This window comes from Raphanus sativus, chromosome 5 (genome assembly GCF_000801105.2).
Source record: "Raphanus sativus cultivar WK10039 chromosome 5, ASM80110v3, whole genome shotgun sequence".
Taxonomy (NCBI): Eukaryota; Viridiplantae; Streptophyta; class Magnoliopsida; order Brassicales; family Brassicaceae; genus Raphanus; species Raphanus sativus.
In genome coordinates, this window is record NC_079515.1 from 24,973,893 (window position 1) to 25,088,272 (window position 114,380).

At 33.4% G+C, this 114,380-nt stretch overlaps 19 protein-coding genes, 1 long non-coding RNA gene and 1 pseudogene across 22 annotated transcripts; 13 read left to right on the forward strand and 8 right to left on the reverse strand.

Annotated features, from left to right (window-relative positions):
• Positions 1-1,519: 1,519 nt before the first annotated feature.
• Positions 1,520-4,280, reverse strand: LOC108860467 (exocyst complex component EXO70H1-like). Its single transcript, XM_018634344.2, has one exon. It carries the CDS (start codon positions 4,224-4,226, stop codon positions 2,319-2,321), a length of 1,908 nt encoding a protein of 635 aa, XP_018489846.1. The 5' UTR covers positions 4,227-4,280; the 3' UTR covers positions 1,520-2,318.
• Positions 4,281-11,402: 7,122 nt separating this feature from the next.
• LOC108860521 (caffeoylshikimate esterase) lies at positions 11,403-13,638 on the forward strand. Its single transcript, XM_018634388.2, has 7 exons — positions 11,403-11,575; positions 11,830-11,959; positions 12,059-12,205; positions 12,315-12,445; positions 12,816-12,953; positions 13,042-13,140; positions 13,242-13,638. The coding sequence occupies exons 1-7, from the start codon at positions 11,558-11,560 to the stop codon at positions 13,491-13,493; spliced, it is 915 nt and encodes a 304-aa protein (XP_018489890.1). The 5' UTR covers positions 11,403-11,557; the 3' UTR covers positions 13,494-13,638.
• On the reverse strand, positions 13,365-19,519 carry LOC108861104 (uncharacterized). Of its 3 annotated transcripts, XR_008946167.1 has the most exons (5): positions 19,253-19,434; positions 19,024-19,129; positions 18,429-18,526; positions 18,182-18,363; positions 13,365-13,449 (listed from the first exon to the last, which is right to left on the reverse strand). It is a non-coding gene; the product is annotated as an uncharacterized LOC108861104 (long non-coding RNA). The 3 variants fall into 3 exon arrangements; XR_001950808.2 differs by lacking the exon at positions 13,365-13,449 and having other exon boundaries at positions 17,843-18,363; positions 19,253-19,411; XR_008946166.1 differs by lacking the exons at positions 13,365-13,449; positions 18,182-18,363; positions 18,429-18,526 and having other exon boundaries at positions 19,095-19,129; positions 19,253-19,519.
• Positions 19,520-20,673: 1,154 nt separating this feature from the next.
• LOC108858588 (uncharacterized) lies at positions 20,674-22,050 on the reverse strand. Its single transcript, XM_018632495.1, has one exon. The coding sequence runs from the start codon at positions 22,048-22,050 to the stop codon at positions 20,674-20,676; it is 1,377 nt and encodes a 458-aa protein (XP_018487997.1).
• Positions 22,051-26,729: 4,679 nt separating this feature from the next.
• Positions 26,730-28,312, forward strand: LOC108860258 (photosystem I assembly factor PSA3, chloroplastic-like; annotated as a pseudogene).
• A 640-nt stretch (positions 28,313-28,952) lies between these two features.
• LOC108863481 (60S ribosomal protein L23a-2) lies at positions 28,953-30,311 on the forward strand. Its single transcript, XM_018637918.2, has 4 exons — positions 28,953-29,021; positions 29,132-29,177; positions 29,612-29,975; positions 30,054-30,311. The coding sequence occupies exons 2-4, from the start codon at positions 29,162-29,164 to the stop codon at positions 30,136-30,138; spliced, it is 465 nt and encodes a 154-aa protein (XP_018493420.1). The 5' UTR covers positions 28,953-29,021; positions 29,132-29,161; the 3' UTR covers positions 30,139-30,311.
• A 470-nt stretch (positions 30,312-30,781) lies between these two features.
• LOC108863480 (uncharacterized) lies at positions 30,782-31,992 on the forward strand. The gene is made up of 2 exons (XM_018637917.2): positions 30,782-30,937; positions 31,049-31,992. Exons 1-2 carry the CDS (start codon positions 30,920-30,922, stop codon positions 31,895-31,897), a joined length of 867 nt encoding a protein of 288 aa, XP_018493419.2. The 5' UTR covers positions 30,782-30,919; the 3' UTR covers positions 31,898-31,992.
• Positions 31,993-32,998: 1,006 nt separating this feature from the next.
• Positions 32,999-35,650, forward strand: LOC108805093 (phragmoplastin interacting protein 1). Its single transcript, XM_018577054.2, has 4 exons — positions 32,999-33,526; positions 33,610-33,790; positions 33,959-34,005; positions 34,097-35,650. Exons 1-4 carry the CDS (start codon positions 33,054-33,056, stop codon positions 35,379-35,381), a joined length of 1,986 nt encoding a protein of 661 aa, XP_018432556.2. The 5' UTR covers positions 32,999-33,053; the 3' UTR covers positions 35,382-35,650.
• Positions 35,651-37,343: 1,693 nt separating this feature from the next.
• Positions 37,344-41,448, forward strand: LOC108859841 (uncharacterized). Its single transcript, XM_018633749.2, has 15 exons — positions 37,344-37,495; positions 37,620-37,754; positions 37,840-37,950; positions 38,043-38,210; positions 38,288-38,544; positions 38,632-38,903; positions 39,001-39,230; positions 39,329-39,529; positions 39,611-39,739; positions 39,827-39,994; positions 40,092-40,229; positions 40,313-40,437; positions 40,521-40,786; positions 40,881-41,098; positions 41,182-41,448. The coding sequence occupies exons 1-15, from the start codon at positions 37,418-37,420 to the stop codon at positions 41,359-41,361; spliced, it is 2,676 nt and encodes an 891-aa protein (XP_018489251.2). The 5' UTR covers positions 37,344-37,417; the 3' UTR covers positions 41,362-41,448.
• Positions 41,449-42,669: 1,221 nt separating this feature from the next.
• LOC108856583 (protein ALP1-like) lies at positions 42,670-44,942 on the forward strand. Its single transcript, XM_018630421.2, has 2 exons — positions 42,670-43,020; positions 43,753-44,942. Exons 1-2 carry the CDS (start codon positions 42,834-42,836, stop codon positions 44,790-44,792), a joined length of 1,227 nt encoding a protein of 408 aa, XP_018485923.1. The 5' UTR covers positions 42,670-42,833; the 3' UTR covers positions 44,793-44,942.
• Positions 44,943-45,533: 591 nt separating this feature from the next.
• LOC108805403 (very-long-chain enoyl-CoA reductase) lies at positions 45,534-47,644 on the reverse strand. Its single transcript, XM_018577439.1, has 4 exons — positions 47,449-47,644; positions 47,251-47,290; positions 45,872-46,626; positions 45,534-45,802 (listed from the first exon to the last, which is right to left on the reverse strand). The coding sequence occupies exons 1-4, from the start codon at positions 47,515-47,517 to the stop codon at positions 45,734-45,736; spliced, it is 933 nt and encodes a 310-aa protein (XP_018432941.1). The 5' UTR covers positions 47,518-47,644; the 3' UTR covers positions 45,534-45,733.
• Positions 47,645-50,806: 3,162 nt separating this feature from the next.
• On the reverse strand, positions 50,807-52,432 carry LOC108859204 (UPF0725 protein At4g29550). Its single transcript, XM_018633079.2, has 6 exons — positions 52,209-52,432; positions 52,008-52,121; positions 51,729-51,936; positions 51,541-51,665; positions 51,367-51,450; positions 50,807-51,276 (listed from the first exon to the last, which is right to left on the reverse strand). The coding sequence occupies exons 1-6, from the start codon at positions 52,398-52,400 to the stop codon at positions 51,079-51,081; spliced, it is 921 nt and encodes a 306-aa protein (XP_018488581.1). The 5' UTR covers positions 52,401-52,432; the 3' UTR covers positions 50,807-51,078.
• A 9,239-nt stretch (positions 52,433-61,671) lies between these two features.
• On the forward strand, positions 61,672-63,793 carry LOC108857016 (dof zinc finger protein DOF3.6). The gene is made up of 2 exons (XM_018630933.2): positions 61,672-61,871; positions 62,399-63,793. The coding sequence occupies exons 1-2, from the start codon at positions 61,818-61,820 to the stop codon at positions 63,380-63,382; spliced, it is 1,038 nt and encodes a 345-aa protein (XP_018486435.1). The 5' UTR covers positions 61,672-61,817; the 3' UTR covers positions 63,383-63,793.
• Positions 63,794-64,749: 956 nt separating this feature from the next.
• LOC108858589 (uncharacterized) lies at positions 64,750-65,304 on the forward strand. The gene has a single exon (XM_018632496.1). It carries the CDS (start codon positions 64,750-64,752, stop codon positions 65,302-65,304), a length of 555 nt encoding a protein of 184 aa, XP_018487998.1.
• A 9,316-nt stretch (positions 65,305-74,620) lies between these two features.
• Positions 74,621-76,244, forward strand: LOC108857532 (ubiquitin-conjugating enzyme E2 14). Its single transcript, XM_018631525.2, has 5 exons — positions 74,621-74,741; positions 74,867-74,969; positions 75,212-75,309; positions 75,414-75,514; positions 75,828-76,244. Exons 1-5 carry the CDS (start codon positions 74,693-74,695, stop codon positions 75,981-75,983), a joined length of 507 nt encoding a protein of 168 aa, XP_018487027.1. The 5' UTR covers positions 74,621-74,692; the 3' UTR covers positions 75,984-76,244.
• Positions 76,245-77,201: 957 nt separating this feature from the next.
• On the forward strand, positions 77,202-78,431 carry LOC108863468 (CASP-like protein 4C1). Its single transcript, XM_018637900.2, has 3 exons — positions 77,202-77,633; positions 77,726-77,861; positions 78,095-78,431. The coding sequence occupies exons 1-3, from the start codon at positions 77,413-77,415 to the stop codon at positions 78,314-78,316; spliced, it is 579 nt and encodes a 192-aa protein (XP_018493402.1). The 5' UTR covers positions 77,202-77,412; the 3' UTR covers positions 78,317-78,431.
• On the reverse strand, positions 78,410-81,605 carry LOC108863467 (methionine--tRNA ligase, chloroplastic/mitochondrial). The gene is made up of 10 exons (XM_018637899.2): positions 81,183-81,605; positions 80,763-81,056; positions 80,512-80,679; positions 80,246-80,370; positions 80,017-80,110; positions 79,688-79,786; positions 79,398-79,578; positions 79,193-79,308; positions 78,957-79,112; positions 78,410-78,864 (listed from the first exon to the last, which is right to left on the reverse strand). Exons 1-10 carry the CDS (start codon positions 81,465-81,467, stop codon positions 78,550-78,552), a joined length of 1,833 nt encoding a protein of 610 aa, XP_018493401.1. The 5' UTR covers positions 81,468-81,605; the 3' UTR covers positions 78,410-78,549.
• A 5,849-nt stretch (positions 81,606-87,454) lies between these two features.
• LOC108857801 (uncharacterized) lies at positions 87,455-88,412 on the forward strand. Its single transcript, XM_018631814.2, has one exon. It carries the CDS (start codon positions 87,574-87,576, stop codon positions 88,225-88,227), a length of 654 nt encoding a protein of 217 aa, XP_018487316.1. The 5' UTR covers positions 87,455-87,573; the 3' UTR covers positions 88,228-88,412.
• A 2,111-nt stretch (positions 88,413-90,523) lies between these two features.
• On the reverse strand, positions 90,524-92,552 carry LOC108861757 (glucan endo-1,3-beta-glucosidase-like). The gene is made up of 2 exons (XM_018635706.2): positions 92,017-92,552; positions 90,524-91,486 (listed from the first exon to the last, which is right to left on the reverse strand). Exons 1-2 carry the CDS (start codon positions 92,479-92,481, stop codon positions 90,599-90,601), a joined length of 1,353 nt encoding a protein of 450 aa, XP_018491208.1. The 5' UTR covers positions 92,482-92,552; the 3' UTR covers positions 90,524-90,598.
• A 4,243-nt stretch (positions 92,553-96,795) lies between these two features.
• On the reverse strand, positions 96,796-98,952 carry LOC108862573 (glucan endo-1,3-beta-glucosidase). The gene is made up of 2 exons (XM_018636745.2): positions 98,391-98,952; positions 96,796-97,852 (listed from the first exon to the last, which is right to left on the reverse strand). The coding sequence occupies exons 1-2, from the start codon at positions 98,850-98,852 to the stop codon at positions 96,953-96,955; spliced, it is 1,362 nt and encodes a 453-aa protein (XP_018492247.1). The 5' UTR covers positions 98,853-98,952; the 3' UTR covers positions 96,796-96,952.
• Positions 98,953-100,569: 1,617 nt separating this feature from the next.
• Positions 100,570-102,875, forward strand: LOC108856736 (triosephosphate isomerase, cytosolic). Its single transcript, XM_018630608.2, has 9 exons — positions 100,570-100,728; positions 101,040-101,115; positions 101,425-101,548; positions 101,676-101,760; positions 101,864-101,996; positions 102,114-102,208; positions 102,308-102,386; positions 102,494-102,576; positions 102,668-102,875. The coding sequence occupies exons 1-9, from the start codon at positions 100,690-100,692 to the stop codon at positions 102,716-102,718; spliced, it is 765 nt and encodes a 254-aa protein (XP_018486110.1). The 5' UTR covers positions 100,570-100,689; the 3' UTR covers positions 102,719-102,875.
• Positions 102,876-114,380: the final 11,505 nt, after the last annotated feature.

Below are 114,380 nucleotides of genomic sequence, written 5' to 3' on the forward strand. Positions count from 1 at the left end.
TTGTCCAAAGCAGCCTGAATATATAATGGCATCTTCATATACATCTATCAGATTATCAATTCAAAAACTCAATCCGTTTAGCGAAAAGAAGCAAAGAGAACGTAAAGGTTTCTTTCATTTGTTATACTAAAGGAAAGTCTTCGTTTTACGTTTCTGAATACGTAATTCGACAAGAGGAATAAAACATTGGACTTTTGCTTGTCTGAAATTCTCCAAAGAATATATGCGAACAAGAAAACAGAAACGAAAGTGAACCTGAGCTAGAGACTCTTTGAGTGATTGTGCATTGAAGAAGCTAAACCGCTTTGCTAAAGAAGAGGTGAAAGTGCGTCGTTGCTGAAACACTAACAGCTCCACTGTCGGAACGCACAATAATAACATATCTCCGACCCAAAGTCCCTAACTTCGTCGCGCGTGAGTGAGCAACCACCGGTCGTATTTATGACTCGGCGTATTTATAATGACTGCAGCCAGAGTGGTTGCTGCGTTTACAAAGACGGTCCAATCCGGTTTATTTTTCTAATCTAGAATTTTAGTACAGTATCGGTTCGGTTCAGGTCAATCAACCGGATAAGACACTCAACTTTGTTGTTGTGGTTTTGTAATCTATACTGTATCTCTTGGTTTTGGTTTGGTTTGGTTCGGTTTGATTAACCAAGGACATGATTTTGGTAAACCTAAGTGTGCAAAGACATCTGCTGAAATTAATACAATCAAGCGAAATAGCTTACTTGTAATGTTATAAAGTTGTCAGCATTAGGCATTAACACTTTGGTAAATCCGTCTATGGCAGGAAAAACAAAAAAGGTGTTTCACCGTTTATTTGCTTACGTTTTTACTGTTTGGATCCTGTTAATAATGCTGAAGTTATAGTCTCATTTCTAACATCATCAGCTCCCATAATTTCAATGCGTCTGTCTATTCTGACATGTTTTCTAGGATACAGCGTTTCATAGAGATGCTTATATACATGAAAGCATAGATAGCAACATGACTGCAAACGAATAGGTATAGCCAGATCTATGGACAAGAGCAAAGATACGTAGCACTAGCAGTCTGTCCATTGTAACTACAGGTGCCAATAAGGACCGTGTGTTACATCCCCTAAGCAAATGAACAGTAATATTATGTGATATATATGTGATTTACCGTGTGTCATCAGCAATCACTTTCACTAATAAAATATGACATAGTTTACTAAACTAATTACATTTAATGATAATTTCTTTTTTTTAGTAAACTTTTTATACTACTAGGTATGGATCCGTGCGTTGCACGGGTTTTGATTGATATTTCAATTCAAGATACACATAAAACTTAGAAAACTTTCTATTGTAAATAGAGCATTTTTAGATATATTGTGTAAAATTTATTTAAGGAATAAAAATTTGTTTCCATGTAAATTTTGGTTGGTATAATTCGTTTCCAGAAACAAAATATTCCGTCATAGCGCGCACACACACAAATTGCCTAAACCCCTTCAAAATATTATTTTGTCGTCATTATTATTTATTTTAATTTGCAAATCTATCAACGGAATTCAATTAACGTGAACTCATTTTTGTTATTAGATATGAATAAATAAATCCAGCTTGATACCGATGCTTTATCTATGTGTGTTTGATATGATGGACCTGGATCTCTTCGCGAAGGAGGTAGGAGGAAAGAGCCATTATGGATTGTTTTTGCAGTTTCTTGAACTATAAACCTCTATTCATACTTGAGTGTATCGTCCTATAAGACCATAGCTGGAAGAGGAACATATCAAGATCACAGGGTAAGGGATAGGACTTGAGAAAAATGTGGACATATTATCATTTGTAACTTGGAGTTTGAAGATGGCAGAGGCCATGATGTTGATTGCATTAAGATCAAGCCAAAGTCAAGACACATATGGATTGATAGGTGTAGCCTGCGTGACTACAGTGATTGGTTTATTCATATACCAGACAAGACAAAGCACTGTTAGTACTGTTCCTAGGTCAGATTAGGCTATTTATCTTGATGTTCAAGCTAACCTTGTGTTTTGTTTAGTTTTGCTTTCTTGTTATTGTGTTTGTTGTTACAGATGTTCCTTTGCATAAAATGACAAGAAGATGCTGATTGGAGCAGATCATTCTCTTGTCTGTATATTCCCTGAATCGTATTCATTACAGGATTAATTAGCTTGGGTTACAAGAGACTACTCTTCTTTATAAAACGTTTCAAATACTGTAAATAAATCTCATTGTTGTTTTTCATCTTCATTTTCTATTGTTTACAAACACACAATGCAAACACAAGTATCTCTCATCCTGAAACACAACAAAACGAGTCTCTCACCCTAAAACACGCCCAAGTGACATCCATGATGCTGAAGAAGAAGATGAAGTCGAAGAAACAGAAGATGAGGCAAGTATTGGTGTTCCATGAAACAGATCAGATATGTAATTCTCCAAGTTATCTGGCTTAAACCTCACCAGCATCTCAATGTTCCTCTCTTGACCAAGCATTGGTAAGTACTTCCTGTAGAACTCTCTGTATTCCGGAACAAGTTTCCTCGCTATAGAAACCTTCAGCGAATCCCTAAGTTTAGCATCTGGCACAAATCTTGACGATTGTTTCATGTATGCTTCCTCAAATGCCGTGTGGAACCTTCTGAAGTATATTTTAGCCTCCTCTGGTGATAGCTCTGTTGGCTCCTCAGGTAATGACATGTATACATAGGACCATGCTGATATCTCATAGTTTGCAGCGTAAGCGCTGAGTTTATCGTCGTGTTTAGTGATCCAATATTCTCCAAGGAGGTCTCTGAGGTGATCAGATGAACGTACCGTTTCAATGATGAAGTGAAGGTTGTTTGCAATGAAGAGGTATGATAGTGAAACGTCCTTGTAATGTTCTGCTTTGGTGTCTAGCTTGCATAGCAAGACAAGGATAAGCCAAGCGAAATGGACTGAGAGAGCATGACTGTGTTCTTCATCTTCTGACATTGTGACGTAAACCTCAAGCAGCCTGGTGTTTCTAGGTATTGGATGGTCTGCAAGGATTTCAGACAAGACAGAGTTGTGTTCGGATAGGGAAGAGATGAAACTCATTGTTGATCTTGTCAGCTTATGAATCCCTCCTCCAGGTGTAAGAGCTTTGGTTGAATCCTTATGAATGGTTGATTCAAAGTCAGTGAGAGCACTGTGGATTGAAACCTTCAGCTTCTGAAACGATGTTAGCGCTTGAGACTTCACACCAGCTACTGAATCATAATGGAAGATCATCTCTATGTCTTGCCAGAGATCAGAGATGGCAGCTTGGAGATCCATTAAAGAGAAGATCCTCTCATGAGACTTCTTCTCCTTGGCTACAAACTCAGGGAACTTGAATAGGTTAGTAGCAGCTTCGTTTGCTATCTCGTAAAAGCACGACTCTCTCGTTGAGTGAGAAGCAGAGAAGACGTGATCACATAGAAGCTTCTCTCCACGGAAGAGAGTAGTGACGCCAATCTTTGCAGCTTTGATCCAGTTCTTGATCATATGCTCGAGGGTGACCCAGTCTGTTCTGTGAAACCTTGAGCCTTTGTAAGCTTCTATCCCAAGCAAGCTCAGCCCTTCATCTACTATAGATTTTCTGATCCTTTTATAGATCTTTACACACTCTTTACCATATCCGCAGCTGATCATACACTCTGCTATAGCCTTTAGGTCAGACATAACCACAGCTGAAGCTTTCTCAACCTTAGTGATGGATTCATTAGCTTTCTTGATCTCATTGTCATCTTCATCATCAGATTGCATAAAATCTTCAAACTCGGAGTTGGTGGACGTTGAGGATTGTCCTGAAACTGATTCAGGATCGAGCTTGTCTCTGTTGGAAGATAATATCTGGAAAAACTCTTTTTCAAGCCTTGTCATGGCGATCTGCATAAGGGTTTGTGCTAGGGAAAGCTGTGGAGTTTGAGAGTCTTGCGAGACAAGAAAGTGCATAGCTTTGCGCAAGTCACGGACGCATTTGATGAACTCCTTGGCTTCTTTTCTACTGTGGTTGAACAGAGAGACGATATTGGTGAAGGAAGGCGTGTTAGGGTCCCATTTCTTGATGATGGTCTCTGCTCTCTCTATGGCGTCCTCCATGGTTGTCTGAGTAAAGACTTGGTGCAGAGGAGAAGATGGGAAGGAGGTGAATGAAGATGGAGATGAAGGAAGAGACTTGGGAGATGAGGAAGAGAAGAAATAAAATTTTGACTTTTTCTCCATTGAAGAACAGAGATCTGTGTTCTGTTTCTTGAATGTTTTGATGGTGTTAACTTGGCTAATACTCTTTCTATTTTATGAGATGGTTTTAACAATTATATATATATAGAGAGAGAGAGATCGCTCTTGGGCTTACCCTGTGATTGTAGACCTAGACCAAAGAGAACCATTGACTTGTATGTATTAATCATTAATAAGCCTTAATTTTATTATACTATACTTACAATAATCAGTACAGGACAGGTTAAAAATGACGAAAATGTTTTTGCTTAACACGTCTAGGACTAAAAGAGTATTTGACTATTTCATTCTGTCACTATAATAACATGATTAATATTTTTAATTGTTTAATTCACTTTTTATTGCATCAGTCGTTGTCTTGATAAGTAAATTATATTCCTTAATCGATTTTTTTCTTGGGTGAAAAATGGAGGTGTTCTAGTATATATTACTTCCGAATGGTAACCAACTGCCCACATATATCTATATATCCCCTATATATTATTTTAGGAGCATTAGAAATAAGTAACTTTTAGTTCATGTGTGATTTGCATTAGTGTTATTTTCTACGTGTCATCACCACATGCTCTCTCAAGATCTATATTTAAAAACCTTAGTTAATTAGACTAATTACACTAACTACCATTGGTCACTACATTATAATTTATTTCTTATTGACTAACCAAAAATACAATGTATACGATTAATATTTTGTCCTTATTATTTTCCATGTAATATTACACAGATTATTAATCATGATACATTTGATTTACTCATCGATGAATCACTGAGATTTGAGTACGTCTATTATATGGTTTCATCCCTTTTATATTATTTGAGAAATATTTTTTAATAGTAACTTTATGTTCATGTGTTATTAACAAGAATGTAATTTCATATGTGGTAATACCATATTATTTCATGTTGTATATTTAATAACAAAATCAAATCAAATATGCGTCAATAAAATATTAAGTTATGCTAAATTATGAATATGATTGCATATATGATCGCATATAAAACTTTAGTTGATAGTATACCACAATATAAAATGACCACACATTGAATTGTTTTTTTACGTTAGGCTAATTTGTCACCAATAGGATTTTGAGTCTACACTTGATTAGTTTTTTGCCAATCAAATTCGAAAACATGATCAATTAGAGATTCTAGAAATAAATATAATCAGTGATCAGAATTAATGCAAATTAAATTATCAATTTGAGATTTTTTAAGATTATATACATAAATAATTCCTCAAAAAAGTTATCTCGCTTACAATTAATTTCAGAAACATAACCAATGAGTGATTAAAATTTTAATTACATAGAGAAATCATTCGTCTACAATTTAAATTCGGAAACATGATCATTAGAGATTCTAGACATAAATATAAACAATCAGTAGATTAATTTAATGCAAATTAAACTATCAGTTTGAGATTGTAGACATAAATATTTTTCTATAAAATTTACCTCGCCTACAAATAGTTTTGGAAACATGATCAATCAGTGATTAAAATATTAATTACATAGATAAATCCACTCGCCTAAAATCTATATTCGAAAACATGATCAATTGTAAAGTATTAGACATAAATATTATCAATTAGGAGATTAGAATTTAAAGCAAATTAGAAAATTAATTTGGGATTATAGACAAATAATTTCATATATAAGTTACTTTGCCTACAATTAGAAACCAAACATGATCAATCAGATATTAAAATCTTAATTACATAGAGATTTTTCGTCGTCTATAATTTATATTTGGAGTACTATATATATCTTGTCTATCCTATGCCCACACCTCCATCACAACCCAAACAATTCAAAATTATCACTCAAAAATACATAATAATAAATTTCTTTGCTTATTTTTATTTTTTCTTAATTCATAATAAATTTATATATTTCTTTGCTTATTCTTAAAGTTTTTTTTCCGTACAATATAATTCAATGCATCTCTCTAATTACACAAACTTTTATATAAAGTTTTAAATAAGCTTACATTATATTAATCTGTACATTACAGTTAAATATTTTATTATATCTAATATTTGTGACTACTTTTAACTTTCTATTATTTATAAATTAAAGTAATAATCTCTTTAATATATTCATTCTGCGCAGGACGCAGATTATCACCTAGTTTTTGTTAATATTTGAATTACACCGCAGCAGTTATACCATTCGGACACATTAAAGGTTTGAAAATCTCCAGCTTCTAGATTTAGATATTTAGGGTTTGTCTAATAAAGAATGTTCTTAGCATACTCTTCTTTTATAACGTGTGTCTGCATTTCACTTTTTCTTTCTATCAATCTGAAATTTTTAATCTGTATTTCAGTTAATATTTTCGTTAAAATTGTTAGCGTGCCCTACAAAATGTGGTTAACAACTTAACATTTATCGTTATTGTGGGTTGTATATTTTTCTTCAACTCAAACTTAAAAAATAGCAAATAGTGTCAAAGTCGATGAAAATATCAATTTTTTGAAAATTAAAATATCAAATTATTGGTAGCTGGAAGCTTCACAATTGACTTATTAGCTTAACTTTCATTTTCAAGTTGGCATGTTATATGTACACACACACACACACATATATATATATATATATATATATATATATATATATGTTGCGATTTTAAAGCTGCTTTTTCATCAAATGATATGAAGTTTTTTTTTTACTGAAAATGATATGAAGTTGTTAGTACGTCATTTTCGTTAGAAATATCTTTTTTTTTTAACTTAACGTTAGAAAATATCTTATCTCTAATAACATTAATAATCTTGGTAATCAAACGGCATTTAAAAGGTTGAAAAGAAAACTGTAGTTTTCGTCAACATTACCTCTGAATTGAATTTTGTACATTCCTGTCAAAAAAATCTTGGTAAACAAACGACCTTTAAAATGTTGAAAACTGTAGCTTTCCTAAACATTGCCTCTGTTAGATATTATTGTGACACAAACCCGTAAATAGTCATTTTAACTACATGTTTTCAAATTTGATTGTTGTCTACTTTTATTTATTTTCTTCTTTTTTTTGGTTCCTGTAGTCGTTGTTTTGTTTGATTCATCTATTATCAAATCTAATGTGATTACGGTAATTTTTCTTTTATTTGGACAGAAACAAAATGTTTTTTATCTTATGGAGAAACTTAGCAAGTAACCGTACGTTGTAAGAATTAAGACTTTTGTTATTCAACAAATCATCTCTAGGACTTGCGTATTTATATTAGAGTATTCACGAAAAATCAACAGCTTATCATCGTATATATGAAACTATTAACCTTTCGTTTGACCAAAAGAAGATCACTAAAGAAACGTAATAATTATGTATACCAACTTGACCAGTTCATGTATACTTATCATATCTATTATACTTTTTTTTTTTTTTGTTCAAAATCATATCTATTATACTATATATGAATAATGAATATGCATCTTATGTATACTGATAGAGTTTGTAAGAAAAAGTCAAATATACGCACTTACAAAATGTGATACAAAAAAAATATACTTATATATCTAATACACCCGACTCGCTGGCATTTTCCAGCCATAAGTGTCCTTAAAGAACAAAATCGAGATTCGCTTGCCAAAGTCAACTGTGTTTGTACATTCCAACCAAAAGCAATGGATAGTCTTAATTTACGCATCCGGCCTGGTTCGACTACGAATCAAAAGCCATTTGGTAATAGCTCGAGTTGTATTTTTCTTTGTAAGTGGAACATATGCAACCAACAAAGCGCTTACTATAAACTAGACCATCATTTGATTACAAAATCACAATTTTGTAAATGTGACAATAATTTTCTTGTTATGAAATGAAAAACAATGTAACGCTTTTACCCATGACGTCTTTGATCTCTTTCTCTAGTTAGAAAACAGAAACAGAAATGGCTACAATAAATTGAAGGGTTTGGGTTATTATGAATTCCACTTAACTTGTGAGCCTGTTATTTAAATGGGCCATGTGTTTTCTAGATGGACCGTATGTTATAATGGGATTTAGCATCTTGATTCAAACACTAGTAAGAAGATAACTCATAACAGTGTTAATACTGATCTGTCTTTTTCACTTGTCAACACCTCCAATGCTTTCATTACTATTGTTATGAAACATTAACCCTAAATACATTAAAATTTCAAAAACCTAAGGAACGGAAAAACGTTCTAACAAATTGTTTGTTTAAATGTAATCCTAACAACCAAATGATTTCCACAGATGCTTCTGTTTCGTCGGTAGTAAGGGAGGATGGTTGGGCTGTCTCTCGCAGGAGCAGATAACCAAATCTTGTGGCCCTTCGTGCTCCCTTACCTATTCAGCCTTCGGATATTCATTCCATGGATGAGGATTATTTTCTTTAGAGGAATGCAGTTGATGAACCTCCTCCGTTCTCAACGTCAAGTCTTTGGAAATCTTTATACCCAGTTGGAATTTGAAAACATAATTTTTTATATTCATTTATTTATTTGTATTCACATATTTAAGGTAAAAAAATTCTATTAAATAAAATATTTTGTTCATTTTCTTCCATATGAGTCTTTTGAATATATATTTTTAATTAATTTTAAAGATAACTAGATTTCGACCCGCACAACCGTGCGGGTGTTTATTTTCATTTTATATTTACATATACATTTAAGTTTTATTTCAAAATGGTATATATTATAATAATTTCATATTTTTAAATGTGTAAATCACTTTTTCAAATTCAAATTTTTATATTTAACTTGTTCTTAATCAAATTAATTGTTTCAAACTATCACATTTAATTTTTATTTTCTTTACAATATTTTGTTTGTTGGATTTATGTTTAATTGTCAAACTCAATAAGCTCTTCTAAGTTTGGTAAAATATAAAATTATTTTTCTGTCTAGAGATATTGTAACATTTCAGAATATTTAGACTTGAATATATATATAATATTTTTGACAAAAACTAAACTTATAGAAATCTAACGATTCATTTAGGTAAGCTGAATTTTTTGTTACCCATAACTTCACATATATTAAAAACAACATAGCACAGCACCTATCTATAGTGTTCTGAAAACTATATTAAAATGTCACCACATTCATACACATCTAAAGATCCCAGTTCGAGCAACCAAATGCACAGTCAAATTCAAACCATAATATAAATCAGACAATTATTGCAACACTTAAACCCAATATTTGTTACAAAACTGAAGTATTAATTTAATTAAACAAATGAACAAGATTCGGTGACTAAGCGAGCAAGTTGGTTAACATATTTTAAAGATTTTCTAAATTTATTGTTAATATACTATTAGTGAATACAAAATACATTTAATAAAAAAATTAAAATAGACCAACTTTATAAATCACATATGAATTAAATCATGACTTCTGTTTTAATAGAATAGATAATAGATAATGGGACAATCAAAACTTTAACAAAGGTAAAACAAAAATAATTGTTTCCTTTTAGATATCTAAGAGATTTAAAAAATTCCATCTAATATATACATCAAATAATTTGAAGTTAAAGTGAGATATTTTAAGATTATAATAACAAGATACACAAAAAAACAGTTTTGTATATATTCATTATTTAATTTTAGGTGCTATTTGGAAAACGTTGTTTTGATTTTAAAGATATCAATATTTGTTTAATTCATACATAATTTACATGGCCGTGCAAAAATATACTCAAACTTTTGAAAGTTTCAAATAACATACATGATATTTATTTTCTTGACGAAATCATATGTCATTCGTCACATCAACTGTCATGTCATTTAATTTTGCTGATGTGGATGTTACATCAGCTAATTTTTCTGATGAATATGACACGTGTACAATTTTTTTTTTGAAAAAACTAAATAAACATTTCATAAAAGTAAAATTTTAGAAAATGTAAAATTTATAAATTTTATTATTTAGTAAAATCAACAAAATTAGTTAAATAATTAAAATTTTTAATCTTATATAAGAGATATATTCGTAAATGTTTTGATCATATCACAATACCGTCATTATAAGAGTTATATATGTGTTGTAATAATTCAAATTCAATGCTAGTGTTTTAGTCATGTTATTCTTGATTAATCATGTATATGTTATTTACATTTAAAGAAATGCAATTTTTTCAAATAACACTTTTTATTTTTTTGTCACAAAAATAGCAATCAAAAATAAAATAACCAAAATAACATTTTTTGTTTTGAAAATTTTAATATTTATTTTTTATTTTAAAAATTTTGAACATGTTCCTAAAATCCTATCCCTTAACTCTAAATTCTAAGTCTTAGATTAATTAAGACAAGGGTTATAAATGCATATTTATTCTTCGGTAAAACTATTTTTGATCATTTTCCTCCATGTGATGCTATTTTATGACAAAAACTTCGTTTGGTGCTATTCTGATCTTTTTCTCTTTAAGGAATCTAGATTAACATATCATAAATTCTTTAAAATGTAAGCACAACCATGATTAATCGAGAATAACACGACTGAATCATTACATCACATATATAACTTTTATAAGGACGAACTGTGATATGATCAAAACATTTCCGAATATATCTCATATATAAGATTAAAATTTAATTATTTAATTAATTTTTTTAATTTTACTAACTAATAATGTTTTATATTTTTAAATAATTATTTTTATAAAACAACTATTTAATATTTTTAAAAATATACATGTGGCATTTTCATCAGTAAAATTAACTAATGTACCATCCACGTCAACATAACTAGATAACATGACAGCTAATGTGGCGATTGATTGGTGTATGATTTCGTCAAAATATGAATATTAAGTATGTTATTTGAAATTTTCGAAAATCTATGTATATTTTACACGGTCATATAAGTCGGGTATGAATTGAATATATGGTGATATGTTGGGTATGAAAGGACCATTCCATCAATTTGAATATTTGTGAAAAAAAATTGAATATTTGCATGATTGATTATCGACTTATCTATTTGTAAAGTAAAGTAAGTTATTAGTTATTATCTATATTTGTTGAATTCAGGCGGAGGTAAAGTTAGTTAACAAGATTGAAAGAAATATTTAGTTGGGTTTAAAAATTAGTTAGCTAATCCCAATCCCAAAGGATCTGCTGACGTCATCCATAATTAGTCTCCAAAGTCTAAAAGCAGAGTTAAATGGCTTTTCCTAATTTGCCTCAAACTAAATTCCCTCTCATTTCTCATCATCGCTGTCCTCTTATCCCCTTTTCTTGTTTTGGTAACAAATCTCTTAAACCGTGACTCTCGTCTTCTTTAAATTGAAACACAATCCAGTTTAGCTTCTTTTCAAAGAAAAAAAAAAAAGAAAAGAACACAATGGTTAAGTACGGAGAGGTTTGTCTTGTCTCTCTCTCTCTCTCTCTCTCTCTCTCTCTCTCTCTCTCTCTCTCTCTCTCTCTCTCTCTCTCTCTCTCTCTCTCTCTCTCTCTCTTCTCTCTCTCTCTCTCTCTCTCTCTCTCTCTCTCGTTAATTATGAATTAGTTCTTCTATATGCATTCACTACGTGCAGAATTATGTTTAATTATGCATTATACCATTCGTTAGTAACTGATATTTGCATTTATGTATTTTGTTGTTGTTGTTGGTAGGATTATGTGTTGAATTCACGAGGGTTGAAGCTCTTCACGTGTTCATGGAAACCAGAGGAGCAGCAAGAACCGAAGGCTATGATCTTTTTATGCCACGGCTACGGAATGGAATCAAGCATCACCATGAACAGTTCCGTCCCTTCTAAACTATGATTAATAATCATCAATATTCATATGAAATCAGTACATTGCAAGCTTATGTGTCAAATAAATCTATGATGTTAACCAGGCACGGCAATAAGGTTGGTAAACGCAGGGTTTGTGGTCTATGGAATAGACTATGAAGGTCACGGTAAATCCGGGGGATTAAATGGTTACATCCAAAACTTTGATCATCTTGTTGATGACGTCTCTTCTCATTTTTCATCAATTTGTGGTAATTCATTTTCATATATTAGATAATATTATTATCTCAATTAATTTTCTTCAAAATAAATAAAATGGCAATAATTATTTTATATGTTCTGGGAATGGTGAATGTGAAGAGAAAGAAGAGAATAAAGGGAAGATGAGGTTTCTGATGGGAGAATCCATGGGAGGAGCAGTCGTGTTACTATTAGCGAGAAAGAAGCCTGAGTTTTGGGACGGTGCCGTTCTAGTCGCTCCCATGTGTAAGGTATGTGTTATCACGTATCCTCCAGATATTTTGTTAGTTATATATAGTGTATCGTTTAAGAATTAAGATAGTCCCTAAAAAAAAAACAAATTAAGAGAGTCCCTAGAGTTAGTTGCAAAAAAAAAAAGATAGTCCCTTGAGTTTTTTTCGTATAATATTATGCATATTTTGTAGAATTGAGAAAAGATTCTTACATATCATCTTTTATATTTCGTAGCTAGAAAAATGACCGGGTTTTTCTACAAGAGGATTAATCAACATCTTAAGAGACAGAAACCTAAATAGTTATAAAACAAATATAGAACGCTGCTTATAAAACACCTCTAAATATGCATAATACAATACTTTGTTCTTTATTTTTGGCGTACAGCTAGCAGAAGAGATAAAGCCACATCCTGTGGTGATCAAATTTCTCACTAAGCTAACTCGGGTTATTCCAACTTGGAAGATAGTTCCTAGCAACGATATAATTGACGTCGCATTTAAAGAATCCCACATCAGAAAACAGGTAACATTTTGATTATCATCATTTATGTAATACTGCAACTTCAGACGTTTTCTTTATTGTATAAACTTTTCTTTCGTTTATTTTGAAGGTTAGGGAAAATGAGTATTGTTACAAGGGCCGGCCTCGCTTGAAAACTGCTCATCAACTCTTAACAACTAGCTTGGATCTTGAGAAAAATCTTCATCAGGTTCTTCGCATTTTATTTCTTTAACATTAACTTTATATCGATCTCCTTGATAATAATCCAGCGAACTTTATGGATTAACATTAAAAACTGAATTTAAACAGGTAACGATGCCATTTATTGTCCTTCACGGAGAAGATGATAAAGTTACGGACAAAGACGTAAGCAAGCTACTATACGAGGTGTCTTCAAGTTCCGACAAGACTTTCAAGTTATACCCGAAAATGTGGCATGGACTTTTATACGGAGAATCTCCTCAGAATTTGGAGATTGTATTTGGTGATATCATTGGATGGTTAAACGAGAGAGCTTCTGTCACAAACCAAAAGATAGAGACTGAGTTAAAGCATGTATAAATGGTGGGTTTTTCCATGCATAAATAATTCTTGCAACACAAGAATTATTACTACTATTGTAACTCATGTACAACCAGTACCATATAATACAAGCCGTAATGTTTGACATTGTTCTCCTATAAAAATAAATTCTGTTTAACTCGAAACCCTATTTGGATTTGGAAAATCAAAGGTTTTCTATGATTACTTGCACCAGATCAGATTAACTAATCCACACAAAAATTGGATTTGCTTCTTTCTTGATTATTTTATAAACTTTTAGCATGCAGTGGCGCGAACATAAAAATTTAAAATAGTAAAAATCCGTTGTGCTAAGGATAGACACGGAGTGGATATCCGGAATTTTAAGTATATCTATGATCTGATCCGCCCCGTAAGAATAATTGGTTTTTTGATTCCGCATATTCGTTATTACGGATATCCAAAAATCAGTATATTTTACCGGATATCCGATTCGATCGGTTGATCCGGTAAAAAATAATAATAAAATATATTTTTCAAAAAATATTATAAAAATAAAAATTTTAATATAAAATAATAATAATTCATTACAATTTATTTTAAAACTACATACATTTAAAAGTTTAATGGCCAGATAATTAATTTAGTGGATAAAATAACTAAAGTCTATATAGAGATATAAAATTATATATAGTTTTATATATACATGTATATGCATATGTATATTACAGATCGGATATCCATTTTTCTTTTTAAAATGAATATTTGTGATTTGCTCTTTATTTGATGGATATTGAGTTTTAGTATTTGTTTTGATTCGTAAAGTTATGAATATCCGAATTTTCCGGATCGAATAGAAATAAATAACAGATCGTAACCAATAAAGTACAAACGGTATGTGATCAAATGGAGCAAATGTTCGTGACCGAAAAATTACAAATGGATTGTGACCGAATGTACAAACGGTCGTGAACAAAAGAGTGTTAATGGATAATACCAAAAAATATGAATGAATTATGACTGAAAGGATGCAAAAAAGTCGTAACTAAAGATGTGTAAATGAGTCATGACCAAAGAGGTAAGAATGGACGATGACTCATGCGATCGAAATATCACCGAGAGTGATAAAGGTCACCATAGAATTGGTGATCTAAGAGCATCATTGCTTTGGTCAATATAAAATGAATCAGAAATATATAATTTTTCTCAATATTTCTTTGATATTGCCTGTTTTACACGTCCATAATTTTTTTTGCCTTTAGGGTCTTTATTTAAAAGTCATCCGCTCCTATCATTTGACAAAACTTAAAAGGGGCATATTTCACTGTGTGGCTAATTGAAAAAAAGTTTATAATTCCTATAATCCTTTTTTTTCTTTTGATAACCGTGGAGGTCCGGCGATCGAGGTCAACCGACTAATCCCACGAAGCCCACGGTACTCCACGTATTCTTACGATTTAACGCTACCCCAGATAGCCACACGAGGTTTCGAAGTCGGGTCTGTATTGGAATCGTAACTCCCTCAAGACCACTAGCCCACCACTATGTGGTTAATTCCTATAGTCCTTTTAGCTAGAAAATTAACAGTAAAGAGTTCGATGTCCAATTTTATGAATCTTTGAATGTCGTTGGTTGTATGTAATCCCTGAATCAAAATGGTTGTTCATGTTAAAACTTCACTTTATCTGATTGCATATATTATAGATATGTTTCTTTTAACTGGTTTTTGAGACTTTAAATTCTTGATTATTTTATGAACGTTAATTAATCATATTTCTTGGTTGTTACGTAGTGGAAATAAATATTTTGTTGAAATAATTGATTTTGAAATGGGATCCAGAAAAAAAAACATATGGGTGAAAGACAGGCAAAATCAAAGAAATTTAATTCAAAAAAATTTAAATATCATTCAAAATTTTATAATAACTTAATATGTTTTAATTGGTACTGATGTATGTGTATTTTAATTGTAATTTAAAACTATAAATATACATTTTATATTATATATAAATGAATATAAACATATATATATATTCTATGATTTGTCATGAGAATTGTTTTTTAAAAATAAAATTAAGAATTTAATGATATAAAAATATGAATTATAAAGTAATATATTTATTTATAAAAAATGAGCTCCCACGAAATATCAAGTAGATTCCTTTTATAGTAGTGATAATGACAATTAGAATAATAAACTCAATTTATTGAGGATATCAAAATAATAAATCATCACAAGAATTAACATGATCGCGACAAATAAAAAACTGAATTTTCAAATAATATTATATATATTAGATCTCTACATGCCTCCGTACACCACTGTTCATCGCCATCATTTGCTAGAATTCATGTTGATACACGACTTAAATACACAAAAGGCTTGTTAAAACTCTTTTGAGATTACCCTCACCCTTTTTTTTTGATAAGATTACCTTCAGAGTTAACTGTCAAATGCTTAGAGATCACAGTTTTTCTAAAGAAGTTAAAGGCAACTCTAGTAAGGATATCTGGAAAGGTATGTGTATCAACATCTCTTATTAAAAAGATGAAAAAGAAAGAACAGAAAAAAAGAAGAAACGTTTATCTCTAAATCTATCGAGAGTTGGACTAATTTCCAAAAGGTGTTACGGTCTATAGATAGACTCACTTCTCGGGTTTTTAAATGAGACTTAAAACATAGTTTCATATTTGCGTGACTATAAAATGAAATATGTGGAGTGTCTTTAAACCAGTGTCGCTTAGCTCGTCTACCACTAGATCACCAACTCGTGGTTGAATATTATTCTCAGTTAATATATAACTTAAATGGAAACGTTTTCTTCTATTGAAAAACTGTAAAAAGAGACCTTTGATCAAAAACAAAAAAAGGTATGAGAGACCATCTAGCTACTTGTGCTTTTTAATTGGTCCACCTATTTAAAAGGATTTATATAATTACGTAGTTAAATAAAACAATTATAATATTTCTGAAAAAACCCATATGTATGGAGATGTAGATGCTCTGAGCTTTAAGCCGCTAACATAAAATTCTCTAATTTCCTTTATAAGTGCACATAGTCATGAGAACTCCATGGACTTACCCTGTTAATGAAATTTGGAGAACCAATTCGGTTAAAATCAAAACGTTGTAAATGGTTTTGGTTTTCTAACTGACTACTGACTAGACGGTCGACTTGTGCAAGGTAAATTTGCAAGCATGTGTAAACAATGTGGTAGGCGATTGTGGTATTGAGGGAGTTTTGGCCCCAATACGGATTCGGGTTTGAATTCTGATGGCCACTGGGGTAAAATTTAAAATCTGGGCTCTCTTAACATCTGGTGATCGAATAATTCGTTTGATGTCAGGATAGACCGGGTTATTAAAAAAAATGTGGTAGGCAATTTAATTTCAAGAATGCTAATGATTTTAGAGTGCATTACTCTTTAAGACACTTTTTTCTTTTTGTTTACATCATTAGACACATTCGGTTGGTGGGACACTTTCACTGAGCTCCAGACGCTTTTTGGACCAAAATGCCCTTCTACTCAGTAAAAAGAAACAACGAGTTTGGTTTTGATTCGTTGTATTTAGTTTAGTTAACATTTACTCTAGTTAGTTTTTTTGGATAGTTGAGTTTAATTCGGAGCCACTAGATGACATCCAAAACGACAAAATCAAACCATTGAAATATATTAAAACTAAATATTTTTTTGTTAAAAAAAGGTTCTGTATCCCCCACCATATTTTAGTGGTCATTATTACAAATTATAATGTATAAAATATATATTAGTATGTAAAATAAATTGTAATTTTTTTTCATCTACATTTTGATATCCATAATGTATATACTTTTGGTAAAAATTATAATGTTTACATTTTGAGATCTATGTGGACAAGATTTTGTGGACACTATTTTGTGGATACACATATTTCTATATATCACATGGAATTTTGTGGACATGGACACCATTTTTATCTTCTACATTTTAAAATCTATTTTAGTATATTTTAACAACTTGAATATGAGAAAACACATGAACACAAAAAAAATATTTGTGAACTCGTTTGTGGACAAATGAAATATATGAACATATATAGTTGTGGATTGAGTAAAAATGTGGACATAGACACAATATCAACAAAAAAACATATCAACACACACAAAAAAAAAATTGTAGATTAATTATTTGTGGACATATATATTATGAATAAATTTTCCTTAAGTCTCATCAAGACCTCAACTTTACTAGGATCCTCCCAAGTAGTAGCCATTCTCTGGTTAAACCCAATATGAAATCACCTAAACTCTGACTTAGCAATAATCAATCTATATATACATGTAGAGTAAGCGTAGACACATGTGGACATATAAGCGAGTAGTACATGCTTATAACCCTCCACCAAATTCTTTGTTCCGATCATATCCATACTTTATAAATAAAAGCTTACACTCCATATATGGAGGACTTGTTCAAGTAAAATAGAGTTGCCAAACAGGCTAGAAAAGCTGCTGGCATCAAAAGATAACAAGAATTCAAAACCAAATCCTAAAAGTTTCATAGTGGAGTAAACGATGGGTACAAGAAAACACATAATCCTCATACTGAGATAGTGGGAGTGATTGGACCTATGAACTGCGACATAAACCAACTAGCTTTGACTCCATAAAAGAGGTCACAAAGACCATACCTTTTGGAGAAGATTCAAAGAGAAGAAGCAAATAAAACATCTGGAATTTTCTTACAGTGTTTTGACATCAGTAGCGAGACCAGAAAAGCTGATGAAGACACCATTGTGGGTCTTGGAGATTCTCTAGAGATTGATGTTGATTGTCTGTAGCTGCACACCGATCCTACGATCACCCGCGATGGCAAAGCAGTTCTTCCCAACCATAGCCACAACGGCACTTTCATTGTACTCGAAGATCTAAACGGCACAATATCCATCGATTAGTCACCATCATAGAGAATCAAACATAAGACTCAACTTACCGGAGCATCGGAAACGAAGGTCTCTTCACCATAGCATTGGAAACGAAGGTCTTTTCACCGGAGCAGTCATATCAAAGTGAAGACTTTCTCTTATTGTACTAAATTATCGCACAAAACCAATTCTAATTATAAATAGGTTACAAACTTACAAGTACAGACTAGTAATTTTATTTTGTTTATATAAATTTTAGCTTTTATGTTAAAGACAGTCTATCGCTAATCGTTAGATTATGCACGACCACTTATAGTATGAATACAAAACATCCGAAGATTAATTTGACACGGAAAATCATTATATTGTAAGAGTTAATTCTACACAATGAATTAGTTAATATATGTGGATATGTCTATAATTTATACATATACTGTGTATGTATACATGGACATATAATCCTCGTTAAGGAGTACATGCGTATATGTAACTATGTGTCATCTGTGTCTATAGAGTATAAGAAATGGAGAGAGAAATAAAAACGAGAGAGAGAGAAAGAGAGAGAGAGAGAGAGAGAGAGAGAGAGAGAGAGAGAGAGAGAGAGAGAGAGAGAGAGAGAGAGAGAGAGAGAGAGAGAGAGAGAGAGAGAGAGAAGAAGAAAACCAGTAGAGGTGATGACAGGAGTGATGTTTGCATGCTTAGAGAGAGCTTCCACACACTCTTCTTTGCTCATGTGGAAGATCAAACATTTTTCAATCATGTGCTGCACCTATACATATATAAACATATGAACCAAAGATACTGAGGTATAAATAGAAGAGAAAAAAAAATCACTCATCGCATGGACGAAGAATAGTATATGTTTAATTCTTGAATCATATAAACATATTACCATGTGAATGTAAGAAGCAGAAGAAGAACCAGCCATTAGAAATAGAAACCCTAGAATCAACACTAAAACTCAAAATATAGCCTTCTCCAAAAGCCACTTGTGGAGATAAAGACACTCATATATAGAAGAAGATCACGAAGGGAAAAAAGAAAGTAGAAGACAAAAGAGTGAATAGTGAAAGATGATGTGCATGCATGGGCCAGCGCCCCACGTGGGAGATTGATCATAATTGGCTGGGAAAGGATTAGAAGAGATTTGTAAAATCACTCTTTCTCTCTTCTCCCTTCGTTTTTTTCATTTCCATCCGAAGCTTTATCCACGTGATCCATGGCCCTCTCTCTAAACTACTTTTTACAACAACAAAAGACACTCAAGGCATATTCTAATTTCCATAATCTTATAGAAATCTATAGTTTTTCATTGTTAATGCTAAAATTTATATTTTCTCTAACTGCATGATTTTTTTTTTAACTGCATGATTTTCATTGAAGGGGAAATCAAGAAAAACAGGCGGTTTTAAGTAGTAAATAAATACACGACTTGAGACATAGCAAGGTTGAGAGACGCAAGAAAACCGCGTGTCTTGGAGAACTGATTTTTAAAATAACACTACTAGACTATAATCGATGGTATGAAATCTATAACTTAAGTGTTGACACCATTCTTTTACAAAAAAAAAAGTGTTGACACCATTTTATTATTAACATAAAAAGGTCTTAACACTTCTCTTAACAAAGGCTTTCGGCAAGAAAGAAAACACTGTTGTAAGATTTATAATTCATAACTACTGTGAGAAGAGAACTATACCATTGTGCGTTCGGTTTTATTTGATAACTGGTAGCTAATAAGAGGAGGAATGAAAATCGATGAACTGGGACACATATATGGTCTTAAATATATTGACTATTTACACACACACACACACACACATATATATATATATAATCTGAGCTTTTTTAAAAAAAAGAACTAACGTAATCTTATTTTCTAATCTATATAGAATTTTCTTTCTTATATACCTCTATTAGATGCAGATTTTTTTCTTATTATCACATCTAAAGTCAACCATATATCTGTTTTGAACTAATGTAATCTCATTCATAATCTATACCTCTCATTTTTGTAGATGTCTTACATAACAATAGTATCCAGCTTTCTAGTTTCTACATGTTTTTTTTTTTTGACTTTAATTTCATATTAAATTGCAGAAGAATAAAAACTTATACAAGCATTGCAGCTAGTGTTTTTTGAGCTCAGCCAGCCCAATTATCAGCCCAAGAGTTTTACCCAAATCAAAGATCATAAAAGCCCTATTAGTAAACAGGCCTTAGCCCAAGTGATGGAGACCAAGTGAAGAAAAGAAAGTGGTGAAGAGTTGGCGTGATCAGTTTTGTCGATGGTTCCAATGACGATACGAAAGGTCATGCAAGCCATTTTTGCATCATCCTTGAAGAGAGAAGAGGATTCTTATCACGAAAGCTCAGAATTTTGTCCCTGATTTGACGATCAATCAGCTTCATTAACCCATCCACCGAACGGAAGCTATTGCGATGTAGTCGATTGTTTCTTTCCTGCCATGTCCAAGAGATGCAGCTCTGCCATGTAAGTAAGATCAGTTTTCCTTTCCAGGTTCGGCTACTGTGTGATTGAAGTTGAGTTATGACATTACTCCATTGTTGTTGTGGGTTCAGGCCGCAGCGACGAGCTAGTTGATTCCACAAGCTCCAAGTATAGGGGCACAGGAAATAGAGATGGTCCCTTGACTCCGGTGACGAGTTACAGAGCAAGCAAGTCGGTGGTGTTTGAAGGCCCCAACTCAATAATCTATCCCTTGTGGGGCAGCGGTTAAGGAGAAAGAGCCAACAGAGGAACGAGTGTTTTGGAATACCCCCCACAATCCAAACAATATGCGCCCAGGGAACAGAGATTCCCTGTCCAGTTAAGATTCCATAAACTTGACCAGTAGAGAAGGTTTTGTAAGTGTTACCTTCTAGTTCCCACTCATAATAGTCCGCTTCTGTTGTGAACTCAATTGTAGTGAGGAAAGCATGGAGCTGAAGCTGCTTCTCTGACCTAGGATGTGGCAAAAGCCAGTGATCATTCCTGTATAGAGAAGACAAAGTAGCATTCTCTCGGATTCCTAGCGTGGAGTTGAAGTCATTCGCCAGGAAGCTTCTCAAACAACCAAAGTCTGACCAATTATCAGTCCAAAAACGGCAGGTGTCTCCATTCCTTACTCGAAGTTTAATCCAGTTATAAATCTCACTCCTTGATTTGAGTAGTTTATTTACTAACCATGAGTTCCTTGGATTTGGTTTGACCGTCCAGAATGAGTTGAGATCACCATTTAGCACCGTGTCTGTAAACCAAGCCACCCAAATGGAGCCAGCTTCAAAGAAAAGAAGCCAAATCAGTTTCAATATACAAGCTTTGTTCCATATCTCCAGGTTCCGAACACCTAATCCTCCTTCTGATTTCGGTCTTGTCACAACTTCCCAACTAACTCTTGCTGTGTGTCTGACTTCAATGTTACCCTTCCATAGGAAAACTCCGCAGAGCGAGTTTATACGTTTGATGCATGCTTTAGGGAGCACAAAGGATGAACACCAGAAGTTTGTTATTCCGGCAATAACAGTCTTGATAAGTTGTAGACGCCCAGCAAAAGATAAGGCTCTCACACTCCATGAGTTGAATTTGCTTTTTATTTGCTGAATTAAGACTTCACAGTTGTGTAATGAAAGCTTCTTTGTGCATAGTGGGACTCCAAGGTGACGAACTGGGAGAGAACCTTGCGGCATTCCAGTAGTAAATTGGATGAGATCTCTTTCTTTGTGCATAGTTTCTACATGTTTCATGGATTAGTTTGTAAGATCTACTACTATAATTACTACTCATAATTTAACCATCTATATGATCGACTCAAAAATATCAATTGGGTTATAGTCGTATAGAACAGCCTGACATGTGTAGTGCACGTTACAGATGATGAAAAGCAAATTTTTCCTTTTTTTACGAGAGAAAACAAAAACAAAGTGATCATCAATTTTTTTTTTTTTTGGTATGGGTAAGGGGACGCGGGAGATTCAAGTTTTTGATTCGAGACCAATGGGCTGTTGACATGTCACGCATAACAATCTACATTGAGATCAAATAATCGCAAATGGCAGAACAAGCTGAGTGACATGGCAAAAATGGACATAACAGAGAGAATCTAACAAAGGTTACGTAAAGAAGTCACAGACAAACCATTGAAGGGGTGGTTTTGTCGAAATCTGAGGTTTCAGAAGGATCCATCCAATTCGGTCATTAAATTTAACTATACATATATTCCTCATCATGTGGACCTCTCAATTTGAGTCCTGAAACAGCAACTATTCGCTCGAATCAAATTCAAACCTCTATTCATCATTTTCTCTCTCATTCGCTCTCGTTAACAAGATTACAAACAAGACGCCTATTCTCTCTCATCCACTTATTCATTTTACCTAGATACTTCCTTATCCGACTCTTGATATCGTTTTCATTTGTATCCGTATAAATGAAATAAAAACTACTAAATAGCTAAATACTTGTTGTCAAAAAAAAAAGAAGAAGCTAAATACTTAGTTAAGGTTGGCCTGAACCCTGTAAAAGAACTGATTACAACCCCATATAAAATCCGTAGGGCACCCAAACCCGATAAAGTAAACCGATAGGGTAATCTGTAAACTGGAACCGCCGGAACTAAATTATTGAATTTTTAAAAAATTAAAAATAAAAATTTTGGGTTTAAAATTTTAATAGGGTTAAGTGTATCCTAAGAGTTGTTACCCCTTAATCCCTTATTAACATCCATAACTATAAGTTTTGAACAATATACACAAACAAAAAGCTAGAGAAACAAATAATAAAGGTTTGGTTAAATCATTAGCTGAAAATAAAATAAGCTTCACAAATATTTCTCTTCTGAACTAAGACTGAATCTAGTATATATTATGAATTCGATATGAAGTTTCTATGTATAATATTTCTATAACAAATGAATGCAAATAATATAACCACTTTAACTTCTTTTGGTGGTTATGTTTGTCATCTTGTGGTCGTAGATGCTGAGTCTTATGAATTCATATTATCTTTTGTTTTCGAAGTAAACTCTTTGACGTAAAAAATATGTTGAAATTTGGTTAAAACGTTTTAGTCTATACCCATTTTGTATCTTTATCGTTCGACTATTCTCGAGAATGTAAATTTGTTAAGAGTTTCTGATTATAACTATTTAATTGAGTCGTACAAAAAATGAAATATCACTGGAGACGAGACAGCAAAAATAGACAAGAGTTACAGAAAGAGACAACGGTGGTGGTGCAGTAGAGTCATATTATTGGCTTAACTCAATTTTCAAACCAAAAGCTCTTTAAAAGCAAAGCCGGATTTGTCGCAAGGACAAGTGGAGATTCTATTGACCACACCCACCCACTTGATTTTTTCGTCCTTCTAAGCCAATTGCAGTTTCAATTTATTTTTTTGTTTAGTTTAAAGTGCACGATGTGATTGAATTTCATTATCCAATGGGAGCATGCCGTGTCAGCATAACGGAATAAGTCTCTTGTATTTTTTCCTTTGAGCCAAAACAAGTGAAAGACGTATGATGATACCATAAGGGAGAGACACTCAATTATTCAAAGGTGGCTAGTTTTAAATATCTATTCTAGCACTCCTGAGCTATCGGTTGTACCAATTATAGGTCACGAGTAAAAAGAAAGAAAGTTTCGTTTACTTTGTATCAACCGGCCCGTTGGATGATATTTTTGGTTCAAAATAGCAAATACTAAATATATGATTAAAACGCTTAATTTTGGTTAAAACAATACCAATAACAGAAAGTGAAAAATGGAACAAAGATATGAAATATATTTTGAGTTTCATCAATGTTTTATTTTATAATATAATTACTCCCTATGCTGTACTATATACACAAATTGTTCGAAATAAAACCTACGGGCTCCACCCATATAGTGGATCCAACTTACGTTTTGATTCGATCGTTGTACATAGTTTTAGGAAACTCTCACTATTGAAAAACTCGTAGCTTCGGATTCCTTAATCATCTATCCTTGAATATTGTATACCAGGATGAAATTGAATTCCCCTGTTGCCGAAATTTACTGATTGTAATTTACTTTCACGTTTTTTTTTTCTTCCTTTTTCTAATGTGTTATCATTCATACGTTTTATACCTCGCCATCAGCTTATTGTAAAACATTATCTTCATTTCTTAGTGATATTTAAACTTTGCCCAAAAAAGTAACAACTGATTCAGCTTGTGATGACATAAACTACCTCAAGACTTTCTTTTTCATTTTGACTATGTCCGCGAATCACCCATTGATCATGTCATTTTGTAAGGGCATCTCCAACCCCACTCCATTTTTTTCTTCAAAATGAAGTAAAAATGAATATGAAGTAATGATTGCTCCAATCCAACTCCATATCTCACTCCATATAAAGTGGAAGAATCTAATTTTTGTTTGTTCATCACTTCATTATGAAGTGAAAAATGGAATATAGTTAGAGTACTTTTACTCTATTTTCATTTTTACTCTATTTTAGAGAAAAAATGGAATATTATATTGGAAATGCTCTAAGACAAATCAATTCTCTAAAATAGATTTTCTTTAGTGACCTTCAGTATTTCTCAACGAACTAACTTATGGTGGTAGAATTATTGAAAAATCTCTCGTGATTCTCGATAATAGTTAAAAGAAGTTATGACACTAGTGCATGCAGCTTGATCCTATCACCCTTGATATAGAGCTTCTTTTGTTTATTGTTCAACAACTTCTCTTCTTGATGAGCATTGCTTAGCTGACAAGGAAATAACTATATCAGCATGAATGTGGTGGATCATGAATTACAGCAATCAACCATAACACCATAATTTTTTTCAAAAAAAAACACCCATTACACCATAACCAGGCGGACGCACACTACCACGTAAGCAGTCACGTCCCCCGCTAATTTTGCTTTAAAGTAATTAGTTCAAAATTTTAGTTTTAAAAAAGGGAAACAAATAGCAAAATCCCATGAAATGTCCCCGACTAACTCATGGTTTAAATAATACTTTCCTTGAAATGTTTCTAGATCCACCACTAACCAGAGTCGTCACAACTAAAATATTATTTAGTCGCAGTTTTTTTTTTCCAGTTTTCAATTTTCTTTAGATGATATGCAAGCGCTTATCCCTTTCCAAAACCTTGTAGTTAGATGTCCAAACCCATACCTCTAACTGAACAACCAATATAAACAAATTTCACCGCTAGTAAAGGGTTTCACCTTTTACTAATCTTTGTCGATAAACACTAATTGATATACTTAGATTTCGACCCGCGCGTATAATTTTTTTTTTACAAAATCCACAAATGTTATTACTTGATTTATGTATATCATGGACATGCAAATTTATATGAAAGTTATTTTGAAGTTGTATTTGCAGTATGTGAGCACCAAGTCGATGGCTTGATAATGATTTTGTTTTCAGATATGAAACTGAAAACACAAAATTAAAATGTTTTTGTAAACTATTCTACGAAAACAAAAACAAAAATATAAGTAGATAACTTGGTGTTTATAACTATTATACAGATTTATCGCGTATAATGTTCGGTTTAGTTAAAACAAGATATTAGAAAATTAATATGACTAACAGTTTTATTTTAATGTTCCACACATGTAAGAAAATATATAGATGCAGAAGAAGATGTAACTGAGTTATGAGAAGCTTTAATTGTGGTCGGTTTATTTTAGGTTAGTGTAGCAAATTAGATATTTATATGTAATTTTAAATGACATTGAAAGCCCATTAATTGAAAAAGAAAAACAAAATTAGTAATAATACCAGTGGCAAAATATGTAAATATTACATGAAAATAAGGTTAGTTTTATTTATATACTTTTTTAATAGATTAGATTTACGGTTTGGACGTTTTAGAAACTTAAAACTACAATTTACGTCTGATTACACAATACGCATCATTTCTACATCGAACCGGTTTTCCTTCCATCTTGCTAAAGATTTTTTGTAAAAATATTTTCCTTTAATTTATTTAATTATTCAATAAATCTGAGATTCCGAAACAAAAAAGTGATGTAAAACTAAAATTACTAGATTAATGGAGGTTTCAAATCCTCAATCTGTAGAGTTTATCAGATTTGCTTAATGTTGTTATCGCAATTCTAAAACTGATGATAAGAAAAAGTTATTAAGCTTAATGTTCCCGCTGATGACAAAAAAAAATAAATTATTAAGCGATTTCACTTTGAAAAGAAAAAGAAAAAAAATCTCACTAAAAATATTTTGAGTATCTTCGGTGAAAGTGAATTGAGTATTCTCTCACTCCCAAATTTGGGCTTTACGTAATGGTCATATGCTTAAAGAAAGCCCAGCCCAACATCAAATTTAACATTTATTACCCATACAGAAAAAAAACATTTTGTTTTTGAAGAGAAAGAGTTCATACGGAGAAGATGATAACGTATATAAAGATGAGGTTAATATCATATCATCGTCACCTTACAAGAGCTTTCCTTTTATCACAGCCATGGTGATCGTCCCCAACATCTCCCCTTCCTCCCACCAAATCTCCCCTTCCTTCTTCCATCTCCGTCTCCGCATTCCCGCCGCCACGTCCCCTGCTTCCATCGCCTCAAGCACGGAGACGGAGGAGGAGGAATCGCTTTGTCGACGATCCGAGCTTACATAGAGAAACCAAACTCCATCTCAAGCTTCGCCAACATTGTCATCGGCTCTCTACCCGTCATCGGACTCCTCGCCAGGATCCTCAGCGATAAATGCGCACCTAGTGATTCTAGAGCTTTCTACGAGTTCCAACAGCGAAGAGGCAAGGTAACTACTAGAGTTTGATCGTGTTACAGTTAAGACTTACAGTTATTATTACATATGGATATGTCGGAATATTGTATTTCCTGTGATTTTACAAATGTTTTTAGCATTTTTTTGTTGATTTTTTTTCCAGATAATGTATGGTTGAATTGCTGTTACATAAAGTTATTACCTTTTTCGGTTGGGTGTTAATGTGTGTGATCAGCTTTGCTTTTTTTTTTTTTTATAGCTTTGCTGTGTTTGATATGTCGGAATGTTGTATTCACTTCGCTATGATTTTAGATCGTTCAAGCAAATGTTATTTGTAGTCATTTTTGTTGATTTTTTTTTCAGATAATGTATGGTTGAACTGTTGTGTTACATAAAGTTGTTACTTTTTTTTGTTGGATGCTAATGTGTGTGATCAGCTTTTAAGTGGCTTGTTTGGTAGGCAGGAGAACCATTGTATGTGCTTCTTTGCTGTTGGGTTGCTGCAGTAGGCGCAGGGCTTCTCAAATCTGAAGAGATTCTCGAAGGTGTTACTAGGGTTAGCATTTCAAATGATCTCGAGTTCGAAGAACAGAACTTCATTGCTTTGATGACTGAAGCTAGACAGGTTCGGTTTGGTCTCTTAGGAGTCTTTATGTATTTGTTTTGCTTCAGAAAGGTTGATATTCTTTTATTGGTAATGCAGAGGAGGTCAAAGTTGAACGTTGCAGCGCCAACGATCCCGATGGAGCTAAGAGTCGAAAAGGCTCTTGAAGGTATATATGCTTGTTGCTTCAGGGGGGGAGTTATAGAGGAGGAAGACGAGAAGCTTCTTCTGGTGATGCTAACCGCTGTTTTCCCATCAGTGGAGAAGTCTGAGATAGAGAGGATCATCAAAGAGAAGGCGATTAGAGTAGCTGAAGGTGGAGAAGAAGAGAATCTCATGGCTGAGCCGAAACGGCTGCCTAAAGAAGCTATTGAGATGCAAATGAAAGATCTTGAGTTCCTTCAACAACAAAACATAGAATCTTAACAATGGCCATGTTTCAATTATATCAATGTTTTGTTACTTTACTAAAAATTAAGCAGTTCATAGTCTCTAGGAGGGGGACTTGTTTGTGTAGTAGTTTTGTTTAAGAAAAGATGTTGTAGAGAGAGAAAAAAAGAGAGTAACCTTTACAGTTAAGAACATGTTTCCATCAGAACATTCTTTTAGTATATATGGCTGGTGAAACACTTAGTAAGCTAGGTTGACCGGTTAACCAGATCCTCATAAACCATATCGTCCTTTTCGTTTTGCCTCTGATGGAGGTATCTCTCTCAGTCTCTCTGTTAGTGGACGGTTGATGTTGAGATAACAACTCTCTTGTAAAGTTGGGAAAACGTCTTGTATAACACTAATCCTCAAAGAGCTATTATTAGCATATTATCAGATAAGACTAAGAATATTTTAGATGTAATGAACTTGTTACAATGTTTACATATACAGATACTCAAGCACATTCGATTTTTTTTTTGCTATCACCCATTGGTAAATTGCTGTTAGTTAATTGCAGTTTAATTAAATACCAGCTTCTGAGGAGAAACAAAACATGGTTTATCACTATAATGTGGAAAAATTGATTTTTGTTTTTGACGCAAGTAAACAGTTTGTTTTATTTCATGCCCAAAACACACATGCATTCTTTGTTAAGAGGGTCATATAGGAATAATCTTATCAGCTTATCAAATTGATTTTTAACTTAATCACAAAAATCAGCTTCAAATCACTTGCTAGAAGAAAGCCCAATAATATAATCAAGGCCCATAAACACAATGATATAGGCTTTTTACTCTTTTTTTTACTTTCGTTCCCTTACAATAATAAACAATAATATAAAAGCTCAAACCCGATCCAGGGTTTTCGCTTCGCCGCTCAGAGAGGTTCGTCCTTCTGCTCTCAATCTCTCTTTCACCTTCTTCTCCTCTTCAATCGATATCTTCGTTTTCTGGGTGTTGTATAACGTCGTTAACTAAGTGTTGGGTTTTTACAGGTTTTGTGGAAAAGGATCTCACTTTGAGCAATGTCTCCAGCTAAAGGTACGGCCTTTTCCATGGACACCTCTGCTCTTCTTTTCACTATAGTTTAACTTATTCCATAGGGATCAACATCGTCTTATATTATTATTAGTCTTATCAATGTCTCTTTGCCTGCAATTACCTTGTTAAGATTCTACTTGGTAAATAGCTCATCAACAACGTTAGAATCATGAGCTGAAAATGTGTATTGTAACCATCAGTTTCTTGCTTGACACTTATGTCGTTTCGATTATCATATCTTTCTCTTGTGCTTATTTATGCTGTTTAACTTCTACATTTTGTATTAGGAGAGGGCTAATAATATTAGCTGATTCGTTTATAAATTGCATTTGAATGATTTTTGAATTACATTTGAACTTTAGACATGTAAAGACTGCCTTAGAAGCTTTCTAAATTATTTCAACTTTTGATTTCTATTTTTTTTTGTTTTGCAGTTGATGTAACTAAGAAGGTTGACCCAAAGGCCAAGGCCTTGAAAGCTGCCAAGGCCGTGAAGTCAGGCCAAGTCATTAAAAAGAAGGCGAAGACGATCAGAACAAAGGTGACATTCCACAGGCCAAAGACATTGACAAAGGCTAGAGACCCAAAGTACCCACGCATCAGTGCAACTCCGAGGAACAAGTTGGACCACTACGGAATCCTCAAGTACCCACTCACAACCGAGTCCGCAATGAAGAAGATCGAAGACAACAACACCTTGGTCTTCATCGTCGACATCCGTGCTGACAAGAAGAAGATCAAGGATGCTGTCAAGAAAATGTACGACATTCAGACCAAGAAAGTCAACACACTCATTAGGTACCCACCACACAATTCTTTCACTTTGAAGATGAGTTGATGATGTTTTAAACGAATGAATGAATGTTCTGTTTGCAGGCCTGATGGAACGAAGAAAGCGTACGTGAGATTGACCCCTGATTACGATGCTTTGGATGTGGCTAACAAAATCGGGATCATCTAATCCTTATATCGTCACTTTTTTTTTTCTTTTGGAGTTTTGAAACAGACTTCTTGTTTCTGTCTTCTTTAGTCTGAGTTTTGTTAGAGAAATTTAATGATACTACTACATCTCTTTGGTGTGCTTTATGGTTGGTCTCGAAGATAATGTTTTGGTACCACTGGTCGGTTATACTAGTCTCATTGTCTTGTTACCCTCTCTGCTACCGGTTTAATCGGGTATTCTTCTAATAACCCCCGAGGCCAATCACTTTAGATCTTATTAGACTTTCTATATATGATGTAATTCCTAAAGTTACATAGCTCTAAATGTTCTTCACTTCGGAGATAAAACATAAATTTTGATGTATAAAATTCAGTAGTAAAAGGAAGATAGAATCAAAAGTTAGTATTTAATTTCATATAAATCCAGTTGGTTTAAGCATATATCAGCTTTTTACAAAGAAAAAAAAAATAAAGAGAAAACGAATTCAAGTGGAGTCCCCACACTCTGACACTCATATATAGGCCTACTTCCATAATTAACAGTGGAGCCCACACTGATACTCACATTATTCACAATAGAACCCACACTCTTAATAATTCAATTAATTAATCAATTTATTTTATACTTGCACGTTTTACACTCTACCACTTGATCCTATCTCTCAACTACAAACCACATATCGTGGGACTATCATAATAAAATTCTGAAAAAAAAAACTAATTATTTATTAGATGAACCAGCTGGAGACTTGAGAGAAAGAGACAGCTTCTAATTCCGAGAGCACACACTGAGAAACAATATGAGCAATCATCACACTGTAAGTTACAACGTCGATGAGATCTATATATGATCTTGCGTCTATCCTTTGTCATCTCGTTACACCATTCATCACATCTCTTTCTGTCTTTTCATTGATCCGAAAACGCAGGTGTTGAAGCAACTAGAGCCATGGAGCGAGCTTAAAGACAAGGTGGTTCTTCTGACGGGAGCCTCTTCCGGCATCGGAAGAGAGATCTGTCTCGATCTAGCCAAATCCGGCTGCAAGATCATCGCAGCTGCTCGCCGTCTCGACCGTCTCCAATCACTCTGCTCCGAGATCAACACCACCACCTTCTCCTCCTCTTCTCCAACCGGAACCAAACTCCTCGCCGCACCTCTCGAGCTAGACGTTTCCTCAGACGAAGCCACCATCCGAAACGCAGTCAAACAAGCCTGGCGGATCTTCGGAAACATCGACGTGCTGATCAACAACGCAGGGATCAGAGGCAGCGTCAAGTCGAGCCTGGACTTGTCCGAACAAGAATGGGAGAAAGTCTTCAGAACCAACTTAACCGGACCTTGGTTGGTATCGAAACACGTCTGCCTCTTAATGCGCGACAACAACGCCAAACAAGGATCGGTGATAAACGTCTCCTCCATCGCGGGGCTTCAGCGCGGGAAACTACCTGGCGGGTTAGCGTACGCTTGCTCCAAAGGTGGTCTCGATATTATGACGAAGATGATGGCTATTGAGTTGGGGAAGTATGATATAAGAGTGAACTCGATAGCTCCGGGGCTGTTTAAGTCGGAGATCACGGAAGGTCTTTTGCGTAAAGAGTGGATGAAGGACGTGACGGAGAGGATTGTACCGTTGAAGGTGCTGCAAAGGGTGGACCCGGGGCTCACTTCGCTGGTTAGGTATCTTATTCATGACTCTTCCAGGTATGTCTCTGGGAATGTTTACATTGTTGACGCTGGTGCTACGTTGGCTGGTCTCCCGATTTTTTCTTCTCTTTGAGATTCAAAAAAAAGGTTTGTGTGTGTGTGTGTTTTGGTGTAATAATGAGTGATTACATTTTTATTGAAAATTATCAAACAGTGATCTTGAAGGAATCTACAACAGTGTGAGGGCCCAAGTCTTTTGGTAGTCTGTTTGTAGTAGGGATCAAACTGATACTGAAGCTTTCTAACGGCTCAATCACGTCTTTGTAGACCTTGACTTGAGATTCAATCACAACTTCCTGACACCAACCAAACACAACATTATTGGTCATTGTTTGCAAAAATGTCAGTGTGTTTTAAAATCGAAAAGAGGATAAAAACCTGCCAGCCAAAGGGATAAGAGAAAGGAATAAGCATCCTTGTTTGTCAGAGACAAGACATGAATCCTTTCTTGCTTTCTGCAGCAACTGAGGCATTATCATCAGTATATGATTAGATGACAAGACACAGTAACTTACATGATGCTGGAGCTTTACTAACCAATGAGATCCAAGGAGCTACAACACCTCCTAATGTTACCACCACACGCCTTCCCTGATATTTATTATCTAGGAAAAAAATAATAACAAAATACAAGAACTGTGTAAATAGTTTTTATTTTCTTCAGTTACATTCAAATGCAAACAGTAAATGTAAAGACAACACAGACCCTGAAGATCAGAGGAAGACGGAGATTGCTCAGACCGAACAAGAAATGAAACTCCTCTCCTACCAACGTATCCGCTGCTCTCCAATCACAGACCATAAAGTTATTGTTAGACAAAGACAATTCAGTTGACTGGCAATTCTGAAGTAGACGACATGCGCACAAAGGACTGGCGATTGATAGTCTTGTGCGTTTTGTCCTTTTGTAAACGTGGTAGAGATGAACGAGAGAGAGATATATATTCTCTTACATAATCGGTTCTTCCTCTGTTTTCATCCACTTTGAAAACTTCCTTGACCTTTTAAAAATGTTACAGACAGAACACATTAATAAAAGACAGAACTATAAAAACAAGCAGGTGTTTTATAAAGTACAACACTCCAATATATATTTGGCCCAGTGTTGTTAAAAGCCCACTAAAAATAAAGAAAGGCCCATATCTAAGTATCTAATTGTCGTATCAAAACCATGAATTAGGGTTTATGGCTGGTGGTGACTTTCTGGAGGTTTCATTTCCAGCTTGAAGATGGTGCTCTCCAACAAGAAGCTCAAGCAGAAGCTTCGTCAAGACTTGGTCAAAAATCTATCGGTGTCTGTAGCCGAGACAAACCCAGAATCCGTCCCGAGCTTGCAATCTCAATCACTGAAAAATCTCCTCGACTCAGCCAGCCACAAACCTAGATTGACAAAGAGAGAGAAACGAAGAAAGGTCGATAGTTTGACAAGAGGAGACGAACCCAATGAAGTGGAAGGTGATGCTGAGAAACCTGATGAAGAGAATCCAAAGAAGAGGAAGAGAGACGATACTGTGGAAGACAAAGTAGGTGAAGAAGGAGAAGGAGAGGAAGGTATTAAGAAAGGGGAGGAGCCCCAGAAAAAGAAGAAGAAACAGAAGAAGAAGAAGAAGAAAAGAAAGGCTAACAAAATTCCAAAGAAGGGTGATGAAGACAAGGTAGAAGACAAGGTTAAGGCAGAAGAGACTCAAGTTGAGACAGAGAGGTAAGTTTGTTTAAAGCTCCGATGTTATGTTTTAATGTTTCAGTTATGTTTAATTTGATTGTTTCAAAATGTTTTGTTTACAGTAAAGAAGAAGAAGAAGATGGGATTGTTCCTAAGAAGTTATACGTTGGTGGTATTCCTTATCAGAGCACAGAGGATGAGATTCGTGGCTACTTCAGAAGCTGTGGTGTCATCACTAAAGTTGACTGCAAGATGCGCCCTGAAGATGGAGCTTTCACTGGCATTGCTTTCATCACCTTCGAAGTAAGTTTTTTTTTTCTGTGTAGAACATTGATATTATGCAGAATTTGTACTGAAGACCACATAGTCTCTTCGTTTAGGGTTTAGGTTCATTTCAGTTTCAGAGAAATCATCAAGACATTGGTTAAGTTAGACACCAGCTGTATTGACATCTCTTTCCCTTTTTAACAGACTGAAGATGGTGCTAATCGTGCGTTGGCGTTTGATAGAGCTGCAATGTAAGTAATCTATCAGAATGTTTAGGACTCTTTCTTGTTCACAGTTGATGTTGTGTTGAGCTAATCGTTATTGACTTTTTTTTTACACTAGGGGTGATCGATATTTAACAATCCAACAATACGTGAAAACGACACCTTCCGTTCCAAGAACAAGGACATCTTCTGGCTTCGTTCCAGAGATGGTTGAGGGTTATCACAGGGTGTACATTGGGAACTTAGCCTGGGACACAACGGAGCGTGACATACGCAAACTCTTCTCTGACTGCGTAATCAACACAGTGCGGTTGGGCAAAAACAAAGAGACAGGAGACTTCAAAGGGTACGCGCATGTGGATTTCAAGGATAGTGTCTCTGTGGCAATGGCGCTTAAGCTGGATCAGCAGGTTATCTGCGGAAGACCTGTCAAGATTTGCTGTGCTCTTAAAGAGAGACCAGTGGGGGATCATGGTACTATTCCTGCACCTGGCGAAACGAACAATGTTGATGAGACTGATGCAGCTGCTGATGACGGGAGCTACTTTGCAAACACGATGAGCAGCGGTAAGATCAAAAGGAGAAGCTGTTATGAATGTGGAGAAAAGGGTCATCTATCTACCGCATGTCCCAAGAAGCTTCAGGATGCTCAAGATCAGGCATACGCAAAACCAGCTATGCCAAGCTATGATTATCAAAAGAGCAGTGGTGGTTCTTACATGGATGAGAGATACACTGCTGCAAATGAAGCTTATGAAGGTGGAAGCTTAGCATCTGAGGTTAGCACTGGTAAGGTCAAAAGGAGGACTTGTTACGAGTGTGGAGAAAAGGGTCATCTTTCTACAGCATGTCCCAAGAAGCTTCAAGATGCTCATAATCAGGCAAACGCAAAGGTGGATCAAGAGACTGTTAACGCAAGACCGGCTATGTTTAGCTATGATTATCATCAAAAGAACAATGGTGGTGGTGGCTCTTACATGAATGAGACATACACTGTTACAAATGAAGCGCCTAGTGGAAGCTTACCATCTGAGGTTAGCATTGGTAAGATCAAAAGGAGGAGCTGTTACGAGTGTGGAGAGAAGGGCCATCTTTCCACAGCTTGTCCAAAGAAGCTTCAAAACACTACTGATCACAGAAACTCAAAGGCGGATCACCAGACTGCTGAGGCAGGACCTCTTCAGGTAACGAGCTATAATCTTCAAAAGGAATCAGGAGATACTGACAACAAAGGCCAGACATATACGGCTGAGCCGGTATCCGTTGCTGCCATTGTTGGAACTAATGAGGGAGGCTCAGCGTCGTCTAAGGTTAGCGCTGGTAAGATGAAAAGGAGGATATGTCATGAGTGTGGAATAAAGGGTCATCTTTCTTCAGCATGTCCTAAGAAGCAGCAAAAATAGAGGGTGAATCCACAAGAAGCCCCTACAGAGAGACAGCTTAAACATTGTAACGTTTTTTTCTTTCTTTTAATTTTACATTTGAAAGGGATCTTGCAAGGACTCAGGCCACTTGGTACTTTTTGGTAGGAGAGTGGAGTTTTGGTTCTCTTTTTAAAATCTCTTATAAGATCTTTTTGGTTTGTCGGTAGAAAAAGTTATAAGATTTCTTGTGTATTGTTTTATTATGGAATTTTACTTTTTAATAAATTTATCGTAGTTTTTTCACACTATGTTGCTGTTTTACAAAATATCTAAGAATCAGACCCGCCTTAAAAGGCAGAAATTGATTTGTCAAATTTTAATTTTAATATAAATTATATATAATATGTGTAAAAAGGAAAACAACTATCGAATATTCTTTTACAGCTTTTGGAAATTTAGAAAAGAAAATTAATATTACTTAATCTTTTACAATTATATTTCATCTACGATTTATAAAAATAAAATTTCAATCAAATAATTATTTCCAGTTAATATTAATTATTTTTAAAATATGGCATCTTCAAAATTCATTTTTTCAATATCACTAACGTTTTTTTCTTCAATTTGTCTAGTTAATTAAATAATTGTTAGTATCATGTTTATCATTAAATTTTTAAAATAAAAATTACTATTATTTTTTACAATTATTTTCGGTTAAGATTTAAAAGAAAAAAAATTTAAAGTGTTAAGATTAGAAAATATTTTTTTTTTAGAAATTTTTTTTATTTACGATTTTATGAAAAAATTATTTTTACATAATGTCAGTTTTTATTGACATATTCAAAATCTATTTTTTTAATAATTGATACATGTCGCAATCATATCAGGGGAAATATTTTTAAGTTATTTTTGATTTATATTCTTTTAACACAGAATTATTAGAAAAATTAGTTAATTATAAGATTACTTTCACCTTTACATTTTTATTTAGACTTTTTTCTAAAAAAAGGAAAACTAACTATTTTATTAGTTTTTCCTTATGATTTTTATGCAACTATTTTATTTTTAATAGAAAATATCTGTTTAATATATGATGTAAACAATAACATCAAAATTGAAAGTTATGTTATAATAAAATGTAATAATGATAATAAAAAGTTGAATTGTATCAAAAAATTAAAAGAAAATACTCAGGTAATACTTTTCATGTAAATACTATTGTATTTTGTAAAAATAATATGTGGAAGCTTAAACCTAAATATAGATGTAAAATATTTGTAGCTATTTTTGTTCATAATTTTTGACATATAAATTATCTATTAGAAAGGAAAGTTAGTTACTTATAAAAAAATGATAAGAATACTTTTACAATTTTCTTTTACTTAGGCTTTTAAAAAAGAATATTATTTTATTATATAAAATTTGGTTCTTCAAAGTTACTAATTAACATGATTGTGATATATGTCAATAAAATTTTAAGATTGTGACATGTATTAAAAATATGATATAATTCTTTTTTCTTTATTATTTAATAGAGATTTAAAAAAAAAATTCTCATTACAAAACAGTCTTTTAAATAATTTTTATAATTACTTTTCACTATTAAATAAAATTTAAAATTATTTCTTCAATATTATTTTTAGTATATATATTTTGAATCATTATATATTTTAGAAAAGGAAAATTACTATTACGTATTATTTTAAAATTCTATATTATTAAAATATTTGATAATAATTTCTTTTTTAAAAAAACTAAACAAAAATAATAATTGTAAAAAGGTATTAGAAAGTTAATTCTTTTTAAAAAAAATTATAATGTTTGTTCTTAAACTCACTAAAAATAGAGAATTATAAAAGATAAATATCAATTTTTTTTAAAAATGTTAAAAAAAAACGAATTGTAAAAGGGAAAAAGAAAAGTGTTTTGCAACCGCCTAGAGAGGTCTCTCTAGCAATAAGATCTCTGTCTATAAAAGTATAAATAGAGCATAAAAAAGAAAGTAAAATAAATTAGCGCGCTCTCTTATAGGGTTTCTTCACCACTCGACGAACAAAAACTAAGTAGAAAACCTAATGGATCAGAACAAATCGAATCAGGAGGCGAAGGCGAAGGAAGCTGAAACGGCAAAGATCGGTCTTCCAGAACTTAACGTTAGTGAACTGGATCTTTTTCTTTTTTTTATTAATCTTCAAACTTTTGTTTGATAATGAATCAAACCCTTGCATTAAATATTGTAAAATTGGAATACGCTGTTCAATTTTTTTTGTTCTTCAGCGGCTAACTGAAGATTCGTCTTGTTCCGTGGAAGATGAATCTAACTGGGAAAAGGAGGCGGCGATAGCTTCTTTGTCCGAAGCTGCCAAAAAGATGGTTCCCTCACGTTTTGCGGCTTTCGTCGACAAAGTAAAGGTAAGAGTTGAATATGCGCTCGCTCGCTTTTGTGTAATCCACAAAATCGAATTTCAATTTTGGTCTTTTTTTTTTCTGTTAACAGGGTGTGCCGGAGCTTGACTTATTGAGGTTTAACTATTACCTTGTGGATGAATTTTCCCAAGTATCGTCATTACCATGGTTTAACATGTTAAAGAAATCTCCTTTGTCCGATGTGAGTGACTTTACCTTTTTTTTTTCTTTCTTTCTTTCTTTTAAATCAAAAAAAACTTCAGCTGATATCTTGCTTGCTTGCTTGCTTAACAGGTTCCATTATCTCATATTCCTAAGTCTGTCTACGAAACAGCAGCAGTTTGGATCAACCAACTTCCATTTGAGACACAGTGGAAGTTCGTTTCGTGGGCACTTAATCGACTTCTCATTGATTGGGAAGCACATGCCACAGGCCAAGAACAAACTTTTTCCAAATCTCAGGTAAAGTAAATTTCCCCCTTTGTTTTGTCACTTATATATATCTTCTTCTTCTACTTAGTCAGTGTGGTAACATGTAGGTGGCGACGTTGGTTGAATTAGCCATGGTGTTGCGTGCGAGACCTGGTTCTTTGACTTGTCATTTGCTGATGCTCAGGGGGAGACCTAAATATCATAGCCAAGACAATCTTCCGCTTATCCTTTGGATGATGACTCAGGCCTTCCAAGATGATCTACCTGCTGCCTTGTATTCCTGGGCGCTTAACTTGCTCCCACTTGTCTTTAATAACAATTGCAGCTCTCACTCAATTGATCTCATCCTGCAGTTTGCTGAGATGTGAGTCCAGTCCAGTTTTAAGATTTTCTCCTTCCACTGCTTGCTTGTTTGTATGTCTTAAAATCATCTTGTTTTTCTTTTAATCAGGATGTTGTCCTCGAATCCAGAGGCTCGAGCTGTACTCCTAAACGAACCTGTTAGGCATGGACAGCGGCTGATTCCACCTAGTTCGTTTGAGATGTTGGTGCGCCTTACATTCCCTGCTCCATCCGCTAGAGTAGCCTCAACAGAGAGGTTTCAGGCAATTTATCCCTTGTTGAAGGAAGTAGCCCTTGCCCCAGATACTATTACTTGTGCAGACGCACTCAAACAGATATTCACCTTTTCCTTGAAATTAGCAGCTGCTGGTGGACAAGAAGGTATTGGTAGTAACAATTACGAAAACCTTACTTCTCCCTCTCTCTCTCTTGGTTTGGTGGTTCTATTTGAATTTATCACCCATTGCTTGTTTTACAGGAAATCCTGCTCTAGCCAATGAAGCTACGGCAATCGCCATCAGTGTTTTGACACAAAACGTTGCTTGCTTTAAGCAATGGGATGTTCTCTACAAGGAGAATCTTGAAGCTAGCGTAGCTCTTCTTAGAAAACTTGTAGACGAATGGGAGGATCATTCCCTCATCAAACTATCATCATCACCGACTGATGCTCTCACTGTCATTCGAGCAATGAATAGCTTCAGGACGAAGGTAATAATAATGCCTCTCTCTTAGAATCTTCTAAGCTTCTATTAACTAATTATATCATCTCTGACCTCACCTGCTATAATATTATTATTTGTCTGTAGAACAAAAAAGCCCTAGGTGTAGACAGAAGACTCGGATTAGCACCCTCCTTTACCACTATGGTTACAGCATCTGAAGAATTGTCTTTGTCCGTGAAAGATGAATCTGACTGGGAAGAAACTGAAAAGGCAATAGTGTCTTTGTCCGAAGCTGCCAAAAAGATAGATCCCTCACCTCTTGCGACTTTCCTCGACGAAGTATTGGTAAGTTAAAATCGGATTTTGTCTAAATTTAGAATAGTCGAATTTTAACTCTGGTTTGTTTGTTTGTTTGTTTGTTAATAGAACGAGGATTGGTATCACCCGGAGAGGCAGATATTAAAATTAATCGATTACTATGGGATTGAACTTTCCAAAGTATCCTTTCAATGGGTCAACATGTTCGAGGAGTATCCTTTATCCAAGCTCATTCATGTGTGTGAGCTTTTGTGAATAATCTTGATGTCTTCTTTTGGTGGTGGTTTAGCTTAGCTGATTGTCTCTCTTTGGTTAATTTAACAGGTTCCGTTGTCTCTTATTCCTATGCCTGTCATCGAAAAAACACTCGATTTCATCAACATACTTCCACTCGATACACTACTTGGCGTTGTACTGTGGGCCTCTGATCTCATTCTCACTGAATGGCCTGGAGTTGTCAAAGTTGAACAACTTAATTCTGACAAATCTAAGGTTCAGTTTTTGAATTGGTGTCTTTTATTCAGTTTTAACTTTGCTTGACTCTCTGACTGACTCCAACGTTTGCTTCTTTTTTTTTCCTGACTTGTAGGTGGCAACATTTGTTGTGTTAGCCATGGTGTTGCGTACTAAACCTGATGCTTTGACTCTCGTTTTGCAAGAGCTGAGGGAGGGACCTACATGTCAGGGCCAGGACAAGTTCCGGCTTCTAATTTGGATGATGTCTCAGGTTAATTCTGATAGTTTTTTTTTTCATGTGACCGAGAATGTGTTTTGTTCAAGTTTCTCAATGTTATAATTAAATGGTGACAGACCTCCCAAGGTGATTTACCTGCTGGCTTGTATTCGTGGGTGCGTAACTTGCTGCCACCACTAGTCGCTAATTACGAGTGCTACAGCTCTCAGTCAATTGATCTCATCCTGCAACCTGTTGAGATGTGAGTCCATTTTTAAGATTTTCTCCCTCCCTCCTTCCTTCCACTGCTTGTATGTCTAAAATCTTGTTTTTCTTTTTAATCAGGATGTTGTCCTCGAATCCAGAGGCTCGAGCTGTACTCCTAAACGAACCTGTTAGGCATGGAGAGCGGCTGATTCCACCTAGTTCGTTTGAGATGTTGGTGCGGCTTACATTCCCTGCTCCATCCGCTAGAGTAGCCTCAACAGAGAGGTTTGAGGCAATTTATCCCTTGTTGAAGGAAGTAGCCCTTGAACCAGATACTATTACTTGTGCAGACGCACTGAAACAGATATTCACTTTTTCCTTGAAATTGGCTGGTGGACAAGAAGGTATTGGTAGTAACAATACGAAAACCTTACTTCTCCCCCTCTCTCTTGGTTTGGTGGTTCTATTTGAATTTACCACCCTTTGCTTGTTTTACAGGAAATCCTGCTCTAGCCAATGAAGCTACAGCAATCGCCATCAGTGTTTTGACACAAAACGTTGATTGCTTTAAGCAATGGGATGTTCTCTACAAGGAGAATCTTGAAGCTAGCGTAGCTCTTCTTGGAAAACTTGTAGACGAATGGGAGGATCATTCCCTCAAACTATCATCACATACTCTCACTGTCAGGCATGCTATGAACAGATTCAGGAGGAAGGTAATAATGCCCCTCTCTACTTCTAAAGCTAATATTAACTCTCTGACCTCACCTGCTGTTTTATTTATTTATTTTGTCTGCAGAACAAAAAAGCCATCACTGATAGAGTAGCCAATCTTTCTCTTTACAAAGAAGCTGACCAGTCGTGCAAACTGATCTCCACGAGACTCTCACTTGGCCCCGGAATAGCATCCTTTGCCTCTATGGTTATAGAAGCTTCAGAAGCCGCTGCACGAGCCGCACTTGTTAATTCCCTTATTTGAAGCTATTATGTTTTTTTTTTTAACAAGTATGTGATGATCTAGTAAAGGTTATTAAATATTGATCATTATTTAACAAGCATTGGATGATTTAACAAGCATTGTTCCCATTGTCACACCTTCTGTAAGTAGGGCTTCTTGCTCGTACGGTAACCATTTGCTAGGGGGCTCTTCGTTTTAGTTTGCAGTGCTAGTAACATTAGCACTAGTGTTGTTGTTATGCATGTTTCTTTTGCAATAGAGGTATGTATGTTCAACTGTTTTAGAAGATGAACAAGCTTGACGTCGTTGATCCTTGTTACTATGAGAGACTATCATGCTTACAGCTTTGGATGATGATTGTGTATGAGATATGAAAATCTTTTAACATCTTTGGAATTTAAGCACCAGAACCTGTGTTTCTGTAACCATTTACTTTCTCATTCTTAACTTAACTATGTAAGAGTTCTGCTACATAACTCACAGCCTCTGACAGTGATATTGAGATTTTTAGCAAGTTGGACTAGTGAGCATCTCTTCTGTTTTGTGCATTGTTCCCATTTTCACACCTTTTGTTAGTAGGCTTCTTCCTCGCACGCTAACTAATTTGCTAGGTGATGATTAGCTCTCAGAGGTAGTAACTTATGCATTTTAAATCTTATTCATGTTTCTTCTTCGTAATCTTAGTCAAGGGCATTGACTCTATTTCAATAAAAAAAAATTAGAAGAGGAACAAGCTTGACGTTGCTGATCCTTGTTACTATGAGACAATCATGCGTTTTTTTTTACTTTAGGTCCATACTCGGGGTCTAGGGATCCAAAGACATTCGAGTCAGTCTTCAAAGTATCAAGAAAGACATTTGACTACATTTGCTCTTTTAAAAATCTCTCTTATAAGATCTTTGTGTTTTGTCAGTAGAAAAAGTTATAAGATTTCTTGTGTATTGTTTTATTATGGAATTTTACTTTTTAATAAATTTATGGTAGTTTTCTCACACTAGGTTTCTCTTTTAAAAATAATACTTTTTATTTTATTTATTTTTTAAATTTTTTTTTTTTAAATTTCTGTTTTATTTATAATCATATTTATATTTAATATTAATTTAATCTAATTATAAACAAATACTATATATTATAGAGTTTTTCTATTTTACCAAAAACACAGGAATTGAGAATACATTAAAGATGGTCTAAGTTTTGGATTTTTGGATGGAAGGCTTTTTAATCTTTTACTCATTTTACAAAACAAGTGGCGAGTAAACAAAAAAAAAAAACTAAACCAAATGGTCACGCCCACTTATATATACTGATATACATAAATAAAAATATAATATCTTCATCTTTTTGTACCTTGAATCTCTCTCTCTCTCTCTCTTGCATGTTTTCAAAAAACACACAAATCTTCTTCACTGAACCTTTTTTGGACTCTTCCCCCACGACTTCCATCACAGTATCGTTTCTGAGGAGACAAGGAGAGATCTGTCTATCTAATCTAAATGGGACCTATCAAGGCGTTAAAGAAGAGGAAGAGATCAGCCGAGAAGAAGGCTGATCCCAACGTCTTACTCGCTGCTTCCGCTTCCGCCGCCAGTGACAACAACAACGACGACGACTACGACAACGACAACAACGACTCATCTCAGCCGTCGGATTGGTGGGATGGATTCTCTCGCCGAATCTATGGTAATAATTATTATGCATTGGTATATATCGTTTTAAAAGCTTCTAGATATCTCCCGAATCTCGCGTTTCAGGATTCTAACGGATTGTATATTTATTTTTCTTTAATTCGTCGTTTTATCTATCGGTTTCGATCTGTTTTAATTGAGAAAGTATAACTTTCTCTTTTTCGATTTGGCTTACTAACTACATTTACCTATAAAGGCTTGAAGCAGCTTGTTCTTAGTGCAAAAAAAAAAAAAAAGCTTGTTCTTACTGCTTATAGCCATTTATAGATGTGAGAGTTTATAAAGTTTATTCTTCCAGATCAAGCAACTTTTACCTTGCAGCCCTTTATGCGACTTTGGGATTATTAAGCACTAGAACTTGTGTTTCTGTAACCACTTGGAAGATATTACTTCTCATTTTCTAATGATGGCATTCTTAATTTTACTATGCTATATAACTCAATGCCTCTGACAGTGATATTGAGATTTTTTTTAAGTAAGTTGAACTTAGTGAGGATCTGTTTTGTTCCCATTGTCCACACCTTTTGTAAGTACCCTTCTAGGTCGATGATAACCAATTTTCTAGAGGTAGTAACTTATACATTTAAATGTTTCTTCTTCGTAATCTTAGTCAGGGCATTGACTATATATTTCAATTAAAAGTTTACAAGAGGAATAAGCTTGACGTTGCTGATCCTTGTTACTATGAGACACTCATGCTTTTTTTTTTTTCTTATTTACCTTTTAGGTCCATACTCGGGGTCTACGGATCCAAAGACATTCGAGTCAGTCTTCAAAGTATCAAGAAAGACATTTGACTACATTTGCTCTCTCGTGAAAGACGACTTCACAGCTAAGCCTGCAAACTTCAGCGACTCAAACGGCAAACCGTTAACTCTCAACGACCGTGTTGCAGTGGCGCTGAGGAGGCTTGGCTCTGGCGAGTCTCTCTCAGTCATTGGAGAGTCCTTTGGTATGAATCAGTCAACTGTTTCTCAGATCACCTGGCGCTTTGTCGAGTCGATGGAAGAGAGAGCCCTGCACCACCTCTCATGGCCTTCGAAACTGGACGATATAAAATCAAAGTTTGAGAAAATCTCAGGCCTTCCCAACTGCTGTGGAGCAATAGACATTACGCATGTGGTCATGAACCTTCCCAATGTGGAGCAGTCAAACAAGGTTTGGTTGGACGGAGAGAAGAACTTCAGCATGGTGTTGCAGGCTGTAGTGGACCCTGACATGAGATTCCTCGACGTGATAGCCGGTTGGCCTGGGAGTTTAAGCGATGACGTCGTCCTCAAGAACTCAGGCTTCTTCAAACTCGTTGAGAAAGGGAAGAGACTGAACGGGGGAAAGATTCAGCTCTCGGCGAGAACAGAGCTAAGAGAATACATTGTAGGCGACTCAGGCTTTCCTCTTCTTCCGTGGCTTCTCACACCATACCAAGGCAAACCCATGTCGCTTCCTCAAACAGAGTTCAACAAAAGACACTCCGAGACTAGAAAGCCCGCGCAGATGGCCTTGTCGAGGCTTAAAGATACGTGGAGGATCATAAACGGAGTCATGTGGATGCCTGATAGAAACCGGTTACCAAGGATAATATTTGTCTGTTGCTTGCTGCACAACATTCTTATAGATATGGAGGATCAGACTTTGGATGATCGTCTTTTGTCTCACCAGCATGACGTGAATTACAGGCAGAGAAGCTGCAAGACTGTCGATGAGGCGTCATCGGTCTTGAGAGATGAACTCTCTAACCAACTGTGGGGAGAAAATTCGTCAGCTTGATTACTCTCTCCATGTTCTTGTCTTCTTTGTGTAAAAGCTTCATCTGCTTCTGTTCAGCATACAACATTTCATTCGTATCCTTTCATAAAAATGTGTATTTTCTGTACTTCAGACACATCCTAATCCACTAGTGGAACTTCAAATTCGTCAGCTTGGTTAGTTCCCGTCTCATCGATGTGTAATGTATACCATGGCATCCTTACTATTACTTCGAATGACAATGTTCATTAGGTTGTGCTCTTAGGGCTGGGATTTTGAGCTGAACCGAACTGAATTTTTTGGTTAGTTCAGTTTGATTTGGTAGTTTACTTTAAGTTAAGTTTGGTTCGGAGGTTACTTTGGTTTTCTTTAAGAACACCAAAAAAGAAAATTATAACCGAACTATACCAAAAACCTGAACCGAACTAAACCAAAAGTAATCAAACTTATCTGAAATTGTAAGTTTGTAACTAAACTAAACCAAAATTATGAAAGAAATCAAACACTCTAACAGGATTTTCAAAAACCAAAAACCAAATCGATAACTAAACTAAACCAAAATATTAAAGAAACCAAACACTCTAATAGGATTTTCAAAAACCAAATACCAAATCGAACTTTATTGAGTTAATTCGATAAGATTTATGTTGAACCAAACTAACCAAAAACCGAATATTGAACCGCATGCCTAGTGCTCTCACCATGTCTTGAGATTGAGTTACTACGCAATACAATGGAGGATTTGATTTGCGTGAGAAACGATTAAAGAAGCAAGGGTCTTTTTTCTTTTTTTTTTGAACAACAAGAAGCAAGTGTCTAAAATCTCTAAACTTACAAAAAACATCTCAAAACAAAAGTGATAACAAATACAGAGAAAAACGAACATCTTCCAAATCTCTTTTACAACCTCTTATTAAGAAAGCTTTTAAACTGATAGAACGAAGATCACAACGATGAGTCTTCTACAGGAATGGAGGCAATATAACCCATCTTCTTGGATACTTTGGCTTCCCATCTTTCCCATCAAATATCTGCAATCACAAACCACCACAATAAGAACCACATAGTGCAAACAGACTTGAGAGTTTAGCTTTCGTTACCTTTCTCAGACGGCTGTGCTTTCCAAGAGCCCAGTTGGTCATAATCAGAGCTGCAACAGCTAAGAAAACATATCCTGCAACGGTCTGAGTAGCGATGTTGAATCCTAGCCACTGGTAAATCTCGGTCGTGTAATTGGCACACGTAACAATGTTGAAGAGGAAACCACGTGGGATCTGGTACCCTCCAGCTCCACTAGGGTCTCTGAGATTCTTCAACAGAATGTGACAGTAGAAGTTGGCGACTTGGCAAACCAAACCAAACCCGAACCCAATCTTCATCTGAAGGTCACTAACCGGTGTGTACAAAGGATGGTTCACGTAATACGCAATGTAAGCACCAAAGGTCCAGTAGTAAGCACAGTTCCTGAACACGTTCCCGATCGGCGAAGTTGCGTGGCTGAACCGGTGGACGAAGAACGTTTCCATGATACGTTTGAAGTAGTGAAAGCACCAGTAGTACATAGCGTAGGTCTGGACCGGGTGGATCACACGGTCTTCTCCGTAGCCGAGGTATTTGTAAACAGGGAAGTAGTAGAAGACCGGGTAGATCAAGAGCGGGCCGAGGTACTCGAAGAAGAAGAGCGTGCGGTACGAGACTTGTGCTCCCAAGTCTTTGAAGACTACGGTTAAGGAGTCTGTGTTTCCATCACAGTACTCTTTGAGTGACTTCTTGCTGTTGAGGACAACAGGTTTGTCCTTTGACCCAGGAGCCACGGGAAGAGTCAGTCTTTGCCTCGATGGGTAAAACTTCTTAGCTGTTACCAAACAACAAAACCCAAATCACACACAGTAAAGGATGAAAAGACCCTTGTCTATAGAAGGAGACACACCATAATACATTAGTAAAGCTATTCTACATGTAAAGAAAAAGACTTTAAGCTCTCTGCTTATTACAAATAATACTGTAGAAATAATTCGATCAGATAAAGATTTGAAGAATCTAATCATAAGAGGGATACACTGACTACACATTTGTGGTAATAAGATTTCAGATAGTGTAAACATAAGTCTTATAGAGGCATGCAAGTGATAACCTGGGGTCAACCTAAAGTGGACGCATTTGAGTCTAAAGGGGACAGATCCATTAATGAGGAAAAGGTTGAAACTTGTAATGAGTAAACAAAAACCCCAAACTGGGTTTGCAAGCTTAAGCAATCCTCATTAGTATAAATAACATTATCAAATCTAAACAATCCATAAGCTTCCACACAGATCTAGACTATAACCCATAAGAATCAATCTCTGAAAGTCACCACATTACGATCAACTACTGCATGAAATGAAATGAAACTAGCACTAGCTATCAGAAGTAGATCGACTGTCAACACATCTAAAAAGTCAATTCACTAGTTAAAAAACTTAAAAATCGAAACTTTTACCTCTCTTGTGAAAAGCTTCCTGCAGATCAGCAACAGTCGCCTACAAAGAACAAAAACACACAAACCCTAAAATCAGAAAGCATGCATCTTTTTTGGCTACATTTTCTCCAATCGAGCAATTCAGAGTATGTAACAAAAACCCTCAAATCGTATCCACTAATCAGAACAGAGACAGGACTCAGATCAGGTAGAAAGTACCGAATCGGGGAGGTCGAGGGGGGCTTTGAGAACTTCTCTACCGCTACGGGAGACGACGGTGACTTTCATGGCTTAAAGCGGAGAGAACGAGGAAATTGAGAGATGAGGGGGAGAGAGAAGGGAAGATTTAAATAGAGAGGAGGAGGAGTAAGAAGAAAGGAAGAGATTGGGGCATTGAAGTTGTGTAGTTGGGAGTAGGACAACTAACTAACTATCTCCCAAACTTATAAATTTTTGGACCCATTTGGTTGCTACCGTCCCTTTTGGTCCCCATCACCAATTTTTTGGTTTTTTTAAACCGGTTTTGGTTCATCATTTGCACCCACATCATTCCTTTGGGTTTTGTATAACCGGATTTGGTTCAGTATATTCTACTATGTAGTTGTTGTTTTGTTGGTATTGTAATGTACTTTATAAATGATTGGTTAAAGCTTCATCTTGTAATCTTGTAGCCTATATGTGTAACTAACAGAGAATTATATGGCAAAGCTAACAAATTGGTTTGAATTTAGAATTTTGCGTTGTCATGAAAGTAGATTTGATAGCCAATGTTGCAAAAGAAAACATTAAACTGTAATGTTGAGAGATTGTTATTAGTTGGAAAGTGGATATATATATATATATATATGCACATTTGTTTTCAACTTATGAATCAAGGATACATGGTTTTATAATGTAAGACGCACGAGGTGACATCAATTAATGTTTGAGGATCGGTTGTAAGTTATCCAACATCAAACTTTCAAAATTTGTGCATAGTGAAGATTTGAAGGGTTGATGGAGAAGTTGAAATGAACATCAGCCCAACGCGGATTTCGGTGTCGAAGTGGTAACAATTCATGTTTTGAAGTATTATTTTATATTTTGTTATTTGTGTACCATTATAACTTATATTTCTATTAATTATTTTTAAGATTTGATAGTTATTCTAGCAAAACGAGCTACATCTTTCCAGTTTTCTTTTTGTTTGTTGACATACCAAATGAATGTCTACCCATGCTCAATAATATTATCAAACTGACTACCTAAAATTTCAGCAGTTAGTAGTTTATGTTCTCCAAATAATACCTAAAGACATTTTATAATTCATAATTGATTCAAACCCTCACGTAATATCAGAAGTATTGAGTGTATCGACTCATTGAATGCAAAGTTCACATATGTTCTATATGCATCTATAACTAATAGATAAGCACATATTTTTATCTTGCTTAAGTCTGGTAATCTATATCTTTTAAATTATTTTTGGTTTAGCCTACACCGGAGTGTTTTAAAAATGTGGATTGACAAGATATTATGGGAATCCCTTTGAGAGATCAAGATAACCATGGCAACATTTAATTAGCATTTTGTCTATCAACATATAATTAATTGCTCTTCTTTGAAAGAATCCATTAACTGTTGTTTTTTTGTTTGAATGCTTTTAGATGTGTGTTAGGCCATTGTCGCCAGTGAGCTAATATGGACTGTTAGACTCATTGAAATACCTAATCAAGACTCCAAAATAAGATACTCTCCTCAAGACTTGATTGACTTTTCTGATCCAGTGAAACGAAGCAATATAAGAAAAAGAAATCACTATCATTATACGTCGAATGTCACCAGCGGTTTCAAATATGTTATGGAGCATGAATTTCAACGCGAAGATGACGGACCATTCGTAGGCTGTGCTGAAAACATTCATGATTATACCTCAACCAGGCTTGCATTTATCAAATACCATGTGAACTTAAATACTATCAAAGATGCACTTCTCCATCTTGAACATCAACCCACTAGAGTAGCTTTGGCCTTGTTTTACCCTGAATACAAAACATTGGAGACAAAGAAAGTAAATTCATTTTCCATATATGATGGACATCTATTTATCATCCATTATAGTTCGTTTTTGTTTGTGAAAGATATATCGCGGACTTGTGAATCACAAACCTACGTTTCACGACTGCATGTGGTGTCTTTTGTGAAAATGGGCGAAGAAAATATGAGAAAATATCTACTTGCAAAAACTAGTCATGGAGATAAGTTTGGATGTGGCTACATCAAGATCTTGGTAGTTATGTGGTTTCCATCCCTACTCCTAGTGAAGAATCAATACATTCATTCAGAAATACTTTAGTAAACCTAGTTTTCTTCTCATAAGGTTTTCTTACCCATGGTTATTGAGAAAGGGTGATGAGGAGATAAAAAAAGATCTATTAAGACAAGTAAGTTTTATATCATTATCCAACATCTTTGTTTATTTTGAATACCATATAAAGTAAGTTATCCAACATCAAACTTGTGACAGACTTGTGCAGAATGGTGATTTAAGGATCGGCTGATGGAGAAGTAGTTGGTCAATGTTGAAGAGAACAAGAATACATGTCTTCTTGTATGTTATTTCTATTTTGGTGAATTGCACTATTTTAGTTGTGTTCTAAATGACTTCTCACAGTTATAAAATTGTTCCAATGATTTTAGATACCCATATAAGTGAATTTTGAATATTTTGGATCTCATTCCAGCGATTTAAAATCAGGACTAATAAAATACTTCTGAGATCATGTATGTCTAATTGTCATCACAAAGATTGGTACATTGAACCAAAGTAGACAATATTAAAATATTAAAAACCAGAGAATAAAGACTATCTAACATATCAACTTACAAGTAGATATAGGACAAAAAAAATACACAATAAAAATAAAAACCAGAGATGAAAAAATATTTAGATCAAACTAGCAACTTGACAATCCAACATCTAGCTTAAGTCACATGTGTGTAAAATTTTTCTTGCAGTGAATTTTAACACCTCTTCTTCTGAGAAATCTTTATCTATAAGAAATACGAATTATTTGATTCCAACTAACATACAATCTCTCATCTACAAGTATACTACTACTAATCCATGAACAACATTAATTAATTTCTTCATTCTTGAAGCTTCAATTCTGATCTCACCTAATCAACAAGAAACAAAATCTTAATAATGAGATTACTCAAAAGGAATTCATTCAGGCTCAAATTAGGTTAAATATCTTTAATCTATACATATAAGAGGAGTGCATTTTGGTTACATGTAGACTATGGTAATTGGTTAGTCTAGGTGTGAGTTTATATGTATCATGGTTAAGTGAAGATGGAAGCTCATGTGGTTAAGTATTTGATTGTTTGAAAAAATTACAAACAGAATGATAAATACAAAGTATTGATTATTAGGCTATATATGATCGGAATAGATATAAGATTGATTACACTACAAATAATACAATATACGATTATTTACAAATTATCAAGAAGACAACACACAATTAACTACATAATGTACAATGATGTAAACTAATCAAATATCACAATATACAAAAATCTCTATCGAGTATTGACAAAACTTGATTAGTTTAAAATTAATGAGCATTATGTACAACATTCTTCTGAAGAGAACTTCACTTGCCAGTGTAGAATGTATGCAATCTACCACAACTTGATCATTACTTTAACTTCACTTTAAAGAAAAAAAATTATCTTACTTAAATCTGCAAGTCTAACTTAAAAATTAGGTGTAAAGTGGCAATACAAGGTCTAGCAAAAAAACACTTAAACCAGTAATAACCCTTCTGCCAGTTAAATAGAGATTGGGTCACACCAGCAACTCTACTTGTCGATCCAACACCTAGCTTCAAGGCACATGTGTCCAGGTTTTCCATCAGTAGTTCTCCTTACGATACCTCTGCACTCTTGACCAGCACGGGTCTTGAAACTTAGGAAGAAGACTGCATTGCCCGACTTGAGCTTCATATCTTCCTTTGTTTGCACCACTACTTTCCTCATCTCAAATGGCATATAATCGCTCTGCAAAAAACAAAAACTAACTTATTGAGTGTGCTGTCTGGTAGCCCAATAAACACATCAAATACTAAAATAATAAAGTGATCCTCTCACCAGGTCATCCTCGAAATAGGAGAACAATGCAAACTCAGCGTATAGATAAAGCCACTGGTTGTCCTTCAGCTCCCAATCTTTCACCTGTGTAAGTAAAAAAAAAATGGTTTGTGTTATTAAAACTCAGTTTTTTCTAAAAAAAAAATATATGTGAAAAAAACATCTTAGTTATACCTCATAGAATTGAAGCTTATCCTCTCCTGTAAGTACATCATCTTGTAGCCAATTAGGCAAATCAACTTTGTAACAGGGATCAACATGTCTATCCGGGTACCAACTGGAACCTAATTCTCCCGTTCCTGAAACAATTACTGTATCATGATGCCATACTGTATTATTAAGCCAGTACTAGTAGTCATTACCTGGGACTTGAGGCTTGATTCTGCAAGTAGTTGTGAAGGTTCTCAAACGTGCTTGGTGCATGAGCACAGTATCGGTGACACAGGTCTGGAAAGTAACAGGTGAGTCGTCCTGGGCAGGATCAATGGCCTCCAGTGTGATGTAAAACGATAAAATTGAACAGATTTGTGTATTGACTTTGGTGACTTTCTTGAACTGCAAGTTAGTACCCTAGAAAGAAAGAAAAGAGTGTCAAGAGAAACACATCGATTCGATAATGGAGAAGGCAGAGCAGAGGGTACCTTTTGAAGGTTGTAACAATGGAGTCCGACCTTCCCGAAGAGTAAGCTGTGGTCATTACAGCCACCGGGAATTATCCCACCAAAAGGTTGAAAGAACAAGTCCACGTCGAAACCCTAATCCAGAACAAACCATTAATTATAAATCACTAGAGGGTTGGTTCCTCAGAGACGATTAAAGGAAAGGTTTTTAAGAGAAATTACGCCAGATTCGGATACTTGTCGTCGATACTTCGCCAATGCCACCGGATCTACCTCTTCGTCGGAGGAATCCTCGTCTACTACTGCTGGACAAGGTGGTGGTGGTGGAGGAATGATCGGAGCTTCGAGTTTCCGCTTACGCTGTGGAGGTTCGTCGAGCCACACCTTCGCCTCTTCCAACATCACATCGTACATATTTCCGATCTCACACACACCAAAAAGAACTAAACCTTATTTTGGTTTGGCTCTTACGACAACATATGTAATTCGAGTGTTTCTTTTCCTCTCACTCCCTTAACTTTAAAGTATTTCTTTTTTTACCTTATTTTTGTAATAATGTCTTCTAGCGTTTTTTTTTTTAATGTCAAACTCCCTATTTTATTAAATCAAATTTTTGCATTATTCCGAAAAGCAACTCAATTTATCTATGTCTGACTTACATATGTTCTAACCTCTTTTACTAAGAAGTCAGCATGGACATTCCTAGTCTGGAAAGGTGAACTATGCTGATTAAACTAAGCCAAAACGAAACGATCCTAGCTCTGAAAAGAAAGTACAGTTCATTGAATTTTCTAACATATCTACTAAATTTAAACACTCTGTTTAGTTGATAAAAAAAAAGACACTCTGTTTATTTGCATATTACGATTTACGAAGATACGACATTTGTCTGTCTAGTATTCGAAAAAATATATGTACCTCTAGTCTACTGTTGATCAATTATTTCCCCCCAACATAATAGGAAGAATGATTCGAGCCAATGGTATCTATACAATTATTTACGAAGTGATTTTTCGCGACGGAGCTCTCACGTTGAAAGTTAGAGTGGTTAATATCGATACTACCCTTAATGAATAAAATATATAATTAATCTAAAAAGAAAAACGAAAATTAATTTATTTAATTAGATAATTGATTAAAATTAATAATAGTAAGATTTATCCAAAATTTAAAAATATTTTAAAATATAAATATAATTCATTATGTTGTGTTGTTATCTGAATTTTTTTTTTAAATATAAAGTTGAAAACATAAATTATATAACTAAATATTAATTAAATAATTTTTTAACTTTATATAATTGAAAAGAGAATATTAAGCTAAAAATAAAAACGAAAATTAATTTATTTAATTAGATAATTGATTTAAATTAATAATAGTAAGGTTTATCCAAAATCTAAAAATATTTTAAAATATAAATATAATTCCTATATGTATGTTGTGTTGTTATCTGATTTTTTTATAAAATATAAAGTTGAAAACAAAAAGTATATGACTAATCTATACAATTATTTACGAAGTGATTTTTCGCGACGGAGCTCTCACGTTGAAAGTTAGAGTGGTTAATATCGATACTACCCTTAATGAATAAAATATATAATTAATCTAAAAAGAAAAACGAAAATTAATTTATTTAATTAGATAATTGATTAAAATTAATAATAGTAAGATTTATCCAAAATTTAAAAATATTTTAAAATATAAATATAATTCATTATGTTGTGTTGTTATCTGAATTTTTTTTTTAAATATAAAGTTGAAAACATAAATTATATAACTAAATATTAATTAAATAATTTTTTAACTTTATATAATTGAAAAGAGAATATTAAGCTAAAAATAAAAACGAAAATTAATTTATTTAATTAGATAATTGATTTAAATTAATAATAGTAAGGTTTATCCAAAATCTAAAAATATTTTAAAATATAAATATAATTCCTATATGTATGTTGTGTTGTTATCTGATTTTTTATAAAAATATAAAGTTGAAAACAAAAAGTATATGACTAAATATTAAACAAATAATTTTTTTAATTTTATATATTTGAAAAGAGAATATTAAGTGAATTTTAGGATTTATTTCTATATAATAAATATGTGTACAAAGAAATTTCAAAAAATTATAACTAAAGTGTAAGAATTTTCAAATGAAATAAAATAATAATTTATTATCATAGTTTTTTTAGTTAGTAACGCATATATTAATGAGTAACTATAAAATATTTAAAAATTATGATTTTAATATAATAAAACCCAACAAAAAATGAATTTAATCTTTGTGAAATCAGATAACTCATTAAAACTGATATAATAAAAATCTTATTAAAATAAAAAAGATAATTCATATACATATTTTGTTATTATCCAAGAATATCTTCAGTAAAGATTAAAAAATTATTTCTATATATATATTATCATCTAAAAAAATATCTTTCAATCATAAATAAAATTAGTTGCAAAAATATATAGTGAAAATATTTCTACTATATATATGAAAGCTTTCAAGAAATTAACGTAATAATGAATATATATTTTGATACATAAATTTCATATATAAATAATTTGATATTCTGTTAAAAACTTAAAGATCATAACCAATAACTTATCATGATATTTAGTTGGTAATTATAAAATGATTAGGCCCGCTTGAGCGGGCACAACACCTAGTTAATGCGTATTCGCTGATATGCTACGCCTACGTAACATATCTATTTAAAAAATATTAATTCTATCCTTTTCTGAAAAAAACGTTATCCAAATTTTGTAAGGCAAAATTAATGTTGCCTCCATTCAGAAAGTATTTTTGGCATTAACTATTGACCCAACAAATCCATTAATAAATATATTCAAAAAAAGTTATCATTTAAAGTGGCATCCTCTAAAGTAACTCAAATGTATAAAACTCTAGATTACATACTTCATCTAGAAGACCTTCGTTCGTTTCTTGTCAAAGAGGTAAAAGGGCTTATCAAGGCAAAGCTGATGGGCTTGGACCGTGCTGCTCTCTCATCTATTTCACAACTCCCACATCAATCTTCTTATTTACATCTGTGGTTTCGATACTTTGACGTCTAGGGAAACCCTCTCCACGCTTATCAGAATTCCTCAATCCTATCATATGCTTCACAAGTGTTTCCTTTTATAGTTTTAGCTTCAATCAATGCTGTTGTCTTTTTAAGGTATCTTCAATTCTTGTATTCGAAAACAGTATCTCCTTGGGGGAGGAGATTGAATAAAGAAAAGAAGAGTGTTAAAAAAACTCAAATGTATAAATATGCTCTTGCATATTAGATATCATGTTGTTTCTAATTTCTACATCAACCTTATACGCTTTAGTGATGACAAAAAAATTGGTTAAAATTCCACCGAAACATTTTAATGAAAGAAATGACAAATACATATACACACTTAACCACAAATATTACAACAAACTTCCAATCATATTTCCCTTGGAGCATTATATTCTTTCTTTCTCTGTCTTCAAGTTTTTTTTATAAGTATTTGAGTTTCATATATCAAAGTGAGAATGATTGTACGAATACAAAGTTTGTCCAGAAGCCATTCCAAGCCAGAAAAAGATAAAAACAGAGAAGGGCTTAAAAACGTGGTCAGTAAGTATATTACTCAGATTTCAACCAGAAGTGCATTAGATTCTTGAATTCTTGCGATGTTGGCGAGCCGAAATTGCATTCCGGACTATTGCACCTCAGAAGTAGGTTTCTCTGTCTTCAAGTTCTTCCAAGTATTTTAATTAATTGGAGAGGTTCTATAACTACTTATCGTCTTGGTTAGATAATTTCTTAGTTGATATGAACAAAATAATATCTAGACAAAGATAGTTGATTGGATGATGTTCTATGGCTGATCATTTTCTCGAGTTTTCTGAACTCGGTCTAATCTAAAATGTCATTGTAGAGGATCAACGAATAAATGGAAAGCTTATTATGTGCTTCATAAAGCCTTGTTTCATCTTACTGGGGATTACTATCTAATAGCATACAACTGGTGAGGATTAATACTCATTTAACTGGTGGAAAACTCAAAGAACACAAATCGTAGTATCTTACTTAGCAGCGGGTAAACCTTATGTAGTGCTGATTGAAAAAGTCCCCCCCCCCCCCCCCCCCCCCCCCGTCACTACGTAATTTACGAAATATTATGAACTTTTTCTTCTTAGCTTATATTGTCTAAGTATATATTTTATCACTAGATATTTCTTGATTCTGAATGATATATAGTCGCAATGTTTGTTGGTGTGTCCTCATAGCATGGTCCAATAAAAAGAAGGTCTGATATCAAATTTGGACCACACATCTTTCTTTTACAAATCGCGGACTGGGACACCTTCCTACATGTCCGTCTTTTCTAATCTTACGTACATAATGCGAAGTCTTTTCTTTTTTTTTTCTTTCCAGTCTATAATATATATATTGATCAATTTTATCGGTTAGCTAATATTAGGGTGCACACATCAAGTCTCGAGAAAGAAAAAAAGAAACATTCTTTTCGAATCATCATGATTTGATATGCTGGATTATGCCTCCTTTGGTTTTGTATTAATATTCCAGATTACCCAACCAGCACATTTTAATTATATATTAGTTTTCTTCTCCTGCATCCATGTGATATGATTCTTAATTAGGGATGTACATTTGCTTCCATAAGATATGTATTTACTCTAGTCACAATATAAGATACAGAAACAATGTGCATGTGTGTATATATTTTAGGCAATAAATTCGACCATGTATGAACTATATAAAAATATAAATTACAAAATAATCTAAGTATAGATATTTTAAATGCAATGTAAAGCTTTTGATCGTCTTATATAAAATGAGTTATTTAATACGTGTCTTGTAGATCAGTATTTATCATTAAATCATTCAAAATAAAAGTGACATTTAAACATAAATTTGTATATTTCTCAAAAAAAAAACATAAATTTGTATCGTTTTATTTTCCAAATATCATCTCTATTCTCTGGTAGCCATCACATCTATTTTGATTAATACTATATTCTATTTTTTTATTAGAGCATCTCCAATGGTGTTACCACCATTGAAGTCCTTAGGATTATTAAATTAATATTTGTTTTATTTAGAATAGTTAAGGACTCTAATCAAGATAGAATGTCCAATGATGTTTTCTAATTTTGAATCTTTAGGAATAAAAAATGAACAATATAATCAAATATGTATGGAAGATGATCATAGAAAGAGATAGAACTCATCGGAGATGTATGGAAGATGATCATATAAAACCAACGATTCCCAGTAAGCATCATCACCTTATCAACTGAAAATTAACTAATCGGACAGAATAAAAGCCTATTGATTCCGCATATGATCAATCGAACAGAACAAATCTCCGGTAAAAATCTGGACTTTAAGGATCATCTACAGAACCCAGAAAGAGTATGCAAAATCCAGAACAGAGCATCATAACCTTATCTATAAGATGTACACAAAACTCAAAAGATTACTTGTCATTCAGCCTGTCTTGGCGCTACTTCTCTCTACATGCTTTTGAGCTAGTGGCAGAGGATGATTCACATCTTGCCCTGAGAAAAGTAACGATCAAGATTAGTTTTTTCTCCTGATACCTTATCAACCTAAAACTATTTCAAGAGAGCCAATACAATTGCAGAAGTTGCTAGAATTACATGGTTCAGTCAGTCTTTTGAATAAAGGTGCGACGTATGGAGTTTAGATGAAGAAGGCTTACCTCTTTTGGAGCCAGGTTCCTTGCTGGCTTCTGAATTTCCAGCCGAACCTCTGATGAAGAATTGCTCAAATTCATCAGAAGGAGGTCTTCTTCCTCCCAAAACTGATTTTTTAAATAATTGGAGAGCATCCATATCGTCCAAGCACTTAACCTCATGTATATGGTTTACTCCTGTGTGGTTATGACGATTCGACTCCCTCGACCGAACCAGCTCGTCTCTTTTGCCAGTGCATGCATCTGCTCCACTTTATCTACACCATCAAGCACCACAAATACTTTTTGGTGCTCGAGTCTTGCCTTTATTTCCTCAGGTCCTACTACAATCCTTTGCAAATCAATATGTTTACTAGTTATGCTGAGGAGGAATCTTTCCTTTAAGTAGGATGGGCTCTTGTCCTTATAAATCTTTTTAATGTCTTCTATGAAATAGCGAGCTGGAAATTGACTTGAAAATCATTCGTAGAGACACTTGGCAATTGTAGTTTTTCCTACGCCTCCCATGCCCCATAATCCTATCATGAGAACCTCATTTTCAGACCCCACATTCAAAAGGAAATGAATCTTCACCACTTGTGCTTCCATCCCAACTAAATCGACCCCAATTGACCGCCTCATCTTCAGCAGGGCACTTGAGACACTTTGAACTGTCTCGGTTACCATTGCTGCCTCATCTTGCCTAACATGGAAAACAAACACATTGTTTAATTCTCCTGAAAAAAACGAAAGGTAGATATTATACACCTCAAGCATCCTTTTCTTCCTTTTTGTAATTTCTATTTATTTATGTTACATACAAATATGTACCGCTAAGAGAGGAAGAGGTCGGCCCATAAGAAGAAGTTGTTCAACCAGTCACACACGAACATGACTATACTGATTCCCTCTCAAAATTCAATCAAACAGATCGTAACCCTAATTGAATTCAATTAGAGAGAAGAAGAAACCTGGAATTGGAAGAAACGGCAAGAGGTTGTTGGTGAAGGGGCCAAGAGAAACCAGGACCTTGGATGGTGAAGCTTTCATAGTCGGCATCGATCAGGTCTCCGTCAATGGCGTGAAGCAGAACGAAATTCATCTGAGGTCTCCGTCAATGGCGTGAAGCAGAACGAAATTCATCTGAGAATTCTCTCCACACGATGTCAAGCTGCCACGTCTATAAGGACTTGATCCTTAAAATCCTTATCTAGGGATCAATCCTTAGGTAAATGAGTATTTATATTATTATTATATTGTTAATCCCCTAGGATTAAGAGTTAAGGATTTCTTTACAGCCCCTGTTGCGGGTGCTCTTAGTAGCTAGTTTGAAATATACGATGTAAAAGCAGGAAGGTTCTATAGACCACGCAAAACTTGATATTGTCTTTCAAATCATCTTCTGTAGATGTAGAAGTACTAGAGATTTTGAGGAACTTACGAAGATCTCTAAGTTTTTTTTGGGACATCTCTAAGATTTCCTAACTCTTAAAAACATCATTAGACTAAATCATTCGGAATCTAGACTCTACATGCAGAGGTTACTGCATATTTTTATATTCATAAGACAAAAACAACAATGACAAAATGTTAAGAATAGTAACGATAAATAATACTATGAAAAATGAAAATTGGGTCCTACTCGAGGAAAACAAAAGGTACACTCGATTATGACAACTCCACCAAAGACCACCCCACTACCAGTTCACCTTTATTAATTTCTTTATCATTTCAAAATCTTTTTTATTTTTTAACTAATCTAATTATTCTCATCCCTCGTTGTCCTTGACCTTTTTAATATAAAAAGGAAAGGAGGTACCTAGGGCTTCTCTCTCTGCATGGCCACTCTCGCTCTTCACATCTCTTTTTGGGCATCACTGTAAACGTATGCAAAAAAGCTTACATGCTAAGAAAACTCTGTCCTTATCGTTTCTCCATAAAGTATATATATCTATGTTATATTATGTGAATCCAAGAAATATCCTTTTTCCCATGAAATACTATAGTTTTCTTTCTTCCTAAGAAAAATATATAATACATCCACTTATAGGAATCGGGATCGCATAGGACGGGGAGAGAGTTATCTACCAGGCTTCCAACTTAGACTTAACTTGTCTTTTGCTCATTGATTGACAAGGAATATTCCGAATACACATACAGTATATACAGGAACTACATATTCTTAGTTGGATAGACACATTCTGAACTAATCACTGCAAATTCAAAGATCATAACTAATATATTTTTTTGAATGAAACCAAGTCGTTTTTAGAGATAAATTTAGACATTACTCTTTAAAACAAATACATGCAATAGTATTATCAATTTAATATGTTCGAATTTTCGAATTTGGGTTTTGATATATATATATATACATATATATATATATTCTAGAGATTTTAAAATAGGTTTTTAAGAACATAATATGATTGAAAGCTCTTCCTCTCACCGGCGTTTTGTTCCTTCGGCTCTTGTGGCTGAAACATTGACGGTTAAGGCTGTACTTCAAACTGCAGCATCCTGTTATGTCAGTTGTATCCGTGTTTTCTCTGACTCCAAGAACCTCATCTCCCTGTTGAAGATTCAAGGGACTGATGTGGCACTGAAGGGTGTGCTCCATGATATCGTTATGGTGTCTCGATCCTTCACCTCTATCTCTTTTCATTATGTACTGTGTTTAGCGAATACTCATGCTGACTATTTGGCAAAGGCAGTTTTGATTTCAATTCCCGACTCTGTTTCATTGTAGTTTGACTTTTATGAATCTATCTAAGTATTGTTTGCCAAAAAAAAAAGAACATAATATGATATTAATAATTTAATGGTGTATGCTAGTATCGTGTAAGTGTCACCACCCAGATTCGAACCAAATATGTTGTTGGAAAAAAAGTTATGGTCACACGGAAAAGTAAACTCCACAATTTCATGTTCAAACAATAATATCACAATATCATGTCCAAACAGTTTTCTAATAACAATATCATGTTCAAACAATAAAATGTATTAACATATTAAGATTCTACTACTTACAAAAAATATTAAGATTCTACTTGCTTAAGCCCAGTGGCGGATCCAGAATTTTTTTTAACCTGTGTCAATATATAATTGAAAATATAACTATTCTAAAAGCTTCATAAAATATAAAAAAGTTCTACAAAATAATCCTACGTTTTTTCATATTTTTAAACCTTTTCTTTTCAAATTTATCAAAAATTTCTTCATGTCTGCAGATAAAAATAAAAAATAAAATAACTTGTAGTTGGATTGGATAATTAGAATCAATAAAAACAAACTAAATTACTATTTTAAATAGGAACCTATTAGCTAAGAAGAGATTAGAAAATATTAAACTCACCCTGTTGAAGCTTCGAAGAAGATGATGGCTAGTTGTCAAAGATAGAAAAAAATTAATTCTAACTCAAGGCTTTAAGTTTGTAAATTGTAAATTATTGAAGTTAAACTTGGTTTTTTTTTTTTAATTGTAGACATGATTGACTTACGTTGGGCTTCAATTAAAATTAATGGACATTATAAAGTTTATCTAGTAATACTGAGATATAATTTATGGGGTGTCAAACTAAATTTAATGGAAAAAATACATAGGCTTAATTCTTTTCCACAATTAAAGGTGTTGCAGTTGCACCCCCATTCACCTTAATACGTCCGCCACTGCTTAAGCCGCGTGCCAAATTATAGCTACAGCTTAGTATGCTGTCAGAAACAATTCATATTTGATCATATAACATTTATACAACCAAGAAACAATGACGCACGTATAGATTTACACTTGGAAAGAAAAGCACATATAGATGTTTAAATTGACGCTTAATTACAAAAAGGTTAGCAATAAATAAGAAGGTTTTGATGAAAACAAAAAGAAACAAAGAGCGCAAGAGAATGATGGAAATATTGAAAAGAAAAAAGAAAGAGAATAAAATACACAATAAATTAAATAAGGAAACCTCATCTCTTCTTTTTATCTCTCATTCAGCTCCTCCATTCTCTCTCTCTCTCTCTCTCTCTCTCTCTCTCTCTCTCTAGATCAACTCTATCTCTTAAGTGATGTGATTTTCCACCATATCTACAAAATTTTACCTTAGAAGAAAGCTTTTAGAGCTAAATTCGGAGATGGTTTTCTCTTCTCTTCCAGTGAATCAGTTCGATTCACACAACTGGCAGCAGGTAATCAGTCTATATATGATACTATATGTTCTTAATCCGTTTTATATTGCTCCAAGTTCGATCATCCATATAAAAAGGAGGTTTTGCTTTGACAAAATTGCTAGCTTACTTGCCTCTTCTTCATTGTGGACGCATGTATATCATTATTGATTCCTTAGTTTTCTTATCTTCTCGAATATACGATGAAACATATAATACTGAATTATTTGGCTATTTTTCCAATTAAAACTCCTAAGGATAGAGTTTTTTAGTCTCTGCTTAGCATTTATCTTTTTTTTTTCTTTTTCAGCCACTGGAATAAAATAAAAATAAAACATAAAAGTTACTACAACTTTAGTTTGAGTTACTTATCCATCTTCTTTCTGCAGCTTTGATGAAAAGCTGTTACAAATCAGCACATCTTATCAAAGTAGATTAATTTGCTCTATATATATGCTTTAGTCCCCGATCGATGTTTCAATCGTTTCTTTAGAAAACGTTTCTGCTTCATTACATTCCTTGAAACTAAGTATTATGTTAATATGCAGCAAGGAAACACACAACAGCTAGATCGTGTCACATCTGACCAGAACCCTAGTTACAATTTACCACAGTTCTCATCACCGCCGGCTTCTCAGGCTGGCTCGAGCCAAGCCAGGGTGAATTCAATGGTGGAACGTGCTCGGATCGCGAAGATCCCATTGCCTGAAGCAGCTCTAAAGTGCCCTAGGTGTGACTCCACCAATACTAAGTTCTGTTACTTCAATAACTATAATCTTACTCAGCCTCGCCATTTCTGCAAGACGTGTCGCCGGTATTGGACACGTGGCGGTGCACTGAGGAATGTTCCTGTTGGAGGAGGCTTTAGGAGGAACAAGAGAAGCAAACTCAACGGTGGAAGATCGAAAGCGACGGTCGTGGTTCCGGCTGATAACAATAATACTACTTCATTGCTTCCTTGTCAACCAAGTTACTCAAACCCTAGCAAGTTTCTTAGCTACGGCCAAATGCCAGGGTTTAATTCCAACTTGCCCATATTGCCTCCTTTCCAAAGCCTTGGAGATTACAATCCAAGTGGCATTGGATTGGATTGGAGTTCTAGTGGTGGGATCTTGGATCCTTGGAGAATATCTTTATTGCAACAACCTCAGCAATTCCCTTTCTTGATTAACACGAAAGGGTTGGAGCAATCTTCAAATGTGATGTATCCATCTTTAGAAGGCAATGGAGGTGTTAACCATGCTAAACTTCAACAAGAAAGTAGTGATTATTCCAATCAGCTAAAGTCTAAACCCTTGATGGATATGGCTTCAAGTGGAGATCAGGCTGTACAAGCTAGATTTGTGAAGGCCGAAGAGAATGATCAAGGTGGGAACGGAGTGAGTAACTTATCTAGAAACTTTTTGGGGAACATGAACATAAAACCAGTGGAGGAGAATGATGGATACACATCTTGGGGAGGTAGTAGCAACATTAGTAGTTCATGGACTGGTTTCACCTCCAACAACTCAACAGGCCATCTCTCATTCTAAGTATGCAGCACTATTGTTGATGATTATTTTGTTGGTTGGGTTATACATGGATCGCTTGTCATGGGAGCTATATATATTACTGCGGAGAAATCAGACCATGGATGATGGAGCTATATATATGATCCAAAGGCCAACTTTGGCGCGCAGGGGAAAGGTATGGTTGTAGAATTATGTTTTCAATCTTTTAGAAGATATTTAAAGTGTGAGTATATGTTTTATCAAAATTGGTTTTATTGGCTATATAAATGTAAGTGTGTCTCCTGTACGAATCAAGGAGTTGTAGTGGAGACTTTTTTTATGTGTGTGTTATTGAACAATCTATCGAATTCTCAATTTCTTGTAACCCCTTTTACGAGATGTATATAGAGCATGTAATATATGTCAAACAAAATAAACATATTATGTCGAATATATATATAGATATGCTAAGAGATGACTATTCCAGTAATACGTATGACGATATGATATACTTCTTTGGTCCAACTTTTATTATGATTCTTTATTTTCTTGAATATTTTCGTATTTTTTCTTTTTACTTTTCGGAGGCAAACCATTTGAAAGGAAAACCTATCGGGGCTTTAAATTTTCTTAAGTCGTAACCCACGATGAAACTTCCTTTTGTTATCTTATTCATGGTCTCTACCTACGTATTTATATATGGCTAAATTGTGAAACACAATTTTCTTTTCATTTGCATCTATTTATGAATTAAAAAGTACTTATGTGTTTATTTGTGTGTATATGATTTACAAGTTACAACGAAGTTTTCAGTAAAACAATAAAAATTGTTGGCTCACTAAAAGAAATTAAAATGCTATATAGTTCGAATCAGAACCTAGTTTAATACCATATGTATATCCATCTGTATATAGTTGAAAAATGTGTACAGAAGCTAGCTAGATGGATCATTTATTCATGGCTCCAAGGTCCAGGCCTTCGCCTATGTACAAGACAATGTACACAAAAAGGTTAATGGATGGACAGCAAAATATCTGTCCAGAGCCGACAAGGAAGTTATGATAAAATCTGTGTCATCAGCAATTCCAACATATCCAATGTCGTGTTATCTCCTACCTAAAGGACTATGTAAGAAAATATCTAGTGCAAACTCTAATTTTTGATGGGGCTCTAGCCCAAACTCAACAGATATAGCATGGGACAAAATCTGCCTTCCTAAAAAAGAAGGTGGGATTAGATTTCGACCATCCGAAGAATTTAATATAGCTTTACTGGGTAAACAACTTTGGCGACTGAAACAAAATCCAAACTCCTTACTTACACGTGTCCTTAAAAGAAGATATTTTCGAAATTCGCATCCGTTCAAAGCACCAAAAGCCTCGAGACCGTCCTACGGCTGGAGAAGCATTATGGCTGCAAAAGAGTTAGTTACTAAAGGTCTTAGACGAACAATCGGAACAGGAGAAGATACGCTTGTTTGGCAAGACCCGTGGGTACCGGATGAGACCGCAAGGACTCCTATGATAACACAGGCCTATGATCCAAACTTGAAAGTCTCGGATCTAATTGACCCTGCGAGAAGGGAATGGGACATCACCAAACTCAGGAATGTACTCCACCCCGATGATATACCACTAGTCCGAAGTCTAAATCTTAGCAGGAACCCCATACAGGATAGTTACTGCTGGAACCTAACAGTATCTGGGAAATACTCAGTCAAATCAGGCTATATGTTTGCAAAATCAAAACCAGATGAGGAAACTGAGTTCAGGAATCAGCTACCCTCACTTAATCCATTGAAGGAAAAGATATTTAAAGTCAAAACCGGGGAAAAAATCTGCCATTTTTTGTGGCAAAGTCTCTCCGGAGCTATTTCAGTTAATGAAAGACTTTTCAAAAGACACATTGGAAACGACCCCAGTTGCCCCAGATGTGGCATGAAGAAGAAACGATCAACCATATGATCTTTACATGTCCTCCAGCAGTCCAATGATGGGCCCTTTCAACGATTCCCTCGGCTCCAGAAGTTTTCCCTTCAGAAAACCTCTATACCAACATAGATTACCTCTTCTCAAGATCCAACGCTGGTGGAAATATAGAGGAGTTAACCAGGGCCTCTACCAGGATTATTTGGTATATCCGAAAAGCCCGAAATGAAAAGTTGTTTTAATGGACGAGAATTCTCACCTAGAGACACTATCGATTTGGCGACACGAGAATGCAATGCATGGTTTCTGGCCAATGAAGAGACTGAAACAGGTGAAAACACTTTTGAGAACATACCTACGGAACCTCCAGAAAGACATACATTCATATGTGGGGTGGATGGATCGTGGAAAAAGGAGGACACTACGAGTGGAGTAGGATGGATCCTACAACTACAAGATGGATCAATTGACCTACTTGGACTCCAAGGCTGTCACAAGCAACTCTCGCCTTTACACACCGAACTTAAAAGTTTGATCTGGGCCTTGAAATGTTTGTCTCGCCATCATCGGTACTGCAACTATTTTGTTACTGACTCCCAGGAGTTGGTCAAAATGATCGTCTCACCTGAAGATTGGCCAGCCTTTACAGCTGAACTCAACGAGTTTAAAACTCTATGGACGTCCTACCAAGACGGGCAACTAGTTTACAAAGAAAGATCCAGTAACACTCAAGCCGACTTCCTCGCAAGATAAGCTCGAATAAGGAAGCGTATTTTCTCATATGTTAACACAAGGGTGCCACATAGATTGATATTCGCAATTCGGCTTTTGCTGATTCGTACTAGGATTTATCTTAGTATCTTATCGTGTAAAAAAAAGATGGATCATTTATCTCCTGAAATAGGGTTCTTTACTTCTTTGATTGCTATATAGTCACAAGATGTGACGACGATTAACAAGTTAAAAATGTGAACAAAAAGAGTATTTTCTCACTATACTTCATCTGCGCTTCATTTCCAATACTCTTATAAACACTAATGAGTGAACAAAGAGGATTGTTGATTTTAAAGCTAAATTGATGATCAGACGCTAGAATAATATGACGGCAAATAAAGAAAAAGGTGTCATATGTGAATAGAATAAAGAAGAAGAAGAAAACAACAAGGTACACCGGAATGTTAATGGAATGTTGATTTTTGTTTCTTTTAACAATACAACGAGCTAGAAAACAATGCAACATTCAGTTATAGCGAACTCTGGGACTTTTTTGTCGCAAGGGACAAAACAAACAAACTCAAGCCCATCACGTAGACACAGGCGTAGGTATATGGGTCAAAAGCACGGACATATATAGGTACATACATCCGATATACACATTTATACAACATATTCTAAGAGAAATAAAGAAAAATAATAACATATTTTAGTTTTCTTTTCACTATTTTTCTAGATTCGCTCTACTTCACCTTACCAAAAACTGATATCCGAGTTCGACATAAACAGCAGTAGGCTGTGTAGCCGCCAAATTTGAGGCAAGTTCAAAGATTTTCCTAAGACATTTTTATAAACCCCTTTATATGTATACTAGTATTAATCCCGTGCTATGCACGGAGGAGAAGTTTTTGTTTGGATTTATATCCGTTTTGATAAAATTATAATGTTCTGTTTTCTTTTATCAAAACTAAATATTATATTTTCAAAAAAACTAAATATTATTTTAGTCGTATTTTGGACCTGAATAAAATGGAGACTTAAAATAAGACGTGAAAATAAACAAAAATTAAACAGTTACACTAAAACAAAACAGTTAAAAAGGTAAACCAATTATTATGAATCTTTATTTTGAAAAATACATACATGTTTGGACGCAAGTTTTGTAGAAAATAATAGTTTGTAAATACCAAAACATAATAATATAATTCTGCATTTGATCCATCATTTTATTTGTATTTGATTTGTAAATAAGCCTTCTTTAAAATATAAATCTATTTATTTTTTTTTGATATAATAAAATAACGTGAGACTAAAATAAAATATTGGAACGTTAAACTTTTATTGAAAACTATTCTTTCAAAGGTTTTGAAATCTGAAGCCTCATACAAAGATAAATGCCTAACTAAATATAAAAGAAAAATAATCATTTCTCAAAAAAAAATATAAAAGAAAACACACTTTGGGATTTTTTTGGATAAACTTGTATTTTGTTATTCTTCTCCATCTCCCTTTTCTACAGTAATCACTAACCTTGAAGTTCAACTTTAAGACAAACAATATATAAAATCTTCAGTTATGTATAATAGACTCATGATTATAGATTTGTAAAATAGCCGGATATGTTCTGTCATAAGAAAATATGTTCGTAAAATAGGTAAATCATAAGAAATCAGTTCGTAAAAACGCAATATGTATATTGAAGATTCAGATTTGCAGTTGTACGTATTGTTACCTCAATTGGTGAAAACTCTTGTTTTCCTTTTTTTTGTTGAAGAAAGCTTTAAAACTGGAGTATAGTTAAATAACATCTTCAATCTGAATCATGTATAAAGAATTGAAAAGAATGAGAGAGAACTAATTGTAAATCGAAGAAAACTAAATTTAAAAGGCAAATTATAAACTTGTATAGATTCTTTACTATTCTCAATCACGGGAAAAAATGATAAAATGAATGGTAAAGAAAACAGATACGATCTGAAATCGTGAAAAGATTTTTGATTACAGATGACACAATTCTTTTTTCGAAATTAGATAGTGGCTTGACGGTATGAGAAAATTTAGGGATGCAGTTTTTTTTTTCAGTTTCGAAATAAACTGATATCAAGAAGACTTTTTTAATTGATTTTTTTTAAACTAAAACACGTGTCAGATTTTTATTGGTCAAGTGACTTGTGTTTTAGTATACACTACTATTATACCTCTACTGCGTAGGGGAGAAGAAAAATATTAATTTATTATATGATAAGAGTGTATTTTTTAAAGTGTATTTACCTGATTCATGTTAATACGCAATGTAATATTCTCTTCTTTTTAGAGGAACAAACTGATTAATAGTTGTCTTTTAAAATTTCAGTTTAATTTTTAATTCATTTTATTTGATTGCAGTTTCTGCTGGCTTTTATTATGTTTCTCATATAACAGTTTAGTTTTGGTTCCTGTGAATATCATTATGCTTAAATATACATAAACAGAATGTAAATATTTTTACACTGAAAATTTTCGTAAAAGTCACCTTACAAATACATGCAAAATCTATATAAACTTTTTGTAATCTCTATATAATATTATTTAAGAAGATAGTTTTCTATGTGCCGCGCTCACGTTAACTCTCATGATGGTTGATTATGCTGATATCTTTAATGAATTAAAAAAGAGAAAAAGACAAAAATAGCACCAAACCAAATTTTTATCACAAAAATAACATCACAAAGAAGAAAATGACCAAAAGAAGTTTTATTAAAGGGTAAATATGCATTTATAACTCTTGGGTTAATTAATCTAAGACTTAGGGTTTAGAGTTAAGGGGTGAAGTTTTAGGAATGTATTCAAATTTTTAAAAATAAAAAATAAAAAATGAAAGTTTTCAAAACAAAAAGATGCTATTTTGGTCATTTTATTTTTTGAATGCTATTTTGTGATAAAAACTTAAAAAGTGCTATTTTAGAAATTTGCCAATTAAAATCTACATTTAAATACTACTATTGAAATTTTTATTTAGTTTCTTTTTAAATTTTTCAAATAACATATATAATAAAAAGGAAACATTTATAAAGTTAAAAAAACAATTTAAAAACGAAAATATATGTTTATATAATATGATTTCATTAAAAAGGAAATTTCACAAAATAGAAATATTTCATTTAAAACTATTTTAAATAACATAATATACTTTTGAAGTAATAAAATATTTCTTTATATCTACATTTTCTTAGATGAAAATATATATTTGTATATAATGTGATTTCGTAATCTATAAATTATATTTTACTTATATAATATGATTTCTGAAATACAATTACAAAAAATAAACTGTTTATTATAAATAGATATTAAAAATAAAGTAAAATTAACTTTTGATCAAATAATTAAAATATTTTAAATTAACATTAAAGAGATATTAAAAATAAAGTAAAATTAACTTTTTGATCAAATAACTAAAATATTTTAAATTAACATAACACTATATAACTTAAAAATGTGGATATATTATATATTATTATTATTAAAAGATTAAATTAAATTTTATGTTTTATGTTTGTCAAAATTAATATAACCATAATCAAAATACCAAAGCAAATCTGAATTCTCATTTTTAGGATTATTTAAATAAATTTCAGTTTACCATTTAATAAATATAAAGATAAAATTATTTAAAATTTTAAAAATATTTTAATGATTGTAAATATTGATATGTGTTCATGAGCTTCCAAAGATGTATTAGTTATTTATGTAATAACTTCCTATTGATTATCGTTTTACTTTCTGATATTTTATTTTAAAAATAAACATATAATTTAGTTTTTGTAATTTGGAATCAAATACTTTAGTTTATTTTTATTTCATTCTAAGCAAAATATATCTTAATTTATACACAATCTTCCTCAAATATATCTACATATCTAAGATAATAACCAACTTAAATGCAAATAAGAAATTTAATCATAATTTTCATATATTTAAAAAAATATTAGTTGAATTTAGAGAAATTGATGCAATTCAATATACCCAAATGCTAAGTTATTTAAAATTATATTTTTGATTAAAATAATATAATATTATTAGTTTAAATCATGCATAGAAATTATAAATTAATTCAAAATTAAAATTAAATATTTAATTTATAAATATTTGTATCCGTGCATGAGTACCGAAAAATTACCTAATATTAAATATTGCGAGTATTTCAAAAAGTAATGCGAGTTCTTATTGAAGGTTACAAAATCAGTTCTTATTATTTTAATAAATGAAGAACCATTCTACGTTTTAAAATTTTATGAAACAAGTAAAATAAGTTCAAAACGAAAATTCCAATGGAGACTGAGAGAGAGTATCGAACCGGGTGGACCAAATATTAAAATTATCTTTTATAATTCGCAGTTCCGGTTTTATTTTGTTGGTTAATTAAAGTAACCTTAATTGAAATTAGTGGTAACATAATGAGTGGCAATCTCCAAGGGATTATGGAATCTGGGCCTTTTGGATCTGCTTTTGCAATGGCCTATGCCCTCAAATAAATTGTTTCTTTGCCAAAATCTATCTCTCTTTCAAATCCATTTGCATTAGACTTGAAGAAAGGAAAAAAAAAGCATACACTCGTTCCAATACGTATCCAACATGCGATAAATATAACAGAAAATTAAAGTACAAAAATAGCAAATGCGTCAAAAGAAGAAAATAAAAGGAAAAGAGAAGCATATGTTCAAGTTCTGTTCTCTCCATACCAATGCATCTTTAGGTCCAAAGGACATCTTCCAAGTTAAATTTTAAATTATTTCTTTTTAACAAAAACACTTTATATTATGTCTTCTTCTTTTTTTGTTTAATTGAATGTACCTTTTCATATTTATTGTAATTGTCCATCGGAACCGCTCACGTTCTTCCACATGCGCTCAAATCATATTCTCACTCTCCTTTTTTCCACAGGTTAACTGAACATTTCACGAGAGATATCAGCCAAATAAACAAGCCTTAGAGGGAATTATAGATACCCATTCATGAATGAGTTCCGATTCTTAACACGCATAAGATGATTAAGATCTAATCTTATATTTATTCAATTTCATAAGATTTATATTAGCGTGCATTGACATGTGGCGTCATTACCAAATTATCTATATTCTCATGTATGTGTCTTTTCTACAGAGACCACTTATAACCAGGTATAGTAACATTGTCTGAACGATGTATTCATCTAGTCTTATGATCGCTTTGAATAATCAACCTTACCAAACTATTCAAGCACCTCCAAAAGATATGATGCTAAGATATCTACATATACAAGATAACTGTGAAGTTGGATACTCATATACTTTGAGCCTCCTGTGTGATCTAAATAAATGAAATAAAAACAAAATTTTCAGTAATTTACTATGACCATAATGCTAAAATCTAATATTTTTCAATGTTTCAAACTAATGGTTCTGTTCTATCGACATTTATTTATTTGTTTTTCTCAACAAAATCTTAGTTTTTCAAACATATGTTTCTTCTTATCATTAGGAGTACGTTGCAAAGCATATTTGTATGCAATATGGAAGAAAGAAAACGATATAACCAATCAATGATCATATTAGTATCCACAGTCCATTAGACTTTTGAGTTTTGATCAAAGAAGAAAATTTAATGCATATTATCGACAAATGAAAATCCATCTATGGACAACGTTGAATTGGTTTAGTGGTAAAAAGGTTGCGGCTATAATTTCACCACCCGGATTCAATTTACATTGAAAAGGATTATTTACAATACTTGGATTTCTGACAAAAAGATGAAACTCACCTTTATTTTAACACTTATACCAAAAAAAATTTCATCTATGATCTCTCGAGATTTTCAGCCAACATTCTTCCAGACAAACCATATAATATCATCATTTAACTGATATCTTTGAAACTTGAGAAATTGCCAAAAATACCATTTTCATAGTACCACTTTTCATGTTTACACTAACCACTTTTACCACTACTTTTAATGAAGGGTTTAGATTTGAAGGTTTAGGATTTAGGGTTAAGATTTGATGTTTTAGGGTTTAAGGTATATAGTTTAGAGTTTAGAGTTGAGGATTTAGGGTTTAGAGTTGATGATTTAGGGTTTATAGTTTAGACTTTAGGGTTTAGGGTTTAGGATATTGAATTTAGGGTATATAGTTTAGGGTTTAGGGTTTAGAGTTGAAGATTTTGGGTTTAGGGTTTAGAATTGGAGGTTTATGATTTAGAATTTGGGATTAGAATTTTGAAAAGCATATAAAAACAAAGATATAAGAGTTTTTACCATTTTAATAAATAAGGTATTTTTGAAAATGTGTCTTTAGTGGTGGTAAAGATGAATAATGGTACCTTGAAAGTGGTATTTTTGAAAATTCCCCTTGAAACTTGTGTTTCTTTGACAATTAAAATCTTTCTACATAAATTTATGTGTAAATAATTTCCATCTGTTACAGAAAACATGTTTTAAGAAAAAAAATTGTTTCTAAAAGAGAAAGTACATTTTTTATATTTTAATACATTTTCATTAAATAATAATTGTAAATTGTAAACTTCAATAAATTTAGTTATACTTATTGAACTTACATTGGTTAAAAGTTACGAGAAATGATTAATTTTAAAAATAATACATTTATAATCAAATTTAAGATAATTTCTTAATATGTGTGAAACTTTTAAAACACTTAACATTTTAAAACCGATGAAATAATATATAGAATACAAATGTGACATTCTGATTGTCATATAGTCATATACATTAGCAAAGTTTAAAATAGTTTATTTGAATATTTATATTGTTAAATTATATTTATTTTTTAAAATAATACAATTTCAGAGGTTAAGTGGGGGTTATTGGTTCTAGTATTTTTGTGGATTTTGAAAAAAGTTTTGGATTTGCAAATCATTGACAAATCCCTTAATTTCAAAATCAAACAAACAGATTTCAAAATCAAAGATTAAATTTCAAAATCAAAATAAGTGGACTTTATAAATGAATGAAATGGATTTGCAACTAATTCATCATCTTCATACGCTATATATATTTTCTTCTTCTGTAAAGATCTGAAACCGAAGCATCTCGTGGACTAACAATAGATTCAGTAACCTCCCTAGGTTTCAAGACGCTGCTATTGTTAAAAACGGCATCTACGTATACTCCTCGCATCTCACAGTTTCTAACATCTTTTCTCAGGAAGAGCATGTATTCCAGAATTAGCAACCAATCTATCATCATCTCTAGAAACGGAGCTGGGCTTAGTAATCCAGAAAACAGTTTCTTCTATATCAAGAGATTTATTGGTTGGAGTCTACTCAGGTTTTGGATATGTTTGTCAAGGATGAGGACAGGAACATCAAGACTCAAGCTTGACTGCTTGAGTATCCTCCAATTAACAAACAGTTTGCCGCTGAGGCATCGTCAAGAAAAAGCTAACCATTACGTAAAGTCAACACATTGTTGTATGAGTCCCATTGAGAATAAAACTCAGAGAATGATGCAAACTTCAGCTTCAATAATATTTGACAAAGACTTGTTGCAGACACTGCACTTGTAGCTCAACGACGACTTCTCAACTACTGCCGTCACCAGAGGAAGAGGAAAAAGCTGATGATTGCCGCCATGAGTGAGGAGCATAAGGCAGAAAGCGGATCTTGAACGTTTGAATCTATTACCTTTGGTCCAGTGTTCGACGCCATGGAATCTTAAAGAGTCTTTGAACAGAGGAGGAACCAGAGAAGCTAGTCTCGGTGAGCTGAGAGCCTAGAGCGCCATTTGTTTGAGTTTGAGTTTCTTTTGTTTTTATTGTTATGGAATTGGATTGAAGTGTTGCTGAAGAAAAGAACAAGACAGTGTAAATATATAGTAGTGGAGAGGAAGTTCCGTGACAAGTGGTGGGAAAGTGTGAAGATGCTCCGGGGCCTTTCTATTTGTAGTTTTACTGTAAATCTGGATGAGGTTGTAGCCTAGGTGATGAGGTTGTAGCCTAGGTGATGTGGTTCAGTTTTGTTCTCGTGCAAGTGCAAATGTAGTAATCTGTTATTTTTATAAAATTTGAAGTTTAACCGATATAATACAAATCCAAGCAAAATAACAAGCTTCACTTCTGTATTTGTTCCTTTGTATTTTGATCCTAAAAATACTCACAAATCCATTGAAGTACAATTTCAAATCAAATACTTAAACAAATTCTTGTAATTGAATAACACTTGATTTCAAAATCTATTTTAAAATCACAAAACCAATAACAATAGATTTGAATATGGATTTTAAAATCATAAAACCAATAACACTAGATTTGGTGTGAATTTGAAAATCCATTAAAATATGCAAACCAATAACACCCCCTAAGCGTGTTTTGAACTACATTGATCATTAGATAAAGATAATTTCTATAAATCGAAAACAAACATAAAATTTGATGACAATAATGTTTAAGCGTTCTGAACATTAAAATAAAATCTGAGCGTTACAACAAAAAATAATATAAATTTCTATATAGTTTAAAAAGTTAATAATAAAATTTTTAAATACAATTATGCACCTCTAATAGCTATTGGATATTTTCCTCTTTTTAATCTCTTCGATCGAAAAGACTTTTTTTTTACTACAATATTCCATTTAACTTTAAAATAAGAAAATATAATTCCTGGAAATATATAAATACGACTGCCCTAGACGTCCAGCCATCAAACAAAATCCTTGGCTCCCCCCGAATCTAGTTCTCTCGATGGCGAATAATAATCAAGCAAGTCTTCTTCTCCAGAAGCAGCTCAAAGGTACTCTTTCCTTCTTTATTCGATCCCTTCTTTCTAGGGCTTTCGAATTCGATCTCGCGTTTCTGAATTGATTGGTTTTGATTGAGCTGAAAGTCGATTCCGGTTTAACCTAATTTTGTTTGCAGATCTGTGCAAGAACCCGGTTGATGGTTTCTCAGCTGGTCTCCTTGACGAGAGTAACGTTTTTCAATGGAGCGTCTCCATCATGGGTCCTCCTGATACCTTGTAGTGAGTTTCTCTTCTCGAATTCAGCAGTTGATTTTGTGTGTGTTCTGTTTGATTCTATACAGATTGTGTGAGGTTTGATTTGGTTGTTATCTTAAATATCAAGCTGTAGTATTGAATTTGCTTAGGTGATTGATTCCATTGTGACATGAATGTTTTGTTTTGTTATTTTTCTTTGCATTGTGGTACTTTTGATTTGGTTCTGTTTCTATGTTTGATAGAGGTTAAGTATTCTCTGATTGCAGTGAAGGGGGATTCTTTAATGCAATTATGACGTTTCCAGATAATTATCCTAATCAACCACCAACTGTGCAGTTCACTTCGGAGATGTGGCATCCTAATGGTAAAGTCCTGCTCTGCTTTTTCTGAATAATAACAACAACTCTCGTCTTCTCCCTGATTGAGTCTTTTCTGATGGCTTTTATGTATGTACATTTGGAACTGCAGTTTATTCTGATGGTAAAGTTTGCATATCGATTCTTCATCCTCCTGGTGATGATCCTAATGGTTACGAGCTTGCCTCTGAACGTTGGACCGCTGTCCAAACGGTATAAGACATTCGTTTCTCTTTTTTTTTTTTGCCATTTTAGTTTAGTTGCTATATAATTTGGCGTTCTTTGCATACGAACATAGTATTTGAAAAAGGTCACTGAAAGATACTGGTTTAGCTTATACAAGTCTGAGATACTCTGCAGAATGGTGTAAATATCTTATAAGAGTGCTCGAGTGGATACACGTTTGAATATGGACTTGTTTCTCATGTCTTTGTTCTAAACCTCATCATCCGTAGTGTGTATCATGCTCTCTGTTTGTTAGATCAGATGATTATATGGAGCTAATGGGTTGTTGTGTATGTTGCAGGTAGAAAGCATTGTGTTGAGTATCATATCCATGCTCTCGGGTCCCAACGATGAGTCACCGGCTAACGTGGACGCTGCAAAAGAGTGGAGAGACAACAGGGCTGAGTTTAGGAAGAAAGTGAGTCGCTGTGTTAGAAAATCGCAAGAGATGCTATGAGCAGTCTCTTGCTCCCCTGCGTTTTTATCTTTTGTAGAAATTTCTCTCCTAAGCTAAAAGAGAGAGAGAGCGAGCGTAAGAAGCATCATCAATCATCAAGAAGCAGCCGCCAGATGAATCTGTGTGCTCAAAAGCTTGTTTTCTTTTTTTCTTTTGGTTTTGGAGTTGGCTTTAAGGTTTGGAATATTGTGGTGGAATCAAATCCAGTCCACCTTTTAGGATTATAATCTTACTCTCGTTAATGGATTCGTTTTCACATTCCTTTTTTTATTTTATTTTGATATCATAGCTTTTGACTATATTAATCAATCGGAAACCAAAACGTGTGACCAATTTTGGTTTGTAGATCGTTAATTTTCATGTGAAGGTAGCATCAGGCTTGAGTGTTCGGTTCTTAACTTTAAAAACTAAACCAAAATATCTGAATTTCTTTTGGATTAATCCATTTCCGATATATTCTCATAAAATAAAATATATGAGAACTTTAAATATTACGTGAAAATATATTCGAAGATCTGTGAAAAAAAAATATAATTTATATTTGAAATATATACAAAATATCCAAAATACTATATTACTAAATTTGAATACTGAAAGTATATAAAAGCTAAAATTATAAATATATTTAAAATACCAAGAATAATATATTTATGATATCCACATTTTTTGGACATTAAGATAACCGATATGAGTATTGGATAATGATTTCAGAAATCAAACCACTTTGATATACATGTAATAGTGCGCTGATACCTGAAATCAAACCAAATCAGATAATTTCAGGTCAGTTCCGGTCCGGCATGCTGAGAGGAGGGATGGCTCTAACGTCATTTTCAGACTTTCTTTAACGACTCCAGCATTAATTACTCGACAACAGTTTCTATTTACTAACAAAACATTTAACAAAAAGGAGACAAGAAGGTTTGTTGAATTTATTACCTTTGTGTACCTAATCCATTTAATGACACACAAATCCTGCTCTCTTTATTGGTTCGTCAGAAACGTCTACTATCATGTGAAAACCGGGGTTTTAATTTCAAATACCTTTCCAAAAAAACGCAGCAGTCTCTCAACCTCACCCGTTTGGTCGAATCGCTCCTCTCTGACCACTAAACAATACTAGTACCAAAAATACTCACTTCCATTAATGATTTGGGAGCGTTACCCACTGCAACAAAACCGATCCACGAATATTAAACCAGACAAAAATGAAGAAAGCGACATTGTACCAGCCGGTTATCAATCTATTTCTCTTTTCTCTGCATCACTTTCCCTCTCATTCTTCCTTATCTCTCTCTCTTTCTCTCTCTAATGACTCGTGACTCCAACTTAACTACTTTAAAACCGTCGCACTTCTCATGAGTCCTGTCTCTCTTCTCCTTCTTCATCACCATCACTGTTAGCCACTCCTCTGATCTCCTCCTCCACCATGCGCTCGCCGCATGACTTCCGCAACGGGGAATCTCCGGCTTACCGAGACCATACTCACTTCCACTCCACCGTCGCGGCTCAGAAGCTCCGTCGCTTCAATTCCCTGATCCTCCTCCTCCGCTTGGCCTCTTTCTCCTTCTCCCTCGCCTCCGCCGTCTTCATGCTCACCAATTCCCGCGGCTCCGGTTCGCCTCACTGGTACGACTTCGACGCTTTCAGGTTCCAATTCTCCTTTCTCCCCCTCCTCAATTTCAAAAGTTATAATTAAAAGGAATCAAACTGAGATCAGAATCGCGTCTTCGGGGTTTCAGATTCGCGTTCGTGGCAAACGCGATCGCGGCGGTATATTCCGTGTTCGAAATGGGAGTTTGCGTTTGGGAATTTTCAAGAGAAACAACGTTATGGCCTGAAGCGTTTCAAGTGTGGTTCGACTTTGGTCATGACCAGGTGATTTGTTTGATTATTAATTAAATAACAGATCAATTCTTTAAGCTTAGATTTGCATACTAAAGGCAAACATGCTGTCTCAATGATTGCTTAATTATTTTAATTAATAACTTGAATATTTTAATTAACCCCCAATTAATTAATTAACCATGCTTTAGTAGTTAGAAACGTTAGTAAAGAGAGACAAGACATGAAGCAATGTGTATACATGTATTTTGTGTATCTATCTGCAGGTCTTCTCTTACCTGTTGCTATCGGCAGGATCGGCTGCAGCAGCATTGGCTAGGACGATGAGGGGAGGTGACACGTGTACGGCCAACAAAGCCTTCTGCTTGCAGTCAGATGTAGCCATTGGCTTAGGCTTTGCTGCTTTTCTATTCCTTGCCTTCTCTTCTTGCTTCTCTGGTTTTCGAGTTGCTTGCTTTCTCATTACAGGCTCTCGTTTTCACCTTTAGTAGGGACTGATTCTTAATGAAAAAAAAAACAGAGTCGTTTGTTACATTTGTCTATCTATGGAGTTGATGTGTTAGAGCTTTACCATATACATATAAGATAACAAAGTTTGATGAATCAGAACTATGAAGTCTCAGTTTACAGTAGTAGATGAAGCTGATGAAACATTGAATAGAATTGAATCATGACAAGGGGTTTTAAAGCTTCAAGCTACAAAACGAAACCACAAGATTGACTAAGCTTCTTCTGCTACAATCTGAGGCTGTTGCTCTACTTTGACCTTAGCTTTACCCTTTTTCTTACTATCCTTTGGCTTCTTCTCTTCATCTTTCTCTGCTGCATCCAGCTCGATCCTTACAAAAACAGGACTCGCTTGCGCCATTACTTGACCTCCCTTTAGCTCTCCCCACTTGGTGTCATTCCATGTTACGCTGTTGAACTGATCAACTGAGAAGCCAAGCTGTGAATATATCTTCAGGCTTAAGGAAGGAGCAATTGGGGATAACGCCACGGCTATGATTCTCATTACTTCGAGTATAATCACCAGATCCTGTAATCAAATGGGAGACAAAACCAGTCACTAATTTGATCCTCTTAACCAATAACAAATCCTTTATGTTTATTTTTTGTTTTGTTATTGACCTTGGCTGCAGCTTCTGCTGAGTCACCACCTTGTTTGAAAAGCATCCAAGGTGCTCTTTGATCCATGTAGGAGTTTCCAGCATTCCCAATCTCTAACACAGCCTCACACGCCGTTGATAATGAAAGATTCTCATAGTTTGTCCGTGCCTTTTCAACCTTATAATAGAGAAACAGTACAATATAAGATAAAAGATTTAACCTAATGAAAGCAATTAGAGAGAAGAGAGCTTTTTTACCAGCTTCTCCACTGTGTCTTTCAAAGAAACTCCTTCAGCTGCAATAGTGGAATCTACTACTAAAGTGGACTCACAGTTCTTTTTAAGAAGGCCAAGAGTACGGTTAAGGAGGTTTCCTGAAGAAAAATGCAGCATTAAATAACATTTTTAGAAAACCAAAAGGCTAAAACAAGACTCAAAGAGTTAGTTCTAGATAAAAAGAAACCTATAGTGTTGGCGAGATGTGCATTGACAATTTTTATAAAACGGTCTTCTGAGTAGTCCCCATCGTTTCCAAACTCAACCTCCCGGATGAAGAAGTACCTGACAGCATCTGGTCCAAATTTCTGAACCAGCTCAAAAGGTTCTAGAGTGTTCCCCAACGATTTCCCCATCTTCATTCCATCCTATGATTTGATAAAAACCATGGAAGCAATGATATCACATCAATAAGACCAAAAGAAGTTGGCAAGAACAAGAACTCTACGCAGAGGTTTTTTCTTCCTGGTTAAGTACCTTTGTGAGAAATCCATGGCCAAACACCATCTTTGGAAGGTTCAGACCAGCAGACATTAGCATAGCAGGCCAATAGACAGCGTGAAATCTTAGAATATCCTGCCGAATAGACAAATAAAATTCATGAATTTGGAAACATATATGCGAGGTAGTCAGTTATAAGCAAATACAAGTATACAATAAACCAGCAATTATATTTAGTGACCATGCGATTGTTATTCTTTCCAGAAAATCTCTAAGAACTCAAGAAAGTAATCAGTTCTAATCAAATATTGAAGGTGAATCCGTTTAATATTTACTAGAGAGCTGAGAATGAGTATAAGCTGTACCTTTCCGATCAAATGCAATGAAGCAGGCCATCCTAATGAAACAGCAGTGTCAAGATTTTGTTGCTCATTGTCCTCTGTTAGAGCTGATATGTAACTGTAATGAAAAATGAAAGAAATGTTAGATTAGAGTTTTAATCTTCACAGTTTAATACAAAAGCCTGTACATCAGTGTGTGGACACAGATGAAAAATCAAGCACTAACCGTAAGTAAAAGAGAAAGGAAACCTACCCTAGTAGAGCGTCAAACCAAACATATATGGTTTGCTTATCATCATTAGGAACAGGAATCCCCCAATCTACTAATGCTCGAGAAATTGAAAAATCCCTTAATCCACTCTTTATCCAAGTTTGCACCTATTAGAAAAAAAGGATTAAAACAGAATGAGCTAGAGACTCCTCTAAGACCAAATCCTTGAGATATTCTGCATAATGTGTTATCACCAAAGGTTCACAAGTACTACTTGAATGCGTCAAAGGAAGACTGTGTTCTCTCACCTCGTTTAGACGGTAAGGAGGCTGCACAAAACGAGGATTCTGAGACAAAACTTCCTCAAGAGGTTTCTGATATTTGGATAGAGCAAAGAAGTAGTTATCTTCTTTCCTTGCAACACATGGCATTTGATGAACAGGGCAACAATTGTTTTCAAGCAGCTCTTTCTCATCCTACAGAGAACAAAACCAAAACTTAATAAACCATAAAAGTATAAACCCTTTAATTAACTCTTCATTTAAAGAAACAAACAAACCTTATATTCCTCACAGTTAACACAGTAAAGCCCTTCATAATCAGCTCTGTATATATCACCGTTGGCGAAAACACGTTCATAGAACTCTTTCACGATAGCTTCATGCTTAGGATCAGTGGTTCTAACGAACTTATCATAAGCAATATCGAGTTCTTTCCAAAGAGTTCGATAAGATTGAGAAATGAGATCACAATGCTCAGCAGGGTTGCGTCCGTTCGCAGCTGCTGAAGTAGCTATCTTCTCACCGTGCTCATCTGTTCCCGTGATAAAGATAACCTTCTTCCCAAGCAGCCTCTAAAACAAAAAAAAAAACAAGACCCATCACATAAAAATCGAAACTTTAGAGAGATAAAGAGGTGAAGCAGCAAAAAGACTGAAACTTTACAAGAACCCTAGAGAGAGAGGTCAGAGACCACAAACCTGGAAACGGGCGATTGAATCGGCGGCGATGGTGGTGTAGGCACTGCCCATGTGGGGAGGGGCATTTACGTAATAGAGAGGAGTTGTGAGGACGAAAGTGTCGGCGTTTTCATGGCTTCCGAGGGTGGAAGTAGAGTAGAGAGCTCTCCTCGTCGGGGAAGAAGCGAGCTTTTTGGAGAATCTGAAGCTGTTTCTCGAAGAGAATGGTTTCTTGCTGAGCGGAGTGTTGAATGGGTTTAAGAAGGAGAGGGCGTTGTGAAACGAAGAGTTCAGCCTCGCCGCCATTGGTGAGCAAGACCTTCGCCGGAGAAGCGGAGGATGAAGAGATAGGAGGGGGACAAGGGGTTTCGAGGCGTAATTTAGGTCTTGGTTCGGTTTTTATCGGGTATCAAAGCAACAAAACCGGTTCAGTTGAGTAAATATGCCATAATGAAACCGATTTTGTCATACTCCAGACCATTCACAGCTATAAAAACCTTCCTCTTTAGGACACATCCCGTCCAGTTATTAGTGGATGAACTAGTTTTGGTTCGAAAATTTGACTTTGGAGTTACCTATTTATTCATATTTGGACATTTGGTTTCCGTTTGATTTCGCTTTAGTTAATTCAGATTTTTGGTTTTATACTTCAGTAACCAAACATGAACATCCCAAAAATATATTCGGTTCGGCATGGATAACTATATCAAGAATCATTAAATATCCAAAATTATCGAATCCAATTTCGTTCTGATTACTTTTATACCTAATCTATCCAAAATTATCGGATCCGATTTGGTTCTGATTATTTTTATACCTAATTTATCCAAAAGTATCTAAAATTAAATAACTAATTTACCTGAATTATTTAAATAAAAAGTATCCAAAATAGTTTATTATTTTAAATAAAAATAAAATTTTGAAAATTATAGCTAATGAGATTTGAATATTTCGGCATTTGGTTTAAATGTAATTAGATATTTTGGATTTATAGTAGAATTTAAATATTTTGTTTCTTTAAAATATAAATATAAATAATAGTTTTAAATATGTTTTATATTTTGGGTATCCAAAATACTTATTCAGTTATTAATTCGGTCTGAATATCCGTAATATTTTAAAATAAGAACTGTTTGGATTGTTATGTTTTTTAATTCAGTTTTGGATTGGATAATTTTGGTTTGGTATGAATCAGTTTTCTGATTCTGGTTAATTTGTCTAGGCCTAGTATTTTGATTGTATTCATAATATTAGTATTGTAAATTACTTACTAATATTTCATTCATTTTTCACTATTCTGATCTAAATATGTTTAATACTAAAAGGTAGAATAATAATCAAAAAGATAAATATAATCACATAGATAACCAAATCACCGTATACATTATCATATTACGTCTTTTTATAGATACAAAATCCAATTCTAAAACTCATATAATAATATAATACCCAAAAATATTCATATTACATACTTTTAACAAGTTAAGTTACGTTTAGTTGTAAATCGGTCTTACCTTTGACAAAAAATCTGTCTTATTTGATTTCACTTGCCAGTATGTGGTCTCACCCGTGGTTTTGAACCACTTCGTTTCTTCTATGTGGTGCTGCTGCCACCGGTTCTTACACTCTATGTCAAAGAGCAATCGGAGCATGTCCAAAAAACCATCGGAAAGGATCACCCATAAATTCAAAAAACCTTCCGATTTGAATGAATTTTCAGACTGACAAGAATAAAAACATTGGGTGATGGAAAGTGATAAATAACACTGACAAAATCCTCTGTTTCTTTGTTTTCCTTTGGTCCCATTGATATTTGAGCATGCCTTGTGTTGCACATCTTTTGCTTTTGTCTTAATAAAAAAAACTCCCCAAGACTTTCTGATGTTTTCTTAAATCAAAAACCATTTTGAAGCCGAAATTGGTATACATTTGTTTTTGTTAAACCAAAATCAACAACATAGACATACACTCAAATATTATACGATGACACATGTAGCAAGAAGTATACTAATGTAGTATACTTATTATCCAAAATCTAAAGTAAGGAAATGAAGGCACCTTTTGATAATGCATCACTTTAGAGAAAAGCAAAGTTGTGGAGCCACTCTAATTGCTGCTGCGAAAATATGCTTTTAATGGATGCACTCATATACATGTCATGTGTGAGACATTTGGTACCATCATTACCAGCTTCACCCTCAAATCTTTATTCCTTTTTCATTCTTGAATATTGAAAGAATTAATGTTCATGTCACATAAAATTTTATAAATCGTCACTCTTTCATTTTTCTCCATACAATAATTTCGAAAGAAGCTTCAAACCCCACGATCTACGGCAAAGACGTAGTTACAATATTGTACTATTATAGATCTATCTTCGTAGTGATGCAAATTGTAAATTATTTTATTATGAAAATAACATGATGCAGACTTTTTACTATGTTGTTCCAGACTAGTAATTACTTTGATTACCGATTGAAACATGTTTTTAAGTAACGTCAGAGATAATTTTCCCATGACGGTGCAAGCCAATAATTTGATGAAACATTTAAAGGGGGGCTTTCACTGGTCTTGCATGTAATTAATGTTTTTTCATATCATACTAGGATGGGATCGCGACTTCGCCTATATTCATTTAAGAATTTGAGAAATGTACATATCACAGTCATATCATATGGCACTATTAGTAGGCCATTTTAAACTACAACTATTTACTTTTTCGTTTTGTACATACTAGGTTTATAGTTTATACACACACTATGCTTTGTGAGATTTGATTTTAAGACTTTCATATGACATAGTTAAGAAATAAAACACGTTTCAGTATTCTCTATATATTTTCTAAGTTTTAATAATTTTGATTTGCAAGAATTATAGTATAGTTTTAATTAGAAAATTACATTGAAAATCTTCGAGAAAAACTTTAACCTTTGTTACACATAAGGAACGTGTGGTATTATTGCTAGTTGAATTCTGATAGCATTGTTAACTTATATTATATCGATATGAAAACGTTGGGGTGCGCTATAAATTCAGCAAGACAGTTATTAATACAGTGTCGGTAATAGTAGGGGGAAAACCTTCATATTTAGTTGATGCTACTATCGTGAATATTATCAAAATGTTTTTTTGACGAACGTTTAATGTTTATAAACAATATTATTACGTCAGTTGGAATTATGGTGACCTCAAGTGTTTTCAGATTGTTTATTTACTAGGTTATAGTTATCATCTCTTCAGATGTTTTATACAGATATTCGTTTTTGTGGGTAAATACTGTAAATGAACACATCTTCAGATGTTGTTCTTCTGAATCTTCTCCATAGCCTCATAGTAACAAATTAACAAATAATATAAAGTGTTTGAGTAAAACTAAAGTTAATTCGTTTTTTAACCGAGTTCGAAACCATGACTGAAAAAAAAAAAACCGTGACTGCATGCATAACTGGCTATTTATAACAATCTCTCATTAGAGCACCATTAACCCAAAACCCCAAATAGAGGTGCTTATTCTTTTTTTTAATAATTTTAAGTTGTAAAAGTGATCTAAGATACAACACTAAGCACCCCGAACATTTTTGTGCTCCAATGGGAGATTCTTATTTTGGGTTCTTAAAAAAAAATTATTTTTTGAAAGATGCAATTTTTTTTGGTCAACAAAGATGCAATTTATTTATTAAATAAAACATAAAAAGAAACATTTAAACATAGATTCTAAAATTAAAACAATGTTTCAGAAAAAAATAAGAAAAACAAAAAAAATTGGTATTAGTTAGGTCATTTTCATATTTGGGTGTCATTTTAGTCATAAAATAGTGTTTGAGAAAGAAAAAAAGATCGAATTTTTTTTTCTTTTCCATTTTTGATTGTAGTTTTGATCATTTTTAAAAAGTTGGTGCTAGTTAGGTCATTTTCATATTTGGATGTCATTGTGGTCATAAAAGCAGTATTTGAGAAAGAAAAAAAAAGAACAAAACAAAAGATTTTTTTATTTTCCATCTTTGGGTGTCATTTTAGTTATTTTCAAAAAAAATTTGGTGCTAATTAGATCATTTTTATATTTGGATGTCATTTTGGTCATAAAACAGTGTTCGAGAAAAGAAATTACAAAAACAAACGAATTTTTTTTTCCCATTTTTGGGTGTCATTTTGGCTATTTAAAAAAAAATTGGTGCTAATTAAATCATTTACATATTTGGATGTCATTTTAGTCATAAACACAGTGTTTGAGAAAGAAAAAAATAACAAAAAAAGTTTTTCCATCTTTGGTTATTATTTTTGTTATTTATTTTAAAAAAATCAGTGCTATTTAGGTCATTTTTATATTTGGATGTTATTTTGGTCATTAAAAATAGTGTTGCAAAGAAAAATATTTGAAAAAAAAAGTTGCTCACTGGCAACGCGCTACGTGTCTATAAAACACGGCGCTTGTGATGCTTAAACAAGCGTCCATGCTTGTCGTTGCTTCCTCTTTTTCATATTTTTTTTTTTTTTGAAAACTGTTAAGCACCGGGGTTAGCACCCCCGTTAATAGTGCTCTTACGATCTCTGATAACTAGTTCAATTGTTCATTTAATTTTTTTATTCTTTTAGTTTGTTCAATGATAAAAGAACATGTTAACACAAGCTTCTAGAGGCGTTTTTGCAGGGTCTAGTTTTAGACCATTGTTTTTTTAACTGGGGTTCTTAGATTCGGATAAGAGACGATTTTAGTTTTTTAAAAAATTTTAACTAAAAAAACTAAGAACCGACTTTTAAATAAAAGATATAACCGTTTTTAGGCGAAAAGTGGAAAAAAAAATGTCAAATCTGAATTAAGAACCCCGACTAAAAAACTCCGACTAAGAAATCAGTGTGAATCATGCCCTAGATACTAAGAAATTTACCTCTCTGGTTTTTTCATTGTTTTTGTTTTTTTTTTAATAGTTAAGATAGTGCCTTCATAGAACTCAACTGGTTTTCTTGTTGACTACGAAACTCAGCTAAGTTACTTTTACACTTTTACTTACAATAGTTGTCTGGTAATTGCATCGCATTTATAGCATTTGATGTATTTTTTTGTCGACTATAGCAATTGATGTCTAAACAAACTTTCCAATTAAACATACTCGAAACCTGTCTCATGGCGTTGAAATAATAATATTACAAAATCAAGAAGAAACATAATTCAGAAAATTAAAATAATCAAAAAGAACTCCCCAAAAAAACCTCTCGCATCTCTCTAAAACACACGACGGAACCCTAACTCCGGCCCGGTTAATCCGGTGCCGGAGGCATCTCTCCTTCCTTTTCTCTCTTTTTTTCTTTGCTTTCTCTCCTCTTCCTTGATCTTGGCTGATATGCTCGTGTGCTCTGGGTCGGAGTTCCTCTCAAAGTTTTTGATTGAAACTGACAGTGGTAAGATCTGGCGCTTGGAGTCGCGGCGAGGTCAACGAGATGGCGGGAGGAAGAAAGTCGGCTTTTAGGGTTATTGGAAGAAACAGATCTGGTTTTCCCCTTTTTCAGATCTCGTTGATTCCGGTCCGGTGACGGCGCGTGGCTCGGGAGACGCCCTCTGCTCCTTGATTCTACGTCTCCAGAAGACGGTGAGGCGAGCGGAGGAAGACTCGACGGCGGATGGACAGGGTATCGTTCTCTGATTTTGGAGAACACATGAACAATGACTCCCGCCGATAAAAATGGTCAACAGGAAGATATTATAGCGGTGGTTCATGGTGGTGACACATTACCCTAGTGCTGAAAGTTTTATCTTTTGGTGTGTGTCTCACTTCTCTGAAAGTCCGAAGAGCTATACCGACCGGCGTTCTACGGAGCCGAAACCCGATTTTCATTCGGATCTTGTGTCCGTTTTAGGCTGAGGGTCGCAACGTTCGAAGACCAAGAGAATGAGGAGGTCCCGATTATGCACTTTGGTGAAGAGGCTATTGGGTCATGAGCTTTAATGTCGATCATTAGGATCCTTAGCAGTTCCAATCTTATTTCGGTGAAGTCTGTAATTCTGTTGTGTTAGTAGACGTTTGATGTACCATGAGGTCAATTTAGGTGTGGTAGAAGAGATGAATCAGTCCGAGTCGTGTATTGATTTCATTCTCATGGTGGTCCAATATGCATTGAGTTAAGGTTAGGTAATGTTAGTTCCAATCAAGTGAGCTAGGATGATACTAGACCAACTCAATGCATTTGTGGTGAAAGTCTATTGTGGTCAAGTATGTTCTTGTATCATGATTTGGTTAATGATTTGGTTAATGAAAGTAGTTGTTGAGTTAAAAAAAAAAAAAAAAAAAATAATCAAAAAGAAAAGAGAGAGAGAGAGGCTCAATCAAAAGCACCAACCAAAGTTACACCAACTTCTTCTCACATCATCACAAACAAAAACCAAAGAGAGACACATCAAGAAAGAAACAGAGCAACCATGGAAGAGAGAGAGAAGAAAAGCAAGAAGAGTAAAAAGAATAAAGACACCAAATCCTCGCCGGACATCTCCTTCAAACCTTCCTCCGACGTCAAAGGCCTCAAGTTCGGCGGCCAGATTATCGTCAAATCATTCACTATCCGTCGAGCAAGAACACTCGAGCTCCTAAGACTCCTCTCCCTCCCTTCTCCATCATCTCCGCCGCTTCTCTCCACGGCGGCGTATATACCGACGAACTTCACGATCTTAGCTCACCAAGCATGGCACACACTAACCCTCGGACTAGGGACAAGAAAATCCAAAGTAGTGGTCTTCGTGTTCGAGTCCGAGGCGATGAGGACGGCGGTGGCGGCGGCGGCCGGAGGAATCTGGCCGTCGGAGATTCCGCTCGGTGACGTGAACAAGAAGATGATCAGAAAGTTAAAGAACTGGGAGATGGCGAGATTCAAGTTCAGGAAAGGGTGCTTAACGTTTTACGTCTACGCCGTGAGAAACGCCGGAAACGAAGGTTTTGCGGCGGCGGAGGACCTAAAGGTAATTTTACAAGCGGTGGTGGCTTTGAAAGACTTCATGGATCACACGGCGATGCTAGTAATGCCCCACCAGAAAGCTATTAATTACAGTTCTTGTCCTCCTTTTGCCATGGCTCACTAGTATAATTGAACTGTCCCTCTTCTTTTTCATTATTTTTGACTTCTTTTTTTTAATATACAAAAGTTAGTTTTTATTATTATTTATTTTTGGTTCCCTGATGAATTGAAAACAGGGATTGTTATTAATATGAGTTTTTTTGGTGGAAGATTGGTTTGAATAAGATCAAAATTGTTTTGTGTTGGATTGTTTGAGTTTGTTGCTTAAAGTTCAAATAGTTAATATGTATAAATTATTTTTACCTTTTAACTGATTAAATATCTGTATAAATTATTTAAGTTTTCAATTCGTGATTGTTCTAAGAAAATCTCCAATTATTTTTCTATTTTCTTATAACAGTATTAGAATAAAATTTTCTCCAATTCTTCTAAGTATTAATTAGTGTTTCTTCTTCTATATTTAGGAATTGCTCTATATTTGAAATAAATACATTGAAGTAAATATCATCTCTAATATATTTTTTTAATTTAGTACAAACATAACAAAATACATTGGAAATAGTTTAAACATCACGATATTAAGATTTATCTAAAATAAAATAGAAGCTAAATGTCTTTTGCTAACAACTACTCTCTCCATTCCCTAAGTTGAATTTTCTAGATTTATTTATTGCTTTGGAATGATAGACTTCTAGAAATTTTAAATTACTTTTAGTAGTTAATGTTGATAACTTGATAAATCATATACATTTAAGAAAAACTAGTAAAAATATTTGAAATGGTTAAATACTAGTGAATGATATTTATCGGAAAATGTATAATAAAATAAAAAATAAATTTAATAGTAAATATTTATTATATTCTATAATATGTGTGAATATTAAATTTAAGAAATTAAGAACAAAACAGCATAATTTTCTTAACTATATTTAACAGTTTAATTTTCTTAATTATAAGTATGACGATCCAAGAACAGGAAGAATTTTGTGCAATGTCTTTGATTTCTATAATCATTTTAAGAATAGGAAGGATCTCGTAGATATTGCCTTTTTGGTAGGTGTCGATAGTATGTGGCTAGTTATCCAAAAGAAGTGTCACAATTTATTTTATTTATGGTCGGACCAGTCAAATATTGTTCTTGAATGAGATTAAAACTAATTAATCCCTTATATATTGTGTCTAGATTGGACCAACAAAATGTTAATGATTCTGTATCAGCAATGTCAATATGACGCTCTGTGAACATTGTAATGTAATCATTGTAGAATATCATTGCCAGTGTGATTTTAGCCACTTTATAAATACAGTTTGCTCATGTTTGAATGAAATCAGGAGATCGAGGAAGAAAAAACATTGAAAGTTTCCGTTGAACATTGGTTTAGTCGACAATATTGTGGACAAACCATCAAGAGTATAGTACTAGGATGAGTGACTTTACTGCTGCACCCCTTAAAAAGTGTTTCAAAAAAAACAACGGTTACTTTACTAATTAGAGCCGTGCTTTAGATAATTATGCGATTTTGTCTTTGTTTAACCAACCGGTAAAGAGTTTTTTTTGTTGATAGAGTTGGAAGGTTTAGCAAGTAAGTTACAAAATAATGAAAAAGAAAGAGCACGAGAGTTATTTAAGCCACTCTAGGCAAAATCTCTTGAGAACCTTAGATGAAAAAATACGTCGATCGAAGAGTTTGAACTGAAAGACAATTTTAGCTGAAGGTGTCACTCTGTAGAAGTAACTCATAAATAACCATAGCAAAAAACACATCATTTTTGGAATCATACCTTAGGAGAGTGATGCCATAAGGATTCCCAACCTCATTAACAACCAACTAGTAGTGATCCTCGATGACTTTCGGTGGTTATTGGCGAGGAAATAATACTAACCAAGTTGATCTATAAGAACAATTACAAATTCATAAGACTATAAAATTTAGATTCGGAATTTTGAATATATAAATTCGATTATGGCGACTTCATGATTTTGTTATGCAGATCTGAAAATATATAATCTCAATTTTGTGAGTGTAATTTCTCATATATTGGTGTCACCCCAACCTACCAATGCATATATTGGTCGTGGAACTGGCCTGGAAAACATAATTATCTTGTTGATGAGATTGTGTTATTTTTTTGCTGAGTATTGATGAGATTATGTTCTAGCGTTCAAATTGCTTTATAGGTTGATGGACCATCTATCCAACATAAAGATCACGAGACAGCGTGATCAACGCGTTAAGCGTATGTCTAAAGCAAATATTATAAGAATTTCCTCCTTGCTTATTCAAATAAAAGGAAATGAATAAAGAAACCTTAAAACTAGAAGAATATCCAAAATTAAACATAAAGTACCTCACAAACCATAATTTTAAGTCTTTTTTTTATTCCAAATAAATGTTACATAGAAAATTCTCTTCAAAGGATGTCGCACTTAGTACTTACGCGCACCATTGCTTGGGTTTTTCCCCTACTATGACTCCGCTTCCACTGAAATAACACGACTCGTAAGTTTGACCGTGTTTCTGGAAATAAACATTCATCACAAAAGACGCTTGTGTCCTCAAACTGTTGGGGTTAGAGCACGAACCACCGGTTTGGATCGGTTTACAGTCAACGCCTCCCTGGCTACACACCCAGTTAATATTTCCCTGCAACTGCCCATCAGTAGCTCCCCACTTGGCCACACACCATTTACCACCACCAGCAATAGGCGCTGGCAATGCTGGTGTTGGGGGGCCACCACTTTGTTTGTTTCTGAGGAGGCCAACGTCGTAAACCGGGGCAAAATCTGGCCAGAAAAGCCCCCAGTTCCGCTCTGCGGTTGGACCAGGCTTGCCTTCTTCGTTGAACAAACTGAAAATGTACGTCTCGAACCGTCTGTTAGGCATGAGAGGTGTTCCTTTGCCTTGAGCACGTTTAATAATGTTGCGGTTGTACCAAGCCGCGTTTTCAGGAGTGCACCAATGTGCATCGCAAGCAGACGGCCAGCCTGTCTCACCAACGACGATGTCAACATCACCGTAGCCAAGAGCTTTCATGGCTGAGTAAGTCGAGTCCATGAGAGTATCGAACATGTTTGTGTAAACTTTGCCGGTTAACGGGTCACGGACGGTCTGGCACGGTGAGCGGAAAATGGCGAAGTTGACGTTTTTGGGATCGAAACCGAAGTAAGGGTAAGGGTTGACCACGAAAGGAGACTTGGTCTGGCGATGGAACGCTAGGATTGGAGCCAACACACCTTTGTCCCAGCCAGGTCTGAATCGACCGCTGCTTGGTGCACCGTTGAGTTCATTGACTATGATGTTAAGCGAATGTGCGGTTGTAACCTGAAACGAAGTTGCAGAAAAATAGTATACATTAAAAACAATTGTTACCTAACAAGTTACAAATTGATAACCATATTGGTCTAAATTTGCTATGAAATTAGTATATATTTTTTTTGGTGACGTAATCAAAGGACATTTTCAAGACATGGCAGACACACTACGAAAGTAACCGAATGTAAAGACAAACAAGACGGTGAAACAGTACGTGGGATCGTCTAAATGGTCGGAGCTTTGAATAATATTAACATTCACTATCCTAAATGATCGGACATTTTTCGTTTTTTTGCTTACAATCAATGCATTGGTTGAGTAAAAAAAACGAAAAACAAAATGCTTTTATCAAGCCAATCCTCAATTACTAACCAATAATGACGTCAAATGGATTATTAATTATTTTATTCACCAGAAACAGAAATAATCTGGAGATTAGGAAATGAATAACCAATAATGACATCAAATGTTATTAATTATTTTATTCACCAAAAACAGAAAAAAAAATCTAGCGATTATGAAATGAAGATAAAACTGACCTTGATATCTGTGACACCAGCATGAAACAAAGCAGCGAAAAGATTCTTCATCGCCGGTACAAGATTCTTGATCAAGTTATCATCTCCGGAGAGAAGAATCTCATTACCGACGGAGATATACTTGATCTTCGTCTGAGTGTGAAACGGCAAAATATTAGCAGAAACCCACCGACGAGCTTGTACTCCGTTAGCTAACGCCGGAATATCAACGTTAGGGACGGTAACGAAGACGGAGATTCCAGTTCCGGCGAAGGCACGGATGATATCGGGGTTCACGTTGAAGATTTTGACGCTGTCAATGGAAGTCTGATTCTTGAGGAAGTTCGCCACCTGAGTCGGCGGTGGGAGGTTTCCTAGAGTGCCGTAGTTGACGCCTATGGAGGATATAGTGGCGGGGAGGGTGAGAAATACGGCGGCTGAGAGGAGGAGGAGGAGGAGAGAGATTGATGGTGGCGCTTTGGCCATTTTTTGCTAGTTTTGGAGGTGTTTATTTATGAGGATCGAGTTAATGTTTTATTGAGAAACTATATATAATAGATATGACTGTTTTATAGAGGCGTATATACGTGTGTTATAAGTTTGTATGTAGATTTTGTATTGACGGACAGCTGGACTTTTTAGAAATGGAAGTAAATCAAATAAGATTGGTTCCAAAAAAATGGAAGTAAATAAAATAAGATTAGTTGCTCAAAAAAAAAGATTGGTTCTAAGGAAAAAGGAAGTAAATAAGATAAAGATTTCTTGACAGATAAAAAGGATAAGATTTTACCTCCCCCCACCCCCTCCCCAACCCAAAAGTAATAAAAATTGTTGGTTTTTAATTGTCTGCGTAGATATTAGTTCTTACATTTTAACAAAATTGATATTTATTTATTTCTTACGATTATATATTTTAGATGTGTCGTCAAATAACTAATTGTATTTAAAAGATTTAGAATGAATCTGGTAATATAGTTATTTTTAGTACAAATATTTCTAATCTATTTCACATACATTTGTTATTTAAATATTTTTAGTTTTATATATCAGAATCAAAACATTTAATCCTAAAAGGACTCAAATCGAAACTGACACATCAATTTATAATATCAGAGCGGAACCTAATTTTTTTGTCGGAAACTTAAACAGGCTCATATATACTTTGTATACCAAACTGGTAGTTATGCATTTATATGAACAACAAACGACGATTGTTCTTTGCATTATATGCGATATTGTCCGTCTTTGAATTTTGCGTTTGTAGTATATGAATGAGTTATAATATCTAAAAAATATAATACCCGAAAGTAATAACATGCGCTTAATTTTAAAACCTAAAAATTTTAATACCCGAATGAAATAACATGTACCTATATTGTAGATCTTAAAATCTACACTAACTATTTGATAGTGTTTGAGATGTAAAACTAAGGAAGAAAAAGGATGTGCACAACAATATCCTTAGAATACAACGATTTAAATATATTTTAGTTGATGAAAATTGACTTTTATTAACTTATGAAGGTTGAATAAAATAAATAATTGAGATTGAGAACTACAATTGAGATCAAAATAAAAGAAAAGATTGGTTCTAAGGAAAAAGGAAGTAAATAAGATAAAGATTTCTTGACAGATAAAAAGGATAAGATTTTACCTCCCCCACCCCCTCCCCCTCCCCAACCCAAAAGTAATAAAAATTGTTGGTTTTTAATTGTTTCCGTAGATATTAGTTCTTACATTTTAACAAAATTGATATTTATTTATTTTTATGATTATATATTTTAGATGTGTCGTCAAATAACTAATTGTATTTAAAAGATTTAGAATGAATCTGGTAATATAGTTATTTTTAGTACAAAGATTTCTAATCTATTTCACATACATTTGTTATTTAAATATTTTTAGTTTTATATATCAGAATCGAAGCATTTAAAACCTAAGAGGACTCAAATCGAAACTGACCCATCAATTTATAATATCAGAGCGGAACCTAATTTTTTTTTCCAGAAACTTAAACATGCTCATATATACTTTGTAGACCAAACTGGTAGCTATACATTTATATGAAAAACAAACGACGATTGTTCTTTGCATTATATGCGATATAGTCCGTCTTTGAGTTTTGCGTTTGTAGTATATGAATGAGCTATAATATCTAAAAATATAATACCCGAAAGTAATAGCATTCGCTTAATTTTAAAACCTAAAAATTCTAATACCCGAATGAAATAACATGTACCTATATTGTAGATCTTAAAATCTACACTAACTATTTGATAGTGTTTGAGATGTAAAACTAAGGAAGGAAAAAGATGTGCACAACAATATCCTTAGAATACAACGATTTAAATATATTCCAATTGATGAAAATTGACTTTTATTGACTTATGAAGGTTGAATAAAATAAATAATTGAGATTGAGAACTACAATTGAGATCAAATAAAGAAAAGATCTAAGGCGAGGTCGATGAGGTCAAAGTGTATAGGTCGTTCTCTCTCAAGTATTTCTAACGTGTCCTTTTCTTTTGACTTGATTTTTTACTTATAGCGACTTGGCTCCGAGATCTCCTCACCCGTTTCCTCAATCTCCGGACATTCCTCCTTCTAAACGAGCTCGTTTAACCCTTGTTTATTGGCCATTCTCTTATTGGGCTCGATCTACCTTATTTCTACCATGGCCCATCATCCAATCAACCGGTACCAACCCTAATTCTTTCTTTTAATAGAGATCGACTTACCGATGGGTTCGGGCCTTCGGTCCACCTCGTTTATGGTATTTTTTTGGTCCAACATATATGAGTATCATCTGAATGTTCATGTCTAACTGATTCTGTAAACAAATTAAAAAAAATTCTACGTGTTTGGCCATATTAAATGAAATAGAAAAATATTTAGTAAAATAGATATATAGTGTGAAAAGTTAAGTGACAATATATGTAACACATTTTCATTATTTTGATTTAAATTATTATTATGTTCACATTAAACAATGTTTTTGAATTATGTGTTTGCCTACACATAATTTTTCACCGATGGAAACGCCTCCACATCAACCGGTAGGGTTATTGGTGCGCTTGACGCTCTTTGAACCTAATACCTCACCTTTTAACAACATTCCTCTAGGATGGGTTGTCACAGTGCCACTCTGGACTTTGTAGTAGTAACTGATCAATAAGACAATGAAGGTGATTGATTATGATTTATCTTCTTGCTTTAGCTTTATTTATTTTTAAATCACTAAATTTTGTTAATTATGTTGTAGCTTTATTTTTAGTAGTTAAAGCATACATGTTTCTATAATTTTTTTACCAATCCTGCTTTAGCTTTATTTTTAAAGCTACAACAAAAAAAATAAAACAATTTTTTTCTTATGTATTTTAGATAAAAAAACTTAAAGCTTTGGTGATAATTGGTTCGACTGTAGTTTTAAAAATTTATCTGTAAAATTTTAGATGTAGGTAAATTGGTTGTAAATGTAAAGTTGTTACTGTATAATTTTTTGCAAAGACTTTTGTTGTAGTTAAATTTGTTGTAGCTGTAAGTTATAGACTGTAGATATTTTAAATTAAAATATGTGAAATATGTAACATATATACAAAATAATTAACTTTTAAATTAAATAATCATATTAATATTTTTATAAATTATCAAAGTTTACTGTTATTTAAAATGTGATATGTAAATAATAATTATGTTATTTAAAATATTTCAATAATTCAAAACAACCAAAATAAATAAAATATTTATAGGTGTTTTAATTATGATTATCTAATTTATTTGATATTATAGATAGTTTTTTTTTACAGATTCTACAGCCTATAAAAAAAATTTTAAAGTTTTTTACCTAAAATACATAAGAAAAAAATTGATTTAATATTCCTGTATCTTTAAAAATAAAGTTAAAGCACGATTGGTAAAAAAATATAGAAACTTGATGTAGGCTTTAACTATTAAAAATAAAGTTATTACATGATTGATAAAGTTTAGTGATTTAAAAATAAATAAAACTAAAGTAAGGAGATAAATCCCAACTAGTTACTCTCTTTTATTTATAGGCTGTAAAATAAAAAAAATATCTATAATATCAGATAAATTAGATAATCATAATTAAAAACATCTATAAATATTTAATCTAACTTTGGGTGTTTTAAAATTATTGAAATATTTTAAATAACAGTAAAGTTTGATAATTTATAAAAAATATTAATATAAATTATTCAATTGATAAAAATATTATTTTATATATATGTTACATATTTCACATATTTTATTTTAAAATATCTACAACATATAACTTACATCTACAACAAATTTAACTACAACAAAAATCTATGCAAAAAAATCTACCTACAACTAAAATTTTTTAAGACTACAGTTGAATCAATCATCACCCATAATCATAGCCAAAAAAAACTTTGTTTTTGTAATCATACATTAGGAGAGTGAGGCCTTTAGGTTTCTTAACCTCTTTTACAATCAACTAGTAGTGATCCTCGATGACATTCGGTGGTCATTGACTCATTGGCGAGAAGATACTAATCAAGTTGGTCAAAAAGATTATTTACAAATTCATAGACTAGAAAATTTAGATTTGGAATCTTAGAGTATCAAAATTCGGCGCCTGCGGGATTTCATTATACGGTTTGAGAGTGGATTCTCTCATATATTGTGTCATCCCAACCTACCAAAGTATGTTCCAACGTTCATATTGCTTTATAGGTTGATGGAGCATCTATATCAAACATAAAGATCACACGACGGCGGGATTACCGCGTTTAAAACGCATGTCAAAAGCAAATATTATGAGAAGTTCCTCTTCATTTATTCAAATAAAAAGGATTTAAAGAAAGGGAAATGAATAAAGAAACCTTAAAATCAGAAGAATATCCAGAAAACATAATGTTAAGTCTATCCGAACAAATGCTACATAGACAAATCTCTTAAAGAGATGTCTCACTTAGTACTTACACGCACCATTGCTTGGGTTGTTCCCAGCGATGACTCCGGTTCCACTGAAATTACATGACCCGTCAGTGCGACCGTTTTTCTGGAAATAAGCGTTCATCACAAAAGAAGCTTGCGACCTCACACTGCCAGGGTTAAAGCACGAACCACCGGTTTGGATCGGTTTACAGTCAACACCTCCTTGACTACACACCCAGTCAATATTCCCTTGCAACTGCGCATCGGTAGCTTCCGACTTGGCCACACACCATTTACCACCACCACCACTAGGCGCTGGCAACGCTGGTGCTGGACGGCCACCACCACCACCTTGTTTGTTTTTGAGGAGGCCAACGTCGTAAACCGGGGAAAAATCTGACCGGAAAAGCCCCCAGTTTCGCTCTGCGGTTGGACCGGGTTTGCCTTCTTCGTTGAACAGGCCGAAAATGTAAGTCTCGAACCGTCGGTTAGGCATGAGAGGTGTTCCTTGGCCTTGTGCACGTTTAATAATGTTGAGGTTGAACCAAGCCGCGTTTTCAAGAGAGCACCAAGGTGCATCGCAGGCAGACGGCCATCCCGTCTCACCAACGACGATGTCAACATCGTCGTAGCCGAGTGCTTTCATGGCTGAGTAAGTCGAGTCCATGAGAGTATCATACATGTTTGTGTAGACTTTGCCGGTTAACGGGTCACGGACCGCCTTGTACGGTGAGCGGAAAATGGCGAAGTTGACGTTTTTGGGGTCGAAACCGAAGTAAGGGTAAGGGTTAACCATGAAAGGAGACTTGGTCTGGCGATGGTAAGCTAGGATTGGAGCCAATACGCCTGTGTCCCAGCCAGGTCTGAATCGACCGCTGCTTGGTGCACCGTTAAGCTCATAGGCTATGATGTTAAGTGAGTGTGCGGTTGTGACCTGAGACCAAATTGCAACAAAAGTATATTATCAAAATCAATTACTATTATCTAACAAGTCACAAATGAATGAAACGACAATCATTGTGGCTAAATTTCATATGAATTTGATACTCTATATTATTTGATTTTACTAGGAGCATATATTATTTGATTTTACTAGGAGCATACAGTATATGTATTTGTGATGTAATGAAATGACATTTTAAGGAATGACAGCACGTGGGATAGTCTATATGGTCGGACCTTTGAATGATTATCCTTCACTAACTTTCTTTGATTCTTTTTACCCGATTTTTTTTTTTGAATTTTACTTGCGATATTTTTACCTTTAGATTGTTCCAACTTTATTATGCGCAATCAACGCATTGGTTCAGTTTTTTTCTCAACGTAAAAATTAACAAATTGCATTATCGCGCCAATTATCAATTATCATTTAATAAGTGACGCATAAATGACATCGAAATATATTATTAATTATTAAATCACCAAAAACAGAAAAAAAAAGTGTGGAGATTAATGAAGAGAAAAAAACTGACCTTAACATCTTTGACACCAGCACGTACCAAAGCAGCGTTAAGATTCTTCATCGCCGGTAAAAGATTCTTGATCATGTTATCATCTCCGGAGAGAAGAATCTCATTTCCGACAGAGATGTACTTGATCTTTGTCTGAGGATGAAACGGTTGAATATTAGCAGAAACCCACCGACGAGCTTCTATCCCGTTAGCTAACGCCGGAATATCACCGTTAGGGACGGTGACGACCACAGAGATTCCCGTTCCGGCGAAGGCACGGATGATATCTGGATTCACGTTGAAGATCTTGACGCTGTCTATGGTAGTCTGAGTCTTGAGGAAGTTCGCCACCTGAGTCGGAGGTGGGAGGTTTCCGAGAGTTCCGTAGTTGACGCCTATGGAGGAGATAGCGGCAGGGAGGGTGAGAAGTACGGCGGCGGAGAGGAGGAGGAGGAGAGAGATTGACGGTGGCGCTTTGGCCATTGTTTTGGTAGTTTTGGGAAAATGGGAAAATCAAACGATTCAAGTGAAACCCGTGAATAGTTTGGGGATGTTTATTTATGAGGAGAGAGATAATGTTTATTGAGAAACTACATATATATATATAATAGACATCTGTCTGTATAGGCCGCGTATACGTGTGGTAAAGTGTGTAGTATGTATTCTGCTTGTAGTGACGAACAGCTGGACTTTTTAGAAAGGAAATAAATAAGATGCTTGTCCTTTCACGTTCGTCGGCTTAAATTTAGGCAAACTTGTAAATAATGGGATAAAGTGATTTGGTTATGATGACCGTGAAAAAAATAGTTAATTTGGCTAAATATAGTTTTTTTATATTTTATTTTTGTCATGTTTTGGTGTCTTTTCTTTTTTTAAACTTATGTTTTGGTGTTTTTCTGCTGTTTTTAATTGGTTCTTACTTTTTCTGTGTGATTTAATCCAAAATCTTAACCTGATTTTTGCTAATCTAAAAGTTAGTTTATCGGATTATTTTTACTATCCTATTTTTATGTATATACAAATTTACTCGTTTCAAATAAAAGAAAGTAATATGGAGTGTTTGCTTCTTCTTTTTTCTGAATGTTGCTTTTCTAAGTTTTCGGATATGCTTTTTAACGATTCTTTTAATTGACAGATTTGAGTGTCCTAATTATACTTATTTAATGTAATTAACAAACTATTAGTACTATATAGGAGTAGTATATTAAATGAGAAGAAAAAGAAAGAGACGATAAATAGACGGACACGGTTTCTGATAGGCATATGGACACGTGTTTACTATGATAGAATCGTAGGAGTCTGAACACTGACGACCAAAGTCAAATAGATTCGAGTTTCAATGTATGAAAATGTGGAGGAAGCCGATTCTTAACCTTTACGTACCCTTTTGTTTAGCCACTTGTTGTGCTTTCTTTAGTAAAGAAAGATCCTCCCATGTCTCCTCCTCCGCTGCTACTAGATAACAGTTTTATTGTCATTGTCATTTGCCAATGACAGCAACTTACGCTGATTAAGTGATTACACAACCAAGGCAACTTTTTTTTTTGAGTGAAGAGCATCAACCAAGGCAAGACAACTTTTTAAATTTCAAATTAGGTGAATTGGCAGTTAATTTTATATATCCTAAAAATAAAAATTAGGCGAACATAGGATTGTAGACCCTATATTTCTGGAACAAGTTTGGAGCGGGGATTATTGAAAGACAATTTTCAATGGTGATAAAAAAAAATATGTTACCAGTTCGTCAGTTTCATTAACTTTGGTGGTATTCTGAACTTTAGATTAACAGAACTAAATTCAAAATATTAGGCTTTAGAGAGTAAAAGTTCAGGACTTCCGAATCAAATGGATTACTCAAGGCAACGTCTAAATCAGCCAAAGAAGGTAGCTGAAGTATATTCAGAACACAAAACTATGAAACGAAGAACATGCTTAGTGGGCTTATCTATATCCCTTTCCTCATGTATTTTGATGGGCCCGTTAAACATTATTACAACAGCAGCACTCTCCACGCCACATTTCTCGTTATTTGACGTTATTACCCTCATCTTTCCAGACCTTGGCCTACACGTCGACAATATATCCTCCCCCACGAAATTTACTTTATTACCCTCTTCTTTCCTTAGTCGTCTCAGGGGAATATTCCTATATACCTAGACACGATCGTAATTTCCAAACTCAAATGATATCGAGAGTTATAATATATAATAGTGACCCCTGCGAGAGACAACGGCCACTGAACACTCTCCTCTCTCTCTCGATCTATCTTTCTAAGCTCTCTACATCGTCGTTTCTCGTGATCATCGTTGAATTTGAAAAAATGGCCAGAAAGTTCTTCGTTGGAGGCAACTGGAAATGCGTAAGCCAACTTCTTCTTCTCCTCTATAACCGTAGTCCTTCTCACGTGAATTAGATCGGGAAATCTCACTTTGTAGATCGTTTTTTAGGTTTAGATCACTGTTTAGCTTGATTGATGTTGAATCTACAGATCCGTGGTGTGTGAGATTTATCGATTCGATGCGGGATCTCTAGATTTTGCTTTTTCTTTTCCTCAGTTTTGAATCTGAGTTCATCATCACATCAGTTTATATGTTGTTCATGCTTTGATTGAATCTTGGCTAAGAATTGCGCTTATGTTATGTTGGTGAATTTTTTTTAATCTCAATGTAGAACGGAACTAGTGAGGAGGTGAAGAAGATTGTGAACACTCTTAACGAAGCTAAAGTACCTTCCCAGGATGTCGTTGGTATGTGCATGTCGCTAGATATCTCCATCTTAATAAGTTTCATGCCAATCACTAAGCAGAAGAGTTTCTGAACTGACTTTAATCTGAGAAAAAAACGTATTTTACAATAGGACTTGCCAATACAAACAGTTCTGTGTCTGTTTGGCTATGTAGTGAGGTTGTGGGTTGATCAAATCTCTTAACATGTTGTTACTCGGATTTTTTTCATCTGCATTTCTTATGCACATATGTTTTGGTTTATATAATGTTTATATCAACCATCCAATACTCTTGATAACTAACGTATTGATGGAAATTCTACAAATGCAGAGGTTGTGCTTAGCCCTCCATATGTGTTTCTTCCTCTTGTTAAGAGCATTTTGAGGCCTGACTTCCATGTTGCTGCCCAAAACTGCTGGGTTAAGAAAGGAGGTGCCTTCACTGGTGAAGTGAGGTGATGAGATTCCCCTCCCTCGCGAGCTCACTTCTGTTTTCGAAGTTGCACTATATTGCTTGAAAACAAAATTTAATTACTTCGTTTCGTTTCCCTCATTATGCTTTTCTCTAATTTGTGTATGCAGTGCTGAGATGCTTGTGAACTTGGACATCCCATGGGTTATCCTTGGTCACTCTGAAAGGAGGGCACTCCTCAATGAATCAAACGAGGTTGGTGAGCTTTTAGTATTAATAAAATTTGCTCCACCACCATTGGGATTTGAGATTCATGATTTTGATATTTTTACCTCAATCCTTCTGCGTTTGTTTGTAGTTTGTCGGAGACAAGGTTGCCTATGCACTTGCTCAAGGTTTGAAAGTGATCGCTTGTGTTGGTGAGACTCTTGAGCAGCGAGAGGCTGGTTCGACCATGGATGTTGTGGCTGCCCAGACTAAAGCTATTGCTGGTATGAATATCCATTATATTGTCAAACACTTGTCATTGTTTATCTCCAAACTGCATAGAAATGTTTTGCTGGCCGTTCTTCTTACAAAGAACCTTTTTTTTTGGTTGGCAATGGCAGATCGAGTGTCGAACTGGTCAAATGTTGTTATAGCCTATGAACCAGTGTGGGCCATTGGAACCGGAAAGGTCGCTAGCCCAGCTCAAGCTCAGGAAGTAAGTTATTCTCTATGCGTGTGAGAGAGCTAAGCATTGTTGCTTATCGCCATGACTTTATATACGAAAACCAATATTCTTTCTCGTTTATGAACACAGGTACACGATGAGCTTAGGAAATGGCTTGCAAAGAACGTGAGTGATGATGTTGCCGCTACAACCCGCATCATATACGGAGGTAAAAACAATAAACAACATGTCATATGACTATACTTTGGTGTAAACCAAATGCCCTTCACAAAGTTTCTTTGATACTTAGCTTTGATTATGTAAATAAATTATCAGGATCCGTCAATGGTGGTAACTGCAAGGAGCTAGGTGGTCAGGCCGATGTTGATGGTTTCTTGGTCGGTGGTGCTTCTCTAAAGGTACACATTCGTATTGTGTTTTGTTTGTTTCAGTCAAAACCATTATCTAATGGTTTTTTTCTTCGTCTTTCATTCGTTGTTGCTTTTGCAGCCCGAGTTTATCGACATCATCAAGGCTGCCGAGGTGAAGAAAAGTGCTTAATGAGTTTCACTAAGCAATATAGCTTCCTTTTGCTTTTTTTTCCAGTCTCAACTCTGAATTTTAAAAATGAATAAGTTGATACAGTATTATTGTGATACTCTTTGGTTCATGTGTATGTTTTCTTGAGAAGGCAAACAATCATTTTCTTCACCATTTATTTAGCTGTGAGCTTACAAAATATCTCTCCCTTTGATGCTCTGTCCGTGTTCTTTAACTTCCGGGCTTTTTAATTAAAAGGAAATTAAGTTATATACAGCCCGATCGAGGAAGTGTTTTTCTCTTTGCTGTCTAGCCCAGTACAAATGATTTTAGCCCAATAACAAACGTCTCGGCTTTTCTTTTCTAAGAAGACTTTTCATTGACAGTGACACCATCAGTTCTTATCTCTACAGTCGTCCTATCGTTGTCCAATTAAATCATTTTAACTAATGTTTTGAAAATTTGGGTAGCGTCGTAGTTTGTTTTGTAGGGGTGGGAAAAAAACCCAAACCGAACTGAACCAACCAAACTGAAGTTAAACCGAACTAAACCAAACCGTGATCTCTATATAATCTAATTGGTTCATGTTTTATTTAATCCGAATAGTTTGGTTTGGTTTGGGTTTAAACCGAACCAAACCGACAATCCAATATATATATAGTAAAATATATATGATATATATATATATATATATATATATATATATTAACATATTGTAACTTTTAGTTAAAGTTTTGTTTTTTATTTTTTTCATAACTTTCATATCGTTAAAAAAATTATAAATACGATTCAAATAATACTATTATATATAAAATCATGTAGTATAAGTTTTTATATTTTTACTCTATCGTTTATGAGTTGATTACTTTTTAATAAAAATATAAAACTGATGCCTTCATATTTTATAATCAACTCGAACTATACCGAACCAAACTAGACCATAATAATGTAAACCGAATTAAATCTAAACCAAACCGAACTGAACCGAACCGAATTAAACCCAAACCGAACCCAAACCAAAGTTACTTTGGTTTTAATTGGTTTGAATTTTATAAAACCCAAATTACCCAAACCAAACCGAACTCAAACCGAACCCGAAACTAAACCGAAATACCCACCCCTGTGTAGATTCGTTGCGGCTGTAAAACAAGTACAAGAAAAGGTGGTATGTAACTTTTTTTTACTTGTCATTATATCTTATCATCAAAACTGATTTAAGTTTTAATCATCAACTAGACCTGATATAGGGATACATCATGTGTTCCACTTCAATTAGTATTCGATTCCTGATAAGTAATGGTGTCAGCCACTTCAAAAAGTAGAATACTTTTTGAATGATGAAAACTCACGGGGTTTGGCCAGATAATGCTGCTGTAGCGAATGGGTATTTAGTTTTATTTATTTATTCTCTCTTTTTCGGCTACTGGCATATCAATTTTGACCTTTAAGCTTTTATAATGTTGTTTTATTCTCAACTTTATGGTCGGTAATCATAAGAAAAATATAGCATTAGGAAAACCCCATGGAAAAGTAAATTTAAAAATCGTCAAGGAGAAACTCATTAATATTAACGAATGTCATTATTTGGTTGTGGATTGTGGAAAAGAAAACGTATGCTACATAGAGTGGTAATACTTATTACTTGTTAACTACTAAGTGTGCGAATAGAGTAACGGGACAAGTGCGATTCTCTTTCACATGTAGTTTTCCCGCACTGCATTCATCATTCATCATTTTATGTTTTTAAAAGCAGTTTAAATAGGAGATCTGCATGCATATCAAAATTTTCTGTCTTTTTGTGAAAAAAGCAGGAGATCTGTATACAGATCTCACCCGCCAATATTTGATGGTGTTGATCTGCTTTTTTTTTGTTTGGTTAATAAATAACTTTGTTACAATACATAACTTTAAAATATATTTGTTTAGTTTTATGAATATAATATTTTTATTTTATTTTATTTACAACTTTAGCAATACAAAATTATCATCTTTTACTTATTATTTTTTTTTCATATAATTTTTACTTTTTAAATAATTATATTAATATAATGCATATTTCAATTATAATATATTATGTTTATATATAGTAATATAGCTTAAATATGTATACTAATATAAGAGATGTGTATTTTGTATTACGCAAATATATAGTAATATAATTTAAATATGTATACTTATGAAGAGAGATATATATATTTTATTTATATATTTAATTATGGTATATATTATACAAATATATAGTAATATAATTGAAATATGAACAATAATGGAAAAGATATATTTCATTAAATTTTTATTTTAAAATTGTGATATAATGGATTTAATTTTTGTTATTTATGTACTATATTTATATAATATATATTTTGATATATTTTATTATAATCTTTTAAACATTTAATCTATTTTATTTGGATTTTTATCATTTAAAACTATAATAATTGTTTTTCTGATTGATCCGTATTTCTCCTTCTTGATCTACTTGATCTGCACTTCGCCTGCTTGATCTGTATTTCTCATGTTTGATCCGTTTGATCTGCTTGATCTGTACTGCTTACCGCTTTTACCATCTGAAGCCTAATAAGTAAAAACAGATCAGCGGAACTGACTTGATAATGTAAGAGTTAAAGAGACGGATAAGTCCAAAAAAAGAGCTCCGGATGTCAAAAACTGTTGAAAAAACTAATGTAATCAATACGGGTTTTGACCTCACCACGAAAGTAAAAGTGAGTATGAATTTTGACCTGACCAAGAATAATCTAACTATAATACCAATAATGTAGCGACTTATAAATATGATCACGTTTTATCTCCCAAGTCAGACCAGAGATAGCTCGTTAATGTATATAGTTTAATAGTTGTACTAGATATTAACCCGCCCTTTCAAGAGCGGGTATATTTTTTTGTTTTAAGTTTAATTTTTATGTCAAGGGCGGGTATATTTTTTTGTTTTAAATTTAATTTTTATGTTTGTGTTTTCTTTGTGATTATATTTGTATTTTTCTTTATAATTATATTTGTGTATAAATCTTAATCAAAATATATTTTATTAAATAATAGTAATTTAAAAATTGATTTGGTATACGTTTCGGTTAGGGCTGGGTTGCGGGTCGAACCCGGCCTGCTGACCCGCCAACCCGCGGATTTCATTTTTGTTTTGATCAAAAAATCTGATCCGTACAATGCGCAAACAAATAATTTTGTATTCACTCCGCTTAACTTTACGGTTATCCTCGGGTTATTTTTTTTAAAAAATAATTATTTAATTTAACTATTAAAAAATATAAAAGTATATTTCTAATAAAAAATTATATATCATCAAAATTTATATATAAATTATAGTTTTATTATCTATGTTTTGTCTTCCTAAACATATTTTAAATTATCTTCTCCCATGAACCCGTCCTTCGTGAACAAAAAATAAATATTTAGATTTTAAACATTTATATTATTTTATAATCAAAATGCATATTTTTTGGAGTTATTTTTAATACTTACATTTCTATAAATTGAAAGTTTTCATATTTTTTATTTTATTACATCTATACATTTATTGTTTGGATTTTTGATTATACAATAAAAGTAATTTTAATTTTACTGGATTTGGGAAGGGGATTTATATTATTTGTTTCCAATATAAAATGTATTGATTAAATGGGCCAATGAAAATTATTTATTATTTAATGAAATATGAAGCTGGGCTTCACTAAAAAAACCAAAATTTTATCCAGTTTATAATATAATTGGTCAATCTATATCTCTTTTTCATTATGACATCCATGTTTTCCAAAAAAAAAAATAGAAACGCCAAAGAATTAAAACAAAAATATGCATTTTGAAAGGACGTGTATACCTTTTGTTTTACATATTTTTCAGAAATTTAATTTTAATATTTTTATTTTTGTTTGTAATCATATTTGTGTTTTTTGTAATTATATATTTGTAAAATCTATTCTATTAATTTTGCAGCATGACCGATTGATACATGTTAGATTCAATTATTTACAATCTACTTTTTGAAATAACTAACTGCCAATATTTAACATATATAATATAACGTGACTTGTGATATTTTATAACTTCCCTTCCCATTTACTTCCTATAATTTAGGGATGCACTATTTTGAAAAGAAAAAAAATTACATACACATCTATTATATGCTTTGATTTCCCCATATCTGACACCATTTTTAATATATATTACCAATAAAATTAATAACATTTATATTTATAGTATCAATAACTGTTTTTACAAATAAATACATAACTATACCAACTTTAAATATCAGTCTGTTTGAATAAAAATATAGAACAATTCAAATAATTTTAAATTTATGGATAAAAATTGTTTCTGGGTCATTTTGTTTATAAATAATATTTTAGTATATTTAGGTATTTAGAAAATTAATGTAGGTGGGTATATAATTTTATTTTAAAATTTTGGATATCTATTTGATTCGCGGTTTGATTCCGTTTCAAATTTAACTTTTGGTTCCAGAAATATAGAATTCACTTGATTATTTATGAATTTGGTTCACATTTGCTTTTGGTTATTTGGTTTTGTATAAATATGTCCAAACCTATACAATATCTTATATAGTGTGTTTGAGTATCCATTCGAGTTCGGTTAAGATCTATACGGATTTTCAGATTTTCTGGATTAAATATTTCATTTCCTTTCAGGTATTTTTAAATTTTAGTTCGGATTCGAATAACCCGTTAAAATTATTTTAAATATTTTAAAATTCATATCTAATTTAAATTTCATAAATCTAAAAGAAAAATAATATATATTCTATTAATCAATTTTTCTAGATATTATTTAGTTCTTTCGTTTCATGTCTTGGGTTTTATAATTAACCTCTCATATATTAAAAGTAATATCTTTCAAAAAAAAATTCAAAAAATTTATTCAGTTTTTCGGTGCGGATTGGATTTGATATTGGTTTTGGGTATATAGTATGAGACTTTGATATTTAAGTCGATTCCGAGATAGATTTTTTTGGATACAAACATTCTTCACTAATTATGTTAGATAATTACTGAGAAATATAATATGTTGCAAATTTAGGAATAAAGTTTAAAAATAATTTCTGAAATACATATGGCAGAAGTGTGTAGTTATGCAACTTGACATATTTAATATACTTACCAAAAATTATACTAAATTAAATTAATATTAATTATAAATATAACTACAAAAAACAAAAATATAAAGATTATTTAAAAATAAAAAAAATAAAACAAAAAATATACCCGCCCTTTTATACAAGTTATAGATTTTGATTATATTTATACAAGTTATAGAAATGATAAGATATTAAAGTTAGTTCGTGTTAACCACACTTTAACTAACTTTTCATATTTATCTTTAATATTAATTCAGTTTAATTTAACTTTTGCTAAATATATTGAATATGTCAAATTACATAACTATATACTTGTGTCAAAGACATTTCACTAATTTAGTTATAAATTTTATTCCTAAAATTTTAAAAATATTATTTTTCTTAGTAGTTAACTAATTATAAAAGTTACAATTGCTCACACTATATTACTAATTTTACGTTGGTTTTTTTATAAAATAAATAACAAATTATATAAACTATTTTGTTTGGAAAAATATAGATTGATCTTATATCTTATTAAAGATCAATTAGGCAATAAATCTTAATACTCCCTCTGTTTTTTAAAGATTGATGTTTTAGATTTTTCACATATATTAAGAAAATTCATTGAATTTTGATTATAAATGTATTGTTTTTTGTGAATAACAACTTTCCATAGCTTTTAACCAATAGAAATTCAATAAACACTATTAATTTTTTTGAAACTAACAATTTTTCATTAAATCATACATTGAAAAAGTAAAAAATCAATCTTTTTGAAACAACTATTTTTTCCAGAACATCAATCATTTAGGAACGGAGGGAGTAAAAAACACTTTTGAAAACAACAATTAACCCAACAAACTTCTAAGTTAACACATTTATATATCATGTTATGGGAAAATGTTCCCTACGTAACATTAGAGGTTAATTGTTGTTGTTTTTTTTTTAACGGCGTTAATTGTTGTTTCCAAAAGTACCTTTTTATTAAGAGGTTGATTGTTTACAGATTCTAAACTAGTTTTTGGTTTTTGTTTTTGGAAAAACCAATTTTTAGACAATCAAGTTTTTAAAGAATTAGATTCCCTATATTTTAGGGAAACTGGTTTTTAAGATAACTGTAATTTTCTTAACAAAAACCAAAATCCAAAATTTCTTGGTTTTTTACCTATAACTTACGTCAGTTTTTGTTTTTTTTTTTGGAATTAAAAGTGTTGCTACATTTATGCACTAAAATAGGAAAAAATAAATAAAATGCCAACTACTATGTACAAATACGTTTAGTAATAATAATTTGTTTAACATACATAACATAGAATAATTTATATTAAGAACATTCTTTTAAATTTGTCATTAAAGCTAAATTAGTTATTTAAACTTACTTTTACCTAGAGTCTGTATGTTTTGTTAATTACTAACTTCAAAATAATTCAGATAAAATTTGAAAATGGTCAGAAATACAAAATTATTTATTTATTTATTTGAAGTTACTAATTACAAGAATTACATATATATATATTAGTAACCTTTTATTTTATTTAGAGAAATGAGATTTTTTATTTTACTATTCGATACCTATAAGTTATATTTTGTATCCATTTGGTTTTACTTTATATTAACTAGGACTAGAAATAATAGTTTTCTTTTAATATTTCATACTTATAAAATAATTTTTCTATTCTTTTAAATTTTACTTAGTATAAATAAGATTAGGAATATTTCTTTTTTGAAAAATGACTATAGATTTCCAAAATTCTATATATGAGATTTACGATAGTTTTATTTTTATTTGCAGTATTTATTTTAAGATAATTTTATCAAATATTTTTATGTTTGTTTTGTATAATATTATTTTATATTTTACTTTTGCAGGATAAATATTTTACTATTAATAATATTTTTATTTTATTAACTTTAAAATCAAAAACTAAAAACTAGAAACCAAAATCTAAAACAACCATTCATGATTTTATAAAAACTAAAATCTACTACAAAATCAAAAACCAAAAACTAAAAACTAAAATCTAAAAACCAAAAACCAAAATCTAAAAACTAGAAACTAAAATCTAAAAACCAAGAAAACAATCATCACCTAAGATTTATTTATGCACGTGACCCTGGTTTAATTCCATCCTACAACCTATATTACATTTTCCAGAATTATTTAACTAAGTAGAAATTCACGATTTTGCCCCCATCACTTTAATCAGTCTCTCTGCAATCCTAGCCGCCGTATAACACCATTTTCACTGTTTTTTTTGTTTTACAGGTTTTCTATGGCAATAGCAGATTTGAAACTACGGGGGACTAAGTTATTGTTTTTTTTTCTTTTTCAATCTCGCAATTGACTCGGAGTCGCGGACATAACTCGCTCAACCGCTTGACCATGCCGATCTGCTCCATCTCGCCACGGTGCACAACAATTGGCGAATAACAGGCATAACGTAGGCAATCCGGTCATTTTTTAACAATTTTTGTAAAAAGATATGTTGGAAATTGAACGTGGTCAGAGATGAACAACGATCAAATACAGTTATTAAAAAGTTAGTTTACTTTTAAATAAGGGCAAATAATATGAGTGATTTGTATTAGTAATATTAATATGATTCAGTTATATTTTAAACTAGATTTTGATCCGCGCTTTTGAAGCGCGGGATATTTTACGATGAAAAATTTTACTAATAATTTAACAAATATTTTGGTAATTTTTAAAGAATGTGTATTTGAAATATTTTTGTATTTAAATCAGTATTTTTAAATTCAACCCGATTGTGATTATACCGGTTAATCCGAAGATCTGACAATTCAATTTATGTTTTTAAAATATTCATATTAAAAAATCACTAAAACCCGAGACTAACCGATTGAACTGATGGATGACCGATATGTAATCTAATTGGATTTAAATTGTAATAGTTTCATAATTTGTAATCTTATAATCGAAATTTTAAAGTTCACTATTTTGCAATTTATGAAATTATGACGTTTCTACAAAATTTTAAAGAGAAAATGATAGATATAAAATAACTAAGATTAATTATTGTATTATTTGAAAATATTGATAGTAGTATAAAAAATATATTGTTTGGAAACATTGATAGTAGTATAAAGAAATAAGTATATTGTTTGGAAATATTGATAGTATTATAAAGAAATAAGTATATTGTTTGGAAACATGGATAGTAGTATAAAGAAAAGAAATTAGTGATTTAATGTATGTTTAATTATAAAGTATAAAGGTGTATTTAATTTAAAAACTTACAAAATAAATGTTAGGTCCAACAAAATGTTTCTGTTTTAATAAGATAGATTGGACACAACCTAGTATCAATAGGGCTAGTATCAATAGGGCATACTGCAACTTTAATAGTATTGATATAATTTTCCGCACTGTTTTACCTTTTGGAAAATGTATTTATTATTAGTTGACGCTGGACTTATTTGCGTCACCAGCAAACAATTGTGACCTTAGAAAGGGTCAAAGGGAGGTTTGAAAAAGTCGCCCATCTTTCCGTAGTGGCGTATTTTGGGGTTCATCTAACTGAAACAAGGGTTTGCGTTTTTTTTTAATTGTTAAGCCTAACGACCGAATAATTAAAGTATATATATAAGATTGGGACAACACATTTTATGTGTGTCAGACGAAGCTATGAGACTATTATATCCATAAACCTATCTATTCTTTTATATCAAAATTCGAATTTATAACCTTGTTTTCTGATAATTCAACCTTTTATGTGTGTTCATCGACAACAAATTTTTATATGTCTTTCACTTACCCACTTTGTAATCATGTCTTCTTATAATTTTCGAATATCACAAAAGGATTGAAAATGATGTTTTATAATTGTAAAGGAAAAGCTTATTAATTGAGAGTGTGACTTATAAACCAAAAGAAAAGTATAAGAAGTGACTCATTGACTTTTGGGAAGTTTTTACAATTCAAACTGCAGGAATTGTGAAAACGTCGACCACCCACTTTGATTAGATTCAGTACGTTCAAACTGATTTTGTTTAAGATCATGTCATTATATACTGTTTCCACAATCGTATAGACAATGGTTTGTTCGTAATAATGTCAATGATGTTACTACCCTGCTAAATTCGGTAGGTAGCATGTTGTTAACAAGAACATCTTTAAAGGATATGTACTATCTAATAACACAAACGTTAACTTACAAAGAGTTGGATAACCTCTTTTCACTTTGCTGTTTTTTCTTTGTTTGACATTTTAGCTACTAACCTCAGTCCATTTCCACCGATATAATACTAGTAAATGGTCTAACAAATAACACTAAAAACAAGAACTACGATAATACCATCTTGTTATATATTTCAGTCATCATATGAAAATAAACTACCTTTTTCAAGTTTGAGCTAAACTAGTAAGTATTTTTTAAAGTAGAAAAAGTTATTTTAAAAATAAATGAATTAGAGATTATAGATACGACGACAACATTTAGTTAAATAATTGGCTAGCTATGTCTAGTTTAAAATCTATGCCTATCTGTATTTGTACTAACCATTTTATATGCATGAAACTTCTGTCTCATGATCCTAATTAATCACTGTTTAATTGTCTTAAACATAAGTAATTTTTTTCTTATAAATCGTACTTTTCTTATCTACTCGTGTTCATGTACGCTTTAATTTCTATACTGATTATTTGCATTATGATTTGTTTTTGGTAAATCAGTATTCAATTACATTATAGTTATACATATGTTTATTTCATTCTACATTAACCAGAAAACCATAAAGAGGATGGTGTATTTTATTTTATTTTTGACTAAGAGGATGATATATTTTTCTTACCTGCTTGTAGAAAACTTATTAGATGGTTTGATTTTCTACTGCAAATCTTGCTTTTCCTATAACTTGTACAAAACTTTATCAAAGTCCACAAGGTCGAAAGTTGCTTATATGTATTTCAATCAAATCAGTGTAAACCAGATTTTGTCTCGTCATTCCCAAAGCAACAAAAAAAAAAAAAAAACATTTGCATCTAACCCCACCACAGCAAACTGAGGCCGCCAGCAAAAGATACCAAAATCTCATGACCCTTAATGAGAGTCAGGTCTTTTGAGACTTCTTCATCTCACTGTCCATCGAACCTTTAGAGCATCCTTATTGCTAGGACCAAGATTTAGGTTCTTAGAATAGTTTATTAATAAATGTAGATTAAGAGATAATGTTAAGATACTTCAGTAAAAATACAGATTATTGGTAGAAACTTTTGTAGGTTCTTAGGTAAATAGTATTTTTTTTTCCGGTTGTTACCACCGGAGCTTTCATATAAGTCATAAGAAAAGGAGAAAGAGGGAGAAAGATACCTTAACCCATTCGACAGAGAGCTTGCGTTTCTCATAGCCAAAAGGGATATTGTCAATCCCACGGATAGCATCTTCGGCATCACGCTCGTCCTCAAAATACACAAAAGCATAACCTGCCAGAGGAAAATACAAACACAAGGTGAGGAGACGCAGAGAATATATGTTTTTCAGCAGCCAACATAATTTGCAAAGCAGGAGGAGATAAGTCAGCTCAAATACACCTTCTTAAGTTTTGAACCTAGAGAAAATGAAAACTAAAAATAAATATACAACACCTGTATCAATGCTAAGAAAGGATGGTGTACATAAGATGCAGAGGCGAATCCATGATGTAGTAGAAAACAAAGATGTGCAGTTGCAGTCAACCAAAGGCTAATAAAAATCCAAATTTTCTTTTTTAGTTCTGCAATCTGAATGATTGCAAAGGCACTGCATTCTGAAAGTAGGAGTTTCAGACATGGAAAGGCATGAAGAAGAGAAACAAAGCAATGAATGATGGTGACATGGAAGATATCTCTAGACTCAAACGAAGATTGTGGAGATGATAAAGGTAGGCATGAAAATGTAATTTGCAGGGAAGAGGTTGGAAACTCAATGGCTCCTATGGAGAAAACCTCATGCCACCAAACAAACACTTAACAAGCTACAACTCATCTTCATGACTGTTTCTTATACTACTGGTTCCTTGATTTCTTCTCCTAATACTAAATCCATGTCCTCAAAGTTACTCAAAATCAAAAATCCTATATCAAAGAGAACACATCTAATAGATTGACCAAGACCTTCAAATTTACCTTTGAAGTCTCCTTCCGCTGCGCCTTCTATTTCCTCCTCCGCATAGCTGCCGCCTCCAACCTCAGTTTCATCCTACGATTAGTGGTGAATCCCTGGCTCTCGTCGCGAATCGATCCCTTCTATAGAATTCTTACACACGCTCGCCACTGTCGTGTCGTCGGGGATCTCTGCGCCTAATCCGGAGAGGAAACACGCTTTGATGACGTCATGCTCCTGGCTTCCTTGGCCGAGAAAGATCGTCGATGATGGGAGACAATCGGTCAAGGTAACACCACAAGATCTCGTCGCAGTTGTCTCCGAGATTATCTAGAACTGCTTTCTCGTTGGCGAACGATGCAGCGCCGTATGAGTCGATTGACTTCACGGCCATCAACAGAGGGACGCGTGGCACTAAGGAACGCTCACAAAAGCTTCTTAATTAACATACGTTTGTAACGTATCTAAGCATTTT

Bases quoted from the DNA above. Each gene is read 5' to 3' on its own strand.
- LOC108805093 (XM_018577054.2), top strand. From the start codon at position 33,054: ATGGTGCTCTCCAACAAGAAGCTCAAGCAGAAGCTTCGTCAAGACTTG. The intron at 33,791-33,958 runs GTAAGTTTTTTT...CCTTTTTAACAG, and splicing joins TTGCTTTCATCACCTTCGAA to ACTGAAGATGGTGCTAATCG. The intron at 34,006-34,096 runs GTAAGTAATCTA...TTTTTACACTAG, and splicing joins GCGTTTGATAGAGCTGCAAT to GGGTGATCGATATTTAACAA.
- LOC108863468 (XM_018637900.2), top strand. From the start codon at position 77,413: ATGCGCTCGCCGCATGACTTCCGCAACGGGGAATCTCCGGCTTACCGA. The intron at 77,634-77,725 runs GTTCCAATTCTC...TCGGGGTTTCAG, and splicing joins TACGACTTCGACGCTTTCAG to ATTCGCGTTCGTGGCAAACG. The intron at 77,862-78,094 runs GTGATTTGTTTG...ATCTATCTGCAG, and splicing joins TCGACTTTGGTCATGACCAG to GTCTTCTCTTACCTGTTGCT.
- LOC108863481 (XM_018637918.2), top strand. The intron at 29,976-30,053 runs GTACCCACCACA...TTCTGTTTGCAG, and splicing joins AAAGTCAACACACTCATTAG to GCCTGATGGAACGAAGAAAG.
- LOC108858588 (XM_018632495.1), bottom strand. From the start codon at position 22,050: ATGCCGCAAGGTTCTCTCCCAGTTCGTCACCTTGGAGTCCCACTATGC.
- LOC108859841 (XM_018633749.2), top strand. From the start codon at position 37,418: ATGGATCAGAACAAATCGAATCAGGAGGCGAAGGCGAAGGAAGCTGAA. The intron at 40,787-40,880 runs GTATTGGTAGTA...CTTGTTTTACAG, and splicing joins ATTGGCTGGTGGACAAGAAG to GAAATCCTGCTCTAGCCAAT. The intron at 41,099-41,181 runs GTAATAATGCCC...TTTTGTCTGCAG, and splicing joins TGAACAGATTCAGGAGGAAG to AACAAAAAAGCCATCACTGA.
- LOC108861757 (XM_018635706.2), bottom strand. From the start codon at position 92,481: ATGGCCAAAGCGCCACCATCAATCTCTCTCCTCCTCCTCCTCCTCTCA. The intron at 91,487-92,016 runs GTCAGTTTTATC...ACTTCGTTTCAG, and splicing joins CTGGTGTCACAGATATCAAG to GTTACAACCGCACATTCGCT.
- LOC108863467 (XM_018637899.2), bottom strand. From the start codon at position 81,467: ATGGCGGCGAGGCTGAACTCTTCGTTTCACAACGCCCTCTCCTTCTTA. The intron at 81,057-81,182 runs GTTTGTGGTCTC...TTTTTGTTTTAG, and splicing joins ATTCAATCGCCCGTTTCCAG to AGGCTGCTTGGGAAGAAGGT. The intron at 80,111-80,245 runs GTAGGTTTCCTT...TTTTCATTACAG, and splicing joins TGGTTTGACGCTCTACTAGG to TTACATATCAGCTCTAACAG.
- LOC108862573 (XM_018636745.2), bottom strand. From the start codon at position 98,852: ATGGCCAAAGCGCCACCGTCAATCTCTCTCCTCCTCCTCCTCTCCGCC. The intron at 97,853-98,390 runs GTCAGTTTTTTT...ATTTGGTCTCAG, and splicing joins CTGGTGTCAAAGATGTTAAG to GTCACAACCGCACACTCACT.
- LOC108856583 (XM_018630421.2), top strand. From the start codon at position 42,834: ATGGGACCTATCAAGGCGTTAAAGAAGAGGAAGAGATCAGCCGAGAAG. The intron at 43,021-43,752 runs GTAATAATTATT...TTTACCTTTTAG, and splicing joins ATTCTCTCGCCGAATCTATG to GTCCATACTCGGGGTCTACG.
- LOC108858589 (XM_018632496.1), top strand. From the start codon at position 64,750: ATGGCTGCAAAAGAGTTAGTTACTAAAGGTCTTAGACGAACAATCGGA.
- LOC108857016 (XM_018630933.2), top strand. From the start codon at position 61,818: ATGGTTTTCTCTTCTCTTCCAGTGAATCAGTTCGATTCACACAACTGG. The intron at 61,872-62,398 runs GTAATCAGTCTA...GTTAATATGCAG, and splicing joins ATTCACACAACTGGCAGCAG to CAAGGAAACACACAACAGCT.
- LOC108856736 (XM_018630608.2), top strand. From the start codon at position 100,690: ATGGCCAGAAAGTTCTTCGTTGGAGGCAACTGGAAATGC. The intron at 101,761-101,863 runs GTTGGTGAGCTT...GTTTGTTTGTAG, and splicing joins TCCTCAATGAATCAAACGAG to TTTGTCGGAGACAAGGTTGC. The intron at 102,209-102,307 runs GTAAGTTATTCT...TTATGAACACAG, and splicing joins GCCCAGCTCAAGCTCAGGAA to GTACACGATGAGCTTAGGAA.
- LOC108805403 (XM_018577439.1), bottom strand. From the start codon at position 47,517: ATGAAAGTCACCGTCGTCTCCCGTAGCGGTAGAGAAGTTCTCAAAGCC. The intron at 47,291-47,448 runs GTACTTTCTACC...TGTTCTTTGTAG, and splicing joins CCCTCGACCTCCCCGATTCG to GCGACTGTTGCTGATCTGCA. The intron at 46,627-47,250 runs GTAAAAGTTTCG...GTTTGGTAACAG, and splicing joins GGAAGCTTTTCACAAGAGAG to CTAAGAAGTTTTACCCATCG.
- LOC108860521 (XM_018634388.2), top strand. The intron at 12,206-12,314 runs GTAATTCATTTT...GTGAATGTGAAG, and splicing joins TCATTTTTCATCAATTTGTG to AGAAAGAAGAGAATAAAGGG. The intron at 13,141-13,241 runs GTTCTTCGCATT...GAATTTAAACAG, and splicing joins TTGAGAAAAATCTTCATCAG to GTAACGATGCCATTTATTGT.
- LOC108857532 (XM_018631525.2), top strand. From the start codon at position 74,693: ATGGCGAATAATAATCAAGCAAGTCTTCTTCTCCAGAAGCAGCTCAAA. The intron at 75,310-75,413 runs GTAAAGTCCTGC...TTGGAACTGCAG, and splicing joins GGAGATGTGGCATCCTAATG to TTTATTCTGATGGTAAAGTT. The intron at 75,515-75,827 runs GTATAAGACATT...TGTATGTTGCAG, and splicing joins GTTGGACCGCTGTCCAAACG to GTAGAAAGCATTGTGTTGAG.
- LOC108857801 (XM_018631814.2), top strand. From the start codon at position 87,574: ATGGAAGAGAGAGAGAAGAAAAGCAAGAAGAGTAAAAAGAATAAAGAC.
- LOC108859204 (XM_018633079.2), bottom strand. From the start codon at position 52,400: ATGTACGATGTGATGTTGGAAGAGGCGAAGGTGTGGCTCGACGAACCT. The intron at 51,937-52,007 runs GTACCCTCTGCT...CTTTCTTTCTAG, and splicing joins ATTGTTACAACCTTCAAAAG to GGTACTAACTTGCAGTTCAA. The intron at 51,451-51,540 runs GTATAACTAAGA...TTACTTACACAG, and splicing joins ATAAGCTTCAATTCTATGAG to GTGAAAGATTGGGAGCTGAA.
- LOC108860467 (XM_018634344.2), bottom strand. From the start codon at position 4,226: ATGGAGAAAAAGTCAAAATTTTATTTCTTCTCTTCCTCATCTCCCAAG.